The sequence below is a fragment of the Taudactylus pleione genome, unplaced genomic scaffold (assembly GCF_031769625.1).
Source record: "Taudactylus pleione unplaced genomic scaffold, aTauple2 ptg000203l, whole genome shotgun sequence".
NCBI lineage: Eukaryota > Metazoa > Chordata > Amphibia > Anura > Myobatrachidae > Taudactylus > Taudactylus pleione.
In genome coordinates, this window is record NW_028284605.1 from 5,456,802 (window position 1) to 5,600,980 (window position 144,179).

A 144,179-nucleotide genomic window follows, 5' to 3' on the forward strand; every position below is an offset into this window, starting at 1 on the left:
TCATCCAGATATAGGGTGAAACAGGCCCCTGAGGAAAACCACCAATATGTCACACAAACAGTGATGTTTTAAGTTTGTGTTTTGTTTTTTCAATAAAACCACATCCTTTTGCTGAATGTGAGTGCTGGATCATCCTATATACAGATAGATCAAGTAAGTCTCTCTCTTCCAGAAATTATACAGGGGGGCAATTCCATCACCCTCCTGTGACATTAACCAACCACCCCCTCCCCCATACCATCATGAAGAGTGCGGTTCAGGGTGGACTGATCATCAGTCCCCCCTGCTGCAGCTGATCTCTGCACATGCAGATCTCTAAAGAGATCAACCAATTAGTGATTAGGGAAAAACTAATTTCCCTTCTTGACACTTTTGATTGCGGCGGATGCACCCAAGGGTTCCATCACATGGCATTCCGTGGTATGATTTCGGGAGTGATGTCCTCTTTTACAGCAGGGAATGGACGTGAACGGCATGGTCGCATGGGATGCCGACTGTGTCAGGGAAAACTCTGCTGCCTGCGGTCACATCCCATGTGACCGTGCCAGGTAAAAAGCAAAGATTTCCATAGAGGTGCGGCTCACACATTAATTGTGTAAACATAAACAACATCTCCTGTCAGAGGGTCTGGTTCAGCAAGGATCGCAACTGCAATTACGCACGCAATCAGCTGATTCTTGCATAACGCAGGCGTGGCATAGTGTTTGAACGCCATTGAATGAACGTGCATAAATTATCCACTGCGATGCCATACGCAGCTCAAGTTCTCAGTGCGTGCACTGAAGTTAGCAATTCCTGAGTAAGGTCAGACCATGTGCAAGTGTGCGTGAGGCTCCGATTGTACTCGATGATACCGATGGTTTTGCAGTCTTGCTAATCATTACGGATGTATGTAAGGTAAGGTGGGCGTCCTTATGTAGTGCTGCCACATCATAGAGATCGCAATGGATTAGCATATCATCGCAGTCAGACTGCGTGCGTAATCTCAGCCGTGATCGCAGTTGTGATCCGTAGTGAATCAGGCTCAGAGTTCCTTGCCTAGATTCTGTTTCTGACCTCTTTGGACCTGTATTACTCTCTAGATCACTGTCTGTCCTGATCTTCCCTTTAAACCTGACGACTATCTGGATCATTGCCGCCTTACCTTAGCTTTTGACCTGATCACTCTCTGGAATGCTGCCACACTTTAACACTGGTTTGGACTTTGATGACTCCTTGAAAGTTACCTGACGACTACACTGACAAAACAGATGACCTGTGTAAATACCTACATATATTGTCCACGGCCCCCTACAACTTGTTTGGTGTCTCCTATATATCTTGTTCTGGAATAAGCCCCTACTATTACATGGTCTTCACTTTTAGCAGCTCCCCTTCCCTTATAGCAAAGGATGCTCACTGTTACTTGTTTGCCTACAGGTCTTAGGGGTCTATTTACTAAGCAGTGCTAGGAGACAGAGTGAAAAGTGCTAAGTCTGTGATAAGGTGCCAGCCAATCAGCTCCCAACTGTCATCTCACAGGCTGTGTTTGAAAAATGACAGTTGGGAGCTGATTGGCTGGCACCATATCACAGACTTATCACTTTTCACTCTGTCTCCTAACACTGCTTAGTAAATAGACCCCTTAGGCACATACTGTAAATATACAGGAGACACCAATGAAATGGTACAGTACTATGGCCAAGAAACACAGATGTTCCAGCGCTATGTCAGTGCAGAAGTATTGCAGCTTGCAGTGAGTTTCAAGAGGCAACGATCCATAGAGTAATTAGATACAAAGCAAAGATCATGGTGGGCTGAAATCCAGTGAGTAGTCAAGTCCAAAGTAAAGAGCTTTGTGCAGTATAAAGTACAGGGAGCCAATCAGTAGGCTCCTAACGAGCTGAACTCCCCCTGAGTGATTACTGCAGTGCAATTACAGGTTGCATCGCACCGCTTCCTGGCTGCTTATAGGCATACATGGAAACTGAATAGACCGGAAAAGAAGTAGGAGTATAACAGTGAGTGCATTTGTGCTCATTGCTCAATATAATGTTAGCCATACAGTATGTTATGGCCTTCTCAGTCACCAGATCTTAGCCCGAATGAGCATTATGGTAATGTTTGTACCAATGCCTAAGACAGCATTTTCTACCATTGGCCAGGCATCAGCATAATGACCTGTAAATGATGTGGGATAATGGAGCTGCCTCGTTCCTGCAAAATTCCAGAAATTTGTAGACTCACTGTAACAGTATATTACATAGAAGCTGCAACGACCTAGTAATAGGGCCGGCGCTTCCATTATGGGGGTGCCAAGAGTAAATACTTGTTAGGGGGGCCTGGTGGGGCCCAGGGTGCTGAGGTTGACAACAATATAAGCAGTGGCTGCGGGAGCCCCCAAGGCGGAAGTGTAATGTACACTGATGCTGACTGCTGACAGCTGCCGCCTGCGACACCTCCTCACGAAGGACTGCATCCGCTGCCTGTGAGTGGACTGTCACCCCTATCTGCCCTTCAGAGCCTCCAATGTATGGGGCTCCATCAAAGACCATCAAAGTCCAGGTTAGGTGTCCAGGTGGTAGTGCTGGACATGCAGAGGCAGGGGTGGGATATATATATATATATATATCTGGGACGTACAGTGAGGTCAATGGCTGGGGAGGCACTGCCTAGCATCAGAGTGATTTCGTGTACCCAGCTTACACAGTGTGTACCCAGCTTTACACAGAAGGTGCCAGTCCCTGCTGAGTGACGAGGTGCCAGCTACTGGTGTCTGCAAGGAAACCCCCTTTCCTGTTTCACAGTGATTTACAATCCCCAGACAGTGTCCTGTTGTCCACAGCAGACCCTCCTCACCTTTTTCTCCTTTGTGTATTTCCTCTGCATATTCCAATTTCCTTCCCTCCTCAATCTTATTTACATTACACCTCACATAGTGCCCCTGATTCACATTACACCTCATAGTAGTATCGCTTATTCATGTTATGATACAGAGTAGTGCCCTTTTTACACAATACCCACATTAGTGCCCCTTATAAACAATGCCCTAGTAGTAGTGCCCCTAAGACATGTAATGCTTACAGTAGTAGTACCCCTTATACAATGCCCTCAGCAGTAGTGCCCCTTATGCAATGCCCACTGTAGTGGTGCCCCTTATGCAGTGCCCCCAGTAGAGGTGCCCCTTATGTAGTGTCCCCAGTAGTGGTGCCCCTTATGCAGTGCCCACAGTAGTGGTGCCCCTTATGCAGTGCCCCTATACAATGCCCCTAGTATTAGTGCTCCCAGTAGTAATGCCCCATTAGCAGTGTCCCCTGTAGTAGTGCCCCCAGTAGTAATGCCCACTGTAGTAATGCCCACTGTAGTAATGCCCCCATTAGTAGTGCCCCTTACACAAAAACATACAATTAAAAATACAAACACAATACTTACCTTAAGCCCCGCTCCTGCGCCTGCTGCCATCCGGTCCAACCGCTCCTCAGAACTATGGGAAAGACGTCATGACTTCTCTCCCACTGCGGGAGCCGGAGCTCAGAAGTGAACTCCAGCCTCCAGCTGCCACTGTGGGGAAGGAGCCAGGCGTCTGCTGGTAACAAAATCTCAGCAGACGCCCGGCAAATGGAGCCTCACTGCGGCGCGAGGCGACTGGCTGGGTTTCGCCCCATTCCGGCCCACTTTAACCCCTGATTTTTAGTGTCAAAACTCTGCAGTCTGACAAGGTGTATACACCCTATCTCTCTCTCTATATAATCCCAGATCCATATATATATATATATATATATATATATATATATATATATATATATCCTACCTTTGTTCCACCCTACATTACAGTCTGCCTGGGGGTCCCCTCTAAAATCACATATAGTGTTTTTATACATATATTTTTGGAGGGGGCGTTTCTCTGTTTAACAGTGGCAGCTGTGGAACGTCTAAGACGCCACCTATACACTTTCACCTGAGAGGCTGGAAAGTAGGTATTGGAATGGGGGGCAGTAGGTAGCAGTTTTACCTAGGTGGCGAGAAACTTTGTACCGGCCATGCCTAGTATATATTAATTCATTGTAATTCATTCATTTATGTTCCTATATTCACATCCAGGAGTGAAGCCTTGCTTCTGTAATCTTTACAATCATCTACTGTTCTCCTGTCTACTATCCACAACTCCATCTCTATATATGAGACTCTAGAGATCAGTTAGATAATCTATTCATTCATTAAAATGACAGTGGTGTAATAAGAAGATGCCCACAGACCCCAGTTCAGAAAGATACAAGTTTATGCAAACGCAAACACTGTTATAGTATAGATTTCTATTAGATAACACACCCATCCTATAATACAAGCACTATTGACCATTGTGTATTGCAGTTATCCTTTTTCAGTACATAATACAGGTTTATTGTATAGACTGTATTTATTTGAGTTAGTAACACTGTGAACTAACTATTTGAAAGGTTTGTTATAATACTATAATACTGGACAAGTTGGGAGAAAATGTCTTACATATTAACAGTGGTGAAAGGTCTGGGCTATATATAGATGAGCAGTTCAGATTCAGATAAATCAGACAGAAGCAAATTTTGAGGTACCAAGTCAAACCGAGTCATGGCTTGGGTCCTCCCGCCAAATTTGGTTTACAAAACGAGTCATGGTAGCATGCACCATTTTAGATAGGAGAGTGCATGGAGAAGGTTGTAGGTGTGCTGAAATAGTCACCATTTGAGAGAATTGTAGGTGGTTGGAATGGGTGGCAAAGAAAGAAGGCATCTTTAACAATCTGTGTATCTGTGAGGGTCAGACACTGGCAAGAAATCTGCAATACAGGCTCCTCACGCAGGGCCGTAACTAGGGTAGTGCGACCAGTGCCATGGCACAGGGCATTGCAGGGCAGAGGGCGCTGTTTGGGCCTGTCACTTTTCCTTATCATTCTCACTTGTGGCTTCCTCTTCTTTTATCTCCTGGCCTCTCATATCTCTCCCCTGGCCCTTCCCCATGAAGACATGACCCTTTTTCAGGTGCACTACCTTATGACTTTATTTAAAAAATGGTGGGGGGTGGCCCAATGCTCTCTCTGGCACAGGGCACCAAAAAGTGTAGTTACGGCTCTGTCCTCATGTGTATGTGTGTCACACACTAGCAAACAATCTACAAAACAGGCTCCTCCTGTGTGTGTTTGTCATACTCTAGCAATCTGCAGTATAGGCTCCTCCTGTGTGTGTTTGTCATACTCTAGCAATCTGCAATACAGGCACCTCCTGTGTATGTGTGTCGTACACTAGCAAGCAATATGCAGTACAGGCTCTTCAAGTTTATGTTTGTCACACACTAGCAAACAATCTACAAAACAGGCTCCTCCTGTGTGTTTGTCACACACTTGCAAGCAGATGTGGATCCTGGGGAGGATCAGGACGATCGCCCCCCTAGGTCACACATATTTACCGTTTGGGCTGCAATGAGGCAAACAGGCTAAGCTCTTCTTGCTGTGTGCAGCTGCAGTGCACACCTACCGACAGGCTCCAGCCTGGCAGGAGCACAACTAGAGAGAGTAAGACGGGAGGGAAGGTGCACCAGCTGGAGAGCTGGAGCCACGATCTGGCTCCTGCAGGGTTAGAGTAGCCACTGGAGAGTAGCCGCTGGGGCGATCCCTAGACACTCTGCCTACCTCCTGGCCCCCAGGTAGATTTCATAAAACACAGAGGACCTCATTCAGAGTCGGTTGTTGCGGCCGCACGGTCGTACTCCACAAACTAGCCGCTACGATAAGAAATTTCTCTCTCCTTGAACACAGCCAGGTCGGTAGTTTGAGTGACAGAATGAGGCGTTTGTGGGTGGTAACAGGGGAAGGTGCTTGAAAACGGGGGAGTGGAGATCCAAACGCAGGCGTGCCTAATTATGCGAACGGCATTTTATGGGAGTGCATACGGTTTATGGGAGTGCATAATTAACAAAGTAGCGTCATAGCACATGTGACATGGGAGATTTTTACACTGACATGATCGTAGAGCTTAAGAGAGGGTATGGTCAACCTTAAGCTCTACGACCAGTTTCGATGGTTCCCGATGGTCTCGATTAATCCTTATATGCCCGGAGATGACGTGCAATGCGTACGAGAAGGGGGCGTATTTTTTTGAATTCCGACCTCTTCCTCCCTTTGGTCGATCAGCTACCGATCCGAACTTAGGGACGCAACTTGCGAGGGAATCATTTGAATATCCGGCCCCTTTTCCCGTACGACCGGACAGCCACTTCGACCGACTCTGAATGAGGTCCAGAGTGTGCACTGCACCACAGCTGTGCTGTTACAGGGTATGATGAGACTGTCATATTCTGTAAATGACTGCTAGAATGCTGATTGGTGGATGGTGCTGGCCATGCAGCAATAACTGTGGTGGGAGGTCTCCATGCACTGATTGGTGGATGGCAGGAGCTATCCACGAATCAGATTGCAGGAAACTATCTAAGCATACTAAGGGACAAGGAAGGGTAGTGTATAGAGCCTCTTTCTTCAGTAGATGTCCTTGGAAGTGAATTGGAGAGAGGGCATGGCGGTTCCATGCCCATAAAGTCCACCAAAAGAAGAAATTTGTATGCTCGTCGCGCCTCGTCCACGTGGATAGTAAGGAATGACGTTGGACCATTACTGATGATGTCAGGGGACAAATACTGTAAGGGATCTATCCATTACCGACAAGGAATAGTTGAATAATTTGGGTCATCCCATACTAGATCTGAGGTCTGTTTAATAAAGGGGCTGGGGGAGGCAATTATAGCATTAAAACGCAATAACTACTCACATACAATTTATGTAGATGTGTGTAAATTATATATACATATATATATATATATATATATATATATATATATATATACAGAGAAAATAATCGGCACTCACCAAATATATGAAAAAAGGCTTATTTATATATGCAAAAAACAGGTTTTGAAATACCCATAACAGCAAGGTACAAAGTTCAGTCCAGTCGACGTTTCGATCTCAATCCAAGATCTTTATCAAGACTTCAGCAACCATGCAGCAGCAATTCCCAATGAGCAGCCAAGTGCACATCTTGGAATTTTAAAACCTGTTTTTTGCATATATAAATAAGCCTTTTTTCATATATTTGGTGAGTGCCGATTATTTTCTCTGTATACAAATGGACAGTTTACTGCCTTTAATTTGAGCACCCCGCCCGTATTCTTATTATATTGGAGTGTGGACACCCTGGAATATACACATATATATATATATATATATATATATATATATAAAAACACAGTGCCCTAGCACTCCTGTCTCCAACCTACGTCTAACACCAGCACTGGCTCTGGTGCCCTCCTCAGGAGTTAGTGCCCCCAAGATATATCATCCAAAAATATGAGGCAGCACTCAGAGACTTGCAAATTGTGTACCCCAAACTGAGTGTTTATTTCATAGTCATTCGGCACTCTAATCCCCATCCCCGGGACAGCATATGGGTATGGTCACAAGGGGCATGGTCACTTAAAAATGGGGCATGTCAACATGACACACACCCCTTTCTCGTCACTCTGAACATTCCTTTCCATTCCATATGCACCTGACTACAGTGCCCCTTATTCAGTCCCCCCTATGCAGTGCCCCCAGTAGTGGTCCTCCAGTAGTGCCCCTTATACAGTACCCCCAGTACTGGTCCCCCTTATGCAGGACCACCAGTAGTGCCCCTTATGCAGGCCCCCAGTAGTGATCCCCCTTAGGCTGTGCCCCATGCAGTGGTCCCCCCTATGCAGTGCCCCTTATACAGTGTCCTGTAGTGGTCCCCCTTATGCAGGCCCCCAGTAGTGATCCCCCCTATCCAATGCCCCCAGTAGTGGTCCCCCTATGCAGTGCCCCTAGTAGTGGTCCCCCAATGCAGTGCCCCCAGTAGTACACCCAGTAGTGCCCCCAGTAGATGTCCCTCCCCAATGCAGTGCCTCAAGTAGTAATCCCCCCCAGTAGAGGTCCCCCCCGATGCAGTGCCCCCAGTAGTGCAGACACAGAAGTAAAAAAAACAAAAAAGCACTTACCTGAATCCCCGCTCCGGCTCCTGCTCCCGCCGCCGTCCGCACCTCGGTCTTCCTGGGCTGGCACGCTCTACATTATGGAAGAGACGTCATGACATCATGACGTGACTCCCATAACCCACTGCAGGAGCTGGAAGGCGGAGCTCATGAGTGAGCTCCAGCCGGGTCTTGCAGTGGGCGCAGCAGCAGCCAATGAGAGTCTGTCTGACTCTCATTGGCTGCTGAAACACACACATCGCTCCTGCATCGATGGCATTGTGTGTGTAAATGCACAGTCTAGCCTGAGCCCGCCTCCCACCCTTCGCCTGGTGCTATTCGGTAAGCGCTCAGGGGGGGGGCACAGGACGGCGCTAGGTGCAGGAAAGCCTACCGCCGGTCCTGAGTAAATGTGTAGTGCTGACCACACACTGCAGTTGGTACTACACTGGCTAACTAGGACGGGCTGGTTACACCCCCTGCACCGCCAGTCCCATGGTACCCATGGCACGAGCCCCGGCAGCTCTGCCCTAGTTACGCCACTGACACCAGGTTAGGCTTTCCCTAATATGGTCTCATCTGATGCGACGAGTCAGAAATGCTCACTAGGCAGCTGCGGGAAGCTAATCTTCCGCTGCCGCTTATGTCAGTGGGACCTTCAATTTCTGCGGGCTTTTTGGGGAAAAAATTGACAGTTAAGTGGCTAAGTTTATACTGGAGAATTAGTAAAATAAAAGGTTGTTCTGGATTAAAACTTCAAAATATAACTATTGGAGTATAAGATATAAAACCATTCACATATAGACACTTAGCAGTTTTTGTGGACAAGAAGCTGTTGACACCCTTATAAAAACATAATTCAATTTATTACAATAAAAAACATTTTATACAGTAATGGAGCGTACACACGGTCAGATTTGTCAGACTTGTCAGATTTGTCAGATGAACGACTGAACGATTAAACGATTTGAACGATTTGGACGATTTGACCAAAGTTTTGAACGATTGAACGATTTTTGACTGCATTAAAATGAATGGAATCGTCCAAGTCTGACTGCAAACCCATCAGATGTCAGATATCGTTATCTGACAAACGGGAACGCGCATCGTTGATCGTCCATCGTTCAGGCATGTCAGATATGAACGATTTTCCATCAGATATGAACGACTGAACGATTTTTAAATCGTTATCGTCCATATCTGAAGAAAAAATCTGATCGTGTGTATGCACCATAACAATACAATTTTAGAAGGTGACGATTAGGTTTACAGGGTTCCACATTTGAACATGGACGATTCACCCTTAGGTTTAAAGCGTGTATTCGTAGTGGTGTAGTCACCGAATTAGAATCAAGAACCCAAACCCGACTCGTTTCCTCTCCTTGGAGACTTCTTCAGAGGTTAATCTTAACAATGAAACATAAAAAGTCCATAAGAAGAGTGTCACACAGAACATTATGCAAATTGTATGAACATTATCCACTTATTTTCAATATACAATTCTTTAACGACATACTATACATAGAATTATTTACATTGATATTAATTGGAACTGAAATTCACACCATTTTAGAAGGAGCTTAACAAATTATTAAGTTATGAATGGCAATAACTATTATGGCACGGGATGGTTTAACAATATCTAATTTTATTTTTCATACCTCTCTGCTTTCACATAAAGGAATACCTATTGCAAGTCCCAATTGGTCTCAAACATACTGGAACGATGGATATTCCACTTCTAAAAATCCGCACTTTAGTAAATATACCCCTCAGATTTGGGAGGGGTGTGTACAAAATGAAATCTAAATTGCAGTGTAAAAAAAAGCTGTCCAGCATTTCACGGCTACATGCAAAAGCAGCCAGTATTTACCCCACAAGCAAGAAAATGTATGTATTTGCACCCCTTGCATTGCTACATGGTTTGTCCAGGTACACAGTGAGTTGCTCTATCAAGTGATATATTAGACAATATATAGTTCAGATGTGGATTGGAACGATATATCTGCGACATCGCTCAGTATGTACAAGTGATTGTGCGCTCCTGTGCATTGTTCATCGCATCTTCTGATCTGCTATGCATGCTTGAGAGATCAGAAGATCCGACGGCCGACACCATGCTTCTGGATGCGACGAGGGACCGATATATGCAATACAGGCTCCTCCTGTGTGTGTGTGTGTGTGTGTCAGACACTAGCATGCAATCTCCAATACAGGCACCTCCTGTGTGTGTTTGTCAGACACTAGCAAGCAATATGCAATACAGGCTCCTCCTGTGTTTGTCAGACACTAGCATGCAATCTGCAATACAGGCTCCTCCTGTGTGTGTCAGACACTAGCATGCAATCTGCAATACAGGCTCCTCCTGTGTGTGTCAGACACTAGCATGCAATCTGTAATACAGGCTCCTCCTGTGTGTGTCAGACACTAGCATGCAATCTGCAATACAGGCTCCTCCTGTGTGTGTCAGACACTAGCATGCAATCTGCAATACAGGTTCCTCCTGTGTGTGTGTCAGACACTAGCATGCAATCTGCAATACAGGCTCCTCCTGAGTGTTTCAGACACTAGCATGCAATCTGCAATACAGGCTCCTCCTGTGTGTGTCAGACACTAGAATGCAATCTGCAATACAGGCTCCTCCTGTGTGTGTGTCAGACACTAGCATGCAATCTGCAATACAAGCTCCTCCTGTGTGTGTCAGACACTAGCATGCAATCTGCAATACAGTATCCTCCTGTGTGTGTCAGACACTAGCATGCAATCTGCAATACAGGCTCCTCCTGTGTGTGTGTCAGACACTAGCATGCAATCTGCAATACAAGCTCCTCCTGTGTGTGTCAGACACTTGCAAGCAATCTGCAATACAGGCTCCTCCTGTGTGTGTCAGACACTAGCATGTAATCTGCAATACAGGCTCCTGTGTGTGTGTGTCAGACACTAGCATGCAATCTGCAATACAGGCTCCTCCTGTGTGTGTGTGTGTCAGACACTAGCAAGCAATCTGCAATACAGGCTCCTCCTGTGTGGGTGTCAGACACTAGCAAGCAATCTGCAATACAGGCTCCTCCTGTGTGTGTCAGACACAAGCTAGCAATCTGCAATACAGGCTCCTCCTGTGTGTGTGTCAGGCACTAGCATGCAATCTGCAATACAGGCTCCTCCTATGTGTGTCAGACACTAGCATGCAATCTGCAATACAGGCTCCTCCTGTGTGTGTGTCAGACACTAGCATGCAATCTGCAATACAGGCTCCTCCTGTGTGTGTCAGACACTAGCATGCAATCTGCAATACAGGCTCCTCTTGTGTGTGTCTGACACTAGCATGCAATCTGCAATACAGGCTCGTCCTGTGTGTGTCAGACACTTGCAAGCAATCTGCAATACAGGCTCCTCCTGTGTGTGTCAGACACTAGCATGTAATCTGCAATACAGGCTCCTCCTGTGTGTGTGTGTCAGACACTAGCAAGCAATCTGCAATACAGGCTCCTCTTGGGTGTGTCAGACACTAGCATGCAATCTGCAATACAGGCTCCTCCTGTGTGTGTCAGACACTTGCAAGCAATCTGCAATATAGGCTCCTCCTGTGTGTGTCAGACACTAGCATGTAATCTGCAATACAGGCTCCTCCTGTGTGTGTCAGACACTAGCATGCAATCTGCAATAAAGGCTCCTCCTGCGTGTGTGTGTGTGTGTGTCAGACACTAGCATGCAATCTGCAATACAGGCTCCTCGTGTGTGTGTGTGTGTGTGTGTGTGTGTGTGTCAGACACTAGCAAGCAATCTGCAATACAGGCTCCTCCTGTGTGTGTGTCAGACACTAGCAAGCAATATGCAATACAGGCTCCTCCTGTGTGTGTCAGACACTAGCAAGCAATCTGCAATATAGGCTCCTCCTGTGTGTGTCAGGCACTAGCATGCAATCTGCAATACAGGCTCCTCCTGTGTGTGTCAGACACTTGCAAGCAATCTGCATTACAGGCTCCTCCTGTGTGTGTCAGACACTAGCATGTAATCTGCAATACAGGCTCCTCCTGTGTGTGTGTGTGTGTGTGTGTCAGACACTAGCATGCAATCTGCAATACAGGCTCCTCCTGTGTGTGTGTCAGACACTAGCAAGCAATCTGCAATACAGGCTCCTCCTGTGTGTGTCAGACACTAGCAAGCAATCTGCAATACAGGCACATCCTGTTTGTGTGTCAGACATTAGCAAGCAATCTGCAATACAGGCTCCTCCTGTGTGTGTCAGACACTAGCAAGCAATCTGCAATACAGGCTCCTTCTGTGTGTTTATCAGACACTAGCAAGCAATCTGCAATACAGGCTCCTCCTGTGTGTGTTTATCAGACACTAGCAAGCAATATGCAATACAGGCTCCTCCTGTGTGTGTCATACACTAGCATGTAATCTGCAATACAGGCTCCTCCTGTGTGTGTCAGACACTAGCATGCAATCTGCAATACAGGCTCCTCCTGTGTGTGTGTCAGAAACTAGCATGCAATCTGCAATACAGGCTCCTCCTGTGTGTGTCAGACACTAGCATGCAATCTGCAATACAGGCTCCTCCTGTGTGTGTCAGACACTTGCAAGCAATCTGCAATACAGGCTCCTCCTGTGTGTGTCAGACACTAGCATGTAATTTGCAATACAGGCTCCTGTGTGTGTGTGTGTGTCAGACACTAGCATGCAATCTGCAATACAGGCTCCTCCTGTGTGTGTCAGACACTAGCATGTAATCTGCAATACAGGCTCCTCCTGTGTGTGTGTCAGACACTAGCATGCAATCTGCAATACAGGCTCCTCCAGTGTGTGTGTGTGTCAGACACTAGCATGCAATCTGCAATACAGGCTCCTCCTGTGTGTGTCAGACACTTGCAAGCAATCTGCAATACAGGCTCCTCCTGTGTGTGTCAGACACTAGCATGTAATCTGCAATACAGGCTCCTCCTGTGTGTGTGTGTGTGTAAGACACTAGCATGCAATCTGCAATACAGGCTCCTCCTGTGTGTGTGTGTCAGACACTAGCAAGCAATCTGCAATACAGGCTCCTCCTGTGTGTGTCAGACACTAGCAAGCAATCTGCAATACAGGCTCCTCCTGTGTGTGTGTCAGACACTAGCAAGCAATCTGCAATACAGGCTCCTCCTGTGTGTGTGAGACACTAGCAAGCAATCTGCAATACAGGCTCCTTCTGTGTGTTTATCAGACACTAGCAAGCAATCTGCAATACAGGCTCCTCCTGTGTGTGTTTATCAGACACTAGCAAGCAATATGCAATACAGGCTCCTCCTGTGTGTGTCAGACACTAGGATGTAATCTGCAATACAGGCTCCTCCTGTGTGTGTCAGACACTAGCATGCAATCTGCAATACAGGCTCCTCCTGTGTGTGTCAAACACTAGCATGCAATCTGCAATACAGGCTCCTCCTGTGTGTGTCAGACACTAGCATGCAATCTGCAATACAGTATCCTCCTGTGTGTGTCAGACACTTGCAAGCAATCTGCCATACAGGCTCCTCCTGTGTGTGTCAGACACTAGCATGTAATCTGCAATACAGGCTCCTGTGTGTGTGTGTGTCTGACACTAGCATGCAATCTGCAATACAGGCTCCTCCTGTGTGTGTGTGTGTCAGACACTAGCAAGCAATCTGCAATACAGGCTCCTCCTGTGTGGGTGTCAGACACTAGCAAGCAATCTGCAATACAGGCTCCTCCTGTGTGTGTCAGACACTAGCAAGCAATCTGCAATACAGGCTCCTCCTGTGTGTGTGTCAGGCACTAGCAAGCAATGTGCATTACAAGATCCTCCTGTGTGTTTCAGACCCTAGCATGCAATCTGCAATATAGGCTCCTCCTGTGTGTGTGTCAGACACTAGCAAGCAATCTGCAATACAGGCTCCTCCTGTATATGTTTGTTTGAACTTGAATTGAGCTCCTCCTGTGTGTGTGTCAGACACTAGCATGCAATCTGCAATACAGGCTCCTCCTGTGTGTGTCAGACACTTGCAAGCAATCTGCAATACAGGCTCCTACTGTGTGTGTCAGACACTAGCATGTAATCTGCAATACAGGCTCCTGTGTGTGTGTGTGTGTCTGTCAGACACTAGCATGCAATCTGCAATACAGGCTCCTCCTGTGTGTGTGTCAGACACTAGCAAGCAATCTGCAATACAGGCTCCTCCTGTGTGTGTCAGACACTAGCAAGCAATCTGCAATACAGGCTCCTCCTGTGTGTGTCAGACACTAGCATGCAATCTGCAATACAGGCTCCTCCTGTGTGTGTCAGACACTAGCATGCAATCTGCAATACAGGCTCCTCCTGTGTGTGTCAGACACTAGCATGCAATCTGCAATACAGGCTCCTCCTGTGTGTGTGTCAGACACTAGCAAGCTATCTGTAATACAGGCTCCTCCTGTGTGTGTCAGACACTAGCAAGCAATCTGCAATACAGGCTCCTCCTGTTTGTGTCAGACACTAGCATGCAATCTGCAATACAGGCTCCTCCTGTGTGTGTGTCAGACACTAGCAAGCTATCTGTAATACAGGCTCCTCCTGTGTGTGTCAGACACTTGCAAGCAATCTGCAATATAGGCTCCTCCTGTGTGTGTCAGACACTAGCATGCAATCTGCAATACAGGCTCCTCCTGTGTGTGTCAGACACTAGCATGCAATCTGCAATACAGGCTCCTCCTGTGTGTGTGTCAGACACTAGCAAGCTATCTGTAATACAGGCTCCTCCTGTGTGTGTCAGACACTAGCAAGCAATCTGCAATACAGGCTCCTCCTGTGTGTGTGTCAGGCACTAGCAAGCAATCTGCAATACAGGCTCCTTCTGTGTGTGTTGCAGACACTAGCAAGCAATGTGCAATACAAGCTCCTCCTATATGTGTGTGTCAGACATTAGCATGCAATATGCAATACAGGCTCCTCCTGTGTGTGTCAGAGCCTAGCATGCAATCTGCAATACAGGCTCCTCCTGTGTGTGTGTGAGTGTGTGTGTGTCAGACACTAGCATGCAATCTGCAATACAGGCTCCTCCTGTGTATGTGTGTGTGTCGGACACTAGCATGCAATCTGCAATACAGGCTCCTCCTGTGTGTATGTCAGACACTAGCATGCAATCTGCAATACAGGCTCCTCTTGTGTGTGTCTGACACTAGCATGCAATCTGCAATACAGGCTCCTCCTGTGTGTGTCAGACACTTGCAAGCAATCTGCAATACAGGCTCCTCCTGTGTGTGTCAGACACTAGCATGTAATCTGCAATACAGGCTCCTCCTGTGTGTGTGTGTCAGACACTAGCAAGCAATATGCAATACAGGCTCCTCTTAGGTGTGTCAGACACTAGCATGCAATCTGCAATACAGGCTTCTCCTGTGTGTGTCAGACACATGCAAGCAATCTGCAATATAGGCTCCTCCTGTGTGTGTCAGACACTAGCATGTAATCTGCAATACAGGCTCCTCCTGTGTGTGTCAGACACTAGCATGCAATCTGCAATACAGGCTCCTCCTGTGTGTGTGTCAGACACTAGCATGCAATCTGCAATACAAGCTCCTCCTGTGTGTGTCAGACACTAGCATGCAATCTGCAATACAGTATCCTCCTGTGTGTGTCAGACACTTGCAAGCAATCTGCAATACAGGCTCCTCCTGTGTGTGTCAGACCCTAGCATGCAATCTGCAATACAGGCTCCTCCTGTGTGTGTGTGTGTGTGTGTGTGTGTCAGACACTAGCATGCAATCTGTAATACAGGCTCCTCCTGTGTGTGTGTGTGTGTGTCGGACACTAGCATGCAATCTGCAATACAGGCTCCTCCTGTGTGTGTGTCAGACACTAGCATGCAATCTGCAATACAGGCTCCTCTTGTGTGTGTCTGACACTAGCATGCAATCTGCAATACAGGCTCCTCCTGTGTGTGTCAGACACTAGCATGCAATCTGCAATACAGGCTCCTCCTGTGTGTGTGTCAGACACTAGCAAGCTATCTGTAATACAGGCTCCTCCTGTGTGTGTCAGACACTAGCAAGCAATCTGCAATACAGGCTCCTCCTGTGTGTGTGTCAGGCACTAGCAAGCAATCTGCAATACAGGCTCCTTCTGTGTGTGTTGCAGACACTAGCAAGCAATGTGCAATACAAGCTCCTCCTATATGTGTGTGTCAGACATTAGCATGCAATATGCAATACAGGCTCCTCCTGTGTGTGTCAGAGCCTAGCATGCAATCTGCAATACAGGCTCCTCCTGTGTGTGTGTGAGTGTGTGTGTGTCAGACACTAGCATGCAATCTGCAATACAGGCTCCTCCTGTGTGTGTGTGTGTGTGTCGGACACTAGCATGCAATCTGCAATACAGGCTCCTCCTGTGTGTGTGTCAGACACTAGCATGCAATCTGCAATACAGGCTCCTCTTGTGTGTGTCTGACACTAGCATGCAATCTGCAATACAGGCTCCTCCTGTGTGTGTCAGACACTTGCAAGCAATCTGCAATACAGGCTCCTCCTGTGTGTGTCAGACACTAGCATGTAATCTGCAATACAGGCTCCTCCTGTGTGTGTGTGTCAGACACTAGCAAGCAATATGCAATACAGGCTCCTCTTAGGTGTGTCAGACACTAGCATGCAATCTGCAATACAGGCTTCTCCTGTGTGTGTCAGACACATGCAAGCAATCTGCAATATAGGCTCCTCCTGTGTGTGTCAGACACTAGCATGTAATCTGCAATACAGGCTCCTCCTGTGTGTGTCAGACACTAGCATGCAATCTGCAATACAGGCTCCTCCTGTGTGTGTGTCAGACACTAGCATGCAATCTGCAATACAAGCTCCTCCTGTGTGTGTCAGACACTAGCATGCAATCTGCAATACAGTATCCTCCTGTGTGTGTCAGACACTTGCAAGCAATCTGCAATACAGGCTCCTCCTGTGTGTGTCAGACCCTAGCATGCAATCTGCAATACAGGCTCCTCCTGTGTGTGTGTGTGTGTGTGTGTCAGACACTAGCATGCAATCTGTAATACAGGCTCCTCCTGTGTGTGTGTGTGTGTGTCGGACACTAGCATGCAATCTGCAATACAGGCTCCTCCTGTGTGTGTGTCAGACACTAGCATGCAATCTGCAATACAGGCTCCTCTTGTGTGTGTCTGACACTAGCATGCAATCTGCAATACAGGCTCCTCCTGTGTGTGTCAGACACCTGCAAGCAATCTGCAATACAGGCTCCTCCTGTGTGTGTCAGACACTAGCATGTAATCTGCAATACAGGCTCCTCCTGTGTGTGTGTGTCAGACACTAGCAAGCAATATGCAATACAGGCTCCTCTTAGGTGTGTCAGACACTAGCATGCAATCTGCAATACAGGCTCCTCCTGTGTGTGTCAGACACATGCAAGCAATCTGCAATATAGGCTCCTCCTGTGTGTGTCAGACACTAGCATGTAATCTGCAATACAGGCTCCTCCTGTGTGTGTCAGACACTAGCATGCAATCTGCAATACAGGCTCCTCCTGTGTGTGTGTCAGACACTAGCATGCAATCTGCAATACAAGCTCCTCCTGTGTGTGTCAGACACTAGCATGCAATCTGCAATACAGTATCCTCCTGTGTGTGTCAGACACTTGCAAGCAATCTGCAATACAGGCTCCTCCTGTGTGTGTCAGACACTAGCATGTAATCTGCAATACAGGCTCCTGTGTGTGTGTGTCAGACACTAGCATGCAATCTGCAATACAGGCTCCTCCTGTGTGTGTGTGTGTCAGACACTAGCAAGCAATCTGCAATACAGGCTCCTCCTGTGTGGGTGTCAGACACTAGCAAGCAATCTGCAATACAGGCTCCTCCTGTGTGTGTCAGACACAAGCTAGCAATCTGCAATACAGGCTCCTCCTGTGTGTGTGTCAGGCACTAGCATGCAATCTGCAATACAGGCTCCTCCTATGTGTGTCAGACACTAGCATGCAATCTGCAATACAGGCTCCTCTTGTGTGTGTCTGACACTAGCATGCAATCTGCAATACAGGCTCCTCCAGTGTGTGTCAGACACTTGCAAGCAATCTGCAATACAGGCTCCTCCTGTGTGTGTCAGACACTAGCATGTAATCTGCAATACAAGCTCCTCCTGTGTGTGTGTGTCAGACACTAGCAAGCAATCTGCAATACAGGCTCCTCTTGGGTGTGTCAGACACTAGCATGCAATCTGCAATACAGGCTCCTCCTGTGTGTGTCAGACACTTGCAAGCAATCTGCAATATAGGCTCCTCCTGTGTGTGTCAGACACTAGCATGTAATCTGCAATACAGGCTCCTCCTGTGTGTGTCAGACACTAGCATGCAATCTGCAATACAGGCTCCTCCTGCGTGTGTGTGTGGGTGTGTGTCAGACACTAGCATGCAATCTGCAATACAGGCTCCTCCTGTGTGTGTCAGACACTTGCAAGCAATCTGCAATATAGGCTCCTCCTGTGTGTGTCAGACACTAGCATGCAATCTGCAATACAGGCTCCTCCTGTGTGTGTCAGACACTAGCATGCAATCTGCAATACAGTATCCTCCTGTGTGTGTCAGACACTTGCAAGCAATCTGCAATACAGGCTCCTCCTGTGTGTGTCAGACACTAGCATGTAATCTGCAATACAGGCTCCTGTGTGTGTGTGTCAGACACTAGCATGCAATCTGCAATACAGGCTCCTCCTGTGTGTGTGTGTGTGTCAGACACTAGCAAGCAATCTGCAATACAGGCTCCTCCTGTGTGGGTGTCAGACACTAGCAAGCAATCTGCAATACAGGCTCCTCCTGTGTGTGTCAGACACAAGCTAGCAATCTGCAATACAGGCTCCTCCTGTGTGTGTGTCAGGCACTAGCATGCAATCTGCAATACAGGCTCCTCCTATGTGTGTCAGACACTAGCATGCAATCTGCAATACAGGCTCCTCCTGTGTGTGTGTCAGACACTAGCATGCAATCTGCAATACAGGCTCCTCCTGTGTGTGTCAGACACTAGCATGCAATCTGCAATACAGGCTCCTCTTGTGTGTGTCTGACACTAGCATGCAATCTGCAATACAGGCTCCTCCTGTGTGTGTCAGACACTTGCAAGCAATCTGCAATACAGGCTCCTCCTGTGTGTGTCAGACACTAGCATGTAATCTGCAATACAAGCTCCTCCTGTGTGTGTGTGTCAGACACTAACAAGCAATCTGCAATACAGGCTCCTCCTGTGTGTGTCAGACACTAGCATGCAATCTGCAATACAGGCTCCTCCTGTGTGTGTCAGACACTAGCATGCAATCTGCAATACAGTATCCTCCTGTGTGTGTCAGACACTTGCAAGCAATCTGCAATACAGGCTCCTCCTGTGTGTGTCAGACACTAGCATGTAATCTGCAATACAGGCTCCTCCTGTGTGTGTGTGTGTCAGACACTAGCAAGCAATCTGCAATACAGTATCCTCCTGTGTGTGTCAGACACTTGCAAGCAATCTGCAATACAGGCTCCTCCTGTGTGTGTCAGACACTAGCATGCAATCTGCAATACAGGCTCCTCCTGTGTGTGTGTGTGTCAGACACTAGCAAGCAATCTGCAATACAGGCTCCTCCTGTGTGGGTGTCAGACACTAGCAAGCAATCTGCAATACAGGCTCCTCCTGTGTGTGTCAGACACTAGCAAGCAATCTGCAATACAGGCTCCTCCTGTGTGTGTGTCAGGCACTAGCAAGCAATGTGCATTACAAGATCCTCCTGTGTGTTTCAGACCCTAGCATGCAATCTGCAATATAGGCTCCTCCTGTGTGTGTGTCAGACACTAGCAAGCAATCTGCAATACAGGCTCCTCCTGTATATGTTTGTTTGAACTTGAATTGAGCTCCTCCTGTGTGTGTGTCAGACACTAGCATGCAATCTGCAATACAGGCTCCTCCTGTGTGTGTCAGACACTTGCAAGCAATCTGCAATACAGGCTCCTACTGTGTGTGTCAGACACTAGCATGTAATCTGCAATACAGGCTCCTGTGTGTGTGTGTGTGTGTGTGTGTCAGACACTAGCATGCAATCTGCAATACAGGCTCCTCCTGTGTGTGTGTCAGACACTAGCAAGCAATCTGCAATACAGGCTCCTCCTGTGTGTGTCAGACACTAGCAAGCAATCTGCAATACAGGCTCCTCCTGTGTGTGTCAGACACTAGCATGCAATCTGCAATACAGGCTCCTCCTGTGTGTGTCAGACACTAGCATGCAATCTGCAATACAGGCTCCTCCTGTGTGTGTCAGACACTAGCATGCAATCTGCAATACAGGCTCCTCCTGTGTGTGTGTCAGACACTAGCAAGCTATCTGTAATACAGGCTCCTCCTGTGTGTGTCAGACACTAGCAAGCAATCTGCAATACAGGCTCCTCCTGTGTGTGTGTCAGGCACTAGCAAGCAATCTGCAATACAGGCTCCTTCTGTGTGTGTTGCAGACACTAGCAAGGAATGTGCAATACAAGCTCCTCCTATATGTGTGTGTCAGACATTAGCAAGCAATATGCAATACAGGCTCCTCCTGTGTGTGTCAGACCCTAGCATGCAATCTGCAATACAGGCTCCTCCTGTGTGTGTGTGTGTGTGTGTCAGACACTAGCATGCAATCTGCAATACAGGCTCCTCCTGTGTGTGTGTGTGTGTGTCGGACACTAGCATGCAATCTGCAATACAGGCTCCTCCTGTGTGTGTGTCAGACACTAGCATGCAATCTGCAATACAGGCTCCTCTTGTGTGTGTCTGACACTAGCATGCAATCTGCAATACAGGCTCCTCCTGTGTGTGTCAGACACCTGCAAGCAATCTGCAATACAGGCTCCTCCTGTGTGTGTCAGACACTAGCATGTAATCTGCAATACAGGCTCCTCCTGTGTGTGTGTGTCAGACACTAGCAAGCAATATGCAATACAGGCTCCTCTTAGGTGTGTCAGACACTAGCATGCAATCTGCAATACAGGCTCCTCCTGTGTGTGTCAGACACATGCAAGCAATCTGCAAAATAGGCTCCTCCTGTGTGTGTCAGACACTAGCATGTAATCTGCAATACAGGCTCCTCCTGTGTGTGTCAGACACTAGCATGCAATCTGCAATACAGGCTCCTCCTGTGTGTGTGTCAGACACTAGCATGCAATCTGCAATACAAGCTCCTCCTGTGTGTGTCAGACACTAGCATGCAATCTGCAATACAGTATCCTCCTGTGTGTGTCAGACACTTGCAAGCAATCTGCAATACAGGCTCCTCCTGTGTGTGTCAGACACTAGCATGCAATCTGCAATACAGGCTCCTGTGTGTGTGTGTCAGACACTAGCATGCAATCTGCAATACAGGCTCCTCCTGTGTGTGTGTGTGTCAGACACTAGCAAGCAATCTGCAATACAGGCTCCTCCTGTGTGGGTGTCAGACACTAGCAAGCAATCTGCAATACAGGCTCCTCCTGTGTGTGTCAGACACAAGCTAGCAATCTGCAATACAGGCTCCTCCTGTGTGTGTGTCAGGCACTAGCATGCAATCTGCAATACAGGCTCCTCCTATGTGTGTCAGACACTAGCATGCAATCTGCAATACAGGCTCCTCCTGTGTGTGTGTCAGACACTAGCATGCAATCTGCAATACAGGCTCCTCCTGTGTGTGTCAGACACTAGCATGCAATCTGCAATACAGGCTCCTCTTGTGTGTGTCTGACACTAGCATGCAATCTGCAATACAGGCTCCTCCTGTGTGTGTCAGACACTTGCAAGCAATCTGCAATACAGGCTCCTCCTGTGTGTGTCAGACACTAGCATGTAATCTGCAATACAAGCTCCTCCTGTGTGTGTGTGTCAGACACTAGCAAGCAATCTGCAATACAGGCTCCTCTTGGGTGTGTCAGACACTAGCATGCAATCTGCAATACAGGCTCCTCCTGTGTGTGTCAGACACTTGCATGCAATCTGCAATACAGGCTCCTCCTGTGTGTGTCAGACACTAGCATGCAATCTGCAATACAGGCTCCTCCTGCGTGTGTGTGTGGGTGTGTGTCAGACACTAGCATGCAATCTGCAATACAGGCTCCTCGTGTGTGTGTGTGTGTGTGTGTGTCAGACACTAGCATGTAATCTGCAATACAGGCTCCTCCTGTGTGTGTCAGACACTAGCATGCAATCTGCAATACAGGCTCCTCCTGCGTGTGTGTGTGGGTGTGTGTCAGACACTAGCATGAAATCTGCAATACAGGCTCCTCGTGTGTGTGTGTGTGTGTGTGTCAGACACTAGCATGCAATCTGCAATACAGGCTCCTCCTGTGTGTGTCAGACACTAGCATGCAATCTGCAATACAGGCCCCTCCTGTGTGTGTCAGACACTAGCATGCAATCTGCAATACAGGCTCCTCCTGTGTGTGTCAGACACTAGCATGTAATCTGCAATACAGGCTCCTGTGTGTGTGTGTCAGACACTAGCATGCAATCTGCAATACAGGCTCCTCCTGTGTGTGTGTGTGTCAGACACTAGCAAGCAATCTGCAATACAGGCTCCTCCTGTGTGGGTGTCAGACACTAGCAAGCAATCTGCAATACAGGCTCCTCCTGTGTGTGTCAGACACTAGCAAGCAATCTGCAATACAGGCTCCTCCTGTGTATGTGTCAGGCACTAGCAAGCAATGTGCATTACAAGATCCTCCTGTGTGTTTCAGACCCTAGCATGCAATCTGCAATATAGGCTCCTCCTGTGTGTGTGTCAGACACTAGCAAGCAATCTGCAATACAGGCTCCTCCTGTATATGTTTGTTTGAACTTGAATTGAGCTCCTCCTGTGTGTGTGTCAGACACTAGCATGCAATCTGCAATACAGGCTCCTCCTGTGTGTGTCAGACACTTGCAAGCAATCTGAAATACAGGCTCCTACTGTGTGTGTCAGACACTAGCATGTAATCTGCAATACAGGCTCCTGTGTGTGTGTGTGTGTGTGTGTGTGTGTCAGACACTAGCATGCAATCTGCAATACAGGCTCCTCCTGTGTGTGTGTCAGACACTAGCAAGCAATCTGCAATACAGGCTCCTCCTGTGTGTGTCAGACACTAGCAAGCAATCTGCAATACAGGCTCCTCCTGTGTGTGTCAGACACTAGCATGCAATCTGCAATACAGGCTCCACCTGTGTGTGTCAGACACTAGCATGCAATCTGCAATACAGGCTCCTCCTGTGTGTGTCAGACACTAGCATGCAATCTGCAATACAGGCTCCTCCTGTGTGTGTGTCAGACACTAGCAAGCTATCTGTAATACAGGCTCCTCCTGTGTGTGTCAGACACTAGCAAGCAATCTGCAATACAGGCTCCTCCTGTGTGTGTGTCAGGCACTAGCAAGCAATCTGCAATACAGGCTCCTTCTGTGTGTGTTGCAGACACTAGCAAGCAATGTGCAATACAAGCTCCTCCTATATGTGTGTGTCAGACATTAGCATGCAATATGCAATACAGGCTCCTCCTGTGTGTGTCAGACCCTAGCATGCAATCTGCAATACAGGCTCCTCCTGTGTGTGTGTGTGTGTGTGTGTGTGTCAGACACTAGCATGCAATCTGCAATACAGGCTCCTCCTGTGTGTGTGTGTGTGTGTCGGACACTAGCATGCAATCTGCAATACAGGCTCCTCCTGTGTGTGTGTCAGACACTAGCATGCAATCTGCAATACAGGCTCCTCTTGTGTGTGTCTGACACTAGCATGCAATCTGCAATACAGGCTCCTCCTGTGTGTGTAAGACACCTGCAAGCAATCTGCAATACAGGCTCCTCCTGTGTGTGTCAGACACTAGCATGTAATCTGCAATACAGGCTCCTCCTGTGTGTGTGTGTCAGACACTAGCAAGCAATATGCAATACAGGCTCCTCTTAGGTGTGTCAGACACTAGCATGCAATCTGCAATACAGGCTCCTCCTGTGTGTGTCAGACACATGCAAGCAATCTGCAATATAGGCTCCTCCTGTGTGTGTCAGACACTAGCATGTAATCTGCAATACAGGCTCCTCCTGTGTGTGTCAGACACTAGCATGCAATCTGCAATACAGGCTCCTCCTGTGTGTGTGTCAGACACTAGCATGCAATCTGCAATACAAGCTCCTCCTGTGTGTGTCAGACACTAGCATGCAATCTGCAATACAGTATCCTCCTGTGTGTGTCAGACACTTGCAAGCAATCTGCAATACAGGCTCCTCCTGTGTGTGTCAGACACTAGCATGCAATCTGCAATACAGGCTCCTGTGTGTGTGTGTCAGACACTAGCATGCAATCTGCAATACAGGCTCCTCCTGTGTGTGTGTGTGTCAGACACTAGCAAGCAATCTGCAATACAGGCTCCTCCTGTGTGGGTGTCAGACACTAGCAAGCAATCTGCAATACAGGCTCCTCCTGTGTGTGTCAGACACAAGCTAGCAATCTGCAATACAGGCTCCTCCTGTGTGTGTGTCAGGCACTAGCATGCAATCTGCAATACAGGCTCCTCCTATGTGTGTCAGACACTAGCATGCAATCTGCAATACAGGCTCCTCCTGTGTGTGTGTCAGACACTAGCATGCAATCTGCAATACAGGCTCCTCCTGTGTGTGTCAGACACTAGCATGCAATCTGCAATACAGGCTCCTCTTGTGTGTGTCTGACACTAGCATGCAATCTGCAATACAGGCTCCTCCTGTGTGTGTCAGACACTTGCAAGCAATCTGCAATACAGGCTCCTCCTGTGTGTGTCAGACACTAGCATGTAATCTGCAATACAAGCTCCTCCTGTGTGTGTGTGTCAGACACTAGCAAGCAATCTGCAATACAGGCTCCTCTTGGGTGTGTCAGACACTAGCATGCAATCTGCAATACAGGCTCCTCCTGTGTGTGTCAGACACTTGCATGCAATCTGCAATACAGGCTCCTCCTGTGTGTGTCAGACACTAGCATGCAATCTGCAATACAGGCTCCTCCTGCGTGTGTGTGTGGGTGTGTGTCAGACACTAGCATGCAATCTGCAATACAGGCTCCTCGTGTGTGTGTGTGTGTGTGTGTGTCAGACACTAGCATGTAATCTGCAATACAGGCTCCTCCTGTGTGTGTCAGACACTAGCATGCAATCTGCAATACAGGCTCCTCCTGCGTGTGTGTGTGGGTGTGTGTCAGACACTAGCATGCAATCTGCAATACAGGCTCCTCGTGTGTGTGTGTGTGTGTGTGTCAGACACTAGCATGCAATCTGCAATACAGGCTCCTCCTGTGTGTGTCAGACACTAGCATGCAATCTGCAATACAGGCCCCTCCTGTGTGTGTCAGACACTAGCATGCAATCTGCAATACAGGCTCCTCCTGTGTGTGTCAGACACTAGCATGTAATCTGCAATACAGGCTCCTGTGTGTGTGTGTCAGACACTAGCATGCAATCTGCAATACAGGCTCCTCCTGTGTGTGTGTGTGTCAGACACTAGCAAGCAATCTGCAATACAGGCTCCTCCTGTGTGGGTGTCAGACACTAGCAAGCAATCTGCAATACAGGCTCCTCCTGTGTGTGTCAGACACTAGCAAGCAATCTGCAATACAGGCTCCTCCTGTGTGTGTGTCAGGCACTAGCAAGCAATGTGCATTACAAGATCCTCCTGTGTGTTTCAGACCCTAGCATGCAATCTGCAATATAGGCTCCTCCTGTGTGTGTGTCAGACACTAGCAAGCAATCTGCAATACAGGCTCCTCCTGTATATGTTTGTTTGAACTTGAATTGAGCTCCTCCTGTGTGTGTGTCAGACACTAGCATGCAATCTGCAATACAGGCTCCTCCTGTGTGTGTCAGACACTTGCAAGCAATCTGCAATACAGGCTCCTACTGTGTGTGTCAGACACTAGCATGTAATCTGCAATACAGGCTCCTGTGTGTGTGTGTGTGTGTGTGTGTGTCAGACACTAGCATGCAATCTGCAATACAGGCTCCTCCTGTGTGTGTGTCAGACACTAGCAAGCAATCTGCAATACAGGCTCCTCCTGTGTGTGTCAGACACTAGCAAGCAATCTGCAATACAGGCTCCTCCTGTGTGTGTCAGACACTAGCATGCAATCTGCAATACAGGCTCCTCCTGTGTGTGTCAGACACTAGCATGCAATCTGCAATACAGGCTCCTCCTGTGTGTGTCAGACACTAGCATGCAATCTGCAATACAGGCTCCTCCTGTGTGTGTGTCAGACACTAGCAAGCTATCTGTAATACAGGCTCCTCCTGTGTGTGTCAGACACTAGCAAGCAATCTGCAATACAGGCTCCTCCTGTGTGTGTGTCAGGCACTAGCAAGCAATCTGCAATACAGGCTCCTTCTGTGTGTGTTGCAGACACTAGCAAGCAATGTGCAATACAAGCTCCTCCTATATGTGTGTGTCAGACATTAGCATGCAATATGCAATACAGGCTCCTCCTGTGTGTGTCAGACCCTAGCATGCAATCTGCAATACAGGCTCCTCCTGTGTGTGTGTGTGTGTGTGTGTGTGTGTGTGTGTGTCAGACACTAGCATGCAATCTGCAATACAGGCTCCTCCTGTGTGTGTGTGTGTGTGTCGGACACTAGCATGCAATCTGCAATACAGGCTCCTCCTGTGTGTGTGTTAGACACTAGCATGCAATCTGCAATACAGGCTCCTCTTGTGTGTGTCTGACACTAGCATGCAATCTGCAATACAGGCTCCTCCTGTGTGTGTCAGACACCTGCAAGCAATCTGCAATACAGGCTCCTCCTGTGTGTGTCAGACACTAGCATGTAATCTGCAATACAGGCTCCTCCTGTGTGTGTGTGTCAGACACTAGCAAGCAATATGCAATACAGGCTCCTCTTAGGTGTGTCAGACACTAGCATGCAATCTGCAATACAGGCTCCTCCTGTGTGTGTCAGACACATGCAAGCAATCTGCAATATAGGCTCCTCCTGTGTGTGTCAGACACTAGCATGTAATCTGCAATACAGGCTCCTCCTGTGTGTGTCAGACACTAGCATGCAATCTGCAATACAGGCTCCTCCTGTGTGTGTGTCAGACACTAGCATGCAATCTGCAATACAAGCTCCTCCTGTGTGTGTCAGACACTAGCATGCAATCTGCAATACAGTATCCTCCTGTGTGTGTCAGACACTTGCAAGCAATCTGCAATACAGGCTCCTCCTGTGTGTGTCAGACACTAGCATGCAATCTGCAATACAGGCTCCTGTGTGTGTGTGTCAGACACTAGCATGCAATCTGCAATACAGGCTCCTCCTGTGTGTGTGTGTGTCAGACACTAGCAAGCAATCTGCAATACAGGCTCCTCCTGTGTGGGTGTCAGACACTAGCAAGCAATCTGCAATACAGGCTCCTCCTGTGTGTGTCAGACACAAGCTAGCAATCTGCAATACAGGCTCCTCCTGTGTGTGTGTCAGGCACTAGCATGCAATCTGCAATACAGGCTCCTCCTATGTGTGTCAGACACTAGCATGCAATCTGCAATACAGGCTCCTCCTGTGTGTGTGTCAGACACTAGCATGCAATCTGCAATACAGGCTCCTCCTGTGTGTGTCAGACACTAGCATGCAATCTGCAATACAGGCTCCTCTTGTGTGTGTCTGACACTAGCATGCAATCTGCAATACAGGCTCCTCCTGTGTGTGTCAGACACTTGCAAGCAATCTGCAATACAGGCTCCTCCTGTGTGTGTCAGACACTAGCATGTAATCTGCAATACAAGCTCCTCCTGTGTGTGTGTGTCAGACACTAGCAAGCAATCTGCAATACAGGCTCCTCTTGGGTGTGTCAGACACTAGCATGCAATCTGCAATACAGGCTCCTCCTGTGTGTGTCAGACACTTGCATGCAATCTGCAATACAGGCTCCTCCTGTGTGTGTCAGACACTAGCATGCAATCTGCAATACAGGCTCCTCCTGCGTGTGTGTGTGGGTGTGTGTCAGACACTAGCATGCAATCTGCAATACAGGCTCCTCGTGTGTGTGTGTGTGTGTGTGTGTGTCAGACACTAGCATGTAATCTGCAATACAGGCTCCTCCTGTGTGTGTCAGACACTAGCATGCAATCTGCAATACAGGCTCCTCCTGCGTGTGTGTGTGGGTGTGTGTCAGACACTAGCATGCAATCTGCAATACAGGCTCCTCGTGTGTGTGTGTGTGTGTGTGTGTCAGACACTAGCATGCAATCTGCAATACAGGCTCCTCCTGTGTGTGTCAGACACTAGCATGCAATCTGCAATACAGGCCCCTCCTGTGTGTGTCAGACACTAGCATGCAATCTGCAATACAGGCTCCTCCTGTGTGTGTGTCAGACACTAGCAAGCTATCTGTAATACAGGCTCCTCCTGTGTGTGTCAGACACTAGCAAGCAATCTGCAATACAGGCTCCTCCTGTGTGTGTCAGACACTAGCATGCAATCTGCAATACAGGCTCCTCCTGTGTGTGTGTCAGACACTAGCAAGCTATCTGTAATACAGGCTCCTCCTGTGTGTGTGTCAGACACTAGCAAGCTATCTGTAATACAGGCTCCTCCTGTGTGTGTCAGACACTAGCAAGCAATCTGCAATACAGGCTCCTCCTGTGTGTGTGTCAGGCACTAGCAAGCAATCTGCAATACAGGCTCCTTCTGTGTGTGTTGCAGACACTAGCAAGCAATGTGCAATACAAGCTCCTCCTATATGTGTGTGTCAGACATTAGCATGCAATATGCAATACAGGCTCCTCCTGTGTGTGTCAGACCCTAGCATGCAATCTGCAATACAGGCTCCTCCTGTGTGTGTGTGTGTGTGTGTCAGACACTAGCATGCAATCTGCAATACAGGCTCCTCCTGTGTGTGTGTGTGTGTGTCGGACACTAGCATGCAATCTGCAATACAGGCTCCTCCTGTGTGTGTGTCAGACACTAGCATGCAATCTGCAATACAGGCTCCTCTTGTGCGTGTCTGACACTAGCATGCAATCTGCAATACAGGCTCCTCCTGTGTGTGTCAGACACCTGCAAGCAATCTGCAATACAGGCTCCTCCTGTGTGTGTCAGACACTAGCATGTAATCTGCAATACAGGCTCCTCCTGTGTGTGTGTGTCAGACACTAGCAAGCAATATGCAATACAGGCTCCTCTTAGGTGTGTCAGACACTAGCATGCAATCTGCAATACAGGCTCCTCCTGTGTGTGTCAGACACATGCAAGCAATCTACAATATAGGCTCCTCCTGTGTGTGTCAGACACTAGCATGTAATCTGCAATACAGGCTCCTCCTGTGTGTGTCAGACACTAGCATGCAATCTGCAATACAGGCTCCTCCTGTGTGTGTGTCAGACACTAGCATGCAATCTGCAATACAAGCTCCTCCTGTGTGTGTCAGACACTAGCATGCAATCTGCAATACAGTATCCTCCTGTGTGTGTCAGACACTTGCAAGCAATCTGCAATACAGGCTCCTCCTGTGTGTGTCAGACACTAGCATGCAATCTGCAATACAGGCTCCTGTGTGTGTGTGTCAGACACTAGCATGCAATCTGCAATACAGGCTCCTCCTGTGTGTGTGTGTGTCAGACACTAGCAAGCAATCTGCAATACAGGCTCCTCCTGTGTGGGTGTCAGACACTAGCAAGCAATCTGCAATACAGGCTCCTCCTGTGTGTGTCAGACACAAGCTAGCAATCTGCAATACAGGCTCCTCCTGTGTGTGTGTCAGGCACTAGCATGCAATCTGCAATACAGGCTCCTCCTATGTGTGTCAGACACTAGCATGCAATCTGCAATACAGGCTCCTCCTGTGTGTGTGTCAGACACTAGCATGCAATCTGCAATACAGGCTCCTCCTGTGTGTGTCAGACACTAGCATGCAATCTGCAATACAGGCTCCTCTTGTGTGTGTCTGACACTAGCATGCAATCTGCAATACAGGCTCCTCCTGTGTGTGTCAGACACTTGCAAGCAATCTGCAATACAGGCTCCTCCTGTGTGTGTCAGACACTAGCATGTAATCTGCAATACAAGCTCCTCCTGTGTGTGTGTGTCAGACACTAGCAAGCAATCTCCAATACAGGCTCCTCTTGGGTGTGTCAGACACTAGCATGCAATCTGCAATACAGGCTCCTCCTGTGTGTGTCAGACACTTGCATGCAATCTGCAATACAGGCTCCTCCTGTGTGTGTCAGACACTAGCATGCAATCTGCAATACAGGCTCCTCCTGCGTGTGTGTGTGGGTGTGTGTCAGACACTAGCATGCAATCTGCAATACAGGCTCCTCGTGTGTGTGTGTGTGTCAGACACTAGCATGCAATCTGCAATACAGGCTCCTCCTGCGTGTGTGTGTGGGTGTGTGTCAGACACTAGCATGCAATCTGCAATACAGGCTCCTCGTGTGTGTGTGTGTGTGTGTGTGTCAGACACTAGCATGCAATCTGCAATACAGGCTCCTCCTGTGTGTGTCAGACACTAGCATGCAATCTGCAATACAGGCCCCTCCTGTGTGTGTCAGACACTAGCATGCAATCTGCAATACAGGCTCCTCCTGTGTGTGTCAGACACTAGCATGTAATCTGCAATACAGGCTCCTGTGTGTGTGTGTCAGACACTAGCATGCAATCTGCAATACAGGCTCCTCCTGTGTGTGTGTGTGTCAGACACTAGCAAGCAATCTGCAATACAGGCTCCTCCTGTGTGGGTGTCAGACACTAGCAAGCAATCTGCAATACAGGCTCCTCCTGTGTGTGTCAGACACTAGCAAGCAATCTGCAATACAGGCTCCTCCTGTGTGTGTGTCAGGCACTAGCAAGCAATGTGCATTACAAGATCCTCCTGTGTGTTTCAGACCCTAGCATGCAATCTGCAATATAGGCTCCTCCTGTGTGTGTGTCAGACACTAGCAAGCAATCTGCAATACAGGCTCCTCCTGTATATGTTTGTTTGAACTTGAATTGAGCTCCTCCTGTGTGTGTGTCAGACACTAGCATGCAATCTGCAATACAGGCTCCTCCTGTGTGTGTCAGACACTTGCAAGCAATCTGCAATACAGGCTCCTACTGTGTGTGTCAGACACTAGCATGTAATCTGCAATACAGGCTCCTGTGTGTGTGTGTGTGTGTGTCAGACACTAGCATGCAATCTGCAATACATTCTCCTCCTGTGTGTGTGTCAGACACTAGCAAGCAATCTGCAATACAGGCTCCTCCTGTGTGTGTCAGACACTAGCAAGCAATCTGCAATACAGGCTCCTCCTGTGTGTGTCAGACACTAGCATGCAATCTGCAATACAGGCTCCTCCTGTGTGTGTCAGACACTAGCATGCAATCTGCAATACAGGCTCCTCCTGTGTGTGTCAGACACTAGCATGCAATCTGCAATACAGGCTCCTCCTGTGTGTGTGTCAGACACTAGCAAGCTATCTGTAATACAGGCTCCTCCTGTGTGTGTCAGACACTAGCAAGCAATCTGCAATACAGGCTCCTCCTGTGTGTGTGTCAGGCACTAGCAAGCAATCTGCAATACAGGCTCCTTCTGTGTGTGTTGCAGACACTAGCAAGCAATGTGCAATACAAGCTCCTCCTATATGTGTGTGTCAGACATTAGCATGCAATATGCAATACAGGCTCCTCCTGTGTGTGTCAGACCCTAGCATGCAATCTGCAATACAGGCTCCTCCTGTGTGTGTGTGTGTGTGTGTGTCAGACACTAGCATGCAATCTGCAATACAGGCTCCTCCTGTGTGTGTGTGTGTGTGTCGGACACTAGCATGCAATCTGCAATACAGGCTCCTCCTGTGTGTGTGTCAGACACTAGCATGCAATCTGCAATACAGGCTCCTCTTGTGTGTGTCTGACACTAGCATGCAATCTGCAATACAGGCTCCTCCTGTGTGTGTCAGACACCTGCAAGCAATCTGCAATACAGGCTCCTCCTGTGTGTGTCAGACACTAGCATGTAATCTGCAATACAGGCTCCTCCTGTGTGTGTGTGTCAGACACTAGCAAGCAATATGCAATACAGGCTCCTCTTAGGTGTGTCAGACACTAGCATGCAATCTGCAATACAGGCTCCTCCTGTGTGTGTCAGACACATGCAAGCAATCTGCAATATAGGCTCCTCCTGTGTGTGTCAGACACTAGCATGTAATCTGCAATACAGGCTCCTCCTGTGTGTGTCAGACACTAGCATGCAATCTGCAATACAGGCTCCTCCTGTGTGTGTGTCAGACACTAGCATGCAATCTGCAATACAAGCTCCTCCTGTGTGTGTCAGACACTAGCATGCAATCTGCAATACAGTATCCTCCTGTGTGTGTCAGACACTTGCAAGCAATCTGCAATACAGGCTCCTCCTGTGTGTGTCAGACACTAGCATGCAATCTGCAATACAGGCTCCTGTGTGTGTGTGTCAGACACTAGCATGCAATCTGCAATACAGGCTCCTCCTGTGTGTGTGTGTGTCAGACACTAGCAAGCAATCTGCAATACAGGCTCCTCCTGTGTGGGTGTCAGACACTAGCAAGCAATCTGCAATACAGGCTCCTCCTGTGTGTGTCAGACACAAGCTAGCAATCTGCAATACAGGCTCCTCCTGTGTGTGTGTCAGGCACTAGCATGCAATCTGCAATACAGGCTCCTCCTATGTGTGTCAGACACTAGCATGCAATCTGCAATACAGGCTCCTCCTGTGTGTGTGTCAGACACTAGCATGCAATCTGCAATACAGGCTCCTCCTGTGTGTGTCAGACACTAGCATGCAATCTGCAATACAGGCTCCTCTTGTGTGTGTCTGACACTAGCATGCAATCTGCAATACAGGCTCCTCCTGTGTGTGTCAGACACTTGCAAGCAATCTGCAATACAGGCTCCTCCTGTGTGTGTCAGACACTAGCATGTAATCTGCAATACAAGCTCCTCCTGTGTGTGTGTGTCAGACACTAGCAAGCAATCTGCAATACAGGCTCCTCTTGGGTGTGTCAGACACTAGCATGCAATCTGCAATACAGGCTCCTCCTGTGTGTGTCAGACACTTGCATGCAATCTGCAATACAGGCTCCTCCTGTGTGTGTCAGACACTAGCATGCAATCTGCAATACAGGCTCCTCCTGCGTGTGTGTGTGGGTGTGTGTCAGACACTAGCATGCAATCTGCAATACAGGCTCCTCGTGTGTGTGTGTGTGTGTGTGTGTGTGTCAGACACTAGCCTGTAATCTGCAATACAGGCTCCTCCTGTGTGTGTCAGACACTAGCATGCAATCTGCAATACAGGCTCCTCCTGCGTGTGTGTGTGGGTGTGTGTCAGACACTAGCATGCAATCTGCAATACAGGCTCCTCGTGTGTGTGTGTGTGTGTGTGTCAGACACTAGCATGCAATCTGCAATACAGGCTCCTCCTGTGTGTGTCAGACACTAGCATGCAATCTGCAATACAGGCCCCTCCTGTGTGTGTCAGACACTAGCATGCAATCTGCAATACAGGCTCCTCCTGTGTGTGTGTCAGACACTAGCAAGCTATCTGTAATACAGGCTCCTCCTGTGTGTGTCAGACACTAGCAAGCAATCTGCAATACAGGCTCCTCCTGTGTGTGTCAGACACTAGCATGCAATCTGCAATACAGGCTCCTCCTGTGTGTGTGTCAGACACTAGCAAGCTATCTGTAATACAGGCTCCTCCTGTGTGTGTCAGACACTAGCATGCAATCTGCAATATAGGCTCCTCCTGTGTGTGTCAGACACTAGCATGCAATCTGCAATACAGGCTCCTCCTGTGTGTGTCAGACACTAGCATGCAATCTGCAATACAGGCTCCTCCTGTGTGTGTGTCAGACACTAGCAAGCTATCTGTAATACAGGCTCCTCCTGTGTGTGTCAGACACTAGCAAGCAATCTGCAATACAGGCTCCTCCTGTGTGTGTGTCAGGCACTAGCAAGCAATCTGCAATACTGGCTCCTTCTGTGTGTTTTGCAGACACTAGCAAGCAATGTGCAATACAAGCTCCTCCTATGTGTGTGTCAGACATTAGCATGCAATATGCAATACAGGCTCCTCCTGTGTGTGTCAGACCCTAGCATGCAATCTGCAATACAGGCTCCTCCTGTGTGTGTGTGTGTGTGTCAGACACTAGCATGCAATCTGCAATACAGGCTCCTCCTGTGTGTGTGTGTGTGTGTCGGACACTAGCATGCAATCTGCAATACAGGCTCCTCCTGTGTGTGTGTCAGACACTAGCATGCAATCTGCAATACAGGCTCCTCCTGTATATGTTTGTTTGAACTTGAATTGAGCTGCACCTGTAATTGTTTTTTTCACAAGGGTATCTATCTACAGTGCAGTGTATATATATTGTGTGTGAGGGCAGAGACAGTTCTGTGATTGCAAACTTAGCTGACTAAAATATACTGTTGTGTGACTGAGTAAACTTCACCCCAAAGAAGAAATTTTTTTCTTTTTTAGAAAAATCTGAAGTCTTTTATAATTCAACTTACAGTAGATATTTCAAGGGAAGATTGTGTGTGTTTGAGAGGCAGTGTATATTAGTGTACTTACTGTGGTGTTTTGGCCCCATCAGCTGCACCCCAAAATAATAATTTCATTTTTCTGGTTTATTTATTAACAGTTTATTTATTAACAGTTTCTTATATAGCGCAGTATATTCTGTTGTGCTTTACAATTGGAAACAACAGCTGGATAGTAACAGACAGACATAAAGGTATGAGGGCCCTGCTCGTAAGCTTACAATCTATAGGGAAATAGGTGTTGATACACAAGTATAGGTGCTACATATTGCAAATTGATTCTTGTGGGTCTATTTAATATGCCTTGGAAGGAGATAAAGTGAACGGAGAAAAGGTACCAGCCCATCAGCTCCTATCTGCCATGTCACAGGCTGTGTTTGAAAAATGACAGTCAGGAGCTGATTGGCTGGTACCTTATCTCCGCTCACTTTATCTCCTTCCAAGGCTTAGTAAATAGACCCCATAGTGAGCTGTATGATCCAGTCACACTGGAAAGTTGACCTAGGGTAAGGAGGATGTTAAAGTGAAGAAAGAGAAAATATGTGAGGTTATGTATGGACTGTTAGAAGAGATTTAATTAGATAGGGAAGCTACGATGATTATGTGGGCGGTTCTGTATTCTGATAAGCTTGTCTGAAGAGGTGAGTTTTCAGGGAATGCTTGAATGTTTGGAGACTAGTGAAATGTAATATTGTGTGTGGGAGGACATTCCAGAGAGTGGGTACAGCCCAAAAAATTCCTGTAAATGTGCATGGGAACAAGTAATGTGTGTGGATTTGAGATGCAGATTTTATGCAGAGCAGAGATTTCGGGTTGGGAGATAATTTGAGATAAGTGAAGAGATGTATGTTGGTGTGGTTTGGTTAATAGCTTTATGTCTAAGTAAAAGTATTTTATATTGAATATGGTAGAAAACCAGCAACCAATGGAGGGACAGACAGCGGATCAACAGATGATGAATGTTTGGCGAGGAAGATCAGCCTTGCTGCTGCATTCAAAATGGATTGTAACAGCAAGAGTCTGTTTTTGGGATGACCAGAAAGGAAACTATTGCAATAGTCAATGCAGGAAATAATGAGTGCATGCATTACAGTTTTTGTCTTTTGTAAGAAATGGTCGAATTTTGGATATTGTTTTAGGTGTAAGTAACATGATTTTGAGACAATTGAATGTGGGGAATAAAGGATAATACAGAGTCAAGGATGACACCTAGGCAGCGGGCTTGTGGGGTGGGGTTGATTGTCGAGTTATCAACAGTGATAGAGATATTAGCTTTGTAACTACTATTGGCAGGTGGAAATATAATTAATTCTGTTTTGGGTATTTTAAATTTGAGGTGGCGAGATGCCATCCAAGATGAAATGGCAGAAAGACATTCAGTGACATGGACTAGCACCGATGGTGACAAATCTGGGGAGGATAGGTAGATTTGAGTATCATCCGCATAGAGATGATACTGAAAGCCAAAAGAGCTGATTAGTTTGCCAAGAAAGGTGGTATAGATTGAAAAAAGCAGAGGATCTAAGACTGAGCCTTGCGGTACTCCAACTGATAAAGGTAGCGAAGAGGAGGTAGAATCAGAAAAGCGAACAGTGAAAGAGCGATTAGATAGGTAGGATGAGAACCAAGAAAGGGCTAGGGATAGTGTTTATTTGAGAAAAGAGCGATCAACAGTGTCAAAAGCAGCAGGGAGATCTACTGTAGAAGAATAAGAAGTGAGTAATAACCTTTAGACTTAGCAGTGACCAGATCATTCACTACCTTAGTCAGTGCTGTCTCTGAGGAGTGTTGAGAACAAAAGCATGACTGAAGTGGGTCTTATAAGTTGTGAGAGTTAAGAAAGTGTGTGAGGTGAGTGTAGGCAAGTCTCTCAAGTAGTTTGGAGGGACATGGGAGCTGGGAGATGGGGCGGTAATTTGAGAGAGAGTTTGGGTCAGAAGTTTGTTTTTCAGAATGGGAGTTATCACCACATGCTTGAACAGTGATGGAAAGAGACCAATAGAGAAAGAGAGATTACAGATTTTAGTTAAGGGTGGGATGAGCACAGGAGACATGACTTTACTGATTTGTGAGGGTATAGGATCAAGAGGAGAAATAGTAGAGTAGGATGATGAGAAGAGTGCAGATACTTAATCTTCATTTGTGGGGTAAAATGATGAGAATGTGCCAGAGGGTTCAGGTAGGGAATTGAGCAGGTCACTGGATGAGGAAGAGCCTACCATTTAATTTCAGATATTATCAATCTTGTCCTTGAAATAGGAAGCAAGATATTGTGCACTGATAGTAGCAGGTGAGTTGGGTGAAGGAGGGGTAAGAAATTATTTAAATGTATAAAAAATTGCTTGGGGTTAGATGCTTTTTATAAAACTGCATGTCAAGGTAACAGTCCTTCATTTCCATATCTCTTTGTATGTTCACTTGGTGTGGTGGCAGTTACAAGTTCAAGTACAATCGCCTTACTCCTGTCCTGGTGTAATTCAATGAATTAGTCTATAAAAGAACCAACCCAGTAATGGGCTGGCAGTTATAGCACTTCTCCAATATCTACTTTTAAAAAAGGTCAAGGGGAAAGAAGATGTAAGACAGGGCAGTCCAAATCTAAACAATGTTTGACAATCCTTAAGAAAACATCACCTCTAACTGTGTTTTATATTTTTTTAAACTGCTATGTGTTTGTACCGCTACACTTTTGCTTAGTTTAACCAGTCAACTCGCTGCAACCTTTTGCCTATATTGGCGAAAACAATATTGTGAGCTTTGAGGTGGTCAAAATTGACTAGAAATTACTGGAAATGATTGTTATTGATGTTAATAATACTGCAGGAACAAAAAACAAGCGCTACCTGCCAATCACACACAAGACAGGTGTTTTCTCCTCCTGGGACTGCCAGTCAGGCTGTAAATAACGGGGAATGTACTTCCAGTGGGAAGTCACTCTCCTTCCTTCCCATCAGCACTACCTGCCTCCAGGGGGCTGCAGCTGATGCAGTCCCTAGAAGCTGAGCTTGTGTGCATGTTTCAATCTGCCGGTGTTTGCGCAGATCCATTGTTCATGCGCAATAGACCTGGCAGGTGGTTTGCAGTGCCAATCCTAAAACAGATCCGTAGAAAACAGATTAACTAAAAGTTCTGTGTCTGTGTGCTCTAGAAGAGCCAAATGCTTCTTATTAGAAGTAATATTTATATGTATAAAACTCAGTCACGTCCTGCTGAAAAAATATATGTATTAAAAAGTAAATGAAAATAATATAGGACAATTCCAAAAGATCTTTCTTCAATAGTCACTGTGGGTATATATTTTTTATTAGAAAAATACCCCAGCACAAATGTCCGTACACCAGATTTATCATGACATGTCTCCTCAGAACCTGCTGTTAGATATGTACGCTATATATAAGTTGGTCCTATAGGACTTTATGAAGCACTGCACCGTTTAAAACTGTAGAATTACAGGATAGTCACTTGTGGTGCAGGTTTCAAGCATATAATGAAATTCCACTGTACCTTAGTTTGTATGTGCAGCTCCGATTAAATAGCCGGTTAGTATGCTGATGGGCCATGCTAAGAAGTCCATATGGGGAGCTTCCAGTTCGCATGCTGTATCTGTTAGCCGGATCCCGGCTTGAGCGGGATGTCGGCTGACGGCTCAGCTATTTCTCTGCTCAATGAGTGGTGTGGGTGTCAGTCCACACTTGCGCTGGAATCCGTGTATGCAGCGGCAGCAGGAGGAGGAACGGGAGATCCACGGGAATAATACTTGCTTGCCAGCAACAAGTGATCTGGTGTCAGTGGTATTCAAAAAACCTAATGCGTTTCTTCCATTGAGGATTTCTTTACCCCTCTGAAGAAGTCCTCAATGGAAGAAACGCGTTAGAATTTTTGGATATAGTGTATTTTCATTAATATTTTTAAAATAAGAAGTTATGTATTTAATTATGGGACATTTCCAAAATGAGTTACATGTCACTAGGAGGCAGCTTTCTCTTAACAACAAATAGAGAGAGCCTTAAAGGTGGGTACACATTAGATTATATGTCACCTGATCCGGAGGATCGGGCTGACAAATCATCCACATCGGCAAATGTGTGCCCAGTATAGATGACCATGCATGCTCCTGCAGGCCGGGGTCATTCCATCGGCCTGCATGTAGGGGTTGGGTACAGGATGCCGGAATCCCGACACCGGCATCCCAACAGGGTTAGGATACAGACACCTGTTGATCAGTATCCATACCCACCTCCTCTCCCTAACCCTAAACCCTCCCTCTCTGGTACCTAAACCTAACCTAACCCCCTAGTGCCTAAACCTAACCTCACCCTCCCCGCACCCTAAACCTAACCCTAACAGTCCCCCTAGAGCCTAACCCCTAACCATCTCCCTAACCCCAGTACTTACCATCGGGATTCTGGCGGTCAGGATGCCGGCGCCGGGATTCTGACGGGTGTTGGGATTCCAGCTCCGGCATTCTAAGGGTCAGCATCCCAACTGTTGAGATTTTGACAGGGTCCCGCATGTTGGGTCGAATGAACGACCCAGCTGCCGATGCCAGGCAGGTGAATAGAGCTGGTTCCCGACATATCGGGCAGTCAGGCACCGGATAGTGTATGTCAGCATCGCATCGCTTGGTACACACATCGGTAAGTGTGTACCCAACTTAAGTGACCGTACATTATGCTTCAATTATATACTGTAGTTTTGTGTTGTGCTTCCTGGAAAAGTGCTGGGAGTATATATTGGCAAATGGCATTGTATTTCTATTTTCATAACCACCGTATAGAATGTCAATAGAGAAATGGACATGGTAAAAAATATCACAAATATTTAGAAAGTAATTTCATTAGACCTGCCACATTGAATGATTTGATGATATACCTTACGGAAAGTTTGCCCACCAGGGAAAGATTTTCACAGTTTCTATGCAGAAAATAAGAGACATATACTGGGATATTTGTTATAGTACTATGGGCCCGATTCATTACGGATCGCAACTGCAAATGCAATAGCGATTACACACACAATTCCACTATGATTGTATGCTAATCCACTGCGTTCGCTATACTGCCGCAGCACAACATACGGACGCTCACTTTACCTTACACACATCCGTAATCCTTAGCAAGACTGCAAAACCATTGGTACCATCGAGCACCATCGCAGCCTCACACACATTTGCATAAGCTCTGATGTTACACAGGAATTGCTAACTTCATTGCATGCTATGAGGCCTCAGGCTGCATAAGGAATTGTAGTGGATAATTTATGCATGCACATGAAACGGCGTTCAGACGCACTGGCACGCCTGCGTTTCACCGACCACCCCTCCATCACCAACCACAAACAGCACTTCCTGTCAATCACTCTGCGATGGGTCTTCGTGGTCAATGCAATCGCAGTACCGATCGCAGTGGCTGGTTCACGCATGCGCTTTGTAATGCATGCGCAGTATGCAACAATCGGGTGATTGCATGCGTATTAGCAGTTGTGATCCTTGCTGAATCAGGCCCTATTATCGCTTTAACTATAGGAGGTCTAGTCGGAAGTTGTGGATACATATATAATATTACCCCTATACCCAGTGAAAGTGCAGGTCACACCTTAGTTTCTGTCTGGACTAAGTTACCCTGGAGCTGAGAAATTACATTGCTTGGAATATATATGTTGGACATTCTTGACTGTATATGAAGGACATTGAGCTGAATAGTGTTATTAACTTACATTAGAGATGAGCGGGTCCGGTTCTCTGGGAACCGGACCCACACGAACTTAGTGTATACCGAGCCAAGATCTGAGTCTGGCTCAGGTTTTCCCACCTGACTCGGATCCGAAAACGAGGCAAAAAGCGTCATCCTCTTGCTGTCAGATTCTCGCAAGTTTTGGATTGTATAAATGTCCTGGTGATCAGCACCATTTTCACTCTGGCTGTGGAGAGTATACAGAGCAGACGTGCTGCTATGTCACTGTGTTGTCCTGTCTGGGGTTGGGGCTGCAGGCAGCTGCTGTGTTGTCCATAAAGGGGCTGGGGCCGCATTACATAAAGGGGGGCTTCAGTAATCAGTACATAAAGGGGTGCTGCTGTGTCACTGTTGTCCTGTCAATCAAGGGGCTGGGGCTTCAGTCCATAAAGTGGTGCTAATGTGTTGTCCTGTCCATCAAGGGGCTAGGGCTGCAGTTCATAAAGGGGTGCTGTGTTGTCCAGGGGGGTGCTCTGTCAATCCAGGGGTGCTCTTCCCCAGTGTAAAAAAAATAAAAGTTAAATAACCATATCATTCCACAAAAAAAGAAAAAATAAATCTTTTTTTCAGTTTTTTTTTTGTGTGTGTTAGCTACGCTATTATTGTTTGGAGACACTGCCGGCCAGACCACAGTTTATCATCCACTTATTTGTGACTCTGCAGGTGGTCCGTCCACACTCACCATGGATGCTTTGTTGTCCATAAGGGGTGCTGTGTTGTTCATCAAGGGGCTGCTGCCAGGTTGGGAAATGCTTTCTAGTGAAGTGGAATCTACTGTAGATGGGATTTGGTAGCGGGGACACAGGATCTCAATTAACTGTCTAAACCCACTGCATTATTGGTGGATATTGGATGCACATCTAATACCAGCATAGATGTTATGGCGTCAGTGACCCGCTGTGCAACTGGGTGACTGCTGTCATACTTTCTCCCCCTTGCAAAGGATTGTTTATTAGTCAATTGTTTTTTAAAGTACTACTAGTAGTCTTCCTGGTCTCCTTCTGGAATGAAAATCCACTCCCAACAGCAGCAGCAGCAGCAGCAGCAGCCGGCATAGCTCTCAATAATTCTTCTGGGGCAAGGACTGATGTGAATGATTTAAATATTTTTTGTAAATGTCTCCCCCCCTCCCCTCCCCTTGTCAATCATAAATTTGCTTAAGAATCAAAAATGAAATTAAATTTACCACTAATCAAATCTGCCTTTCCCCACCTTCAACTCCTTACATACTCCAACTCCCTCAGGCCTCTTGAATAATAAAAACATTTGTTTCCTGATGTGCCATGTTGGAAGTTGAACTGCCACAGCTGCTGCAATCTTTCACATGCGGGTGCTGAATGCCAAAAATGTCCAAAAATGTTTATGGCCACAGACAGCATCTCCTACATGTCCCTTTCATTTTAAAAAATATTCTGAAACACCAAGTTGATTTTGTGGGCAAAACATGGGACATATTGTTCACCCATGCTCTCCCTTCCTCCTCATAAATTTGCTTCGGAATAAAAAAATTTAATTAAATTTACTACCAATCAACCCTTCATTTTGATGCCTTCAACTACATACATACTCCATCTTCCTCAGGCCTCTTGATTAATGAACACATATGTATCCTTATGTGCCATGTTGGAAGTTGAACTGTTTGTGCCGCCCACTGCTGCCGCTTAGCTTAGTCAGTCAGCTAGCTTGGTGCAAATTTTTGGCCTAAAGCAGATGAAAACAATATTGTGAGCTGTTAGGTGGTCAAAATTTACAGGAAACAAGTGGAAATTAATGTTAATAAGGTACAAAAATAGGCCCAAATGATGTGATTTTAGCAGTTTGTATACATTTTTGAAAACAAAATACAGATCCAGAACCAATACAAAAACACGGAAGGGGCGGTTTTGGCAAACCAAATCCAGATTAAAACACGAAGGAGATACAGATCCAAAACCAAAACCAAAACACGGGGGTTGGCACACATCCCTAACTTACATTAGTTCTTTTAGCATATGAGTTGTGATTTGTTGCTAGTATTGGTTACATGTATATCATACTGCAAACAGGGAAAAAAGTCACAAAGAGTGATGCTGCTAACAGGCTGTTTATATAATTAAGCCAGTGGTTTGGGTTGGGCAGACTTTCTCAGAGACTCTGCCCAGGGATGCTCAGTTAGTGTATTTGAGGAAACATATTTTTTTTGACTGTTTACCTTGGATGAAAATATATTAATACTAGTTTAACTGACCCATCATAATCTGGATCACCTCAGTCTCTGCTCCCGATTGGGTCTACCCCCTCTGTGACTGGCACTGTCCCCATTTACTGTCCTCCTTCTGCATACACAGATTGAGGCCCAGTGACACACAGATGTACAAATGTTGTACATCAAATTGATCAGTGCAATATAGCAGAGTAGTTTTGTCACTTCCAGTTGTTTTATTTATGCAAATAAGATGCACATTTTGAGCAAAAAAAAGACACCGGCTGGAACCTGGAAATACCTAGAGGGGTTGTTTGGCGCTACTGAAGCCACAGTGTATGAGGAAATATCTATAGTTTAAAGTATAGAGCACAGTTATCAAATGTATAATAACACTTTGAATATGGGTCTTTTTGAAGCAAAAATACTTGTTTGTTCATTGCTCTATAGATCATTAGAGTTATCGCTGGTGATAATCCCTGATGGGGAAGCCTATTTATCAAGTATGAAGGCAGTACTCCCTATTCTGTTAGCTCAGTCATCAGATATTGTTACCACAAATAAAAGCATTTTTTGTAATGCATCTATATTTAATTAGTTTATTGCTTTATAAAAAAAAGAAAGGCCTTGTTAATTATAAGGATGTCATTGTATCTAACCAGCCCTGCTTTGTTTCTTCCTCTTAAATTGCTATTTCACATTTCCCACTGCCTGGTTTAAGTCAACATTCACTCATACGAAATATATGAAAACAGCTGTTCAGGTGCCTCTGTTGAGCTACAATGGTGCCCATACAATTTACCCATACCTGCCCATTCCACCGCAATGGTTTGGAGGCTATCGAAAATCGAGTGGCGCTATCAGGCCCCTGCAAGAGAGGACAAGTCTCCCAGACTGGCTACCACCCCCCGCACCACCCCATTCTCTCCACTGCACCCTCTCCGCACACTTACCTGGCAAAAGTGGGCGATCCGGAGGGGGCCGATGACACAATTCCCGCTGAAGCACTTTATTACATCCCACCCCCAGGAGGCGGGACCACAATGACATAATCGTGTCACCACGCCCCCATACCGCCCACCATTGCCGCTGCCTCTCTCCCTACAGCGCCAAGGGGGCAGTCATAACGTCGGCATGTATGAATTAACCTAAATATGGAGGCCCGCTTCTTTAGGCACTGCCTATAGCAATTGAAGTGAGATACTCCCTATTTATCTTTTATTTTAATTTTTTTTTAATTTTCAAATTGTTTATTCTTTCTGAATATATACTGTATATATTTATTTATTTTTTTAAAACTATCTAATTCTATTTTTCAAATTGATACTGTGAACATTGAATACAACTATTTTATGGAAAGTAACCAATATGTTTTCATTTTGAAGTCTGTTTTATACCAGAATATATAGTATATATCCTTTAGAATATGAGCTCTCATGAGCAGGGACCTCTTCCCTCATGTCCTTCTCTTTACATTTTCTTCTACTCTTTACTCCCCATAAGGGCACCTAACACGTGACTGGGTGCTTATTGTGAGTGCTTTAATCGCTATTGCAGCAATGTATATAAATCGTGTCCTGCACTATAAGTTACTTGTTTCTTGTTCACCTATTAGTTCTATGTACTATGTAAGGCGCTGAGGAACACTTGTGGTGCCATATAAATAAAGGATAATAATAAAGGATAATAATAATAATAATAATAATAATAATAATAATAATAATATATGTGAACTTTTGAATAAAAACCTACATTTACTTTTAAACCTACTGTACCTGGCTCACTGAGCTGAAGTAAGATCTATTCCCGTTTGGTTCTTAGAAGGAAATCACTAATAAGTTGATCATTTTGCACTCAAAAAAAAATATTTCATTGAACCCCAATGAAATAAGGGTTTGGAAAGATTGTGTGTTGTCCAGTGATTACTGCATGGGAAAGCTCTATTTCCCACTCTCCATTGTCTTCAGTATTGTGTCACCTGATATTCCTTTACCCAGCACCAATCAGACCACTTCTTTTAAAGCTGCCTATGTGAGAGCATCCTGCTGATCAAAAGGCCCAATATTACTGGAAATGCTAAAGATAAAGCACTTCTAATTCTGCGCTGCTTTGATAAAGATCACAGTAACAAAATCTTTGGGCAACATAAGTACGGAAAAAACATATGAGACCATGGCTTGCAATAATAAGAAAGGACCTTTATCTGCTTAGAGCTTTATATAGTATCAAGATTGTAGATAGATAGATCATTTTCTTTATATCTCTATCTATCTATCTGTCTGTTTGTTTATCTATGTGTATCTAATATATAATATCATATGTATAATTAATATATCATCATAACAGCTGAAACCAGGAATCTCCCTCCATAATACTCTGAGACAACACTGAATTAGTTACCTCATTCTGACAATGAGCAGAAGGAACAATTCATGTGTCTCCATTATTATGACAGCTGTCTTCTGGGAATGTCCTCATTGTACTGCATGTTTGATTTTTCTAGGACAAATAGCTGGATAGGGTGTATTCTGTGACATGGGACTGTCATGCTCTGAATGTAAATACAACTCCTGTGTACACTGTATTTGACTTCTTAAATTTTAATGTTCAAACAATGTTTGAGAGAGGCCTGGCCTTTACTTGACATGCAAGATTGTTGTATAAACCTTTTCACATCCAGAATACCCACAAATGGGTAAAACCGAATCTTCCTTTCTCCTAATAGAGATAATTACTAAGCTACAGAAAGTATGCACTAGCCCACAGCAGCCAATCAAATATTTGCTTTCCTTAGACTAACTTGCAAAGCTAATTTTAATTGGTTACTATTGTTACTCCTTTGTATCCTTATTATTCTTTCACTCCCTGAGTATGAAAATTGTATTTTGCAGTTCATTTGTCAAAGCACTGAGCCAAATCCATTAGGGACATTTTAAATTGTTTTTAACGTTATAGTTTCTTACAAATGGTTATTCCACCAAAAGAAACACAGAGGATATTATTTTTCAGTTTTTTTTTAATCTCCCTTTAATAAAGTTTTTTATTATATAGGTTTTTTTTGTACTAGATAAGATTTTCTAGAACGTTACATATTTTTTTATCTTGCCTTGATTTTGTCAAATAAGCGTCCTTACGATTGAATCAGGCTGTCTATAACAGGATGTTGCTGTCTCCTTGCTCTACCCCTGCATTGCACAGCACCTGCCAAGCTCGGCTACCTGTAGTGCAAAGATTAATGCTCAGGAAACTCAGCTTGCTGAATCTTCTCCTTCTGTGAGCACAACCTGCTACATGTTTCAGTTCATTTTTCACCATTGATATATAGCAAACCTGGCCGAGTTCCAGGGTGTTCCATCTATTCTAGTTAAACATTCTCACCTTGGTAAAGCTGCCAAAACAATCATGCAGAAATATCTAGTAAATAATGGGTAAGCCGCAGCTCCTTACTGCTGTCACCCTAGAGGCAAGTAAAAGATCAGACCGAAGACACTTTGCCCATGCATTGTCAAACTTTATTTCTTTCATGCCAAAAATACAAAATGGAATGCATTCAATCCCTCACCTGCTCCACTAAATTTTCATATATATATGTATCATCCTAATAACATGCCCTTGTGTTTGGCAAGTGGGAGTCAGTGGGGGATTTCTGCATGCTACTGTTTTGTTGGATTGAGTGATATAAGAGTCTAGGAAGGACCTCACTGTCCAGAGGGAAGGTCAGTTGCATATGCTACAGGAGAATTCTAGTTTATCGGCCATGCCACTGTTTAGCAAGGGTTGGACCACAGCCATGTAGCTTCATGTATAATGGCACCCAGCCCTGTCTGCATTGCACCTCACTTTGGCATACGTTCCTGCTGTGTCTCTATAATATATCTTTTCTCAATGGCAAAAACTAAGCTCCTGCAGAGATTTAGGAGTTATTGAGTTTATAGTCCTCTAACAGCTTGTTTTTTGTATATTCTGTGTCTGCGTCTCTGCTAATCCATAATAGAAAATTTGAATAGCAAGTATAACATATAATATATAACAAAAACATTGTACAAATAAGTTATATTGCAAAGTATTGCATCAACATAGACATGACAAGGTAAATGAATGGTTAGACAGAGACTAGTGGAGGTAGGCAACCTTCAGCCTTTCAGCTAACAGTGGCCGATGAGGACCAGCAATGGTCATGGGTGGCTATGAAGCCATGGGCCATCACTCTGATACACTCTTTTGCAATTATACATTTTTTATTAAAACAAACACCAAGCCCCATAGTCCACATTTTCTATTATACAACAAGTCTAACACTACAATTATTGTACAAAACACACCAAGAAAAACTTTCCAAGTGTCTCTATATGGGATGTATAAGCCCGTTAGTCCAGACTCACCTTGTGGCACATGTATCAAACTGTCTAAAAAAGACACATGGAGAAGATGTCTATAACAATCAATGAAATTCCACCTATCATTTTATAGAATGTACTAGATAAATGCTAGCTAGAAGCTGATTGGTTGCTATGGGAAACTACGTCACTTGTCCTCTTTAAAAGGTTTAATATATCTACCCCTTTATGTCTTGTCAAGCTCATAACGGCACCACTAATGTTTAATAGGAGAGTGTGGGGATCACTTGCCATGGAAATGACTGACAGTAGGGATGCTAGTGTCGCAAAGTCTCCAATTGTAAACCACTGCTGGTTACATACCTACAAATGTCACCACCTACCAGCAGCCGAATGGCTGGAGATGATGAATCTGTAAGTAGTAGCCTATGTGCTGAAGGTTGTCTACTACTCAATTACAGGACAATTGTGCAGGTTGCAGAGTGGACACAGATTAATGATACAATAAAGAAATACATTTTTACAAATCAGACTGGGAATCATTTTAAATTCAAAATAGGAAGCAAAAAAAAGAAGCAAAAAAAAAAAAAAAAGACACTAGTGGTGCTGGTCATAACCATTAGAGGTTGTTTGGCAATTTTCACCTTGATATATAAGAGATGAATGAATACGTGATAAATAAGATACTCTGCATTAACTTTCGCGGGAGTCCCTAATAAGTATTATTATGCATCATATATGTTATAGCCATCACTATTTTATGTACCTGCTCATTAATTCTGTACCCCATTTTAAAACCTACAGTAGTTATAACTTGATTTAAGAGATCAACATACAGTATAAGAAGGATGCTAACGCTATCTAGTAAAATTGACAGTGTCCAATATGTTGAAGCTAGAGTCAATCAACAGTAGGTGCATTGTGGGTAAACTAGGGAAATGCATTAAGCTATTAGGCATAAATATTTTACTCCAAGTGTTAGCTTTTTCCAGGTTGTATATTTTCTAAGTGATTCTCCAACAAAACAATATTTATTATAAATTATGCATCCTGTATTGTTTTGTTTTTTACACATAGAGGTTTATTCCTAAAAACACTAAAATATAGATGGAAGGACAGTGCTTAAATGTTTATTCATCCAAATACTTATTAGCACACTGACTACATCCAATAACGGTGGTAAAAGTAAGCAATCATTGTGCAAAGATAAGATGGACTATCTCCTAACTTTTCTCTTTTCTCTTTTGATATAAAATACATAGCCTATTCCTATCCTATACTTATTCCATCCATTTTTGGTTACATTTTTTTTAAATGATTAATCCACAAATTTGGGAAGGCTAATTTTTCCTTTTTAGAAAATACTTTTACCCAGTTTACGTTAATACATATAATGAAAGTATTTATTTAATTTAAACGTTTTTGCACATCGTCAATTTTTGTAGCTGATACCGTAGCAAATTTGCATAATTAGCATTACTACATTGGAAATATTTGGTCTTTGTGGCAGTGTTGATGCACTTACATAATTCAGTAATGGTAGCCATACACATTAACACTATCACCAGTAACAAAAACAAATCTGTCAATGCATTTTTTTATGTGAGGATGTTATAAACATTGTCACCTTGAAATTGTGAAAATTGCCCAATTGCATGAATATATTTTGTGAAATTAGATGTAAAATGTTTTGTGAAAGGACATGTGGGCATGTAATTGGGTAGATGTTGTTTTCCTTTTTACAGAGCAAATAGATGCTGGGAGATCTATTGGACCCCAGTACTGGTGGGTGGTGCCAAGCAAGTTGTTGCATGGCCACACCCTATTTTGAATACAATGGCCTTCAGTACAAGATTCACCACCCACAGAAGGGGACATAGGCCCTCATTCAGAGCCGTACGCTCTGAGCAGAGCGCACGCTCTGAATGAGGGCCGGGCTCCATTTTCATGGAGCGTCCTCCTGGACGCTCGTATAGCTGTGGGTCACCACCCACAGGCTATACGAGCGTGCTTTGTGATGGCCGCGATGGTCGAGACCATCGTGACCATCGAAATTGCGAGCCGGAGCCTGCGGTTGAGGTTTTCAACCGCAAGCTCCGGAGTGATTTTGGCTCTATCAGAGCCAAAATCACTCCCACTGACATCACTAGTGATGTCAGTGGGCCGGCTTCTGACGCCTACCAAAGGGCAGCACGCCCCCTTTGATCGGACACAACGAGCGAAGGACTTTCCTTCGCTCGTCGCGTCTGGCGCATGCGCACGACGGAGCTCCCTCCGTCGTGCGCATGCTCAGTGCATAACATCGACCCACTTGCGAGCGGACAGCCGCTCGCGAGTGGGTCTGAATCAGGCCCATAGTCACACTATCCAGTTGACATGGCAATGTCTCTATGGAAGCCTGAGTAATTAGACAGGCCTGGTTCTGAATGCTCTCTGCCAACTTCCACGTCTTTTTGGAGCCCCTGGCAACAACTAATAATTAGCCACCTGCATTCCTTAGCCTTGTGCACAAAGCAAGTGAGTTCTATGAAAGTTGACATATGGAGATTCTATATTGCTACACCAGTAGGTGTGGCTTAGTGCATACTGTACATCCTGGGAAAGATAGAGCAGATGAGTATAATGGATGTTTTGTTGGCAAAATTTGACTCTCAATAATACAGCTGTAATATGAAGCCCAAGTAATTCATTCGTAAACTTATCAAGCGGATAGATACAAATTTTTGGCTTTAACAATCTATACTTGTTTATTATATATTGTAAATGATCCTAAAGTTTAGTTGGTCTGTTTTTTTTTGCCTTCTATTGAAATCTAATCATATCAGCAAATTATGATTATGTCAGTCCAGTGATCCCTTCTTACATAATGTAACATGTGGCGTATGGTTTAATGAACTGTGCAACAAACACATTGAACACATGACAATGGGAACAAATTATTAAAAAAATAATAATAATATACACATACTTATGTGATACTGTTCCATTCTCCTGAAATGTGTCTACTGTAAGTGTCCCTCTGGTCTGTGATCCTAACAAGGTATGGATGTCTGAAGCTCAAACAATTGCCAACACTGTATATGTCCTATGTATCTCTTAGTTATGCTTTAATGAGTGCTCAGTGGTCTCCTTGCACACATAAACCTGCATCAGTAACCCCCTGATTACTATGTATATTTTAGCACCAGCCTGAAGCAAAGGAGAAGAGGTGCTTATAGCGGTAAGGACATGCATATAGTCCAAAAGTTTTTTTATTCTGTTTCAGTGTTTGTTGTATTTTTTTTAAATAACCCATCAAAAATACTAAAAAAGAGATTAAAAGTCTTGTTCCATTTTGTCAGCGAGGAAGCAGCATCATCCAAAACAGGGGGAGGTCACACCACACGGTGCGGCATGACGTTTTCTCCTAATTACTACCCTATATATGGCAGTTTATAGCTTTATTATTGAATACAGACAATAGCTTTCATTCCTTTGATACAAAAGCTGGAAATAAAAAAAGGATTTGTGCCATCACCTGAATGCCAGTCCCCAGATGCCCCATCCACACATTGTTCATGTATTGGATTTTCTGTTTCTTAAGGCATCTCTCTGTATCCCTTTTTGCAAGTCCCTCTCTTTGTGTGCTCTACTCCCGCATCTCCCTCAATTCCCAAGGGCGTTTTAAGTGCTGCATGCAATCCCTTGAGCCTTGGGAAGAAATGGACCTGCTCCTTCCTTCGGGCGCTCTCCAAGATGGAAGGTTGTCTTGCAGTGAGGAGGATAAAAAAGTGCGAAGGAAAGGCAGGCCGCTTCCGGATCTCCCTCTGAGCTCCAGATCATCCGCAATCCTCAGTGGAAAACTACAGGGGATAAAAGAAACAGCGATAAGAACACAGCAGTCGGCGTACAGACCATTCAGCTAATCATTCATTGTATTAGTTTTATTTGTGAGTGTTTTGAAACATTTGTATTGGGAATAGCACATCTCAAAAACATTTGATCATATCAACTATAATCCTTTAGTATCCCAAACAGGTCATGTTTTCAGCATTTCTTTTATCATACACAGGCACGAAAATGCAACACATTTTGCATCCTTTACTGCTTCAAAGGGTGGAGAATATGCATTTTAGAGGTATTGCTGGTGTAGCAGGGTTACTCTATATACATTTCTTTGGTGCGGGTCCATTTGCAATTCTACAAAAGCATGAAAAACTAGAAGCGTGACACATGGAATTGAGACAGCGCTGTCTTCTGACTTCTTAATAGATGGATGAGGCTCAAATGAGCAGTATATTAAGGGTAGATGTGAAAAGATGAACTAAGTTAGGGAATGGTCCTACAGTGACGTTAGGCAGGGTGTGACATTTTTACCTTGGTGAAAGATGGTAAATAAAAAGAGACACAATTATGCAAAACCAAATATGCTGAATATCCTGAATATAAATTAGTGTTTAGTAAATGACTCTTATAAAATGTAAATTTTATTTGCTTAAAACAAAGTGACAGTACAAAAGAAGGACAATTTGCTAAATGTACAAACCTGCACTTCTTATTTGTGTACTAGACATGTACTTATATGTATGCATAGTAAATTTCGAGAGTCACACCCCATCCATGGTCCTTGGGACAGTTCACAAAAAATAAATCTAGATTGTGTGTTTGCGGATCCTTGCGAAAATGCAAATGAGCACTTTAGCACCAAACCCTTTTAACTGTATAAAGTTTTTATTGTTTTTTTCAAAAATTATGCTGATGAGTTTAGCTTCATTTATGTGTCCAATTATGCATTGGAGTTATGGGTCTTCAACTCTGTCTATATTACATGTGTCCCTTCTTACTGTTTTTTATTATTAAGAAAGTGTTCCAAGAATCAGAGAGATTAGCTGCAGCTCTGAAATCACAGCGGCGTTCTCATGCCGCAACTAACCAATACGGAGCAAAGGTGCTCTTCTTACCTGTCATTTGTGCTGGGGCTCAGTTTTGCTAATATAGTTGTATTGCTTTTGGATAAAAAGGAGAAAGAGGAAGAAAGAGAGGATCCCTTTGGAACTACCATAGGAAAGCAATGAGGTGGTATTTTTTTCCTGTGTTTTTTGTTATACAATATTTTTCTATGTGGCAATACAGGTCTCAGCCAGCCAAATGAGTTTGAATGGGGAAGGTCTGAGTCCATTTAATACCTCGGGCTCTTTACCACCCAAACTTCCCAGTTATATTATCCTATGCCTAATGTGCCTAAAAGGAAGGATGGTTTATGTCCACAGGCTCAGAAATGTAATACATTGTTGCAAGAGAAGGTAGAAAGTTGTAAAATGTGATAGAATTTCAGGAGATTAATTTTATTACTTGAACCTAGTACAGGGAAAGCATACTGTATACTATATAACTGATGTCATTTGTGTGTACATATTATAAGGGAATGGTGCATTGTGTATTTCTAATATCTATTCACTGGTCACCTTCCCAAATATAACAGACAATGCCTCAATAATATCAGATCTACTACTAGACATAGGTGCTTCTACTGATTAATTAAAAGATGAATAGATATGGAGGTGGTAGCGGCAGGGGAGGGGGGTAATCCTTATTTTTAGGATATCATTTAACAAGGGCCTCCACCCAGAATTAGCTGATAATGACCCTGACATACAAGTACCATAGACTGAGCCTGTGTCTTCTACATCTACTGATCAAGAGGATTTGCTCTCATTCTGTACTAGTATAATAGCTGTGTGAACAGTTTGGTGTTCCTGAAACATTTCTCAGTTACCTACCTGTGAGACTGAGGATACAGAGGACGATGATGACAATCCCCAACAGGATGGAAACAACACTCAATAGCCTGGCCAAGCGTCCTAATCTCCGGGCTCCATCCACATCTCCCTGCTGCAAGCTGTTCCGTGACTAATCATGTGGAAACAAAGAGTAACACAAACCACTATTATTTAGTCTGAATTTACATAAGGATATACCCTGTTTATAACTTGCCTTTTATATTCACTTTTGTTTTCACAACATTAATAAATAAAATGGCTTTTTGACTCTAATCTATTGTTAGTTTATTCGTTTGTACAAACCTTTTTGCAACTTTTATTAGCTGCATTGCAATAACTTCCTCACTTCCATCTATGTTTTTAAGCTAGGCATTTAATCTATACATATACAGTATATATATTTCTGAGAAAATTGTTTAAAGTACTCGGAGATGGTCTGAGCTGTCATAATCCAAAGGCAATAAAAGAAACAAGATTAGAGATACAAGCCAAGAAAATAAAGCCATGGGTTTAACAAAAGTTGCAGGAAGGCAAAGGCGGAACTCCCGGAGATTGTGGAGTCACTGGCCTCTGGGTACCTGCTGGCAAAGGGGTATCAGGGGAACACAGATAAATCTTTCTATAACCGCTGCCATCGTGTCAGGTGGCAGTTATAGATGGATCTATTTGTGGGGTCTGGGGAGCCGCTGTTTTATCTTCATGCACCACCGAAGCCGGCTGGTGCAATAAAGTTTTTTTGTTTACTGTGAGTCACAATAAACAAAAAAAAAATTATTGCACCAAACACCTGTGGTGTCTGAAGATATGCAACGTGGCAGTCAGAGGACGGTGACATGTAGAGCAGGCAGGCACAGCCAGAAGTCCCAGGAGAAGGTAAGAGGAGCTGGAGGGATAAGGGACAGGAGCTGGAGAAACACTGCAAGACTGGCAAGAGAAACAGTGGGGGCTGACTGAAGAGACAGAGCAGAGCTGACTGGAGAGAGAGAGAGGGCTTACTGGAAAGACAGAGGGGTGCTGTCAGGAGAGACAGGGGGCTGGCTGGAGAGACAGTGGGGGCTGACTGGAGAGACAGTGTGGGATGACTGGAGAGATAGTGGGGGCTGCCTGGAGAGACAGTGGGGGCTGACTGGAGAGACAGTGGCGGTTGACTGGAGAGACAGGAGGCTGGCTGGTGAGACAGAGAGAGGCTGGCTGAAGAGACAGTGGTGGCTGGCAGGTGAGACTCAGGGGGAGGGTATGGCGCCACCATCTATTTTGCCTCCAGGTGCCTGGCATGAACCCCTGAAGGAAAGCATATACAGAAACCAACACAAAGCAACATGAAGGTGGAAACATTGAAATATCACTATAGATAGCAGAATGGAAATGGCAGAACAGGAGTGCTGCTGAGTATTAACAAAGCATCCCTGAGACATCACTGCTCCATTAAAAAAACACAAATTGAATAATATATAATTTTTTATATTTTTGTCACATAACATAAGCAATCTAAATTACATTATTTTACTGGACATTTTGAAATAAAATAATAAAATATATTTTATTATAACAACAACATAGAGTTTAAATTAACTTCTCTTTTGATCCACCCTGGAATTCTGCAATCTGTTTAACATTTCACCCACAGTGTCCTCATAATGCAGTACTGCAAGAACAAAAGGCTCAAAGCAAAATGTATTTGAGAACTATTCTTAAGCTGGGTACACATCAGACGATGTGTACCCAGCCCTATGTCACGGGCGACGGAACCTGGCATGCGGCAAGTGCATACACACTTAACGATGCCGGGTCTGACGGGGGGAGGGAGGCGCCATACTACATTCTGCAGCATGGCATCATTAGCGACATCCCCTTGTCGGCCCTGCAGTAGGGGTGGCAGTAGGGGTGATGGGCGATGCCGTTAACGACCCAAGGGAGCGCGCATATCATGGGTACCCACCAGACGATGTACCCGATATGTCGCTCTAATCCGCGGGATAAGATGATATATCGTTTAGTGTGTACCCAGCTTTAGACTTTATCTACTATAGGTTCTTAGGAGGAGATGTATCAAGCTCTGGAGAGAGATTAAGTGGAGAGAGATAAAGTACCAATAAATCAGCTCCTAATTTTAATTTTCAAACAGCCTGTAAAATGGCAGTTAGAAGCTGATTGATTGGTGCATTTATCCTTTATCTCTCCCCAAGACTTGATACATATCCCCCTTAGACCTTATATAGATATGTTAACTGATATTCAACTGCCCAACACCTATTTACATCATGTCAAAAATCCTATTCTCTAACTCCAACCCCATAAAATAATAGTATGTTTAATCCTATATGCCAAGAAAACATAAAATTTGCTTGGATACACTAAGATCTAAATAAAGTAAAGTTGTTCTCAGTGACATCTTGAGTGTGTGCTTATATCAGAATGCCAATAACTTCAGCGATCAGTGCTCCTTAATATAGCTTGTTAAAATACAATTATATGAGGGATCATTGATCCCTATGGCAAATGCTCTTGCTCATTCCCAAACCCTCAAGTGGCCAATGTTCTTCTGTAATTGCCAGATAGTACCCAATGTTCACACACTTTTAATACAGCAGCATTATATTATTTCTTTGCAACTGACTAGGCAAACAGACTGTAGTAAAATATGCGATTCTATCTATTCCATACATTTCAACATTCAGTTATGTCTGGAGCCCAGGATTAAACGCATGATTTCTAGAGAGAGTTCCTAATGCTTGATTTTAGATTGAATGTGACCAGCTCATGAAAAGCTCATACTTAACACTTAACAAGCTATAGTCTACCTCAGAAAGTGCAGTGTATGTAAACTTCGGGCGGGTTGTGTACGGGATGCCGGTGCTCGGGATCCCAGCAGTCAGAATCCCGACGCAGGCATCCCCACAGGGTTAGGATACCGACACCTGTTGGTAAGTATCCTAACCGGTATGCAGTCGGGAAGCCGGTGGACGTAAGCCCGACAGCTGGCTTCCCGACTGCTTTATCCCGGCAAGGGTTAAATGACAGGTGTCTAAATCTAGATGCCTGTCATTTTGCCGACGCCGGGAGAACGGCGCCCGGCACCCCGATCAAAGTGATGCACCCCTCTGGGATGTTAGGGTTAGGCTAGGGGAAGGGAGGGTTAGGCACCCCCAGGGGCGATTTAGGGGTAGGCACCCCCCCGGGGGACTTAGGTTTAGGCGGCGGGGAAGGGGAGGTTCGGTTTAGGCACTTAGAGGGGGGATTATGGTTAGGCACTTGGGGGGAAGGTTAGGGTTAGGCACCCCTAAGGAGGGTTAGGGTTAGGGAGTTAGGTTAGGTTAGTTGATACTTACCTGGGGACAATCAGGATTTTCAGCCATGTTGGCCAGCCGCTGTCTGGACTTGCATCCGGCGGTAGTTCAAACCGATTCCTCCTAACTATACCCCTAAACCTAACCCTTTCTCCCTGCAGCCTAACCCTAACCCTGCCCTTAGTGCCTAACCTTAACCCTCCAAACAGTAAATGTGTTTATTGCACATAACATAAATGGTTTACAACAAGTGATACATAAGTGTAACATATTCCTGGCATAAGCAGATGCATATGCTACACTTGCCAGCCAGAACTCATCTCGAGCTCTACATATGGGATGAATTACGCTATTTATGCAACTGCATTTCTTTAAGTATAATTTACACCTACTTTGTTATCAAACTTGCATTAGACCTTTATTGCTCAAAAGTGATATTTGCAGTATTTCTGGAAAAGTTATGCAAACGACAAAAGTTACACAAAGCCATCAAAGTCCTTTCCGTCCAAGGAACATGTCATGTTTGGTTACTGACTTGACATCACTATCTGAGCTACTGTTCCCTAGGTAAATTTAAACATCACCAAATTGAAACATCTGAGTAAAATAAATCATGTGGAAAGAGTGAATATTCATTGGTCACTTCCACAAAAGGACATAACTATGAGACAATGTAAGGAAATTCCCTAATGACTTTTTTTTTACTAATAGAAATAACTGTTGAGAAATTGATAATATTCTGTTCCATAGAAGAACCTATCCGCACAAACCACTTTAGTTTCAATCATCCTTCCCCATTTCAATATGTTACCAATGGATATAATTCTTATAGTCAGGAGGTGCACCCAGGATTAAAAATACACACGAAACAACAACAGAAAACGTATTCCTCATAATGGGCACTCACAGGGAGATGTAGTCGGCATCCCGGCGTGCGGGATGCTGACGGTCTGAATACCGGTGCCGAAATCCCGACAGGTCGGGATCCCAGGCACCAGTATCCCGACTGCCGGTATCCCGAAGGTAAGTATCGGGGTTTTAGGGGGAGGTTAGGGTTAGGTAGCAGGCTTAGGGTTAGGCATTAGGAGGAGGGTTAGGGTTAGGCACCGGGGAGGGAGTTTTAGGATTAGGGTGCGGGGAGGGGGAGGTTAGGTTTAGGCACCGGGAAGGGGGTGTTAGGTTTAGGGTGCGTGGAAGGGGAGGTTAGGTATAGGTACTAGAGGGGGAGGTTATGGTTAGGCACCGGGGAGGGAGGGTTAGGGTATGGGGTTAGAAAAATACTCACCGGTGTTCTCTATGGGTGTCGGGATTCTGGCTGTTGGGTAGCTGCTGTCGGTATTCTGACCAGCGGCATCCCGACAGCCGGGATTTCATACCCAACCACTCACAGGGCGATTGTTTTTCACTCAATTAATAATTGTCAAGTATATAGGGCCCGATTCAGACCCATACGCTAAGCCACGAACGCACGCTATAACCGATAGTCGCCCATCTGCGCATGCGTATGCATCGCAGTGCGCGTGCGCGAACCAGTCACTGCGATCGAGAATCGTGTGCTCTTAGCACAAAGACTGAGCGCTACTTTGAATGACAGATAATGCCATTTGTGGGTGGTAACAGGGGAAGGTGCTTTAGAACTGGGGTGTGGTGCTGCGAACGCAGGTGTGTCTGCTGGGCATCAAAATGGAGTTTTATGGTTGTGCATAATTAGCATGGAAGCATCATTGTGCACATCACTTGGTTGTATTTCAGCCTGCAGTGATTGCAGTGCTTGCGGTGGGGTAGGGTCTACCTCAAGCGATGCGTGCAGCTCCGATGGCTCTCCATGGTTCTGATTAATCACACACTTCCTGGAGATGACATGTGCTAAGAAAGAAAAGTGGGCGTCTTTATACTGGCGTGCGCTCACTCTGCCGCCACTCTCTAAAACATAGAGGGCGTCCTTACACCAGACAGTGTGATCGCGGAATTTGCATACCCGGCACCTTTTGGATGCGAGTGATCACGGCTTAGCGTCCGGGTCTGAATCGACCCCATAGTATTACAGCGGTGTACCCTATAGATAATGATGTCTTAAAACATAACTTTTAACTCATCCTTAAAATAGATCAGCAAAATATTTGTTGTACTCATATTAATTATAACAAAATGAAATTAATTAAAATTGTTACCACCAACCAGATCTATTGTATTATTTATTCATTGTTGTTGCCATATCTAGCGAGCAGTCTTATTAATAATACGTTTAGATGGATGTGTGTCGACCCAAGGACACAATGACACTATAGTATGAATGGTAATATCCAGGTAAGTTACCTATTATAGTATATCAAGGATCTGTTGCCATCGATATTAACCTATAAAAATTAATTTTCTCCGTCCTGTTTACTGTGGATCCAGAGCCTCAGTCACTGTACACAGGTTAAATTCTATTATATCATTAACAGTCAATTCAGGAATTCAATATTCTATAATATATATATATATATATATATATATATATATATATATATATAGGTCAAAACTAGTGTTTTTGTCACCTAGGGCAAGACAGTAATTTGGCGCCCCCTCCCCCTGGTAACTCCCCCGCAGCAGTGCCCCCATAGTGATGCCCCTTCAGTAGTGCACCTATAGTAATGCCTGCTGAGGTAATGCCCCTGTTCTAGTGGCCATATGGTAATGTTCCCATAGTAATGCCCCTGTAGTGCCCATATGGTAATGCCCCCATAGTAATGCTCCTGTAGTGCCCAAATAATAATGCCCCTGTAGTCCCCATATAGTAATGCCCTCTAGTAATGCCCCTGTAGTGCCCATGCAGTAATACCCCTAGTAATGCCCCTGTAGTGCCCATTTAGTAATGCCCCTGTAGTGCCCCCTAGTAATGCCCCTGTAGAGCCTCCTGTTAATGCCCCTGTAGTGCCCATGTAGTAATACCCCTAGTTATGCCCCTGTAGTGCCCAATTAGTAATGCCCCTGTAGTGCCCATGTACAGCCCCCTGCTAATGCCTCTGTAGAGTCCCCTGGTAATTCCCCTGTAGTGCCCCCTGGTAATGCCCGGTAGAGCCCCCTGGTAATGCCCCTGATAATACCCATGTAGAGCCCCCTTATAATGCCCCTGTAGTGCCCCCTGTTAATGCCCCTGTAGTGCCCCCTGGTAATACCCCCGTAGTGCACCCTGGAAATGCCCCCGTAGTGCCCCCTGATAATGCCCCTTTAGTGCTCCCTGGTAATGCTTCTGTAGTCCCCCTGGTAATGCCCCCGTAGTGATGCTTAAACACACACAAAAAAAGAAATACCTTAAACCCGCTCCTGTGACCGCCGCCGTTGGGTCCGCCCGGCTGCTCCTCGGAACTATGGGAGAGACGTCATTACGTCTCTCCCATAGTGCCTGTGAGGAGAGCCGGAAGCTGCAGTTCAGGAGAGAACTCCAGCCTCTGGCTAGCACGGCACTGGAGAAGAGCCGGGCGCCCGCTGGTAATAACATCTCAGCGGGCGCCCGCCTTAGAGTCTCCTATGTTATTTAGTCCCATATTACACTGAATGAAATGGCCATATTTAGGTTAAACTTTGTATTTATTTATTACCAGTTATTTATATAGCGCAGGGCCATAGGGAGCCAGCCCGGGCCTGGGGGAAGGGGCGTGGCCTAATCGCGGGTGGTGTGCCACGTCTCCTTAGAAACAAACACCTTTTTGCGGCACTGGGGAGGGGGCGCTGTGAGCTCGATGCAAATCCATGGGGGGGATCAATCAGTGTGATCGCTTCCCCCCCTCAGGCAGAGGAGACTGCTGCTGCTCAGCAGAAGCGAGTAGTCTCCTATTGCATCCCAGCACACAGCAGCGTGTGCTGGGACCCTGACAAGTACTACCACTCTATAATCTTTGATGTTTTTCATCTCATTTATAGTTTAAATATATCATGACAGCAAAGGGACACCTAGACTGTCTTTATCACATGTGGCTACTGTGTGTGTTAAACTGTTTATTATATTGCGCAGAGTGCCGCTGAGAATGTGCGTCTTTGCTGAAATACATCATGTGACACAAGTATATGAGACTCAAAGACCCCCAACTGTGAACTGGGGCAAAACTTCATTTGTAGAGTAAAAATTGTTATTTACCCCTATGTATGGCAATGGACAACCCTAAATATGCACCCACTTTTATCTGATTACATTAAACTCGCTTGGTTTTACACTGTTCCTTATAAGGGGCCCACTGTGCCGTCTACTTTGTTAGAACTAGTAATAACTTTGCCCTCTCTGGCTGTACACACTGCTCTTCTGCAATTGGTGCGGACCTGGGCATGAGAATGTGTTTCTCAGTTCTGTGCATTCAGCATCTCCACCATATTCATAAAGAAACCAATTTCTATGCAGACCCTTTACGCAGTAGATACCATTTAAGGGATGTTCTGCTCCTGTTCGATTATAAATTATCTCCCAAAAAGCGATGAGCTCAAGTTATATTCAGTGAGCTTCACCAGAACACCCACCCCGGGCACCTGGCACTTTGATATTGTTGTGTGCTTCACTGTTCCTTTTCCAAGCATAACCTGCATTCATTAACATTGCTTTGGATACATTATAAAGCTATACACATACTGTATCCCTCCTACTACAGCTGATATACCACCTCATCAGACAAGACTGTACCGTCATCTGGATATAATTTATAGATCACTTGGAGACTGGGCCAACTGCTAGTCTCACACACTTTTAGACAGATTAGAAATCTGCAAATTGATTAATTGATCCGCTGGTTAAATTAATATTTACTACAGGAATGTTCTGTCCAGTAAGGCTCATAATAATAACTAGAGTTATCTTTCTCTCTGGTGTGCCTAATGCGGGAGGGAGATAAGGAGGGTGTTTGCCTTCCTTTTCTGCAGATTGTGCTTAAATGTGTGTGTATTATTTAGTTTTCACATGTTACAATTTAATTTTATTAACAACATACCTAGTTTATGCATCAGTTTATAAATCAAATTATATTTAGTATATTGATTATATTAAAAGAATTGTAGCCCCACCTGCTTTGGTTGTATGCATTTTAGTGAAACAGAGGTAATTGCAATACAGACATTTGGTATGAAGTATATTACAATATATGAACAACTTCTATGGCACCATTGGCCTGATTCTGAGATGGACGGTATAGAAGAGCCGCTGCGTCCGAACACAAAACAGGGACGGCACACCTCCGTTTTGGGACATGGTACCCGGCTCCTCCCCGGAACATCTGCAGCCTGTCAATCAGGCTGCGGCGTCCAGCGTTCTGCAAGCAACGTCAAACCATCGGACATTTACGTGAACACGGAGAGTTCTGTACAGCTGAGTTACGTTAGGTCCTACTGTATGTCTTTAAGTGAAAAAAGGGGCTGTTATAACAAAATAAAGTGTATTGTTTTGTACAGTAATTTGAACTAGAGTTATCAAGCTATTTATATGAAATTAAAAGGGGACTCTTTCAGCATAGGTTATGCAATGCTTCAAATAAAATAAAATATATTTAAATAATCTGAACCATTGCTACTGTGATATTTAGCTAGAGATAGATAGAAAGATAGATAGATAGATAGATATATAGATAGATAGATAGATAGATAGATAGATAGATAGATAGATACATGCCTTTATGAAGAGATATGCACTTAGTATAATATACTGTATAATATATAATTTGAGCCATAGCTATTTCATTATTTAGTGCAAATAGATTTTTATTAGCTTATAATAAGCAAAGTTACGAAAACAATTTTGGCTGTATATATCAATCTACAGACACATAGAAAATAGAAACATCTAAACAAAAAAAAAAAACAGAAAAATAAATCACAAAGTCACACAAAATAGTTTCTAAATAAATCAAAACAAAATCAGAGCAGATAGTAATAGAAAAAGAAAAAAGGGGGGGGAAAGAAAAATAATAATAATAATAATAATAATAATAATAATAATAATAATTAAAAAAAAAGCTATTCCATTATTTATTTGAGTGAAAGTGAACTGTTTAAAAGAGAGAGAGAGTTTTGGGGGGCAGTTAGTATAAACTACCGTGCCATAATGAGCCACACATACGGCTGTATTTGTTTGACAGAACAAAAAAACATTTGAACATCTGTGTAAACAGAAAGACAAATCACTAGCACTGTTTTATTCTTGGCTGCAACTAATATCTGCCTGTCCATCATCATCATGTCTCTCCTATCCATTATGAGCGTGTATTCATTTATGTATTTATGAATGTTGCGTTTGAGAGGGTTGCTTTTCGCTGTTGCCATACATGAAACATATCTTATTATTTTACATTACAAATAAAATAAATACTTGCCAAACAGTAGAAACATTTCAGGTGGTAAAATATATTGTAGATGATATATAATATTTATAACCTCAATCACTGCAGTAATTATTTGCGTGAAATACACCTATTTATAGAACAGGCAATTTTCTTACTTATAAGGAAGAGTTATGCGCTAACAATCTTGAATCACAAATAAAGTTTTAAAAAAACAGTCATTTATTTATTTATTTTTTAAATCTAATTTCTAAATCTATAAGTATGCCGTAGTAATTATTATAGGAAAAAAGCAGGCAGCATTTGTCTGTCTCTATAAGGAAGCTGATGATCTGGGCGCACACCTACGGCAGTATTTATCTCAGTGATGAGCAGGGAAGCCACAGTACGGGGAGCTGAAAACTAATTTAGTCTAATAAAAAAAATTGATAACATCTGTTATATAAATCACATCTACAAATGTATCTGCTCCAGTATACCTTGTATAGATAATAATATTAATAAGGTTTAAACAGTATATAGTCTGAGCAGTGTAGACAGCAATGTATGTGAGTGGAGTCGGCATGATTTGCCGACAGTCACAACGTCAACATCACATTGGGCCTGATTCTGAGTCGGACAGATCTCTGTGCTTGGATGCAAATGGTGAGTTTTTCCATACAGCGCATGCACAGATGCAAAGTTACGCATTTTTGCAGAACTTGGTTAGACCAGTCTTTCCGTGAAATAGGGCATTTTGGGGTGTCAGAAATGTGAGTGCATGGAACCGCCCTGACTTGTGGGAGTGTCGTGGGCGTGTATCTAGTGCTCTGCGCAATTCGTGCATATGGGGAAAGGAAGCCGAATACCAGGCACCGAAACGCTTAACAATATGTATTAAATCTAAAATAATATGTTAAATGCTTCTCCTAAATAGCTATAGTAGGTCTGGAGGGAAGCAATCGGGAAGCCGACTGCCTATATACCGGCAGCAGGCTTCCCGACTGTCTTATCCCGGCATGGGTGAAATGCCGGGCGTCTAGATGTAGACGCCCGCATTTCCCCGACGCTGGTAAACCAGCGCCCGGCATCACAATCGTAGTGATGCCGGGCGCCGCGAGGGGACAGCCGCGGGGGGGAAGGATTAGGTATAGGGCTCCCGGGGGGGACTTAGGGTTAGGCACCCCCCCGGGAGGGTTAGGGTTAGGCTAGGGGGAGGGAGGGTTAGGGTTAGGCACCCCCGGGGGGGACTTAGGGTTAGGCACCCCCCCGGGGGACTTAGGTTTAGGTAGCGGGGAAGGGGGTGGTTAGGGTTAGGCACTTAGAGGGGGGATTATGGTTAGGCACTTGGGGGGGAAGTTAGGGTTAGGCTTCCCTAAGGAGGGTTAGGGTTAGGGGGTTAGGTTAGGTTAGAGGATACTTACCCATCCACGATCGGGATTTCCAGCGCTGTCGGGCTTCCGCTGCGTCGCACTCTGCTCCTGTCGGGCTGCCGCTGACGGGAATTCATACCCATTCCGGTCTGGATCACCAAAACACAATAAATGGCCAGAGGTAATTAATAAACCACCCAATAGGAGTGCAAATTATATTATGTACTATATATATATATATATATATTATATATATATATACAGTGGTAGAACTATGGGAGACAATGGAGGCCCCTGACTCCAGCACTGAAAGGACACCTCCTCCATTGCCCACAATAGGGCTGTAAATATGTACCCGGAGTGTACCGTTATGGTCGCCCAGTGCATGGCACCTCTTCCCGGCACCTGAGAAGCTACCATAACCATATACTAGTGGAGGGCTCTGTGTCAGACCATCAGATGCCGCTTCTGTCTACCTATAGCTTGTTCCTGCTCATTGATGTCGCTGCTCCTCAGCAGCTTCTCATGTCAGTGTGACTCTGGCGCCCCCTCACCCACAACTCCCGTCCTCCCTGGTGGCTGCAGATCTCCCAGGAGCTGGATGTCAAAAAGGATGCACCAGATGAAGCTGTGGGTAAGAGTGTATGGTAGGCACGGGCCTAGGGCACCAGAGACTGAGTCTGGGGGCAAATCTTTGGTGGAGCAACTTCCTGGCATGTGAAGCAGTCTGCAGTAAACTAGGGATGTGCAGGCTCGGATAGGTTCGAGTTTGAACGCTGAGTTCAGATTTTCCCTCCAAAAAATGGGATGATGATGATGTTTGTCCATGCAAGATGACGTTTTGCCTCTTTCTGAGTTCCGTTTTTTGGAGGGAAAAATCCGAACTCGGCGTGCAAACTCGAACCTATCCGAGCCTGCACATTCCTACAGTAAACTGGGCATTTTGTGATTTGTAGTTCCACCACAGTAGCAGTCTTACAGTATCTTGACTCAAACTCAGTCCTCAAAGCCCCCACATTGGGTGGTTTTCTCCTCTACTAGGGGTATCAGAAGGGCTCCCAACTCACATCAGTTGGTTTTTCCCTTCATCAGGGGTATCAGGAGGGCTCCCCACCCCACATCAGATGGCTTTCATGTCTACATCAGGAGGACTCTGAGCCTCATACTAATTGCACTATACAGGTCACTATCTTATCTGTGACTAACGCATAGTTGTATATACCCGAAAAAGGGAGGGGATATCCACCAAATATACTTTAGTAAAAAAGCCTAATATAAACAAATTCACATATTCTATATTAGTGTTTTTGGGCGGGCGGGCGGACGGGCGGACGGACGGACGTGCACCATATTTATTTTTCTTTCTTTTACTTAGGTAACCAAATTATAACTTGCCTCCGGTCATCTGGGATGAATTTACGCCACTGTGTGTATATATATATATATATATATATATATATTTATTCACAACTAAAAACAGTGACTAATAACGTGGATATCTGGTGTCAAATGTATTGGGCTGTTCGAATTAATTAGTCTTTAACTGTGCAACACATGAATGTTGATTGGGCAAACTGATACTGAGTATGAGCTATTACTGGTAAAAGTCAGAGTAAGGTATAAATCAGATTAAGTCAGATTAAAGTATAAAGTCAGATTAAGGTATAAAGTGAATTAAGGTATAAATTGTATATTGCACACACTGGAAGTCTCTATGAGACTCAGCAAAAACAAGCAATGTGACAAAATAACCTGTGCCCGCTGCTGGACTGTCGCCTCTACCTGCCCTTCAGTGCCTCCAGCGTATGCGGTTCCATCAAAGTCCATCTCAACTGAGTGCTGCCTGAGACCACCCCAGCTCCATCTATATATATATATATATATATATATATATATAGGGCTACATATACATATATATATATATATATATATACCCCCTGTCTCTCTCTCTATATATAATCCCAGCTCCATATATATCTACTGGCTGGGATACCCGGCGTTGCCCGGGTTGAAAACTGGACCCTGAAGTACACCTGCAGCCTATAACCCCATTCCATTAATACTGAATAGGACCCCACTGTTTACTAACATGCTTATAAACGTAATTAACGTGGGTGCAAGGTGTGCTGCTGCTTTGGTGCCCGAACTGCCTCTGTGGCCCCCAGCACTCAGTCACGCACACAAGGTGGGCCGCTCCAGTCAAGGCCATCGAGGGAGGCCCAGGTGTCAGAAATGTTGATTTGGTGCCCGCCCGCTGATTACAGCTGGCGCACTGGCAGGCAGTCATGGAGAGATAGTGCCATCAGTCGCGAGGCAATCTGAGCTTGTGGACTGGCAGCCAGTCAACAGTGGTGGCTCCTGATTGGCTGCCGGTTCGTAAGCTCCGATTGCCTCGCGACTGGCACCAGAGTCATATTGCTCCGGCGCTGTCTGTCCATGTCTGCCACTGCCTGCCGATGTGCCGGCCCCAAATCCACACCTGCTGGCTGCTGATGGCAAACAGGGGAAGGCGAGTTGCTGGGGGGGGCATAATGTGTAAGGGGCACTACTATTGTGTGGGATAATGTATAAGGGGCACCACTACTGCGTGGCATAATGTGTATAGGGGGTACTACCAGTGTGAATACAGGGGGGGGGCGAGCGGGGTGATCGCCCCCCCTAACACAAAGCTAAACACCTTTATTCTTCCGGCAGGGCACTCCTGCACAGTGTAATTTGGGCATATTGTTAATGGCCGCATTGGGTGCGGGCGGCAGGCCGGAGGCATAGTGGGGTTGGCGGCGGCGCAAGTCGTGCAGCATGGGTGGGTCAGAGAAGAAGCGGGGCAGGCCAGAGGAGTAGTGGGACAGAAGGGAGTAGGAGTAGAGTGTGGGTGAACTAGTGGAGGTGTGGGGCGGGTGGGCTTCCGCAGGACAGACAGCAGGTCGGCTGGGACTTCTCACCTATTGCACACACACAGCAACTGCAGCAGCATACAAGTGTGTGCTCAGCTGCTACTGCACAGGAACTAACTGCGGCTGTTATGCCCACTGACAAGGACGGCAGTTACACTGTCATGGACACAGGATTATTCATTAAAAGCTGTCAGACTAGCAGTGGCCAATGAGATCGGGTCTGCATTTTGAACTTGATCTTATTGGCAGGGGCTTATCTGCAGGATCTAATGATTGGCTGCTGTCCTGGAGCTGCAGCTGCTGTGATTGGCCTAAGCAGCTTTGCCACGTTATTTAGAAGTACAGGAATGGATAATCTAGAAATAAGTTTGGGGATAGAGAGGGACATCAGGGGGAAAAGGGGTAAGGGAGGGAGGGGGGTGACAGGGGATGAGGGAGCATTAGCTGGAAGTTGGAACATAGAGAGGGTTAGAGGAGGAGGGGGGAGAGGAGACATATAACAATAAGAGGGAATAAGAAGGAGATCTGGGAGAGAACAGATGGATAAGGTAAGAGCAGGTGATAAAGGATGGAGGAGGGAGCACATGGGACATAGGAGAGAGGGAGGGGGGTATTGTTGTTTGGTTGGGAGATTTGGGGTGAGAAACCTGGATGGATATACATGCAGCCTCTGATGTAACAATACAGACTATGTGGGAGAGGACCTCCAGACCCAGTTCAACAAAAGAAGGAATTGGATTATTGACAGTGCAGGAACCCGTGCAGCCATCTGTTTTAAAGTTAATGTATACAGTTAGTTGAAATTTTTTATTTGATTTTACATGGTGTGTATGTCTCCATTGGACGCAACAGGCAGGCGCCCTGCAATAACTACAGCTGCCCATTGCGCCTTGAAGACATTGGGCACTGCTGCAGCTTCAGATGTTGGCAGCGCCACCTCCTTTTGCACGATGTCATGTCACGCACAAATGGGGCGGGACCGGGACAGGGAGCTTAGCGCCCTAGTTACGGCTGGTATCTATGTATGTGAGGTGAGGAGTTAGGATTAATTCATAAACCGCCCCCCCTAAAAGAAAAGTCTAGATCCGCCCCTGGGTACTACTGTGTGGCATAACCTGAATGGGTTCTGTGTGGCATAATCTGAATGCGGTCTGTGTGGAATAACATGAATGGGCTCTGTGTGGGGGCGAATGGATGGGTTTTTTTTTACCTCTGGGGGGGCACTTTTAAGATCTTGCTATGTGGCGCACAAAGTTCTAGTTACATCTATGGGCACCGAGAGGGGGGGAGTTGGTACTAATTACCCGGGCCTGGGCTGAGCTGCAATAAGAGACTGCAGAGCAGCAACAGCAGCAGCAGCAGTCTCCTCTGCCTGTGGGGCGGAACGATCACAATGATCGGGACCCCCCCCCTCCTGGAGTTGTGCCGGGCTGAGGGGCTCACAGCGTCCCTTCCCCAGTGTTGCGGGGCATTGCATAAAGTTTTATTTTTCAAAAGGGTCGTGGCCATGCCTCCTGTGATTAGGCCATGCCACCTTCCCCAGGCCTGCTCTCTATACACCTGGTTACACCCTTGCATGCCAACACAGAAGCTCTGGATTTAATATGGATTTGTATGAGTCATCAAATTTGCTCAGACTGAGGTAAAAATTATACTTTTGTAGCTTTCACACAGGTTTTTGGCAGACTGACAATTTCCACTGGAGCCAGACCTGGAACCTCTGTAATTTAAAAGTATCCCCATTTTTAGCGATTATGTGGTACTGTGTGGCCCTTACGAAGTTCAAACTGCAAAAACCTAATCCTAATCAAACTACACCACCATGTCAAATTTGGTGGAGCTAGGTCCAAAACTCTGACTGTGCATAAAGGACAAAAAGACGGACAGGCATACAGTCAGATACGCTTTCTCACTTATTATATAGATATATCTCCTGTCTATGTCCCCCCTACACTACTGCTTGCCTGGGGTCCCCACACCTGCTTCCTCCGGGGTGAGTGCTGCCTGAGATTCTCAGGGCTCGATTCAGACCCGCTCGCTCGATGCGTTCGCACGCTAGATGCTTATGCAAATTCGTTAAGGCAGGCAATCAAACGGCAAGGCATTAGCACGCCCACTATGTCTTAAAGTGCGATTGCATTATGCAGACGCCCACCTGCCTATTTTAAGACGCCCACTTGTGCATGTCATCTCCAGGAAGTGTATGCAACCATCGGTAACATCGAGTACCATCGGATGCGAATGCAGCACTTGTGGTTGACCATACCCTGCCGCAAGCACTGCGAGTGCTTCAGTGTGAAAAACTACCAAGTAACGTGTACAATGACGCTGCCTCTTAATTATGCACGCCTCTGAAACGGCGTAAAGACGCTCAGGCGCGCCTGCATTCGCATCTCCACTCCCCTGTTTCTAGCAGCCAGCCCCTGTCACCAGCCACAAACGGCTTCTCCTGTCACTCATTCTGCCGGGCAGTCTATGCGCAGCGAGCGAAGGCTGCCTAATCACTCGCACTGGTTCGTGCACGCGCATTGCGATGCATACGCATGCGCAGAATGCAAATAATCGGCTGCCTGTGTGCGAATGCACCCTAGCGAGCGGGTCTGAATCAGATCCTCAGTTCCATATGTGTGTGTGTATGTATATTAGGGATGAGCGGGTTCGGTTCCCTGAGAACCGAACCCACCCGAACTTCGGGGATCCGGGGCGATCCGAGCCCAAGCTCGGATCTCCCTGTCTGCCCCGGATCCCTCTCCCGAGGCAAAACCTCGAGATCTGCTGTCGGATCTCGAGGTTTTGCCTCGAGCGGCCATTTAAAAAAAAATGCCTTTGCCTTTAATGGGCAAAGTGCTGATTGGCTGACAGAGCCGTCTGTCACGGCTCTCAGCCAATCAGCATTATGGTGCTCATTTGCATGTAGCACGGACTCGTGAGATCCGTGCTACATGCATCTGTGTGATTGACAGTGACACAGAGCACAGATGGGTCAGTGAGACCCGTCTGTGCTGCTGTGTATTTCAATGACACAGATGCACGCACGGACCAGGAGATCCGTGCTACTTGCATCTGTGTCATTGACACAGAGCACTAACGGGTCCGTGAGACCCGTCTGTGCTGCTGTGGTAAATAAAAAAAAAAAAACCTGTGTAAAAAGAGAAAAAAATGGCGTGCCCCCCCCCCAAAAAAAGAGCAACCAGCCCCGGGCATTAGTGACCCAGTGCTGGGTGTGCTTAAATACAGGGGACAAACGACATAGGGGTCCCCTGTACTTAAACACAACCAGCACCGGGCTAGTCAGAACCAGAGCTGGTTGCCAAAATACGGGGGACAAACGACGTAGGGGTCCCCTGTATTCTGCGCAACCAGCTCTGGGCTCTGATCCGGTCCTGGTTCTGGAAATACAGGGGAAAAAAATGAGTAGGGTTCCCCTGTATGTTCCAGAACCAGCACTGGACTTTTTCTAGCGGGGGGCTGATGCCACAGCCAGGGGAGCCCTTTCACCGGGCCCCCCAGCCGCAGCATCAGCCCTGACCGCTAGTCAGCCCAGGCCGGGGATCCCTGGAGAGCTGGGGACCCCCCCAATAAAGGGGTCACCCTCTCCAGGGCACCCCAGGCTGATAGCCCGGGGCTATCCCCGCCACCCCTGGTGGCGGTGGGTGGCGGGTTGATTGTGTGGTGTGGTGTAAATAAAGAATATCAAACATTGTCTTTACAAGTAGAACTGCAAGTCCCAGCAAGCCTGCCCCGCATGCTGGTACTTGGAGAACCACAAGTACCAGCATGCAGGGCATTAAGGGCCCACTAGTACCTGTAGTTCACCTGTAAAAAAATGTTTAAAAAAAACACAGGACACACACACCGTGACAGTATAAGTTTATTAAACATACATACACACACACACACACACACACACATGTACACATACTCACCTATGTAACCCTGTAGCATCGGTCCACTTGTCCGGTAAAGTATCCATAGGGGACCTGTGAAAAAAAACATACTCACCATCTCCTATGCGAGGTTCTGTCCTCTTCGTTCCAAAGTAGGCATCCCCGGACTTGGCAAAAAAAAACAAACGAAAACGCGATCCACGAACTTAGTACCGTTCTATAGAACGGTACTTCCCGAATGAGAGCTTAGCGGCGGGGTATCACCATGGAAACCCCGCTGCTAAGCGTTCATTGGCTGAGAGAGGCCATCTCCCGTCTCTCTCAGCCAATGAACGGCTCCCTCCATTGTAGTCAATGCTGGGAGCCGCAAGGTTATTAAAGTTTACCCTGCGGTTCCCACCATTGACTACAATGGAGGGAGCCGTTCATTGGCTGAGAGACGGGAGATGACCTCTCTCAGCCAATGAACGCTTAGCAGCGGGGTTTCCATGGTGATACCCCGCCGCTAAGCTCTCATTCGGGAAGTACCGTTCTATAGAACGGTACTAAGTTCGTGGATCGTGTTTTCGTTTTTTTTTTTTTGCCAAGTCCGGGGATGCCTACTTTGGAACGAAGAGGACAGAACCTCGCATAGGAGATGGTGAGTATGTTTTTTTTCACAGGTCCCCTAGGGATACTTTACCGGACAAGTGGACCGATGCTACAGGTTACATAGGTGAGTATGTGTACATGTGTGTGTGTGTATGTATGTTTAATAAACTTATACTGTCACGGTGTGTGTGTCCTGTGTTTTTTTAAACATTTTTTTTACAGGTGAACTACAGGTACTAGTGGGCCCTTAATGCCCTGCATGCTGGTACTTGTGGTTCTCCAAGTACCAGCATGCGGGGCAGGCTAGCTGGGACTTGCAGTTCTACTTGTAAAGACAATGTTTGATATTCTTTATTTACACCACACCACACAATCAACCCGCCACCCACCGCCACCAGGGGTGGCGGGGATAGCCCCGGGCTATCAGCCTGGGCCTGGGGTGCCCTGGAGAGGGTGACCCCTTTATTGGGGGGGTCCCCAGCTCTCCAGGGATCCCCGGCCTGGGCTGACTAGCGGTCAGGGTTGATGCTGCGGCTGGGGGGCCCGGTGAAAGGGCTCCCCTGGCTGTGGCATCAGCCCCCCGCTAGAAAAAGTCCAGTGCTGGTTCTGGAACATACAGGGGAACCCTACTCATTTTTTGTCCCCTATATTTCCAGAACCAGGACCGGATCAGAGCCCAGAGCTGGTTGCGCAGAATACAGGGGACCCCTACGTCGTTTGTCCCCCGTATTTTGGCAACCAGCGCTGGTTCTGACTAGCCCGGTGCTGGTTGTGCTTAAGTACAGGGGACCCCTACGTCATTTGTCCCCTGTATTTAAGCACACCCAGCACTGGGTTACTAATGCCCGGGGCTGGTTGCTCTTTTTTGGGGGGGTGCACGCCATTTTTTTCTTTTTTTACACAGGTTTTTTTTTTTTTTTTTTACCACAGCAGCACAGACGGGTCTCACGGACCTGTCATTGCTCTGTGCCAATCACACAGATGCATGTAGCACGGATCTCCCGGGTTCGTGCTACATGCAAATGGGCACCATAACGCTGATTGGCTTCCTGTCTGCCACTGCAGTGCCACTCCTAGATGGGCCACGTGTTTGTGCCGCCCCCTTGTGTCGCTTAGCATAGTCATCCAGCTTCCTCGGTACAACCTTTTGGCCTAAAAACAATATTGTGAGGTGTGAGGTGTTCAGAATAGAGTGGAAATGAGTGGAAATTAATGTTATTGGGGTTATTAATAGCGTAGGAACAAAAAAAGGCCCATTTATGTGATTTTAGCGTTTTTTTTTTATTTTTTAAGAAAAAATCCAGATCCAAAACACAAAACCCAGAACCCAAAACACGGAAGGGTGGTTTTGGCAAAACCAATCCAGATCCAAAACACGAAGAAAGATCCAGATCCAAAACCAAAACACAAAACACGAAAAGTGTCCGGTGCACACCCCTAATGTATATATATATATAGTAGTCCACCGGACTGGCACTCTGCTATACATACAACAATGGACTCCAGTGCCTTCTGTGATAAAGTAGTAGACCGGAAAAAATCAGCGGCACTTGGAGATTTCAGAAAGTTATTTAATGTGTACCCAACACATATCACCAACGTTTCGGGGCACCGCGCCCCTTTGTCAAGGTAAGTGTATACACTTACACAAGGTGACAGTGGCATATATGTATAGTAACACCATCAAATTCCAAAAATACATAATTTTTGGAATTTGATGAATAGCCTAATTTCCATATCCCCATACTAATGTACTAATGTATGGGGAGTGTGGAAATTAACGTAGGCGGACTTAACCAGGTGATATCAGTGATACAGTATCTCCTGTGCTAAGTGTGTTCATGAATACTAAAATAATGGTAATTAAGGATAATGGCCCTGATTCAGAGCCGGACGCTCTGACCAGAGCGCTCACTCTGAATCAGGGCCCTCCTCCATTAAAATGGAGCGTCCTCCTGGACGCTCGTTTAGCTGTGGGTCACCACCCACAGCATATACAAGCGTGCAAAAAGATGGTCGCAATGGTCTTGACAATCGCGACCATCGGACTTGCGAGGGTAACCCTGCGGTCGGGTTTCCCAGCCGCAAGACCAGGAGTGATTTTGGCTCTATCAGAGCCAAAATCACTCCCACTGACATCACTAGTGATGTCAGTGGGGCCGGCTTCAGACGGTAGGCGTTCCCATGGGAACGCCTCCGTCTGGCAGGCACGCCCACCAAAGGGGGCGTGCTGTCAATCAACATCGACAGCACGCCCCCTTTGGTGCGAGACCCCGAGCGATGGAAAGCCCGTTGCTCGCCGGGTCTCGCGCATGCGCACGACGGAGCTCCCTCCGTCGTGCGCATGCGCAGTGGGGAACATCGACCCACTTGCGAGCGTACTACCGCTCGCGAGTGGGTCTGAATGACCCCTAATGTCCTTAAAAACGTTATTTTAGTGTTGATGCCCAATTTTTTTTGGAAACCCTATGTATTGTCTTCGCTTGATTCTTTCCTTACCTATATGCTGGTTTCTCTGAAATAAGGGACCTCTGAAGAAATTGAGCCTCCCTAGGCAGACAGTGAGTGGCTCTTTGTGGGACTTCTGTGCAGGTACTAGTAACTAGTTCCACCTACCATTAGAGGTGACGGAACTCAATTCCACCCCGTTCCTGCCCACTTTAACCTCTGGTGCCAATGCCAACACATAAATGTTGATTTTACTAATTGATAATGAGTATGAACTAAGGGCCTGATTCAGACCCACTCGCGAGTGCATAGCGCTCACAAGTGGATCGATGGTCGGGCAGTACGCACGCGCGGCGTGTGCTCGCCCCGTAGCGAGTGAGAACTTAACTCGCTCGGGGTTCGCAGCAAAACGGGGCGGCTGGCGATGTTGACCGACAGGGGGGGTGGCTGCACAAATGGAGGCATTCCCTTAGGAACGCCTGACGCTTGTGGGAGGCCCTACTGACATCACACGTGATGTCAGTAGTGAACCTCCTGCTCTTAGAGCAGGAAGTTCACTAGGGCTTGCGGTGGACGAGACCCTACCACAAAGGTTTCGTCGCAAGCCCGATGGTCGCGATAATCGCGACCATCGTCAGGCCGCCCACTAAAGTTGTGGGTCACCCACAGCTTAGCGAGCGGCCTGGAGGCCGGGGTGAAAAAAAAACCGTCCCGCCCTGATTCAGAGCGAGCGCTCGCAAATAGCGAGCGCCTCTGCATCAGGGCCTAATACTGGTAAAAGTCAGATGAACGTATAAAGTGAAAACTGTTGTAAACACTGAGGGGGGTAGATTTAGTAAAGTGAGAGTTTTTAGAAGTGAGTTTTAAAAGTGATGTTGCCCATAGCAACCAATCAGATTCTACTTAATATTTAACTAGCTAGAGTCTGATTGGTTGCTATGGGCAACATCACTTTTAAAACTCACTTCTAAAAACTCTCACTTTACTAAATTTACCCCAAGGTTTCTATGGGACTGAGAAAAACAAGCTATGTTACAAAATAACCTTGCTTATATTAACGTTCGAGGTTCCAATGAAATCTTACAGCTAATTGAATCTCCCTTTAAGTATGAGTGTAAAACCAGCTTAATGCTACGTTATGCGGCTATGGTCATATATTGGGCAATGTTGCATTGTGATTAGTTCTTTTTCATTTGCTTTACAATGATTGGTCTGATTCTACCTAGGGCGTGTTTTGTCTCCCGAGTTTTTGTCTGAATCAGAAAATTATTAAGTGGTCTTGAAGCCAACAGATCTATTCCCTCAACTGTAACTGGGACCATATCACAGTATATCCTTTGTGTATTATGCAAGCTGCAATTTCCATCAAACGTATAACATTAAAGAATTTCCTTCAAACGTATAACATTAAAGAATATACCTGCCATCATGCTGTTAGAATTTCATAGCAAATTTCCTAAATTTAGAACAACTGACATCACATCAATGTAAATATACATACATAAGATTTCTGTACGTTTGCCATCTATTCCTATTTTTCATAGATTATCATAGTTTTTAGGAATTTTTTTATGTTTATTTGGAAGTTTTTCCCCTTCACGATTTCCTTGTTTTTTTTTTTTATTCTGCTGGTTGATAGAATTACAGGTTGAGTCTCCCATATCCAAATATTCCGAAATACGGAATATTCCTAAATACAGAATTTTTTTGGCTTGACTGAGATAATAAAACATTTGATTTTTGATGGTTCAATGTACACAAACTTTGTCTAAGGCACAAATTATTAAAAATATTGTATAAAATTACCTTCAGGCTGTGTATAAGGTGTATATGACAGATAACTGAATTTTATGTATGTACACAAACTTTGTTTGAACCACAAAATTATTGAAAATGCATTCTGTGTGTATATTTGGGTCCCATTCCCAAGATATTTCATTATGATATGCAAATATTCCAAAATACGGAATATTCTGTTATCCAAAATATCCCTGGTCCCAAGCATTTTGGATATCGGAGACTCAACCAGTATTACCCAAACTGTATCAAAATATCGTGTATATGTTTAGTGTAACATAGAAACATAGAATTTGACGGCAGATAAGAACCACTTGGCCCATCTAGTCTGCCACTTAGCAGTTTAATGTGTGCATGAAGCACTTACCATGCAATCGTGTACCTACCCAACAGGACAATGTGATGGAATGATACATTGTGCTGTCTGTACACACTGCGCAATGTGTACGAGGGTCTAATGTGTCGTCCAATGCTGCATTTATCAGCAATGTGTCATTCATCACATCATCCCATCTGCTTCAGTGATGTCACTACCTCTCAGGTAATGACATCACTGATAATGGTGGGAGGGGTCAGCGTTCAGACCAACTGTCAGTAACTGTAGTGTGGCTGTTACCTAGGCAGGGCATACATTATATAATTATAGGGCTGTTCCTCAGATGATCGGCGAATCGGGCCGACAATCACATGGTGTATGTCAGCGACCGATAAGTGATGATCAGACTGTCGGGCATGAGAAAACTTACAACATGCCTGGCTGATCCGATCATCCGTCACCCGCATCTGGCAGTGTATGCGCTACCACAGTGACTGACCAACATTTCCTCTGTTCCTTCACAGGGGAGTAACGTGGGGGGAGGAAAGCTGATGTTGTGTGGCCATACACTGTGAATAATCTCACAGTGTATGGCCACAATATCTGATGGGTTCAAGCTGTCAGATAAAATGTCCATTTTATCTGACAGTATACAGTATATGCCAGCATTAGTGATGGTGTATTTTCTTCTGGTTACTCCTTTCATTTGCAGCAATCTACAGAGATAGCGTTAAGATGGGGAACATCCACAAGGCACTTTTCAGAAATGTTTTGTGAGACATACAGTAAGCATCTTCGTGGACCTGTGGGCTATTCATGGTTTGCTGTGGGTGTGTCGCTGGCTTTTCATCCAGGATTGAAGGCAGAGATATGGCAATTTCAGAATGTTCTAGATAGGGCAGGTGCAATTGTGTGCTGATTATGATGGAAGCTGCTATCACAAGAGGAGAGGAGCGGTGTGGCTGCAAAGATGCGGCCAACTTAAGTATAGGCAGATATCCACATCTACTTTCAGACTCTGAATCAGGTCCTCTCCTGGGAGTACTGAGAGGAACCAAGGGTGTCTAGAGAATGGTGTGGCAGGTACAAACAAGGAACATTGTGGTGGGCTTTCCTTAAGGGCCTGGCATTGGCAGATTATTAGCCATCTAATTCACATTAAAGGCTGGCGGAGTGACTGTGTGGACCAATACCTTCCTTTTGCAGTGAGTGCTCACATGCTCCCTAAGGGAGTCGCACACCCTGAGGCTGAGTATGTAGACTTATGGGCCCAAGAAATGGATGCACCAGAACCTGACATTACTCTTTGTGACCAGGCCAGCAACTCTGTAATTAATTATCACACACTATTAACTATACCTATAATTTTACTGATTGTATTAAGTGACAAATAAGACAATTTCCTCTTTTAATTTGACACTTTATTTTGTCCAGTGTTATATATTGGGGCACATTAACAAAAAGTGCTGCACTGCACTGTAACCGATGGCAACCAGCCAGATTCAGAGATCCCACATCAATCCAGTACACCAACAAACATTTCATCTTGGATTCATCAGTATAAGCAAATTCACGGAGACAGTATTGACAGGTTCCTGGCCATGAACAAAATAACAATTAGATGAGGAACACGGAAATAAGCTGACTTGTAAATCTCAATGTATTGTTTGTTGCCAGTTACTTGTAGACGTAGGGAAATGCTGCCAGCACACAGCAGCACTTTTCTACTGCATTAATTTGCAAAGAACACAAGCTGGGTTTCCAAGTAATCACAGGCCGGCCCTGCCTACCCTCCAGCTACAGTGTGCCTATGTCCTACACAGTAAGACCCTGCATTGTGTGTTCCTCATCATCATGGGCACCTATATAGTGCTTCAATTATAAGGTTAGATTATATTCTGTACAGGAAGAGTTTATAAATAAATCCTAGGCAAATTGACTATGAACTGTACTTAAAGCTAATAGACATGAAAGTAGAACGCAAGCACAAATGGGTCCTCAGAGGATATTGGGGATATTCCTACTTGAACACAGATGAGTCAGTTGCTTTCTCAGGCTGGCTCAGATACATCTGCTGCAACACTAAGACAGTAATGGACGGGCATTGGAAACCACAGTTCTGTGCTACCATGATTAATTTATGCTGAAACGTTCACCACATCTCTCAGTATGCTTCTGCATTACATATACAATATAGATGACCTTAACACTATAGAAAGTGAGAACAGAATGGGCGGGCCACGTACAGCGGTCCTGGAAATGTTTGTTTGGATGTATCAGAGCCCAGGCAGAGCCAAGCCCTCAAATACATTCTCTAAAGCTTAATTTAACAAGAATCCACAATAGAACATTACTCTCATTTTTTTAAGAATAGAATGAAGACTATGTGCATAGCAAATGTACAGTATGTCAATGTTTCAATCACTTTATACTTGTTACATGCATTGAGATGGTTTATCCCTGCACCATCAGATGTGGAATAATAAGAGACAGTGGATACTTTAGAAATCTTGGTCTATTGAATGGGATGGGTACGGGATACTGGCAGTCGGGATTCATTCCGGGGCCGGAATTCTAAGTGCCAGCATCCTGTCCCGGGATCCTGAACGTTTCCCCTATTGAATATACTGTAGTTTTTAGAAACATAACTATTTCTGTTTTAAACCATGCATCTGTATGGGATATGAAATGTCAACTTAAGGTAATAGTTGTACTTACATGGCATAAATAGACTCATTACCTTTAATGTCTAGTACATGCCAGAGTGTCTTTTATCTGTGCTATACCAGCTCTTCTTGTAATCTATATTCAGAGGACTCTTCTGGTACCTATACTATGATCAATGCTGGAAGGGGTCTGCAATATTCAAGTGTTACATGGGCACAATTGTGTACTCATAGTACTTTTTAATGACACACAAGATAACAATCATATTAGTATTTAACAATGGTTCTTTGGAACCTATTACTTCATATTTGCAGGCGTCACCTTCATTTGCAATAATATTAAATCATTTGTTGATAATTCGATTTTTCAACACATCTGATAATAGGCATTGCTGTCACAACTCTGCAAGTAGTGCATCACGGGAAAACCAGAAAACATCTGCACCAGACCCTAAATACTCTTGTGTGACAATAGAGAAGTGATCACGTTTTACTTTAACCTGTCATCAGGACAGTGACTGAGGGCAAAGAATGCTAGCACTTATTTAGCACTATTGCTTGCTAGCACTTATTTAGCACTATTGCTTGCTAGCACTTATTTAGCACTATTGCTTGCTAGCACTTATTTAGCACTATTGCTTGCTAGCACTTATTTAGCACTATTGCTTGCTAGCACTTATTTAGCACTATTGCTTGCTAGCACTTATTTAGCACTATTGCTTACTAGCACTTATTTAGCACTATTGCTTGCTAGCACTTATTTAGCACTATTGCTTGCTAGCACTTATTTAGCACTATTGCTTGCTAGCACTTATTTAGCACTATTGCTTACTAGCACTTATTTAGCACTATTCCTTGCTAGCACTTATTTAGCACTATTGCTTGCTAGCACTTATTTAGCACTATTGCTTGCTAGCACTTATTTAGCTGGAATAGTGCTAGCTATCCCAGCGCTCATGTGACACCACCCTAACATGGTTCTAACATGGTTTAATGCATGGCTTAGGGTGGTGTCATACCAGAGCTTTTCACTCAGCAGAAATACAGCTAGGCGAGGCAATTCTTAAAGATTTCAGAGTTTTTTTCTTGCTGGCAGGAATAAAGTTACCGGAAGATCCTCCATAGAATCCTAACAGTTTACCAGCAGTTGTTTAATCACTCCTATGACATTAGTAGGAGAAATAACAGATTTCTAGGAAGCACTTTTTATTTGCTGCTGGCCCCACAGCTGTTAATGTATAAAACCTGCCCATGTGATACCCCCTAGGCAAAACCCATTCATTTCAACAGTATAGCATCTTTTATAAATAGCACTAGACTATATAAATCAGCAAAAAAAAGCTATTGTCTGACACCATCTGTGTGTTGAGGGGGGTTGGGTAAAGTGTTATACCTTCTGATGTAGGTACAGTAGTCGTGTAGATTCAGGAGTCCCTTGCTGGATGCAAGCCAGCCACAGTAATGCACCTTACATTGAGCCCAAAATGCATAAATGAGAATTCTGTGCTGCAAAGAGCAGAATCTGAGAATGAGGGAATAGACTGTTTCAGAAAGTTAATGGATGCTTGGAATTTCTATAACACTATTTGTGTATGCAACCTTATATATTAGTATTGCATGATGCATATTATAGATTACGTTAGAAGACACTAACTAGTGATATGGTGGTTGTGGTGATTGCAGAAAGTGCATAGTGGGAAGTTGATGGCATTTGCTAAGCTCTTTTTATTGGATAGTCTAATGGTGCATACACACGGTCAGATTTAGCTGGTCGATATAAACGATAACGATATTGATATATCGTTATCGATCATATCGTCCTGGTTTTGGGCCCTTCCAACCACCAAACGATGGTCGATGCGCGGGCACGGATGGTCGATATCAATGTTGACCATCACCGTGCCGTGCATGCAGGCCAACCTGGTCGATATCGACCAGGTTAGCCTGGTTACGATAGGGACCCGCGATCGTTGATCGCGGGTCATTATAGTAGTTTGGGAGTTGGTGCATGTGCTGGATGTTCGACATCGAATATCCAGCACATGAAGGATGATCAGACAACGATATCTGATCATTGTCTGAACGCTCCGTATGTATGGAGCTTACAAGTTCATGAAAAAAACAAACAGTTTGCAAATTCAGCATTAACTTAAAATCAAGATGTTTACAGCAGCCAACCACAGGGTCAAAAAGTAAAAATAGAAGTGGATTCAATAACATAAAATTAATTAAATATATATTTTGTGATATTCACAATAAGAATGTTACCATACCTTTACATATGTGTGATATTTAATATTGTTAGCTATTTCCATGCATGTTATTGTCCTATCAGTAAGTTTAGGCTTGGGTAGTAGGCTGCCTATTTTGCCAGTCAATGCTGTTATTGACTTACATAGGAAAATACCTGCCCCATCATTAAAAACCTTTCTCAAATAGCTTAAATTCTGATAGGCTCTTATTAACTGTTGTACACATAAATGTGAATGATAATAGCCACTTCGGTCTAGTAATTATTTATTGGAGTTATTGGTGAATGCATATGTACAGCCATGGACAAAAGTTTTGAGAATGACACAAGTATTGGTTTTCTCAAAGTTTTCTGCTTCAGTGTTTTTAGACCTTTTTGTCAGATGTTATACTGACGTAAAATACAAGTATTTACAAGCAGTTCATAAGTGTCAAAGGCTTTTATTGACAGTTACATTAAGTTTATGCAAAGAGTCAATATTTGCAGTGTTGACCCTTCTTTTTCAAGACCTCTGCAATTCGCCAAGGCATGCTGTCAATCAACTTCTGGGCCACACACTGACTGATGGTCGCCCAATCTTGCCTAATCAATGCTTGGAGTTTGTCAGAATTTGTGGGTTTTTGTTTGTCCACCCGCGTCTTGAGGATTGAACAGAAGTTGTCAATGGGATTAAGGTCTAGGGAGTTTCCTGGCCATGGACCCAAAATTTTGATGTTTTGTTCCCCAAGCCACTTAGTTATCACTTTTGCCTTATGTGTCAATGCAACAGTAAAGCATCCTGAGACCATTCATGTGTGGGGTTGCTTCTCAGCCAAGGGAGTGGCCTCACTCACAATTTTGCCTAAGAACACAGCTATGAATAAAGAATGGTACCAAAACATCCTCCAAGAGCAACTTCTCCCAACCATCCAAGAACAGTTTGGTGACGAACAATGCCTTTTCCAGCATGATGGAGCACCTTGTTATAAGGCAAAAGTGATAACTAAGTGGCTCGGTGAACAATACATCAAAATTTTGGGTCCAAGTCCAGGAAACTCCCAAGACCTTAATCCCATTGAGAACATGTGGTCAAACCCACAAATTCTGACAAACTCCAAGCATTGATTAGGCAAGAATGGGCGGCCGTCAGTTAGTATGTGGCCCAGAAGTTGATTGACAGCATGCCAAGGCGAATTACAGAGGTCTCAAAAAAAAGAAGGGTCAACACTGCAAATACTGACTCTTTGCATAAACTTAATGTAATTGCCAATAAAAGCCTATGACACTTATGAAATGCTTGTAATTTACTTCAGTATACCATGGTAAAATCTGACAAAAAGGTCTAAAAACACTGAAGCAACAAACTTTGTGAAAACCAATACTTGTGACCTACTCACAACTTTTGGCCATGGCTGTATGTACTACATTTGCTATATGCTGCAAATTATGTTGTGATTTCAAGGATCCTGTATTGACATTTGATCATCTTTATACTCCAGAATTCTGCTCTCATTTTACTGATTCTAGCCCCAGTAACACATACTCAGTTATATACCACTAGTGACATAAAGCTCCTGAATAACAATCTGGAAGTATGCCAATGTAACAAACAACATCACAGAATATAAAATGATCAGTAAACGGATCCCCTGATGCAGGTTTTTTGGGAATACGCTGCTCACTAATATATATGCAGCCAGTTTTGTTCCTTGCAGGATACTCTGTAGTAAAGATATTTATATTATTTATAATTACCGGCACATATGGCACCTTTATGCTGGGAATCATGGGCGGATGCCAAGCAGGAGCATAAACAAATGCAGCTCCTTGTAATGTGCACCCAGTTTGTGCAGTTAGCAGAGCCTGTGCAGACTAGTGTGACGGTGCACTCAGAAAGTGCTGTGTTTTTATCTTGATTAATTCAGAATGATTTATGCTCAAGAAAATGAATATGAGACAACTGGAAAGTGTGTGCAGTGAACTGCGTCTAGCCTAGTCAATCATAAAAATACAGTAGTATTCAATAGGAAAATAAATGATATCATGTAGAACCATGGATAGCTCCTGACTTACAGTATGTTAGTGTAGTAGTAAGTAGTGTCATCTATCCAACAAACTCATCTCTCTCGTCTTGTCTCTCTATAGAGAGAGAGAAAAAGGAGGGATAGAGAGAAACGGGGAGAGAAAGAGAGTGAAAGATAAAAAAGTGTGTGAGAGTAATAGAGAGAAAGAGTGTGTGTGAGAGAGAGAGAGAAATGGAGATACTGCAGCAGCTGTCACTATGTGTGATAGATCGTTCGAGATTTGGGTTTGGGACACGTATATGGATGTGCTATATATGCTATATATATATATTTATATATATATATATATATATATATATATTTCTTCTTACACACCTGGAATACAGATGAATGGAAGTGAAAATGCAACCCAACCAAGGCTGCAGGGCTGATGTAAATCCCAGAGCTGTGTATTGATCCACTTCTATCTGAGAATCGATAGCAGTGTTTTATGAGGGCATTACAGGCCCTTTCCCTGCAGGCTATAGACTGTACCTCTATACTGGTTAAACAGTCAAATTCATGTGACCTCTTGATGTATGTTACAAACCCTAGATTACATAAAAGGCCATTTCTTTATAAGTGGGGTTGTTGTCATCCTCACAATAGAGGGGACTCTTTCAATATCTAGACAAAAGACTAGTCAATAAACTAACATTATATCTGTACATTAAAGTAATAATTTATAACCTCAGCATTACGTTATACAGTAATATATCATTTATATGTGATTTCTAGAAAAAAAACAAAAAACCTTAAATATTATAATTTTTCTCGTCTTTAAACAATTTTTCCAAAATTACAAATATGTTCTTATCGTGTGCAACTATATTATACTGACACACAAGCATTATCTGCATCTCTCTATGGGCATTCCTTTACAAAGGGTCTGCGTTTTTGTCATTAGTGTGATACACAACATCTTTGTTACAGTATCTGTATCCTGTATTCCCTAAGGTGTATTCCAAGCACCTGACACAGTCATCACTCTACTCCTGGGATAAAGACAGTTGAAATGACCAGATAGCTATATAATATTATCTTGTGGCTCTGTAATGCTGACACATCTCACTAAACAATAGGGAAGTTCTTGCACATGTGACAAGAGTGTGGGTTAAATGGTGAAAACCTGCTAACAATGGCACATAAATCTCTCTCCATGCTTGTCAAAGCCTCTCCCTCCCTGCTTCTCAGGCTGATTAATAGGACAGGTTCAATATTCAACTGCTGAGATGGTCAAAATTATATTGGATGCGGGAAGCCAACAGGGAGGAGCCTGCATCTTGCCATATCCCATTAACAGATAGAATTTGTAATATGGTCCAGTAAACAGCACATGCTCCGAAGCAAAGCAAAGGGAACATACTGCCAAACCCAACCTTTACCAGGAAAGCACGACTATAAATTGCGAGAGAGAGTGAGAATGTCAACAGATTAACAACATATATTAAATCACATACTACATTTACATAGTCTATCTATCTATCTATCTATCTATCTATCTATCTATCTATCTATCTATCTATCTATCTATATCACATGTATACAGAGGTTTAGGCAGTCTTTATTACGTTCTATGAGCAATGCAATCATTTAACATTTTGCCCTGCTAGGTGTGGCATTAGTTTGCAGTACGATGCTACTTTTCTGCCAATTATAATGTTTACATTTGGAAACATTGTATCACACAATGAATTATCTGAGAGATCAGCATAACTGCCACAATGTGAGAACAGTAGCAATTCCCATGTCGGACACTACTCACCATGATGGAGAAGACCAATGCCACTATGTTGACTGGCCAGACTGGGCAGAAGCAGGAGAAAATGGCCAGGACCAGATAATCAGTGGGCCTGCCCTGCTCCTGGGCGGTGGTAGTAGCTGTAGAGGAAGCCCTGGCAAGGCTGGCCCGGGAGGGTGAGAGGGGGGCAGACTCCAGCTGTCCTGCCGACACTGACTTGTAGGGCATGCTGTGGCCATTCTGGTCCAAGTCCCCTATGGACTTCTCACTGGACATGGTCACTGAGAAAGACTTCTTCATCCCATTCTCTTCTTTTGCTTCAGAGCCAGAAGTGAGGAGTTTCTCAGTCTCATGAGCATCTGCAGGTAAAGGGTTACCTGATCCCCCCAGTGCCTTCTCATACTGGGCATCTGTGTTAATGGCCATGACAGTGATAGTGTCTCCAAAAGACTGCCTATTGCAGTATTAAAAATAATAAAAAAAAGGTGGTAAACTTCTGTCTCAGGGCTGCTAAAATGCCATGGAGGCAATGACAACAGAAGCGCTTGCAAAGTATTAAATCTTTTTCTTTTCTTGCTTGTAAAAAAAGAAAACAGAGGAGATGTTAGTGAGGCAGACGAGAGCTGGATGGAGAGTTGGGTGGTGTAAGGATCCTGTGCGAAGCTCTAGCTCTTTGGTAGATTTGCTGCAGACTGCTGCTGCCCTGCCCCAGCCTCTGCTAAAGGCTTCTCAAGTGGAATCGTCCTCTCAGGACGAACCAACTGAGATGCTGGGCTGATGTCACAATCAGATTCTTGCAGTTTTCACACTGAGCAGCATCACAGGATTCTCCTGGGTGTTAACAGTGGAATTCCTCAGCTCCTGAGATCTCCCCTACATCCATGCATTGCACAGGCTTTTTATTATGCTTCTCTCTGTGTCTTTATGCAAATATTCATTACACTCTCCTATGCATGAATTTATTGTGCTGTTTTTTTCTCTCTCCTGAGATATAAAAAATATACTGGTAGGTTAATTGGCTATAAATAACAATTAACCCTAGTGTGTGTGTGTGTGTGTATGTGTGTGTGTGTGTGGTGCTTAGATGCCCTTTGCATTAAGGATGTTCTGATGTCGCCATGATATCACCATGTCATGTCACTACTTCAGTCATATGATATATAGATTGCAGGATAGAAGGATGGCATGTGGCACACAAGCAAATGAGAAGAGGACATCCACAAAAGGAGGTGATAAGGGAGCATATGGGCTCATAAAATGAGAAGAGGGCATGTGTGGCACAAGCAGTTGATAATGGGCATGTGGGGCACAAGCAAATGAAAAGAGGGCATGTGTGACACAAGCAGGTGAGGTTCCAGCATGTGGGGCACAAGCAAATGAGACGAAGGTATGTGTGGCACAAGCAAGTGATGAGAGGCATGTGGGGCAAAAACAAATTAGAAAATGGCATGTGTGGCACAAGCAGGTATGGTCCCACAATGTGGGGCACACACAAATGAGAAGAAGACATACATGGTACAAAAAGGTGATAGAGGAGCATATGGGCACATAAAATAAGAAGATTACATGTGTGGCACAAGCAGGTGAGGTCCCGGCATGTGGGGCACAAGAAATGAAAAGACAGCATGTGGGGCACAAGCAAGTGAGGAAGGGGCATGTGTGGCAACAGGCAAATGAAATGTCAGCATATGTGGCACAAGTAGATGAGGTGGCATTTGGAGCACATGCAAATGAGAAGAGGGCATGCATGACACAAGCAGTTGAGGGAGTATGTGAGACACATGTAAATAAGATGTCATGTGTGGCACCGGCAGCTGATGGGGGCATGTGGGGCATAAGCAAATGAGAAGAAGGCATGTGGGGCACAAGCAGGTAACCATGCAGCATGTGGGGCACAAGCAGGTGACCATGCGGTATGTGGGGCACAAGCAGGTGATGAAGGGCATATATAGCACAAGCAAGTAGGGAGGGGGTTTGTGGTGCACATACAAATAAGAAGACTGCATGTGTGGCACAAGCATGTGAGGAGGGGGCATGTGGGGCACAAGCAAATGGGAATGTAGCATCTGTAACATAAGAAGGTGAGGAGGGGGCATGTGGGGTACAAGCAAATGAGAAGAGGGCATGTATGGCACATGTTGGGCATGAGCAAATGAGAAAAGGGCATGTGGAGAACAAACGGGAGTAGGGTTTATGTGTGGCTATGGATTGAAATATATTGGTTATATAGTAATTGTGGGGAAACAAAAATAGTTCATAAATATGCCCCGCAGCCCTTTCTTTGGTATTGATCTGTTGCAGCCCATTGTGAAAATAGTATTTTTGTTCTTCAATTGTTGTCCAATGTGAAGTAAGTTATTTTATTCTTTATATCTGTCATTTCATGTCACAATGTAATAGGGGGAAATTAAATCCTTGCTTACTAGCAACGTCTGCTGCTAAATGGCAGTCACAAACAAATAAATGGTTAACCACAAACATCAATAGAAACTGTTTAGCATTAGAAAATCAGTGTCACAAAAAACCCTTCCCCTCCCCCGCAGGAACAGCAACCCTGGGCTGACAGCCATAGGGCTCATTGTGGAGTGTGGAGTTAGAAAAGGTGAAAATTACAGGTCCCAGTAATGTCTCACATGCCTTTAGTGCTGGAAAACTACAAGTGCCAGCATGCCCTGGTACCTAGAGCCCACTGGAACCTGTTGTCCACCTGTAGAAAACCACTGTAAAAAAAATTCAGACAAATTAGATAACATATTTTTATTGCACTGCCCTTTATGTCAGGGGCATATTAGCCATACAGTTTACCGAGAAGTTTCCAAATAAGTCAATGGCATCATGAATGTGCCTGAAGTTTTTTTTATTAATCACTCAGGGCAAGATTAACAATGGGGTGGGTGGAGCTGCAGCTCCAGGCTCACCATGATAATAGGCCCACAATATTTTAAAAATAATTATAACTCACCAAGGGAGGAAGGGGCATAGTACCCAGTGGAAGGTAGAGCTTAGTGCCTCAATAAAAGACAGACCTTAGTGTCTTAGTGCCATGGCAGGAGATGTATGCACTTGTTGGGATGCACGCAAAAGATGCTTCCCTGCCATTCAGAAAGAATAGGCAGAATTCTTTGCCTAATGAGTGTGTGTGTGAACCTGGGGCGCTCCTGAGTGTAAGCAAGCCTGGTAGGTAAGAAGTTTTTCCCTAGTAAGAAAACAAGGACTGATTTGAAAAGTGTATTACCTACTCTGGGCGCTACTCCAGTTTTAACCATTGGGGTGATCAGTGAAATAGGAGGTTTGAGATATTACATGAAACAAAAAATACATTTATTCATTGGAATAAAAACATGAATAAAAACATGTAGACATAAAAACATGAAAGTATCCAGTAATTGGGATATTCAATAGGGATAGTCTTGGGTCACAGGGGAGACACAGATAGGACAGGGGTATTGCTAGGTGCATAAATTTGTGCACAGAAATTCCAATAGGATAAATTTATCCAGTAGGAATTACCAGTTTAGAAATAAACTGGATAATTGGAAATAGTGCACAGATGGTGCTGTGAGTTGGTTCATAGATATGGAAAATCCTACCAGAGAAGACATGGGGAGCTAGCGGGTGTTGTTGCAGGGTTTTACAGGTCATTCCCGTGTTAGATCCTGCAAGTCACCTGGGTTGGATTGCCAGATCACTCCACCCAGGACTCCAACCCTGTCCCCTTTTACACCAAGGAGCTACCCGGGTTAACCCTGCAATAACCTGGGTTTTAGCTCTGGTGTAAAAGGGGTATAAGTAATACCAGCTATATGAAGTGGATATTTAATCTACAATATGCTGGTAGAAGCTCTGAGAGACATATATTGTCGACCGCAATTAGGCCACGCCCCCAATAGTAATGGGGCGCAGGCCGGCTGTCTACAGCCCTGATAATAGATGCCACACTAAATATTACTACATTTTCCCCAGAAAATTATATTACACTATTAGGGGTAAATTTACTAATATGGGAGTTCTATTTAAGAAGTGATGTTTCCCATAGCAATCAATCAGATTCCAGGTATTATATTCTAGAAGGTCCTCGATAAATGAGAAGTAGAATCTGATTGGTTGAAAGATTCAGGAGTACATCAATAAATATGTTTTAGATATTATTATTGATATACTTTATTTATATGGCGCCACAAGAGTTCCGCAGTGCCTTACGAAGTACATAAACAAATGAGCAAACAAGAAAATAGCGACTAACAGTACAAAACAATGCAGAACAAGGATATAGTTTATAAACATTGCTGCAATGCGATTGCGATCATAACACTCAATAAGGGCGTCAGCAAGCGTTAGGTGCCCTTGTGGGGAGTTTGGAGTAGACGATCTTATGAGTGAAGGAAGGAGAAGCACATGAGGGAAGAGGGTCCTGCTCATGAGAGCTTACTTTCTAAAGGAGAGGGGCAGGCAGACAGGGGTGACTTAGGGCCGTATTCAATTTGAGGCGAAAAGTCAGTTTTCGCCTGTTTTCGGCAAAAACTTTTCGCCGATGACATAATTTTCGCCTGTTTGGCTTTTACCCCGTACTCAATTTGGAAAACTTTCCACCTAGGTGGAAAGTCAATGCAATGTAATAGGCGAAAAAGTATCGCCTATGAATAGCAGGCGGAAAAAAGTGCAAAATTGGGATTTAGGGGTGCAACATTGCGGGAAGCCCCGTGCAGCCTTCAGACAGTCCCCCAAAGGTAATCTGTGTAAAAAAAATTAAAAAACACTTAAGGACACCCCAAAAAATCACTTTGAATTTGGGGGGCAAAAAAAAAAAAATGGGGGGACAAAGTTAACTATCGAACTTGACTCTGGGGGGGTTCCCAAGTATGCCCCAGGTGTTTTTTTCATGCACCTGCTTGCAACAGGTGGGTTTTTCACGATTTTTTTCAACTCACTTTAGCAACTTTAAAATATGCTGAACCCCATTTTCAAGTACCTCAAATTTGCTGGGCATAGTTATTTTTCCCTAAAAGAACTTCTAAATGCTCTTCTGCATCACCTTATTCAAAGCCGCATTTATGCACCAGCCACGGCTATTAGAAACCCTAACTTCCTTCAGGAGATAAAAATGGGGGTACCCTTTGTCATCCCCTATGTCTACACATCTTTAGGGGGATCCCTGGAATATTTCCCGAAAATTCCCGTTGTGTTTAACCTGTAAAAAAAATGGGTTAAAAGTTTTTTTAAAAATGACATAGGGTCCCCCCCCCAAAAGCCAAACCAGCCCCAAGCTTGCCAGCCAGTCCTGGTTTCCAAAAATACTGGGAACAAATGTGTAGGGTTCCACCATATTTTAGAAACCACCAGGCTGCAGGGACTAGTCCTGGTTTTAAATATAGGGCGAAAAAAAGATGTGGGGATACCCCTATATTTAAGACCAGCACCAAACCCAACCGACTGGGGTGCAATGCCACAGCCCGGAGACTCAATCACTGGGGCTCCAGGTCCAAAGCATTTGCACCCCAAGTCAGTCAGCACAAGCTGGTGATCTCGGGGGAGTCGGGGACCCCCCAAAGAAGGGCCCCCCCCTCCCGAGCACCACAGGCTTACGCTGAAGTCTGGGGCTCTTCCCCATACCCCTGGAGCGGCAGGTATGGGGGTAATGGGGGGGCTAATAATGTAAAACGATTGTATTTTACAGTGGAACTACAAGTGCCAGTATGCCTGCCATTTTGCACTTGTGGAACTACAAGTGCCAGCAGACATGCGGGACCTGTAACTTCACTGTAAAATAGTTAAATAAAGACAAAACACACACACTGTGATTAGTATAACTTTATTACACACACCTACCCATTCACACATACTTACCTATACCAGATGTTTCTGTCCCCTTGTCCAGTAGAATATCCTTAATGACTGGCCTTGCAAACAGAAAAAACATACTCACCTATATCCTGGCACTGGTCTCCGTAGAAATCCATGAACTTGGCAAACAAAAAAACGAGGTCACGATCCACGTACCCAGATCTGTATGTGTGTTGCCACACATACAGATCCCTCCCGAATGCCAGCTGACGGGACTGCACAGAGCTTGCACGTCCCGACAGCCAATCAGCGGTTGCGCTGACTGTAGAGCGGCCGCTGACTGGCTCTGGCTACTGATAGTTCCCACGTGGATATAGCGGGCACCCGCGCGAAAAGTTTTCGCCTCCAAACTGCCGATGTAGGCGAAAACGGGATTTCGCTGGCAGAGGCGAAAATGCCACTTCAAATTGAATACGGGCCATAGATGGGGTAGACAGTGAGGAAGAAGCATGGAGTAGCGGGATAGATGCTTCTCCATTTTAAAGCTAAATTATAATTGCCTTTCTTGGGATAACTAATTTGCTATCTGCAGTTTTAATGCAGCACTACATACTCAAATTACTTGACTAAGAAAATGAGATACATGTTTGACATTACTTTGCCTTATATGTATTTCTACTACCAAGTATTAACAAAAGCTAAACTCTATGGAATAAGATCCTGCTACTAGGTCCTCTCCATGCTGCAATTTATCTTTCATTAAGCACTTTATGAGCATAAATCCCTGGCATCTGACTTGTCTTCCACACCATCACTGCACTAGTTATCCTATTTCATTTTGGACATTAAGACAATGATATCTGCAGTATGCAATCTATACTGTATGGTGGTCACTAGAATGCTCTCTGTATTATATAGTGGGTATTGAGATATTTTATATATTGTAATAGAGGTCAGTGTGATGCTGTTTGTATGGCATGGCAACAGTCCTAGAGACATGGTGAAACCCCCCCTGTCCTCGACGCACCCCTACAGACTATAATACCCACAGTAGTAGTGCCCCTAATAAACATAATGCCCACAGCAGTAGTGCCCCTTATACAATGCCCACAGCAATAGTGCCCCTTACATATAATGCTCGCAGCAGTAGTGCCCCTTATGCAATGCCCCCATTAGTAGTGCCCCTTATGGTAGTGCCCCAGTGGTAGTGCCCCTTATGCAGTTCCCCCAGTAGTGGTTCCCCTTATGCAGTGCTCCCTATTCAATTCCCCCATTAGTAATGGGGGCATTGAATAGGGGCATTAGCAATACCCCCAGTGGTAATGACCCCAGTAGCAATGCCCCCATTAGTAGTTCCCCCGGTACTAATGCTCTGGTAGTAGTGCCCCCATTAGTTAAGTCCCCAGTAGTAATGCCACCAGTAGTAGTGCCCACAGTAGTAATAGCCCTCTTTAGTAGTGCCCCTAGTTGTAATGCCCCCAGTAGTAGTGCCCCCATTAATAGTGTCCTCAGTAGTAGTGGCCCTTACACAAAAGAAACACAAAAAAGAAAACACAAAATACTTACCTTAAGCCCCGCTCCTGCGTCCACTGCCATCCGAGTGAAGTGCTCCTCGTTCCGCCTCCAAATAGAACTGATGGAAGATAGTTCCGCCCAATTCCGGCCCACTTTAACCCCTGCATGGCAGTCACTAGGACACCCACTGTATTGCATGGTCAGCACATTATGAATAGCAGTCACTAGGATGTCATCTGTATCACGTGGCATTGATTAATATATAATCTGTATTGTAACTATCTCTGGATGCTGTCTGTATTGTATATAAATCTCAGGGATGCCCCCTGTTTTAAATATAGGTCCCTAATATGCCTGGCTGTCATTTTCATTGTAGACCTGAGTTGCATGCAATCCATACGCAATGCCAATGTTCACTTAGTTGAGTCATTATTTGCAACAGCACATGCACAAAAATTTACAAAACCACCTATGGTGAATGCATTATCTTGAGTGTACGCACAAATCTGCTGTTGCGATCGGGTCAGACGGTATCAGAAATGTGCCGAAAAAGTGTTGGGCATTCCTGTGCGATGACTGGGAGGTGTTACTAGTACATGCAAAAATGGTCCATTCAGTGGGTGTGTTGTGGGAGTGTTGTAGGCGTGTCAATGCAAGAGGCTGCGTTCACAGATGCACAGCTGCAAGTATAGGAGGCCATGGTCAGTGCCAGTTTCAATGATTTCACCAATGGTAGCGTATAAGGACACACCATTCGGTATTACAACGTGTACAGACGCTAAAAGTGGGTGTCTCAGTCCTTGCACATTTGGCCGCATGGTTGTACATAAGGATAGGAGTGCAGACACTTGCACATGGGCGACCATCAGTAGATGCAGCTGCGTGAACTTTTGCGCATTAATCAGAATCAGGGCCAGTGTGTTGCTTTGGCCTCTCCTAACACTAATGTAGTTAGGGATAATATTGTGCAAAGTCTGTGCACTTTTTTGTTGGGCCAGCCTTCAACTAATTTAATCCCACCTACATCAGACCACATTCAGAACTTTTCCAGGGCCACTTTAAGTTCCTATTACGTTCCCTCCTCCTTCCTCCCCTGAAGCCTTAAAACAGCTCTGTATTGAGTTAATGGTGCAGTAGACTAAGGTTTTAGGCAATGATTGAGTTAATGGAGAAGCACAGAGAAATCTCTGGCAGTGACTGAGGGCCTGAGGTGGATGTTTGCGGAGTTGAGAGCGTTTTTATTTTTACTGTGCATGCACCAGAGTTGCACTTTGCATGCACCAACTTTGATTACTGATGGCGGTCACAGTGAGGGGATTTGGTTTGTGGGAAGTAAACGGGTATGCCGAGCCAAACGCAGGAGTGTCTCTACTGTTTCAGGGGAGTGTCTCAGCTTGAAACTATGGCCCTCATTCAGAGCCACTCGCTATTTGCGGTCGTTCGTTCTAAAACTAGGGGTGGCTATTCAAATGAACCGTTCGCTGTTTGCGGTCTGTTCACGCCTCTATGTCTGAACGAGCGAACAAAACTTGCGTTCGTTTTTCTGAAAAATACGCCCCCTGGCCGCTCGCATCCTACGTCATGTCCGCTATTTATTAGATTAATCGAGTACATCGACAAGTGTATGAACTGCTCGCTATTCTTGGGGTTGGTGTTTGCTACCACAATTTTGCGAGCAGTTTTGACTATAAAATAACGTGACGTGGTCCATGACGCTGCTGTTTTAATTATGCACACCCATAAAACGCCCGTTTTGACCTTTAAGCACGCCTGCGTTCTGATTTCCACTCCCCATTTTCAAGCACCTTCCCCTGTTACCACCCACATACGCCTCTTTCTGTCACTCAAAATTGCAGGCATTCGCTATTTTGCGAGCACATGAATTTCGGCTGCACTGACTGGTTAGCGCATGCGTATAACGATCCGTACGCATGCGCAGTTGGGCTAACATCGCTCGGAACGAACGAGCGGCCGCTTACGAGCGGCTCTGAATCAGGCCCTATGTCTGTGTACACAGTTGCAGAGGGTCCAGCGACTGATATCTGAAGGACATTCTGAGCAATCGTAGGGTTGCTCAGAGGATGGATTGTGCATCTTTGTATACAAGCAGCAGATCAGAGGTGCCACTGATGGGTATCTAAGTGCAAATCACAGTGGCTACAGAATCACAGTCTCTATGGGTTTTTTCATCCAACCTCTGAATCAGACACACTAAGGGCTCTGGCAGAATTGAGTTAATGAAACAATGTGCTATATTCTCTGCCAGCGAGAGAGTTAATACAAATAACCCTGCAATTAATGGTTACAGTAGTCTCATAGTAACTTGCACATCAACTATTCAACAGAATACTGGTCCTGTGAGAACCCTGATAACCCTAATAGGCTACAATAATTAAACAAAACGATATAAATAAAAACACTACTAACAACAAACAATATACAGTATAAATAATTCTATGCTTATGTCCTCTTATGCAGTACACTGCAACTTTGCTGGCGTACATAGGAGCAAGACAGCAAAGCCACGAGTTCTATAAATCAGAGCACCAGGGGCGCTGAATACTGGCATACTGATATGTGACTGGATGGTCAGATTCAATAATACCAGACAAATAAAATACCAGCTCAATACTTACTTTCCAACTCTTCCTCATTGTCAAGGAGACTCCCTGAAATAGTAGCAATCTCCCTGTCTCCCTGAAGAGGCTAGCAATCTCCCTGATTGCACCTTACTTCCATTATGAAGCTGTTATATGTAAAAATAAACCAGAGATCTATACATTCAAATGAGATCGTCAGTATAGTTTCCCTGCATTGGTTATAAGGCACAATGATCCCTATGGCTACATGCATTTTCTGTAATGTATCAGTGTATTTTCAACAACAAATAGAACTTATTAACTGGCTTGTTTACTTTTGAATGTAAGGCTGCATACACACATAAAGATTTTCTGTCCAACCATCCAACTAGTTGATTGACGCGGGACTGAATGAGGTAAGTACGGTCCGTGCGTCCTCATAGCCGCGGGGGGGAGGGTTAAGGTGGCCACACACACAGCGATGTGCTCCAGATGAGCCGATGTGTACGATTTCCCTTGAAACTCTCCCCAGCAGCTCTGCCCATCAGAGATCTATACATTCAAATGGGATCATCAGTATAGTTTCCCTGCATTGGTTATAAGGCCTATGACACACCTCTCAAATGTAGCTGTACACATGCACTGTAACCCCGCGCTCATAGGTGCTGCTTTCACAATCTCCCTGAAATGCTTTTTCAAAAGTAGGCAAGTATGGCTCCATAACAATGTGTTATATTAGAAGCTCTGGAGAATAAAGGTTTTTGAAAGTAATCCATATGTTTGGTGTCTAGAGGTTTCTATAGGTCTAAGAAATGGGATGCAGTCATGTTGCGGCCGCCGGTAACAATCCCGACGGCAGAATGCCGGCTAGGGATTATTGATAGGAGTCGAAATACCGACACCTATTATAATCCCGACGCTGGAATCTAGAACGACGCGGGACTGAATGAGGTAAGTACAGTTCGTGCGTCCTCATAGCCGCGGGGGGAGGGTTAAGGTGGCCACACACACAGCGATGTGCTCAAGGTGAGCCGATGTGTACGATTTCCCTTGAAACTCTCCCCAGCAGCTCTGCACACGATCTGCACACAATTTGGTGTCCAATCTTCGAACGATCGCTCCTGCATCCAGACTTTCACAGAGCATCGTGTCCTAGATTGTCTGATCTGCCGTACTGCACGGCAGATCTGACGATGCGATGTGTGACCAGCGGGGACGCGCATCGCATCGTGATCATGTGTGGGGACTCACGATTTACTCTCAATTTGGCCATATTTTACACGATCTGTCGTTCAAATGTGTGGGAATCGGCCAGATCGGGTAAAATATCACCATGTGTGTGGCCAGCTTTAGGTTTGGGCCCCCCGGGGGGATTTAGGGTTAGGCACCCCCCCGGGAGGGTTAGGGATAGGCACTAAGGGGGAGGTTAGGGTTAGGCACCCCTCAAGGAGGGTTAGGGTTAGGGGGGGGAGAGGGGAGGGTTAGGTAGTTTACTCACCTCGTCGGGATCTCCGCTGTTCGGCATGCCGCCATCAGGATTTCTACCGCCGGGCTCTCATCCGGCGGTCATTCATACCGATCCCCTAAGAAATAGCCACTATTGCATTTGAAGTAGAGTCTTTGAGGTAAATTTACTAAAGTGAGGGATTTTAGAAGTGGAGATGTTGCCCATAGCAACCAATCAAATTCTAGCTATTATCTTTTAGAAGGTACTAGTTAAATGTTAAATAGAATCTGATTGGTTGCTATGGGCAACATCTTCACTTCTAAAAACTCTCACTTTAGTAAATATACCTCTTTGCACCATATGTTTTCTATTTTGGATTATATGATCTGGATGTAGAAATCTTTGTAAATGGGCAGCAACTCTGAGGAGGTATTTCAGGATTCATTTGTTTTTGTGTTTTACACAAGCAGAATAATGTGACAATGATTGATAGCCAAGAGAAATATTTTATTGTTGTAGTAACAGATGAGTTTTATAGGGAAAGTGTGATAAATCAATGGTATCCAGACTCACCTCTCTGTCTCAGGTTTATCTCTCTGGCTCTAACATTAGAATTTATCTCTAACTCTCAAGTCCGGATTTTATTTCTCTGCCTCTCAGATCCTGATTTCTCTCTCTGTGGCCAGGATGTACTAAAGCTGAAAATGCGGTTTAAACCCTGGAAACGGGGTTTTACTGCATTTTCCATATGTATATAAAGCACCAGAATGCTTTGTCCGGTGGGTAATGCCACCTGAAGGTGGCATTACCCAATAGAAGCCTATGGGCTTCTTACCAAGATGCTTACCCTGAGAGGTATCTGATCAGATCCCTCCCATCACCCCCGCCTGGCGGCCGGCGGCCTTCTGCACATGCACAGAAGGACGCCAGAGGGACTTCTAAGTTTTAAATCCGGAAGTCCCTCTGTCCGGGGGCATCACAAAGGATAGTTCTGTCAAGGTAATTGCACTTCTAGGTACATACCGCAGTGATCAACCGAGGTATGTTCCTGAAGAGAGGATGTAGTTAGTATGCCGGCGGACAGGATGCCGGCTATTGAAATTCCAGCGTTGGAAGCCCGACCCGGGACTAAAGATAGGTGTTGAAATCCTGACTCCAGTCTAGATCCCGCTGCCGGAGTTTCGACAGCCGCCATCCCAATCGAAGGCACTCCGGGATGTCTTAACTATTAGCCACAGGGAGAGGGTTCGGTTTAGACTTTGGGGAGGGTTAGGGTTAGGCACCACTGGGGAGGTTAGGATTAGGCACTAAGGGGGTAGGAAGAGGTTTAGGCACTAATGGGGAGCGTTAGGGTGCGAGGTGGGGAGCAGTGCCGGCTTCAGGGGTTGGAGCACCCTGTGCCGGTACCTTAAAGGGCGCCCTTACATCGCGCACGGCGAAGCGAAAATGGGGGCATGGCCTAATTACCATAGCCCACGCTCCCTATGTGCCGTAATTTGGGGAGGCGTGCATGCATGGTACACCTCCAAATAACATCAGGCTGGGGGAAGCCTCACTAGCTGGGCTTCCCCCAGCCATCTCCCATCACTGAATGGATGCCACGCGCATGCGCGCAGCATCCATTCAGACTCTGGCACCGTTTTTTAACTCATGGGCTGGCTGCTGGCACTGACAGGCAGGCTGTATGTGGTGTGGTGCAGCACGCTGGCACATAGTCACACACACAGCCTGCCCTGCCAGTGCCAGCAGCCAGCCTTGGTGATGCATTCATTTACCGTCTCTCCTCCGCATGGCTGCCCTCGTCGCCTTGTCCAGGCCTCCACGACCGCCCAGTGCTGCTCAGCTTCAGGGTTGCTGATGATGCTGAGGGAGCCCCACTCATCCGGTCACTCGTCGTCTGGTCCAGTGGCTGGCTGGCCGGCCGTCCGGCCGTCCGTGCTAGCTGTGAGCCCGGCATGACAGTGACAGCCAGGGCCGGGCCAGCCAGACAAAATGCCGGGAGAAAATCGGCGCGCCCTCTGTAGGTGGCACCCTCATGCGGCTGCTCAGGTGGAACATGCCAGAGCCAGTATACTTACCCGACCCTTGTCGGGATACTGAGCATGAGGATGCCGCTGTCTGCATTTTAAGCAGGCATACTGACTGCCTGTATTTCGTACCCAACTCCCCGAAGAGAGGTGGATGTACCACACCGCAGATGCAATGCTTAGATCATCCCGCCCTGTATCTCAGATACACTTTTAACCCTATAACTCTCAGATTTGGACATGTCTCTATGGCTTTCATATCTGAATTTGTCTGTTTAGCTGTCTGGTCCTGATTCATCCTTCTGGTTCCCAGATCTGAAGTTATTGTTCTGGTTCTCAGATCCGGATTTAGCTTTCTAGCTCTTAGATCTGAATATTTCCATATACCTCTCAGATTCTGATTAGAGATGAGCGGGTTCAGTTCTCAGAGAATGGAACCCACCCGATTTTTGCAGATCCGAGTCGGATCCAAGACTGGCTCGGGTTTTCCCACCGGACTCGGATCTCAAAGCGAGGCAAAACGTCATCATCAGTCTTTCAGATTCTCATGGGTTTTGGATTGTATAAAAAGTGCCCCGTGTTCGCCGTGATTTTTATTCCGGCTGTGGAGAGTGAAGAGGAAGCAAAGGAGGGTCTGTGCTCTTGATGTCCATAGCGGCTGTGCTGTGCTGTTGCTGTGCATAGGGGCTGTCTGCTGTTGTCCCTTGTCATAGGGGCTGGCTGCTAAATGTCTATAGGGGCTGGCTGTTGTCCATAGGGGCTGGCTGTTGTTCATAGGGGCTGGCTGGCTGTTGTCCATATGGGCTGGCTGGGCTGTGCTGTTGTCCATAGCGGCTGTGTTGTTGTCTATTCTCTATAGGAGCTGTGCTGCAGACAGAAGAGGGGGGCTTCAGTGGCTCCTGTGTCACTGCAGTCCATAAAGGGGTGCTGCTGTGTGGTCCAGGGGTGCTTTGTTCATCCATCAGGGGTGCTCTTCACCCCCAGTGTGAGAAAAATGAAAATAAAAAAAGTGTTTTTTTTTCTGTGTGTGTGCGTTAGCTACACTAATCAGCAATGTAAGCTGCTGCCTGTTTAAGGGGTGCTCTCCCCCCCAGTGTAAAAAAATAAATAAATTAATCAAAGTGTTTTTCTCCTGTGTGTGTGCGCCTGTGAGCCACACTCATCAACAATGTAGCTGCGCAGGGGGTCCTGCCTGTGTCGTTTATCAATTGGCTGCTGCCTCGTTCAGGGGTGCTCTCTCCCACCAGTTTAAAAAAAAGAAAGAAATTAATCAAAGTGTTTCTTTTCTGCGTGTGTGTGTGTGCGTTAGCCACACTTATCAGCAACATAGCTGCGCAGGGGTGCTGCCTGTGTCATTTATCAAGGGGCTGCTGTGTCCATCCAGGGGTTGCTGTGTCCATCCAAGGACTGCTGTGTCCATCCAGGGGTTGCTGTGTCCATCCAGGGGCTGCTGTGTCCATCCAGGGGTTTTTGTGTTCATCTAGGGCAGGGGCTGCTGTGTCCATCCAGGGGCAGGGACTGCAGGGGTGTATTCGTAAAAAAATATTGTCACACTGTAAGTGGAAAAGGCTGTGTATTCGTAAGAAAAATTGTCATACTGTAAGTGGTAGCACAGTGTGTTATTCTTTTTTTATTCATAAAAAAAATCTTGTGACACTGTAAGTGGAAACTTCATAATTTTACAATTTAATAACACATCGTTAGCAATAAAAAATGCAACTTTTCACTTCTTTCCTCAATCATGAATAAATGATTAGTCTACTCTACACGCCGTCTACAAGACCACAACAAAGTGCTAAATAACGTGCATTATATATTAAACATAATGACATCATAAACGTCTCAGCTGAGATTCACAGAAACATTTTCAAAAGGTGAAAATAGAGGATATGGCTTAAAAAATAGAATAAAGCAGCTAAAACTGCGTTCTCTGATTAAAGTGTCCCTACTCCCTACCCATGGCCCCTCTACCTGAATTTTAGCGAGTCAGAGGGGCAACTCCATGCAACCGTATTCCAGAGTGCAGGTGCTCCTCCTGTAGCCCAGGTCAGAAGATGTGTAGCGGGTGTGGTGATATGGACTAAAATGGAGCTCACATCCACTAAAGTGGACAATGAATCCCTAATCTAACAGGGAGCGCAGCTGTAATTTATACACAACACAGGATGGGATGACGATATAAGCTTGGGTAATGTTATAATCTGGGGTGATGTATACATCATCTTCACACAATATTATTTTGTCCCTACTGGAATCCACCATTACAGGTGCCTCTGTCATTTTTGCACGTAATTGACGGTAAAAGTCTTTCTCGTAGAATTTGAAGTTCATTTTGATGGGCATCATCTTTTTGCACATTTTGGGGAAGTAATCTCAGGCCGATCACTGACAAGGTTCCCGGCTGTGCTGAAAACTCTTTCTGAGTACACACTGGAGGGTGGGCAGCTCAAGTAAAGCAAAGCCAGTTTGTGCAAGGGCCTCCAAATTGCCTCTTTTTACTGCCAGTAGTTCTTTACATCTCTTCAGATCTGTGTCCTTCTGGGATGAAAATCCACTCACAGCAGCAAGCATGGTGCTCAAGAGTTCTCAAGAAAGACACAATGTAAGACTTAAACCTTTAATCTGAAATATTGCATTTGATCTGTTCCACTTGTCCACATATCTGTCACAGATTCTGTGCTGGTTAAGTGGTCATTGGGTACAACGGCAGTTTGAAGGCCACTAATTATGTTTTTTTTAATGTCCTGTACAAGTTGGGTAAAAGTTTCAAGTGGAATCTTTGCAAAGGATTATTTAACAGTCAATTGTTTTGGTAAGCACTCCTCCTGGTCCCCTTCTGGGATGAAAATCCACTCCTAGCAGCAGAAACAGAACAGGATTCTCAAGAAAGACTCAACATAAGACCTTAAATCTTACATTTTGTATTTGCTCTGTTCCGCTTGTCCACATATCTGTGTTGGGAAATGCTTTTCATGTGGAAGCTTTGCAAAGGATTATTTAACAGTCAATTGTTTTGGAAAGCACTACTAGAAGTCTTCCTGGTCCCCTTCTGGGCTGAAAAAAAATCCACTCCCAGCAGCAGCAGTAGGCATGTTGCTCAAGGATTCTTCTGGGGCAAGGACTGATGTGAATGTGAATGAGGAAAATTTTTTTGCTAAAGGCCTCCCCTCTTCCCCTCCCCTTCTCCCTCATAAATTTACTTTGGAATCAAAAAATGAAATAAAATTTACTACCAATCAACCCTTCATGTCCCTGCCTTCAACTACATACATACTCCAACTTCCTCGGGCCTCTCTTGAATAATGAAAACATTTGTTTCCTGATGTGCCATGTTGGAAGTTGAACTGCCACGTGTTTGTGCTGCCCACTGCTGCCGCTTAGCTTAGTCAGCCAGCTAGCTTGGTACAAATTTTGTGCCTAAACTGGATGAAAACAATATAGTGAGCTATGAGGTGGTCAAAATTGACTGGAAACGAGTGGAAATAAATGTTATTGAGGTTAATAATACTGTAGGAACAAAAACAGGCCCAAATTATGTGATTTTAGCTGTTTTTATGATTTAAAAAAAAAAAATACAGATCCAAAACCAAAAAACAAAACACGGAAGGAGATACAGATCCAAAAACGGGGGTCGGCGCACATCTCTAATTCTCATTTACTCCTCTGGAAGTCAGGTCCAGATTTGTCTCACTCACAGATCTGGAATTACCTGACTAATGGTAGGTACACAATAGGACGATAAATCGGTCAGCAGACAGATCCGTTGTCCTAGTGGCCGACTGGTAAGCTATATAGACTTAGCAATTGGCCGCTCAGTGTCTCTGGGCTGACATCCCAACTGGGCGGACATTTAGATTTGCCTGCCCAGTTGAGATGTCAGTGTCGGCGGGTCCCTGCAGCCAGTGTATGGGCAGGCAGAAGGTCGCCTGTACACACAGCCAGATGCATGATATATCGGCATGGGCTGTGCTGCAAGACCGACCTGATATGTCTGTGAACGACATTGTTCACAGACATATCGGGTGTACACACCTGCCGATGCACTCGTGATATATCACTCATCGATAGAAACAGAAATACAGATGTGTCCACATCTAGCCTCCTTGCACGTAACCCTAGTTGCTCCATGCCGTGATGCGACTCGGTAGCACCGATATTCTTTTTGTGTAACTTTTTTCCTAAAAATGCGTCTTATTCGCAAAGCAGTGTGTATGGGATGCACACGCAGTTTCTGCTGATTAAAGTTATATGCGTCATACATATATTCTGTGTGCAACTATGGCTGTATCTGTATGCAAATAAAGGAGGGTAACCATTTCATAATGGATTCATGTCTAATGGAAGATTGTGCAGCATTGATACCATTAACAAGTTATTTTCTAATATTCATCCTGTACCTGCAGGAATTTAAGTTTACCGTATAAAATATATTGATGTGTTATATGTTTTAAAGTATATTTTTGTATTAATTAGTACAGAAATAAAATGTAACTGCACCTGCTGCTCCATCATGTAGGGACAGGTTCAACAAAGCAGAATCATCTCAACAGAAAATTACTAGATAACTAGATTGGTTCAATGTTTAAACTGCAGAAAAAAGCGAGGTGCCTATTTTCCTGCAGTTGTGCCTGTTTAAATAGATAAATGAATGGTTTAGCATGGCAGCCACTGCAGGTGTACAAAATGATGTTCCTTCAGATAGGATTAGTTGGGCAGATAAGGGTGTTCCATAAAGCGCAAAAACGTGCTGTGGTCCATCACAGTCAGATTACAATCCATGGTCACGTGAAATTGAATGGGAAACGCTCTTTCCCTGTCATGTGGAAACAATACTCACAGTAAACGCTGTATACAATGTCTTCCGAGATTAATGGCTTTCTTGTCAAGCGGGATGAACATTCCACAGTCAGTCTAATGTGTCAATTTGAGCGCTATAAATACTAGTACTAGTACTCAGAATGCCCGTATGACACCACCCTAAGGGTAAATTATTTACTAAGTGGTTGGATGTCTTGCTATTAAAAGCATTACTCGTTTAAAACTAAAATCCGTATTCAATTCGGAGCGAAAAGCCGTTTTTGCATGGTTTTTGGCGAAAATGTCACCTGAAAATGTATCTCCGTATTCAGTTCCAGTCCGTTTTCACCTATGCGAAAAGTCACTGCACTGAAATAGACGATACTTTTTCTTCACAGAATAGTAGGAGAAAAGAAGTGCAAAATCTATATTTTGGGGTGCAGATGTTGGGAAACCACTCAGAACCCTTGGTACATCCCCCCCCCCCAAAGGAGAATTCATCCAAAAAAAGAAATAAAAATTTCCAGGACCACCCCAAAAAGCACATTAGAAATTTGGGGCAAAAATTCAAAAGGTGGGGGGACAACTTCAAAAACTAGCGACATAAGCTTCTAGGGGTGCTCTAAGAATGGTCAAAGTGTTTTGGGGATTGCAGGTGCTTGTATGACGGAGGAATTTCACTTTTCCTAAAACTTCACTTTAGAGACATTAAAATATGCTCATTTTCAAGCTCCCCAAATTTAATGGGACTACTTATTTGCTCCAAAAAAACCTTTATATCATTCTTCATCACTTTTACCAAGATGCTAATAGCAAGCAATAACCACCATTATGGTACTAAACTACCATGATGATTTCCGAAGGCAGTCCATCTTTTCCAGGGGTACTGAGTGACTCCCCCAATTCAACCTGCACTTATCGCCTGTTCCACATTTGCCAGGTCCCGTTTTCGCCTGTTTGGCAACTGAATACGGAGTAAATGGGAAGCGAAGGAAGTAGGTAAGGAACTTTCTTGCTGATGCAAAACTAATTGAATTCAGCCCTAAGGCTGCTTAGTGAATAACCCCTTTAGGGTTTATCTACATTGCTAAGTTAATAGAAGAGGAAGGTAAAAGCTAGAGCCCAGACTACATCTTTGTAATGTGTGAGAATGTGAGACAGTATTAATGACAACTAAAACACATAGTTTGTCAAATTTATTTATATTCCAAAACTGCCACCACCAAGATCTGATTTTAAAGCTGCCATTTTGCAGGTGTTCTTTCGTTTTCCCTAAAACACTGATGGTTGTGATGTTGATTTGATGCTGCGTCTTCGGGTGCAGATAGCTGATCAGAGAAGGCGGAGGAGGGCGTCTCATTACATAAGATACCACCTTCAGTATTAACATAACTTCTCTGAAGATGCAGCACTGCCCGGAATCAGAGGCGTAGCGTGTTGCCATGTGCATGCTATGACGCCCCCCTCCCAAGTGTTCCAGGGAGGAGGTGTGTACAGCATATGGGGTTAAATTAAAGGGATGAAATATAAACATTAATGGGTATATTTACTAAAGTGAGAGTTTTTAGAAGTGGAGATGTTGCCCATAGCAACCAATCAGATTCTAGCTATTATCTTCTAGAAGGTGCTAGTTAAATGTTAAGTAGAATCTAATTGGTTGATATGGGAAACATATCCATTTCGAAAAACTTTCACTTTAGTAAATATACCCTTAGGAGAGGTATTTAAATGATATATTCCAACCCACTAAAGTAATTCCATTAATAAAATAAAAATAATACAAATAAAATAATGGTGTAATGGGGAACCTCTAATCAGTCTTCCCCCCGTAACTGATTTTAGCAGGCCCCCATTCACTATATTAGCCATTATTACACCCTCACTGACTGCATCATATATCAACGTCCCAGTCTCACTGATTGTAGCAGGCCCCCATTGTCTATAATACTCATTACACCCACCTTATTCACTGACTGAATTATATATCAGTGTCTACCCTCCCTCACTGATAGCACCATATCCACCCATCCCCTCTTATACACATTCTTACACCCCTCACTCACTGACCACAATATATATCTGTGCCCCGTACTCACACTCCCCTCAAATGATTGTAGCAGGTTCCATCCCCTATAAAATTCCTCAGCCACTGACTTATTATATGTGCCCCCTCCCCCTCACTGATTGTAGCAGGACCCCCCAACATAAATCGTTTCCAATGCTCAACAATTATACTGTTAGGGATAAATTTACTGAGAATCGAGTCTGGGAGAGTTTGCTTTTTTTTCAACTCAATTAGCTTCACCTAAACTCGGGTGATTTGAAGCTCCTGAGACTCGCAAATTTACAAAAAAGTGAGTTTAGCTGAGAGTGAGATGGCCGATGGTGAAGCAGAACGAGATTTCTCTGCCGAGTAGCAGGGTTTGCAGGAGATTTCTCCCCCGAGTAGCAGGTTTTGCAGGAGATGACTCACCTGAGATTGAAGTGTCTTCATCTCCTCAAAACTCTCCCGAGCAAGCAGCCTGCACATATCAGTGAGATATGTGTGAGCTGCTTGTGTTGTAGCTGTAAAAAAATGGGTTAAACAAAGCTTAACCAGCCCCGGACTTGCCAGCCTGTCCTGGTTTCTAAAATTATGGGGAACAAATTGTATAGGGTTCCACTGTAATATAGAAACCAACACCAGGCTGCAGGGCCAGTCCTGGTTTTAAATATAGGGGTGAAAAAATTGCGTAGTGTACCCCCTATATTTAAAACCAGCACCAAAACGGGCGGGCTGTAATGTCACAGCCCGGAAAACCTTTCACCAGGGCTCCGGGGCCAAAGCATTATCAGCCCAAGCCGGTCAGGCCAAGCACGGGGATCTCAGGGGAGGTGGGGACCCTCCCCAAGAAGGGGTCCCTCCCACCGAAAAAAAACAGGCTTGGACTGAAGCCCGGGGCTCTTCCTCGCACCCCATGAGCATTGGGTACAGGGGTAATAATGTAAAGAATAGACGTAAACTATTGTATTTTACAGTGGGACTACAGGTGCCAGCATGCCTGCCCTTTGGCACTTGTGGAACTACAAGTGCCAGCAGATGGGCTGCACCTGTACCATCACTGTAAAATAAATAGTTAAATAAAAACAAAACACACACACCGTGCCAAGTATAACTTTATTACATACACCTACCCATTCACACATACTTACCTATACCAGATGCTTCTGTCCTCTTCTCCAGTAGAATTCGTAATGACTGGCCCTGCAAAAAAGATTGCATACTTGAAAAAAAATGAGCTGACCGATCCACGCACCCGGTATCAGTATGTGTGTTGCCACACATACTGATACCTCCCGAATGCCAGCTGACAGCCAATCAGCGGCCACGCTAACTGTAGAGCGGCCACTGATTGGCTCTGGCTACTGACAGTTCCCACGTGCTTCACTGTCACCCTTCTTCCTTTTTTCGTGTGATGCCATGGGGGGGTCCTGGGCTGGATGTTTTGTGGGGTGCCCTGTGCCCTGGATGTGAACCTCTTAGTGTTAGGGACTGCAAGTACCAGAGAAGCCGTGATGTGGCCTAGCAGATTCCCATCGATTTGCAAATGCATGCAACTAATATCTCTGAATTTCTATCACCATATATTCTTCATGTATTGTTGCAGGGACAATTCAGTGTGCTGAGGAACAATAGAGGGTTAAACCCCCCTTTTTTTCTACTTGGTATGACCCCTCTCTTTCATGCACCTGAAGAGTACTGCCAGATTGATTGAGCAGCTGCCATTTTCTGTTTGTTGTTATGAGATGCATGAATGAGCAAGCATTAGGCAGGCATGCTGGTTCCAGTAGTGCTAGTTGGAGTTCCCAGGGGTGACTCCCAGGCAAACTGGCTATCAATTTGGATGCATTTATGTATGTGCACTTTTCTATCACCTTTTAGGTTTGTTTTTTATTCATGTAATTTTTTTCACATATATTTTAACTTTTTCAACACTTATTAATTAGTCTTACACATCTATACTTTACACTTCACTGTCACCCTTCTTCCTTTTTTTGTGTGATGCCATGGGGGGGGTCCTGGGCTGAATGTTTTTTGGGGTGCCCTGCTCCCCGGATGTGAACACGTTAGTGTTAGGGACTGCTAGTAACAGAGAAGCCGTGACATGGCCTAGCAGCTTCCCATGGATTTGCAAATGCATGCAACTAATATCTCTGAATTTCTATCACCATATAGTCTTCATGTATTGTTGCAGGGACAATAAACAATTGGTAACATCGAGTAACATTGGACAGTTAGGGAATCCCAGACCTTACTCAGGAATTGCTTACTTTTGTACACACTATGACACCTCAGGCGGCATCAGGTATCGCAGTGGATAATTTATGCATGCCCCTGCAATGGTGTTGAAATGCACTGGCAAGCCTGCGTTCGCCCGACCACCCCCCCATCACCCCCAGAAATGGTACTTCCGGTCAATCACTCTGCCATGGGTTTGCATACCCTCTGCAATCACAATTCCTAATGCAGCACCTAGCTCGTGCACGTGCACTGCAATGCATATGCATGCGCAGTGCGAATTAATCGACTGATTGCGTGCGTATAAGCACCTGTGTTCCTTGCTAAATCAAGCCCTATGTTGGTCAAGTATACAGATGTGAGTAAGGGGAAGTGGGCGCCTTTATGTTAGGCTGAGATCGCAATGCGAATGCAAACATTTACATTATATTAGCAACTGCGTTGCTTGCGTATAAGCAGAATAGAGATCCATAGTGAGTGAGGCCCTCTAAGATCTTGATGTTCATATATTAATCTCAGATCCTGACTGTCACCTCTGACTGGTATGTGTTCGGCATCCTGGCAGTCTGGATGCCGAAGATTACCTTATCGGCGCCAGAATACCAACACCGGTCAGAAACCCGGGATGCCAAAGGTAAGTAGCAGGGTGGGGAGGAGGTTTGGGGTTAGGCACAAGGGGAAGGTTCAGGCACTAAAGGGGAAGGTTAGGTTTAGGCACTAGGGTAAAAGGTTAGGTTCCAGAAAGGGAGGGTTAAGGGAGGGAGAGGGGGAGGGTTAGCATACTGACTACCAAGTGTTGGTATGTTAACCAGGGTTGCCGATATTCTGGCTGCACCTTCAGGGAGGGAGCTGCCAGATCAGCATTGCAGGGGGCGTAGCCAGAATAGCGTGTGTGGCGAGACAGGTTTTGTGGGCAGTGCGGGGGGCAATCGAGTCATTATTGAACCCGCCCCCTGCTGCACAATGCTGAGATTACCGGCATTGTGAAGCTGGGGGCGAGGCCAAAATGAAACGATTCTGCATGAATGGCAATATCGGCCGTCCCTGCTGCGGGAGTTTCTCTTAAAACCAGGGGGGGAGGGCCCGAGGGGTCGGCAGCAGCTGGCAGGCTTGCCTGCCTTTCCAGGGGGCCGGGAGCGGCACCTGATTTTCAGGAGACACGGCTGAACCAGGAGGGTAGGCAAGTATGATGTTAACCCTATCGGGATCCAGGAGTCAGGATTATGACCGCCTGGATCCCGTCTATCAGTATTACATACCGATTCCCTCTGACTGTCAGGTGCAGATTTGTATCTCTTACTTTCAGATCTGGATTTATCCTCCTTGCCCCCAGGTCTGGATTTATTTGTCTGACTCTTGTGTTCGGTTTCATCTGTCTGGTTCTCAGATCTGTTTTTTTTTTTTTATCTCTGTCTAAGATCTAGATGTTCATACATTACTCTCAGATCCTGACCCCTCTGGCTGTCAGGTCTAGATTTAACTGTCTTACTTTCAGATCTGGATTTATCCTTCTTGGCCCCAGGTCTGAATTTATCTGTCTGACTCTTAGATCCCGACTTTTCTCTCTGTCTCTAAAATCTGCATATTTATATATTAGAAAATGTAAATCTGGATAATGTCACTAGATAAATGTTGGATAATAAACCTAATAGTGTAGTATAACTGTGACTGAATCCAGACAAAGAGTGCTAAATATACAATTTATTACATAATGCATAAAAGACAAAAATATAAAATATCTAAAAATCACACACAATACAAAACAATAACATACAGACTGGTTCAATGTAATTTATAAAAAGGCACAGCAGATAACCCCTACAGAAGGTATCTCTGGTGTCTTATATTGAATGTAGCACTGTTCCAATGTAATTATCGGCCTCCAAACAAATAGTTAATACAAATCGCCCTTTGTTTCAAGACTCCTTAACACATATATATATGCAGGTTTATATCAATCCCCGCTCCAATTGACCAGAGATGGTCTCCACTTTTATTTTAACTCAGAGTCACACACTGACGTAATCTCACCAAAATGAGTATTTTGGGCTGGTATGCTCAATTAGCACTGCATGGAGAAGCACTGGTATGTTGAATACATTTAAAAGTCTTTTGAACGCTGGTTCATCAATAAGGACTCACAGTCCTGATAATAGCAACAGCACTGTCCATGTACACAAAGGTGGGAGAATAATAGAGACTACTTGACATAAGTAGATCTCAATAATGATACATTACCGCCGGCCGGCTTATGATGGTAAATATACTGATCTGTCAGGTATAGAGAAATGTCCCAGACCTTACTCCCTTGGCTCTGCTGGCTGATATTGATTTCATGCATGCACTCCCAATGCTGTAAATGAACTGCTCATCAGTCTTAAGGCCGTCCGTTCTTTCAGTTTTTTAAGAACCAGCTGATGGTGAATAGGGATTCCCTTACGCGTTTCTCCGCTGTAAGTCCTCGCGGTTTCGTCAGAGGGAAACCGCAAGGACTTACAGCGGAGAAACGCGTAAGGGAACCCCTATTCACCATCAGCTGGTTCTTAAAAAACTGAAAGAACGGACGGCCTTAAGACTGATGAGCAGTTCAGTTACAGCATTGGGAGTGCATGCATGAAATCAATATCAGCCAGCAGAGCCAAGACACCTGTGGGAGTAAGGTCTGGGACATTTCTCTATACCTGACAGATCAGTATATTTACCATCATAAGCCGGCCGGCGGTAATGTATCATTATTGAGATCTACTTATGTCAAGTAGTCTCTATTATTCTCCCACCTTTGTGTACATGGACAGTGCTGTTGCTATTATCAGGACTGTGAGTCCTTATTGATAAACCAGCGTTCAAAAGACTTTTAAATGTATTCAACATACCAGTGCTTCTCCATGCGGTGCTAATTGAGCATACCATCCCAAAATACTCATTTTGGTGAGATTACGTCAGTGTGTGACTCTGAGTTAAAATAAAAGTGGAGACCATCTCTGGTCAATTGGAGCGGGGATTGATATTAACCTGCATATATATATATGTGTTAAGGAGTCTTGAAACAACGGGCGATTTGTATTAACTATTTGTTTGGAGGCCGATAATTACATTGGAACAGTGCTACATTCAATATAAGACACCAGAGATACCTTCGGCAGGGGTTATCTGCTGTGCCTTTTTATAAATTACATTGAACCAGTCTGTATGTTATTGTTTTGTATTGTGTGTGATTTTTAGATATTTAATATTTTTGTCTTTTATGCATTATGTAATAAATTGTATATTTAGCGCTCTTTGTCTGGATTCTGTCACAGTTATACTACACTATTAGGTTTATTATCCAACATTTATCTAGTGACATTATCCAGATTTACATTTTCTGGCTGGTTATAGGTGTGTTTACAGGTACTACCTTTTAGGAGCAGCTTATGTATAGACACTATATTTAGATATATTCTTTTTTATTTCATGCGCCTGAATTTCTTTGTTCTTTCGTGTTTATATATTACTCTCAGATCCTGACTGACACCTCTGACTGCCAGGTCCGGATTTGTCTCTCTTACTTTCAGATCTGGATTTATGCTTCTGCCCGTTATATATATCTGTATATATCTGGATTAGTCTGTCTTTCATGTTTAGATTTAACCATCTCACTACCAAGTTTATACCTCTGGCTTGGCAATATGGATTTAGCTTTCTGGATTTCAGATCCAATTTAATCTCTCTAATGTATTAATCATGGCTTGATTAACATCCTCTCCTAAAATAAATCTGTGTTACGCTATATAAATTGGATAAACAGAAAATGGCTAGATAACTAGATGTATTCAGTGTTTAATGCTATTGCTATTGAAAGCATTACCCTTTTAAATTTTGGGTTTAAACTAGGGGTGTGCACCGGCCACTTTTCGTGTTTTGTGTTTTGGTTTTGGATCTGGATCTTTCTTCGTGTTTTGGATCTGGATTGGTTTTGCCAAAACCACCCTTCCGTGTTTTGGGTTCTGGGTTTTGTGTTTTGGATCTGTATTTTTTTTTTAAAAAGCATAAAAACAGCTAAAATCACAGAATTTGTGTGTTTTTCTGCTCCTATGCTATTATTAACCTCAATAACCTTAATTTCCACTCATTTCCAGTCTATTCTGAACACCTCACACCTCACAATAGTGTTTTTATATCCAAAAGGTTGCACCGAGGTAGCTGGATGACTATGCTAAGAGATACGAGTGGGCGGCACAAACACGTGGTCCATCTAGGAGTGACACTGCAGTGGCAGACAGGATGGCAGTTTGAAAAACTAGGCCCCAAACAGTACATAATTCAAAGAAAAAAAAGAGGTGCAAGATGGAATTGTCCTCCCACCCACCCTTATGTTGTATAAACAGGACATGCACACTTTAACAAACCAAACATTTCAGCGCCAGGGTCTGCCACACGACTGTGGCTGAAATGATTGGTTCGTTTGGGCCCCCACAAAACAAGCTGGCAATTAATCTGTCCCTGCACAAACTGGCTCTATGGAGGCAAGATGTTGTCCTCATCCTCCGATTCCTCACCCTCTTCAGTGTTGTGTACATCCTCATCCTCACAGAGTATTAATTCGTCCCCGCTGGAATCCACAACCACAGGTCCCTCTGTACATTCTGGAGGCTGGTCTCCCTGGAAGAGTTGATAATTCATTTTATGAACATCATCTTCTCCACATTTTGTGGAAGCAACCTCCTACGCCTTTTGCTGACAAGGTTCCCGGCTGCACTAAACACTCTTTCGGAGTACACACTGGAGGGGGGGCAACTCAGGTAAAATAGAGCCAGTTTGTACAGGGACCTCCAAATTGCTTCTTTTTCCTGCCAGTACAGGTATGGACTGTCTGACATGCCTACTTGGATGCTGTCACCGATGTAATCCTTTAACAGACAGACGCACGCTTATCGCTGCTGCTTTAAGGATGCAGGTGCGGCTACAGCCCACACACTTCACAAAGACAGAAAAAAAAGAAGAATATTTTTATTGTTTGTGGAGCGCACTTTGAGGGTGTCACCACCCTTTAACAGACAGACGCACGCTTGTCGCTGCTGCTGTAAGGATGCAGGTGCGGCTACAGCCCACACATTTCACAAAGACAGAAAAAAAAATAAGAATTTTTTTATTGTTTGTGGAGCGCACTTTGAGGGTTACACCACCCTTTAACAGACAGACGCACGCTTGTCGCTGATGCTTTAAGGATGCAGGTGCGGCTACAGCCCACACATTTCACAAAGACAGAAAAAAAATAAGAATTTTTTTATTGTTTGTGGAGCGCACTTTGAGGGTTACACCACCCTTTAACAGACAGACGCACGCTTGTCGCTGCTGCTTTAAGGATGCAGGTGCGGCTACAGCCCACACATTTCACAAAGACAGATAAAAAAATAAGAATTTTTTCATTGTTTGTGGAGCGCACTTTGAGGGTTACACCACCCTTTAACAGACAGACGCACGCTTGTCGCTGCTGCTTTAAGGATGCAGGTGCGGCTACAGCCCACACATTTCACAAAGACAGAAAAAAAAGAAGAATATTTTTATTGTTTGTGGAGCACACTTTGAGGGTTACACCACCCTTTAACAGACAGACGCACGCTTGTCGCTGCTGCTTTGAGGATGCAAGTGCGGCTACAGCCCACACAATTCACAAAGACAGAAAAAAAAGAAGAATATTTTTATTGTTTGTGGAGCACACTTTGAGGGTTACACCACCCTTTAACAGACAGATGCACGCTTGTCGCTGCTGCTTTGAGGATGCAAGTGCGGCTACAGCCCACACAATTCACAAAGACAGAAAAAAAAAGAAGAATATTTTTATTGTTTGTGGAGCGCACTTTGAGGGTTACACCACCCTTTAACAGACACACACGCTTGTTGCTGCTGCTTTAAGGATGCAGGTGCGGCTACAGCCCACACATTTCACAAAGACAGAAAAAAAATAAGAATATTTTTATTCTTTGTGGAGCACACTTTGAGGGTTACACCACCCTTTAACAGACAGACGCATGCTTGTCGCTGCTGCTTTGAGGATGCAAGTGCGGCTACAGCCCACACAATTCACAAAGACAGAAAAAAAAAGAATATTTTTATTGTTTGTGGAGCGCACTTTGAGGGTTACACCACCCTTTAACAGACAGACGCACGCTTGTCGCTGCTGCTTTAAGGATGCAGGTGCGGCTACAGCCCACACATTTCACAAAGACAGAAAAAAAAAGAAGAATATTTTTATTGTTTGTGGAGCACACTTTGAGGGTTACACCACCCTTTAACAGACAGACGCACGCTTGTCGCTGCTGCTTTGAGGATGCAAGTGCGGCTACAGCCCACACAATTCACAAAGACAGAAAAAAAAGAAGAATATTTTTATTGTTTGTGGAGCACACTTTGAGGGTTACACCACCCTTTAACAGACAGACGCACGCTTGTCGCTGCTGCTTTGAGGATGCAAGTGCGGCTACAGCCCACACAATTCACAAAGACAGAAAAAAAAAGAATATTTTTATTGTTTGTGGAGCGCACTTTGAGGGTTACACCACCCTTTAACAGACAGACGCACGCTTGTCGCTGCTGCTTTGAGGATGCAGGTGCGGCTACAGCCCACACATTTCACAAAGACAGAAAAAAAAATAAGAATTTTTTTATTGTTTGTGGAGCGCACTTTGAGGGTTACACCACCCTTTAACAGACAGACGCACGCTTGTCGCTGCTGCTTTGAGGATGCAGGTGGAATCTAGACGGGATTTGGAACCGGGGACACTCTACCTCCATCAATTGTCTAAATCCCACTGCACTAATGGCGGATACCGGACCCACGTCTAACACTAACATAGCAGTCAAGGCCTCAGTTATACGTTTTGCTTCAGGATGACTGCTGTCGTACTTCATCCTCATCGCTAGGGACTGTTGGAGGGTCAATTGTTTAGTAAAAGTGGTGGTGTTCCTACTTCCTCTCTGGGATGATGAACAACTCCCAGCAGCAGCAACAGCACTAGGAGGAAGTGGTTCTTGATCTTTCCCTATTTTATTTTTATCAGAGAAAGTTTGGTCCTCCATTTATGTTATATTGATATATACGTGAGGCTAAAGCGCACACAAACACAGAAAATATTTTTTTATTTTTGCTGGAGAGTAGTGCACTTTGTGGGTTACACCACCCTTTAAGAAATGAGCCAGCCGGCTCTTTACTTATGGGACACAGGCGCACGCTTGGCGCTGCTCCTTTGTTGATGCACGTGCAGCCACAGTGCACACAATTCACAAACACAGAAAATATTTTTTTTTGTTGGTTTGCACTGGAGTGTACTTTGGGGGTTACAGCACCCTTTAACGGTCAAGCCAGCTGGCCCTTTACTTATGACAGAGGCTCACGCTTGGCACTACTTTGTTGATGCACGTGCGGCTACTGCGCACACAATTCACAAACACAGAAAATATATATTTTTTTGGTTTGGAGTGTACTTTGGGGGTTACAGCACCCTTTAACGGTCAAGCCAGCTGGCCCTTTACTTATGACACAGGCGCACGCTTGGCACTACTTTGTTGATGCACGTGCGGCTACTGCGCACACAATTCACAAACACAGAAAATAATTTTTTTTTTGGTTTGGACTGGAGTGTACTTTGGGGGTTACAGCACCCTTTAACGGTCAAGCCAGCCGGCCCTTTACTTATGACACAGGCGCACGCTTGGCACTACTTTGTTGATGCACGTGCGGCTACTGCGCACACAATTCACAAACAAAGAAAATATTTTTTTTTTGGTTTGGAGTGTACTTTGGGGGTTACAGCACCCTTTAACGGTCAAGCCAGCTGGCCCTTTACTTATGACACAGGCGCACGCTTGGCACTACTTTGTTGATGCACGTGCGGCTACTGCGCACACAATTCACAAACAGAAAATATATATTTTTTTGGTTTGGAGTGTACTTTGGGGGTTACAGCACCCTTTAATGGTCAAGCCAGCCGGCCCTTTACTTATGACACAGGCGCACGCTTGGCACTACTTTGTTGATGCACGTGCGGCTACTGCGCACACAATTCACAAACACAGAAAATATATATTTTTTTGGTTTGGAGTGTACTTTGGGGGTTACAGCACCCTTTAACGGTCAAGCCAGCCGGCCCTTTACTTATGACACAGGCGCACGCTTGGCACTACTTTGTTGATGCACGTGCGGCTACTGCGCTTACAATTCACAAACACAGAAAATAATTTTTTCTTTGGTTTGGACTGGAGTGTACTTTGGGGGTTACAGCACCCTTTAACGGTCAAGCCAGCCGGCCCTTTACTTATGACACAGGCGCACGCTTGGCACTACTTTGTTTATGCACGTGCGGCTACTGTGCACACAATTCACAAACACAGAAAATATTTATTTTTTTGGTTTGGAGTGTACTTTGGGGGTTACAGCACCCTTTAATGGTCAAGCCAGCTGGCCCTTTACTTATGACACAGGCGCACGCTTGGCACTACTTTGTTGATGCACGTGCGGCTGCTGGGCACACAATTCACAAACACAGAAAATATTTTTTGTTATTTGGTTTGGAGTGTACTTTGGGGGTTACAGCACCCTTTAACGGTCAAGCCAGCCGGCCCTTTACTTATGACACAGGCGCACGCTTGGCACTACTTTGTTGATGCACGTGCGGCTACTGCGCACACAATTCACAAACACAGAAAAAATATTATTTTTTTAGCACTTGGGGGGAGCACCCCTGATGGACAGAGCACCCCCTGGACAACACTACAGCACCCCTTTAGGACTGGGACACTGCACAGGACTTTGGAGTGGACACAGCCCCTTTGGAGAACTGACTGCACAACACAGTCCAGCCAGCCCCTATGGACTTTGAAGTAGTGGACACAGCCCCTATTAACAGCAGCACAGCACAACACAGCCAGCCCCTATGGACTTTGAAGTAGTGGACACAGCCCCTATGGACAACAGCAGCACAGCGCAACACAGCACAGCACAACACTACTCTGCACTACACTACACTACACAGCCCAGCCAGCCCTAACTCCCACCCACCCTCTTCACTGTCCACAGCCGAGTGAGAAAATGGCGCCGACGCGGGTACCTTATATAGGATCCAAAACCCGCGATACCCGGAAGGCGGGATGATGACGTTTTGCCTCGATTTCAGATCCGAGTCAGGCGGGAAAAGTCGAGCTGACTCGGATCGGCCTCGGATCGGGGGGGCTCGGGGGGGTTCAGATTTCAGAAATCCGAACCCGCTCACCCCTAGTTTAAACATGAGGGGAAACAAATAAAGCCCTTAGAGTTTATCTACATTGTTAAGTGAATAGAAGAGGAAGGTAAATGTTAGGAACCACAGTACATCGTTTTCAAACCCCTTGTCAGCTGAATTCTCCACCTCACAAGTAGATAAGTTAAAAACACCTTTAATAAAAATTTATTTTTCTATAGGGAGGTATTAAAAATATTACGCTACATGGTGCGTGTGTGTGTGTGTGTGTGAGAGAGAGAGAGAAAGAGAGACAGATGTTAATGACTGTGTATATGCAGGGTTGCCGAGAGGAGGGGAGGGTGAAGTGGGTATTCTGTACCCAGGCCCGGGCCTGTTGGAGGGACCCAGTGGGGGCCTGTGTCTTTCAGCCCCACTCCGTCCCAGATAGAACTGACTGCTGCAGCAGCAGTCTTGCTTCCCAGCCCAGCACACATGCTGCTGTCACCCTGTGTGCTGGGCTAGGGAGAGAGGCTGCTGCTGCAGACAGTCCTCTCTCTCCCTGCGTGATGTCTCGATCACACTCACCTGCCCACCCCATACTCTGGCACCCCACTCACACCGGGCACCGACAGCCAGCTTCATGCCCACGAATATATGATCATTTTTCTTTTTCATAAGGAGGAGTTCTGGCCACACCTCCCGAACTTGGCCACTCGCCCTCCCTGTACCGGGCACCTGCAGAGCTGTCGGCGGAACTGTGCATATGGTAAAGACTTCTTATGATGATCTATAATCACAAGCCACTTTGTGACCAGAATGTATTATACTTGTGTGAGCAATACTTGATAATCTGTGATGGATCCAAGTCACACTGCGCATACGTCAAGGTACATTACTGTAGTCACTCGCAGTGACTTTTTACTCGCAGCATGATTGATAGTCAGGGAGTATATGTGGGCGATAACGGGAGTGGTGGCAAAGATCACAGACATGCCACAACCATTTTAGGGGCATGTTACAGCCTGCATCTGAGAACCCATACACAAGAAAAATGTCTCTGGCATCTCAGTACATGCAGCCATTCTACAGGACCATAGGACTATTTAGAAGACTGAAAATCAAAGGATCTGCAACTGATGCCTGGTGGAAAGATGCAGCTGGGTGCCTCAATACAATCCTCGATGGCTGCAGTATTTGCATATTTACGCACACCCACTGTGATCACAGATGTGGCAGCGGTGGCATTAGTGTACAACTCTGATTCAGGCCCTGTAAGTAGAGCTAGTTCTGCTCAACACACGATGTAGTTCATTTCCCTAATGTGCTGCGAGTGTTAGTAGGCTATAGATTTCTGTACTTTGCACAGCAAGAACTCAATGTGAGCTCTAACCAATAATACAAACAGGCACAGACTGGCAGCCCTTAACAACATCTCAATTAGGCCAAGTTACATCTATAATATTGTATTTACTGATATTATTTTTGTCAGTTGATATACGTCACATCCTTACATGTAAAGTAGGATTATACAGGTGTAATAATTGCACCACTTGTAGATACATGGAAGCAAGAAATATCATCGCACCCTCACTTTCATATAGACGATTTCGTGTACAATTTCCACTAACATGTACCAGCAGATATGTAGTCTTTACCTTCATGTTGGGAAAGCCACCCATTAATTTAAGAGTGTATGCATGGTGCTTCACCAATCAGCGATAAGGGCAACATTGAGGAAAATAGTGGCCTGTCATTTTATGGACAATGCTTGGCACCCCTGAGATACAGTATAAAATTGTGGACAAAGGGCCTGATTCAGAGGCTCTGAATCAGGGTGGATTTTTTATAAAAAAATCCGCGTCCAGGCCGCTCGCATAGCTGTGGGTGGTGGTGATTATCGCGACCGTCGGGCTTGCGACGAGACCCTTGTGGTAGGGTCCCCTCGGACCCCTCCACACCACAAACAATTTATCTTTCCACACTTTATGGGAATACGTCTTTGGCAATTGTCCATTGGCATATCTATAATGGGTGCAGGGTGTGTGGTGTACACCGCACACCATGAGCCTATGTAATTATCATTACCTCTCCAGAGTCCAGTGTCGGTGCTGCTACAGTAGCAGAAATTGCTGTGAAAATGGACTGAGGGCCTGATTCAGAAAGCAATGCAAAGGAGAGAACGCACGCACGCACTTGTTTTTGTATTGCACTGTGTGTGCGTGAACTAGCCAGTGCGATCGGGTAAGCGTACGCAGACTACACATAGCATGTACGCAGACCCCTTCTGATATTGATTGACAGGAAGTGCCGTTTGTGGGTGGTGACGGGGGATGGTCAGGCGAACGCAGGTGTGCCTGTGTATTGGGACGCCGTTTTAGGGGAATCCATAATTAAGCTAGTGCGGTGGCGGATGCAGTGATGAGACTCCGTGCACACAGGAAGTTGCCAAGATCCTGCACGAGGTCTGGTCATCCACTATTATGCAAATGTGGTCGATGTTTCTCGAGGTTACCGATATTTACGCTATCTTGCATGCCAATCAGGCTTTGAGTAAAGGGAGATGGGCGGCTTAATATAGAGCTGGGCATCTGCATCTTGTGCTGCTGTCCCCGTGCGTATGCCTTGATTAGCATATTCTCGCAGCGGACGGGTGCGTGCATTCTCTCCTTTGCAGGGCTTGCTGAATCAGGCCCTGAGTGCCATATTCCAGGAGACCTTCCCATGCACAGTAGACTCTGGCGCAATACAGAGAGGATGGGGTGAGCATAAAGTCTTCATACGGGCCCCCTCCTCTCTTAAGCCATCCCTGCCATTGCCTCTTATATTCCTCTCCCTTACTGCACAAGTTACCTAACTTCTTTGTTGCCATTAAGATGATAATATTTGCAATATACTTGAACAACTGTCTGTCATTCACTAGGATAATCTCTTTATTGTATAGGGGTCACTATGCTCTTTATATTGTGTGGAGATAATTTTTTTGTTTGCTTTTCCAAATTAGTGGACATGAAGGTCCAAATCTGCTAAATTGGCTCAACTTCTAAATGACCCCTTACCACTTTGGAACAGTACTGCAGAGGGGTTGGGTATGAAATTCGGGATGTCGGGATGCCACTGGTCAGAATACCGACAGCGGCATCCCGACAGCCAGAATCCCGACACCCATAGGAAGTAATGGTAAGTATTATTCTAACCCCTACCTTAACCCCTACCCTAACCCACCCTCCCCGGTGCCTAACCCTAACCTCCCCCCAGTGCCTAAACCTAACCTCCCCCTACCCACCCATAAATCTAACACCCCTCCCTGGCCTCCCCCCTAGTGCCTAAACCTAACCTCCCCCTGCCCACACCATAAACCTAACACCCCCTCCCCGGTGCCTAAATCTAACCTCCCCCTATACGCACCCTAATCCTAACACTTCCTTCCCGGTGCCTAACCCTAACCCTCCCTTAGTGCCTAACCCTAACCCCAACCTCCCCCTAACACCTTGATACTTACCTTCGGGATGCCGGTGGTTGGGATACTGGGGCCGGGATTCCGACCTGTCGGGATTTCGGCACCAGTATTCAGACCATCGGCATCCCGTATGCCAGAATGCTTACTACATCCCTTGCAGAGGCAGTTGAAAAGCGCTGAGCTGCAACAGTGATAATTTTGTGATAAATTGTGGTGATAAGGGTTTTGTTAACGGCTGTAATAAGCGGCAATACATTTTTTTTACATATTATCACAAAGAAGTTGTTCATGATACATAGACCTCTATACCTTTGAATAAGCTGCTCTGATTGGAAACTTACATCTAGACATGAGATTTAATTGAACTTCATTGTCTCAATGGGTTAATTTATAAAGTATATCTTAAGACACATATTTATTACTTTTATTTACTACTTGCTTTATTCAGCTTTATTGATTTGCTATCCTAAACTATGTAATCTAAATTGCATGCTTTTATTTCTCTCATAACCCACCTCCATTCTTGAAAGTACATTATACCATTTGTTTTAACCTTCTGAGTATGGGGCCTATTTATCAACCCAAATCATGCAGAAATGGCTGTTTCCACATGACTAAATAGTTATTGCTGTTTACTAAAACTGAACACAGTAAATAGAGATTTCTCCTATGTTCAGACAAGTAATGAAGAATGCCACAGTCCCCATTATTGTCAATGGGAACTGCAGTATTGAGCAATTGCATCACTTTGATCGCTAACGCCATCTACAGATGGTGTGAGCTGCTGAAGCCTATAGGCTACAGTATCACCAGAGGGTTGCCTCCTGGCAGCCAGGACTGTACACATGTATGACCTGATGCATAGTACAAACACCCTGTCAGATACCAGATCTGTTAATGGCATACAATCATCGCTGCACAGCCTCTTATGGAATGCCCTGTCCCAGCATAACTACAATAGTAAATAGCCCATTAATTCATCTATTTTTGCTGTGAATAGTGGCAATTACAGATTTTAATTAACAGGACAAAACTGTGCCCATCAATAAATAGCCTCAATATACCTATGGTACCACTTTATCTCTTTCTGTCCATCCTCTATCTAATACACTACTATTAATTTATATCTTAGCCTATTTCTCCCACATATTTTTTTTCTATAGCATAGACGGGCAAACTTCAAATTGTACACCATTTAGATTTGTTATCAATACAGCTGCTATTTCATTGTTTCATGAATCATCTTCACCCTCCTGCACCTCTAACCAGCCACCATCACTACAAGCCCCCATAGCCCCAAGCCACACCACCAGATTCCGCAGAATAGCGAGTCCAGCCATGTTGCAATAATGCACTTTATTTTTTACACTAGCTAATCACATACTGTAGGTGAACCTGTCAAAGTTCTTCTTCCGTCCCAGTTGCAGCCCATGTGGATTCAGAGGGCCTTCAGTTTGGACCACTGTAAGAAGTGTGACAAAACTCACAGGAAATTTTAGGCTCGGATGTTTCAGAAGGGCCTGAATTTTGGCTTTTGTTTTGCTATCTTTTAGTCATTGGATCCTGGTGGATACCTCCTTCCTTACATCTGCCCCTTTACCCTTTCTTGATTGTTTCTTTTTCTACTGTTTTCATCTTTCCCCTGTTATCTCTCTATTTTTTTATTCTATGTTGCACTTTATTCTTATTTTTGCTAATATGCCATGTTCATATTTGTACAATGCCTTTTTAATCGTATCTGCACTATTTTTGTTCTTTGTTTTTGGCTATCGCTAATGAAATTGCTGTCCCATTATGTTTCTTTGAACCCCTTACAGTTCTGGACACAGTGAATTGTCTTGGCTATTGTATTTTGCTCTTACTTATATGTATTGAATACCTACTATTATGGCATGTTGTTATTTATATGAAGATAACCATAATATTACAGACAAAATGGCCACTCTATAACTGTGACCCATCCTCCCCCCATGTTAGTTCTAGTCAGCAGCTAGTATTAGGCTGGAATTATATATTATTTTTCTTTTTTTCTTATTTGGGTTGGGTTTCACCAAGAACCTTTATAATACCAGTGTAATATATCATGAACTTTATATTACACTTTCTCCTTCATATGCTTTTTTCTTATTGCTATTCCCGGCACGTACTGTGTGTTTTTGTTGTAGATTGTATGAAAACTATTAAGGGGCCTATCCATTAGCAGATAAATTGAACGACAGAACGATATATCGTTCAATCTTTCAATATATTCGCTATGGATAGGCCCTGAACGATGACAGATGCGCACTCCCGCGTCCGATAAATTGAATCTTTCATCTCTCCAACATGTTGGTCAATTATCGCATATCGCTGCCAGATATTACAAATATCTGGCAGTTTATATACGGTGAACGACGAACGACGAAAGATGTTAGCAGCAGCTACAGAGCGCTGCAGAGAAAAAAATCCACTCCCTGAATGATGTCATGCAATATCGTTCATCATTCGTTGTTTGCCAAAATCTGTCATGTACATGACAGATATCGTTCAGCACAGTCACCGGAATTTTCAAGGGATATCTTTTGTCTTTCATAGCTCAGAAAAACATCTGCTAATGGATAAGCCCCTTTAGTCTTTTAACATTCTACATACCCAAACCAAAATGTACATGAAAATACAGATTTGCATAAGGAAGAGATGCAAATTTATTAGGCAAAGTGGAAAAATCTAAATGTTCCCAAAGTCTGTTTCCGGCAGCACACTGCCAAAACTCCCAAGCAGAGAGCTTAGGTTATATTTGTGTCTGCAACTTGCCACATAATCAGCTGACCATGCCCAAGTTTACAGAGAAACACATTTAGAAAAACTACATCTATAGAGCAAATTGCTCTTATATGAATGAATGCACTAGACGGGAAGCAGATATTAATGGACGACTGAACGATAACAACAGCGTTATCGTTCAGTCGTCCATTAATCGTGCATGAATCGGGTACTATAATGTCAGAAACGACCAGCGATGCATTCTCCCGCTGGTCGTTTCCGACATCAATCATCGCCCGAATATGCCGGTCAATCTGTCGATAACACCAGATTGACCAGGTTCAGGGATGATGGAGGGTGCCTACACTGAACGACTAATCGTTCAGTGTAGGCACTCCTGTTAATACTAGTATGGAATACTGGGCCTGATTCAGAGCCGCTCGTAAGCGGCCGCTCGTTCGCCCTGAGCGATGTTCGCACAACTGCGCATGCGTATGGGTCGTAATAATACGCATGCGCAAAACAGTCATTGCGGTCGGAAATAATGCGCTCCTAAAACAGCGAGGGGCTGCTAATTTGATTGACAGAATGTACCGTTTGTTGGTGTTAACAGGGGAAGGTGCTTGAAAACGGGGGAGTGGAGATCCGAACGCAGGCGTGCCTAACGGTCAAAGGGCGTTTAATGGGAGTGCATAATTAGTAAAGGAGCGTCATCGACCACGTCACTTGGTTGTCTTTTAGCCTGAACTGCTCGCAGTCGCAGTATTAGGGGAAAGAAAATCCTACCACAAGCACTGCGAGCAGTTCAGATGCCTTTCAATGTTCCCGATTAATCTAATAAATACCGGAGATGATGTGTGATGTGAACGGCAAAGGGGAGTCTTTAAAAAATAGCGAGCGCATTTTTCGTATGCTCGCTCAGACATGGAGGCGTCAACAAACCGCAAAGAGCGAGCGCTCAATTTAAATATCCGGCCCCTTTTTTTAGAACGAGCGTCCGCTAATAGCGTCCGGCTCTGAATCAGGCCCTCTGTATGTTACTAGCAGTGTAAAAATATATTTTTTCAAATTTTTTCTATGTTACAATTTCTCAAAGGTTAACAGAATTAACCATATTTTACCATTAAGCTGTCAGAAAACTGTCAGCCAGTCTGCCCATTTTAGCAGACAAGAGGATCAGAAGGAAATACTAGATTAGATGGTAACAAGCAATTAGTACAGGTAAATTGACCATAGATTGTAGAATAGTGCAGCTGACCAGCAGACATGCAGGAGGGGATCAGAGCTTCTCCATACACTGCATGATGTAAGAGGGCAGTAGTCTCAATTACTGCTTATAGGTGTGGAACGATGGTTGGTTGGATTGGGCAGGTTTGATAACTAAACTAAATGATCCAGACTGTTATGCAGCCATTTTAAGACTGTGAATGGCTATGGGCCTGATTCAGACCTGCTCGTGAGCGCTGACCGCTCACGAGTGGGTCGATGTTGGGCCAGTGCGCATGCACACGACGGACCCGGCTCCGTCGTGCGCATGCGCGAGACCCGGATAGCGATGGGCAAGCCGTCGCTATGGGTCTCGCTACAAAGGGGGCGTGCTGTCGAAGGTGAGTGACAGCACGCCCCCTTTGGTGGGCATGCCGGGGGCGTGGCTGGCCAGACGGAGGCGTTCCCATGGGAACGCCTACCGTCTGGGGCCAGCCCCACTGACATCACAAGTGATATCAGTGGGAGTGCTTTTGGCTCTGATAGGGTCACAAGGGTCTCGTCGCAAGCCCGATGGTCGCGATGGTCTTGACCATCGCGACCATCTTTTTGGCTGCTCGCTATAGCTGTGGGTAGTCGCTATACGAGCGGTAAGGAGGTCGCGCTAAAATCAGGAAGGACGGTCCTAATTCAGAGCGAGCGCTCTGTCAGATACATCTATGCCCATTACCTGCAAGGATACCCCTTTCTCAGCAGGCCTTGCATTCGTTACTGGGAACTCATTGTGTTTGTAAAATTGCAAGACTGTGGGCCTGATTCAGAGTCGCTCGCGGCTGGCGAGCACTCGCTCTGAATCAGGGCCACACCTCTGAATCAGGGCCACCCACAGCTTGTGCGAGCGACCTAGAGTCCGTCGTGATTATCGCGACCATTGGGCTTGCAACTAGACCCTGTGGTAGGGTCTCGGCTCCCGCAAGCCCGAGTGGACTTTCTGCTCTAATAGAGCAGGAAGTCCACTACTGACATCACTAGTGATGTCAGTAGGGCCGCCCACAAACACCAGGCGTTCCTAAGGGAGTGCCTGCGTTTGTGCAGCCACCCCCCCCTCCCCGCCTACAAAATGGGGTGAGCTGTCACTCACCATTGACAGCCGCCCTGCCTTGTAGCGAGACCTGTAGCGACTGAGCTGCAGTCACAGGACGGGTCTCGCTCATGCGCACTCCGGAGGCGGCGCATGTGTAGTGGGGGACCATCGACATGCTTGCGAGAGCTGTGCGCTTGCGAGCGGGTCTGAATCAGGCCCTGTGTTCTAGAAGGTATGACATAGAACCTGGTTCAGAGATGGACGCTAAAGCGATCGCAGCTGTGATTCCGCACAGAACACAGCTGCGAAAATACGCTAACAATTCCAAATAGCACCCTAACATAAGGACGCCCACTTCAACCTTCTCACATCCGTACGACGTCACTTACCTGCGTAAATATCAGCAATATCTTGCCCTTGCGGCAGGTCTGACCTGCCACAGATTTGACAACTCTCGTGACACGCAGAGCTATGTAGGAGATCACAAAGGCTAATTTATGCACGCCCATGTAATGGCATTCAGATGGTCAGACACCCCTGCGTTTTTATCACCACTCCACGTTACCATCCCCAAACACTGTCAGCCTGTCACTTTGAGATGGATTCCTCTGTGCGTCAGTAATCGCCGTGCGATCGCTGCGCACGTGTAGTGTGGCTTATGCGCATGAGGAATGGCAAACAGTTGCTTGATCTGCTAAAGTAATCGCCATTGCGTTAATCTCCGAATCAGCCCCATAGTATCCAGAGCATTGTCATGTGGTCTTCTTTATTGTATATAAAGATAAAACAGTAACTCATGCACATGAGAACAAAAGCAAAACTAAAGGAGCCTATCGATTAGACGACTTTCTGAACGATGCAACCAAAACCAGGAGGTTTTGGTTGCATTGTTCAGAAAGTCGTCTAATGGATAGCCGCCAAGAACCAGCGATGTGCGTGCATGCTGGGTCCTTGCCGACGCCGACTATCTGTGGAACATGCCCGTCAACCTGACGACGATCGTCAGGTTCGTCATGTTCTCAGATAGGAAGTCGGTCTCCTGCACTGAATGACATTCAGTGAACGCTGTTCAGTGCGGGCACCGCACCTGGGCGACGTGAAGGACTGAACGCTAGATGTTCAGACTTTCAGGTCACCTAATGGATAGGCCCCTTGAGAGGAGCATGAAAGAGAGAAATGTAAGCAGTAGTAGAAATGTAATTCGTTACCATTATGTACGTTGTCATTATCACTTACAATGTTGCATGATCATTCATGTATTGTGTTACTGCTTACCAAATAAGGGCTTACAAATGGCATTGTTCTAAATATTATATCTAGTTATAAAATGTTTGATACTTTTTTTGTGGTTTTGTGAAAATGTTAAAAAGGCAAATTATAATAAATCCTAGTTAGTTGAAATATTTGTGTCCTTTAGAGCATTTCTTGTTGAGTAGACCAATATATGCTTTTTACGGAGTTACTGCTAGCAAGTATTCCTCCATTAATATAACAATTTAGCCACTAGATAAATAGTTCCATTAGATTGCAACCTATAGATAATCTGTATGCCGTACACAGCAGCACAGCAGCTCTCGGTTACATTGATAAGTACAAATGAGTAGGAAATTAGTATTGTTACACTCTAGCTTGGATTGTGTATGCTTATATCCAAGGTTATATGCCCCAATGTGTGGTTTTTGCCCAAACACAGGAAGAGGAGAATGTTTCTAGCTTACATCAGGCCTAATACAGATGCAGTGCTGCTGTTTGCGCAGCTGTGCGATGTAGAGAAGTGGGCATCTCAGGGTATACTCAGTCTGACGTGTGCTATCACTGTAGGTGAATGCTGAAACCGGCATTTGCATATTTCCTGGTTGTGCTCAATACTCCATATAACGGGATAAGTGTGTGAAATTTCTCTCTGGTGATATCATGCTCCTCGACTTGCCCCAGTGCCCCTAGATGTCCCACAAAGATTATTGATTTCCAGTGCAAAGCAGGGTTTGCAATAGAGCACAAGCCTGCACTGGCCAAGGGTGGAGATGCCAGGTTCGGGGTAGGCACCTTTGCAGCTTCTTTAGCAGTACAAAGACAAGATTTAATTTTCTAGTTCAAGATCATTAATGTCCTTGTAGTGCCTCCAATAGTAATGCTCCCTGCAGTGACCCCAGTAGTAATGCTCCCTGCAGTGTCCCCAGTAGTAATGCCCTTGTAGTGCCCCCAATAGTGATGGAGAAGGAGCCGGGCGCCCGCTGTTAACACAATCTCAGCGGGCGCCTGGCATATGGAGGGTATATGGAAGGGGTGCCATCGCAGGGTTGGTGGGCTCCTTAAGCCCCCGGGCCCTATAGCAACCGCACCCCCTGCACCCTCCGTAGTTAGGTGGACTCAGAAGCGCCCTCTAGTGGCCGGCACCCCTAGGTAGCTGCGTAAGCTTACCTAGTGGTAGCGCCGGCCCTGCAGCTTCCAGACATTCTCCAATGTAAAAAAAAAGAAGCCCTGATGATCAGATGACCCATATATAAGGCTAAACTGAGCAGTATATTTACAGAAAAACTGCAATGTTTCATTTAATGAAAGGGGTTGTTATAAAGCAGGGGTGTTCAACATGCAGGCCTTCAAGCTGCTGTGGAACTTCACATCCCAGCATTCCCTGCCACATTTTTAGCATGCCCTAATAACAGAACTGTGGCAGGACATGCTGGGATGTGTAGTTCCACAGCAGCTGGAGGGCCACATGTTGAATACTCCTGTTCTAAAGTTTTAGGAGATTGGACTTTTATGGGACGTTGTGGGGCATAACTAAAGATGTTTCAGCCTCACCACAATCCTAGGTGCACGAGGTAAGGAGAGATCAGCTGACAGAGGACAGTAGGCATGCGCATTGAAGAACCGTAGAAAGAACACCTAAGTGCACCACTGCAAAACCAGAGCAATTTGCAGTGTATGCCTCCATTGCATTATGTGAAAGAGGTCCTGAGGGCCTACATCCCATGTGACCTGGATATAAGTAGATGACACAGGTATTTGAATCAGTCTGTACTGTATATGTCCATTATCACAGAACTGCTCTTAATAAGGGATGTAGTTGGGATCCCGGCACACAGAATGCTGGCGCTCAACATCCTGGAGATGGAATTCTGACAGGGGAGAAAATACCAGCACCAGCATCCCGGCTCCTGTTATCCCAGCGGGTAAGTGTGAGGGTTCAGGTTAGGTTTAGGAACTAGGGGGAGGGTTGGGGTTAAACTGTAGGAAAGGTGGGCTAGGGGGAAGGTTAAGGGTTAGTGTAGGGGTACTTACCTGCAGGAGTTGGGATTCTCACTGTCGGGATACCTCTGTTGGTATTCTGACCACCGGCATCCTGCTGGGATCCCATGCCCAACCCCTTTATAAACTTGGTGTATTTAAACTCATACTTCAAGTAAGAATTCTTTTCAGTCTTACAAAACGTTTTTGTGCTGCTCAATTCGACCCATTCCTTTCCAGCCCCTGGTCCTGGCTTTCAAACATTTTCTGTGACTCTTCTGTTTCTTTTCAGGCAAGCTGTAGATATCTTCTTTAGCAGGAGCCAGCTGTCTCTCAAAGGACCATAGTTTAGTCTCCAAACCCAATACATGGCTGAACACGTTTGGTTTGGCATAGTCAATAACCAGGAATGAGAATATTTTACTATGGTGATAGGAGTTTCAATAGACTATGGGCAAATATTGTACTGCTTTGGAGGCACTAGACCTTGTGTTCTTGACTACAGTTATCTTACGGATTTAAGTCTGGTGTCTTAGCTTCCTACTTCACTACACCCTTTACCAGTGGCCTAACTATGGTATTTTGGGGGTAATACACTGGGGTACAACCTGCAGCATCACAGTGCTTATACAGATACACAGGGGTACGGCCTGCAGCGTCACAGTGCTTACATAGATACATTGGGGTACGGAAGTATACACTGGGGTATGGCCTACAGCGTCACAGTGCTTATATAGATACATTGGGGTACGGAAGTATACACAGTTTACAGTCCCTATATGGCCAGCACACCCCTGGATGGACAGCACAGCACACCCCTGAATGGACAGTGCAGAACACCCCTGGATGGACAGCACACTCCTGTCTGGACAGCACAGCACACACAGCCCGTCCTCCCTGCATGGAGACTCAGCAGCAAATGGCTCCGATCACCGCGGGGAGGGACTTATATGCAATCCAAAACCCACGAGAATCTGACGTTTTGCCTTGTTTTGGATTCTGGCTCTGGTTTTCCCGTCTGATTCGGATCTTGCCCGGATTCACTATGTTCGGCCAGGTGCAACCTAATCTGACGACCCCATGCAGCGGGGTGTGGCAGGGGCCGACATGTTGGGCGGTCGGGCAACGGATCTTCTAATGTGTCAGCCCGTTGGCGGAGGGAGGGGCGTCAGTCGCATCGCTGGGCAGCAGCAGTCTCTGCTCTCCGTGCCCGATGTGCCACTGTGCTACTGTATAACAGCCAGCGGTAGTAGACAGGAGAGAAGTGTTACTGGCAGAAATGGGCGAGCGGTCATCCTGATCATCTTACGCTGGATCTGCATATACTCTATAAGTTGTGTGTTTCTGAGATATTGTGGTAAGCTTACTCGCTCACTTAATCAATCGTTCACTCATTAAACTCGCTCGCTCATGAACTGAATCACCTCTTATTGCATTGTAAGCATCTTTAATTTCTGTTTCAAGTCATTTTAAGCAATTTGTTTATTGCATAATTCCCCTGATATACAGTGCTGCATAATATGTAGGCACTTTATCAGTAAATAAAAGATAATACTACTACTATTTTTAATTAATTCTAGTGAATTAACATTCAAATTTAGCAAAACAGTATATTTTACAGCTATGAGATTATATAATTTAATGCATAATATTAATGATTCCAGATAAAATCATTAGACATGGCTCATATACGTTGGAATGAGTAGATATATCAGTGATTATTATAGCTTTTTTATTAAAACACATACTGTAACACATCGATAATTACTAAAACTACATTTAATGATTTGCTGATAGCTGCAGTTTTTTTGACAGGATTTAAAATATTGTCTTTAGAAATAAAACTAGAAGTCTTTTTGAAAGCATTATATTCCCTTCGCACCATTGAGTAACAAAGCCTGCAGCAAAATATAACCACAGCGTTGCGGTTTGTTTAGCAAATAAGCAGTCCTGCTGGGATTGTTTGCCATCTTGTGGACATGTGTGAGTAGTGGACAGTTATACTGGTGTTCTCGTGTTCTGGATACATCTTGCAGTACAATAGGGCATTTTTACCAAAAACCCCATATAAAATGTAAGTAAGGAAATTTCAACCCAATTTGCAATGCTGTCATGAAAATGGCCACTTGCATTCAACAAAGTTGGGGCATCAGTGAAGAGTTTCTGAAAAAGCTCTGTCCTGGCAAATGCCTAGAAGCACAGTGATAGCTACCACTATCACTCTGCTTCTGGGTCCAGCATTGGCACACATTCTGTGCATATGAGACCACCAGCCAGCGCTTGCATCTCTGATATACTTTACAAAAGAGTAGCCCATAGGCTACAATGGGCTAACATCATATTCAGATGCCGTTACCTGGCAGGGCTTTGCATTCCAGCACTTGGTAAATCCAACTGTTTTGCAGCCTGAGAGAAACCTATGGGGGCCTCATTTGTTGTCGGAAATGGAGGACTCACATTGCTACATATAGGGAATACTTGGATTTTGCAAGGATCATAGACGTTTTGGGGGATTACCTGCAAAATAGCTTTACTAAACATGCCCCAGTATGTTGTATGAAATTAGGTGATGAACTTCATATAAAGTGGACATAAATGCAAATTGCAGCTTTCTTTGGACACAACTTGATCTTTTGGTGATGCGCATCTTTAATACCAGGCAACTTGTGCCTCCTTATGACAAGGTGGCGGAGACTTAGGTAAGACAGGCTTCTAGACATGGCCAAAGTACAGAAATGAATGTTGTGGGCATATTGATGTGAATCTATCTATGTGTGTGTGAAGGTGTTTATGGACAATGGCGCTTCTCCTTAATTATACCAACTTTCTATAAAATTAGAAACTCTTATGTAGTAAGTAGACAAAAAACATAAAATGTGATCATTGACAAAACAATAACCATATACATATAATTGCAAATACATTTCCACAATAGATTTCATGGATGGCTGCTTGTTCCTCAGTATGCCAATACGGTAGATCGACTGTATGACTAAAAATATGTGCAGACAGAACAGACGCCTAATATCTTCAAAATTTGTGGTATATATGTTTCTAAAGGACATCACATGCTTATATGTGTACTGGAACTATATATGAGGCAAGGTGCATCTATACATAGACAATGTTGTCCCAGATTCAGGTCTGTTTCTTTTTCCAGATGCTGAGCCTCAGATGTTTACAACTCAGCAGTATACGAAAGACGAGGACGACAATAGTGCAATAATGCTGACCGTGAAAGTGACTAGAGCTAAAGTGAGCACGTGCTCTTGTTGTAAAATTATGCTTACCAAATAAATAATCTTTTAAGTTTCTATTTTGTGAATCTTGTTGCCCGTTATTCAGTAGTAGATAGCACTTCTACTCCACTCATGTAAAAAGAAAATAATTTATCCACATGTGATGTTAAGTTGCTTATAAAAAGTAGTATGTTTATTAAAAACATCAGACAGATGACAATGACATGAAAATTAACAAAAATAATAGTAAAAATAAATAGAGATGCTTAACTTGGTATTAGAAGATAACTCAGTTAAAGTGTGGTCCCAATGGGTTCTTCAGCATTGGGTGCAATACAATTTCCAAATGTATTCTAAGTAAGGTTAGTCCAACCATTGATTCATGTAAATACTAGAGGTACTGTAAGCGTCCCTACTCATTTCATCTGCAGCAGGATTCCTTCAAGTCATAAAGTCAAAAAGTTTAAGGGATCAATCCAACTATCTGAGATGGGTGCGAGTTGCCGTTGCTACGGCGTTAAAACGCCGGCAATGGCACCTCATCTCGCACCCCTCGCGGCCCGCTCCGAGCCTGAATATACACAATTTTGCTCAGCCTTATGGGGCTGTAAGCAGTTATGTGCGAGTTCGGGCTGCTGTAAAGTGCGGCTATTGCGGCGATGACTCGTACCCAAAAGGTCATTGTGGCTAATTGGATCGAGCCCTTAGAAGTTTGAAGAAGTCTAGTTGCAGATGAAACATGCATTTAATTAAATTCAATATTCTTTTATTAATTTTCCCATATCAAAACAACAAGACAAATACAATTATCTCAGACAACATATAGAATACATATACATTGCACGTCATAGGTGTTAACCGTACACTCTATACAGTTACATATCTAAACACAGAAACAGATCTAGGCAAAAACAACAAAAGAAAATTATATTTTCTCTCCTCCCCCTGCCCCCCCTGCCTAAGCCAAACAAACTACAAAATGGAAACTGTAGATGAATCTAACTCTTAGATTTGTGTCAAATCTTTCAAATTAATCCACTTATACCAGATTTTATCAAACTTGAATTCCGCTTGTCTGACCTAATATGAATACTTCTCATGGGCCAGGGTGGTATTTACTAACGATATCCATTGTTTAAACACTGGGCCTATCTGGTCCGTCCACGTACAGGCAATACATACTTTAGCCAGGCTGCATAGATTCACAATATATTGTTTAGTGTGTCTATCCAGCCCATTTTTATCAATTATGCCCAGTAAACAAACATTTGCTAAAAAAACAGCACTCGGAACTCCAGTATCTGATATAGGCCCTCATTCAGAGCCGTACGCTCTGAGCAGAGCGCACGCTCTGAATGAGGGCCGGGCTCCATTTTCATGGAGCGTCCTCCTGGACGCTCGTATAGCTGTGGGTCACCACCCACAGGCTATACGAGCGTGCATTTTGATGGCCGCGATGGTCGTGACCATCGCGACCATCGAAATTGCGAGCCGGAGCCTGCGGTTGAGGTTTTCAACCGCAAGCTCCGGAGTGATTTTGGCTCTATCAGAGCCAAAATCACTCCCACTGACATCACTAGTGATGTCAGTGGGCCGGCTTCTGACGGGAGGCGTTCCCGTGGGAACGCCCCCGTCAGGGAGGCACGCCCCCGGCACGCCCACCAAAGGGGGCGTGCTGTCAATCAACATTGACAGCACGCCCCCTTTGATCGGACACAGCGAGCGAAGGACTTTCCTTCGCTCGTCGCGTCTGGCGCATGCGCACGACGGAGCTCCCTCCATCGTGCGCATGCTCAGTGCAGACCATCGACCCACTTGCGAGCGGACAGCCGCTCGCGAGTGGGTCTGAATCAGGCCCATAGTCCCTAATATTTGAGTTCAGAAATGCAGAACCTGTGGACAATCCCATACCAAATGTAAGAAAGTATAGTCATTGGCTCCACATTTAGAGCGCTTGGAGTATGCCCTACCACCAAATAGATGTAAACATATGAAAGTAAAATATACCCTATGCAATATAAACAGTTGTATTTGTTGAAAACAAATGGAAATCGGAGATACATGTTGGCATTTCAATACCATTTTTCATTCATCCTCGCATACAGTAGTGCCCCCAAATCATTCTCCCATTTAGTTCTAAGATCCAATAACTCCTCTAAATGATAAGCCTCCAGCAAAAAAAGAATAACATTTGGATAAAGATCTACATGAGTCAGTAGTCATTATACACTTTTTTAAAGAGGAGTCAATAACATCTGGGGGACCCCCCGAAAATTCAGCAGACAAGGCATGACTTAACTTAAGAAATGAAAAAAAATAAGCAGTGGGAATGCTAAACTCTCATTGTAACTGGGAGAATGATTTTAACACTCCTGAAGAGTATAGTTGACCCACTGAGACCACTCCCCACTCACTCCAAACCTCACAGATGTGAATTCCCTCTTATTTGGGCAACATCTTTGAGTGACAAAAAGGTGTATCCGGATCTAAGCCCCCTTCACCCAACAGCTTCCTAGCATATTCCCAAACTCAAGTCACCTGGGCAAAAAGAGCAACGTTATTATGAAACACCTTACCACTCAACAACATCTGTAACAGAGTGAGAAATTCCTTGTTGTGCAACCATTAATTTAGGCAAAGCTAAGCCAGATCTCTGATCCACCACCATAGGTGAGCCAACTGGGTGGCATAATAATATAAACAAAAATGGGGTAGTGCAAGTCCACCCTGTTTTCTAAGCCTTGTAAGGACGTTAAGCTGTATTTGGGCCTGCTTTTCAGCCCAAATCAGAGCAATCTATCTGTCTAAAGATTGCTATTGGGAGATATATAGGAGAATTACAAAAAGCATACAATAGTTTGGAGAGCATCATTGATTAAATTAAACAGACCCGTCACAAATGAGGGTAGTTTTATCTAGCTTCTCCCTTTATTTTTAAATATACCAATTGGGGTTCAATGTTCAACTGAATATAATCTTGAGATGTGTTTCAGACACATATACCCAAATATTTAAATTTGTCTACCCATCGTACTGGGAAGGTAACCAAGGGATTAGCCAGACATGAAACCCTTAGTGGAAGGATACAAGCTTTAGTGCAATTTATAGATAGGCTTGAAAAGCTACCATATTGATTAATAAGATCAAGGACTATGGGCATAGAGAACTGATAATCCTTAATAAACAGCAATATGTCATCTGCATATAATGGCAAATTATCTGTTCTTGAGCCCAAATCAACTCCCTGTATACCCTGATGCGATTGTAATAAGCAAGCTAAGGGCTCGATTGGAAGAGCAAACAATGCCGGTGAAAGAGGACAACCTTGTCTCATTCCATGTGCTACGGGAAAGGAAGATGATATAAAACTGTTCACAGATACTCAGGCTATTGGAACAGAATATAAAAGCTGCGCCCATTTTATAAATATGGGTCCTATACCAAAGTTTTTCATAGTCTCCCATAAAAAAAGGCCACTCAACTGAATCAAATGCCTTATTAGCATCTAAAGAAACAATTGCTGATAATGTTTTTCTTCATGGGGGACCTGAAGATGAGTAAATAAACATCTAAGATTAATGGCTGTGGATTTATCAGGCATAAACCCAGTTTGATCCAGGTGAATTATATCTAATATTAATCCTAGTTGCTAATATTTTAGCCAGAATCTTGATGTCTGTAGCCAATAAGGAAATGGGGCGAAATCATTCAGGCAGTTTCTAATCTTTTCCTGGTTTTAGGATTACAATTAAAAGAGCTTCTGACATAGACTGTGAAATAACACCATTATCAAATATAAGATTATAAAGATTCAATAATCGAGGTAAATAAAATCTGAGAATTTTTTATAACAATCAACCAAGATTCCATCCAATCCAGGAGCCTTCCTGTTAGGGAAGGAGCGAATTGCCCATTCCACTTCATCAGATGAGATAATAATAAGAGTTATGGTAAAAGTTACGTTTGTTAACTCTCTTTTTTTGAAGTTCATAGGGTCCACAGGGAGACATTGGGGTGTAGGTGGGACCTGGAGGACCGGACACCAACAACAAAGCTTTTCAATCCCAGGATGCTCTGGTCCTTCCCCCTATACCCTGCCCACAGCCTGAGGGCAACTCAGTTTTGTTAACAATCCCAAGGCAGGAGAGGAGCGAGGGAAGACTGGTACACTGAAGAAAATCAGTCTCACACAGAGAAGGAAACAAGTTACCAATAGAAGAAACCCATAGAACCCAGGTGCCTAAGAGGCACATGAAGTAAAGGCATAAAACCTAAGAAAGGTGTGGACAGAAGACCAGGTGGCCACTGTTTATGTTACCTTTAACCAGGTGTTGTACCATAATAAGTAATATTCTCCAAACCAGTATATTTAAGAATTTGTCATTTTATTAATTAATTAAATAATTAGATCAAGCCCTTAACTGGGACATATTCTCCCAGGGTTAATGCAGTAGTCAACCACGATTGACATTGTCTCACAATATTTATACATTATTACAATATTCAGATTATACGCCCCTTATACGCCCACTACCATTATCAGATAATAGACAAAGCTTGTTCTTTCTAACTCCTCCTTAGGAATCAGACTCGAAACTGAATTCCTTTTGAGTGATACTCATGGCGTGCTGCATCCCATATTTAGTCTGAATAGTTTCCTCAGCACAAGGACTCATATATGGGCATGATCTCGTTCACTTTGTTAGTTAAACAGTTTCCCTAGGGAGCGGCCTTAAAGACATACACTGATTTCCATTTAAATCTGAGTTTGGACAGAGAAACAAAATGGAAGTACCAATGCCCTATTAAATCTCATGTCCTGCTTCATTATACAGCATAAAGCATACGTAAATATGGAATTATGTAAATTAGTCTTCGACAGCTCCACCCTTAGATAAGCACATTAATTACATGTGCTATATCTCATCTCCATTTCTTGTATGTTTTCATTTTCAAAGTAGCCATCTGAATACAGCATAGGCCAACTACAAAAATCAGGATAAAGATTTCAAGAATAAACTTTGTCTGTACATAAAATATGTTAAAAAACATTTGTAAACCTGAAAATCAAAACTAGTATTTAATCATGATCATCATAAATCACTTTAGAGTCTTTATCATAATGTATTCATAGAAATTCTTCGTTTATAGTATAAACCTCATTTATGCAATTGATAATAATGGTTTCTTCATCTGTAGTATTATTAGACAAATAACTTCAACATTGAATTTCAAGATTTGTATAAAAAGTTAGATAACATCCTCCAGTCTGTACAATTAAGCAATCAATTATGTCCGGTGTTGTAGTAATAGTTCATTCCGGAATATTTTTAATAAATGTCCAACATATATGAATGTCTTTCATATAAAGTCCAGTATCATTGTCAATAAATTTGTCCAGTTCAATAATTTCATGTTGATTATTCAAATATCCCCAATTATCATAAGTAAGGATGTTAGCAAAGTTGTTTCCAACATGATGTATCACTGAAGTATCAATCAGAGAAATTTATTTTTATTCACTGGATCAATATCTCTTATAAAACGTCTGGCATCCTGCAAAAGAACTTATCACAAATTATTATGAGTTATAACATAATATTGTAGTATCAGTTTGCCTACAAAGGAAATATCTTCTGAATTAATTGGCAATAATTTGTAAGCATACTTTCCTCATAGGTAATAAAGATTATCTGGCAACAAGAAAATAACATCAAACCCAAATATGGTAGTAATTAGCATTACTAACATGTCTGAAGTATATGATCTGTATCACTATTTGGAACACTCAATATTGGAACTAATCCCTAGCAGTGTATAATCAAATGCCTCATTGTAAAAATACATTGTACATAATAAGCATTTAGTCCTTTTAAAATCTTCCTTACATTGTTCAGTATAGCCAGGAATTTAAGGTTTGTACGCAGTAAAGATTTTATTACAATATTCTGACTCAACATTTTCTACTTGTATTGGATTAGTAAACATTCCTGTAGTTATTCAGATCTGAAGTGTAGTCTGCTTCATTTCATATACTTTCTTATTAAAACAAAATGGAATGCATTCACTTACATATGACAATAACAGAATTATTAGTGGTTTTGTTAAGTTATAGTTATCAGTAACCCCTTTTCCTGTTTACAACTTTTTCACAATTCTCCCATGGTTTTATGTTAGTTATCTTAGTATTTTCAGTATATTTCAACTGAAGAATGGTTCTGGCACAAATTCAACAATTAGTAGCATTTAATACTTTACCCATCAATAAATATATATATATTTTTTTGTAGAATTGGATACTCTTTTGAATAATATCAATACACCATAGTATACACCTTTCTTCTGGTTTAGTACAGTAAATGCAAATGCACTTTTCAATAGATGATAAATCAGACTTCTGATACCGATCATTTTCCCTGCTTAGAAAAGAGGAAGGAAAGGACTTATTAGAATAACCCCATCATCCACACTACTGGATGTGTAGTCATACCAGACCATGAACCCTTGCTCGCCCTCTCTCCAAAATAAAAATAAGTCTCAATGTTGCAATAAACACGATTGTTTCCATCACACAGCTAAGAAAAATTATGGTTCCTTTGTCATCAGTCTATATCATAGTCTATTGTGAGCAGTAATCTCCATCTTGATTGAAGAGTTCTCATAGTCTTATATCCCAGTCTTTATAGCTCAGTCTCTATATCAGCACTTGAGTCTGAGAATAAGTCCCCTTTAAGCTCTGATCTCTCTCTGACCTTTTTCAATGCGAGCCATGGATCCAGGTGTCCTTCTCAGCAACTTTTATAGCTGTATCTATTGTCAGCATCACTTTGCCATGTTAAGGATCATCCCATTGATCTGTAAGGGAACCAGAATGTAACAAACTTCTCATCATACCATCATAGTCTCTAGACTGTATTTCATCTTCTGCATCAAATGCTGATGTTGGTTGAATATTCTGTTGAGCTTCCCCAAAAGTCTTCTTGTTGTAGCTGCTTAGACAATTGTATAAAATATTGAACAGTCAAATCATGTTGTAATCTCAAATCAGTCTTTGGTTTAGTAACATATCTTGATTGTAGTTCAAAAAAATGAATAATAAGGAGAGATTGAGATAAGGCTCAGGTGTGATTCTATTACTATGAAGCACCAAATGTAGGCCTTCAAACAATGCCATTCCTGTCTCTTTTGTAAGTTTAAACTCATTTGTTTTTTATAACACCATTGTGTGTAACTTTCATTTTATTCCCATCTTTTCAGTTATTTGAAAAACTTCCCCTGTAACTTTCAATAACACTTACAGTAAGCAAACTATACCTTACATACAAATTCCTCCAAAATCTCTTCTCTTAGCATTATGGAGCTATAATTCAGTAAACTCCAAAAACATGCTAACACTATATTTTACAACATCCCGAAACCTTAATAAGAACATACTTTAATCCTCTTAAACGACATGCTCCTCTCCTTTCTAATCAACATACTTCAAATCCTTCTTAATCAACATTGGTAACTGAATAAAATCAATTATCAATAGTACTTTGAAAATGTTTTAGTAGGTATCATTTTCTCTTCATTATTTATCATCTGAATTACATAAAAATTCACATTTTCACTTTATCTCTGGCTCGAGCATACCAGTAAGATTGTACAATGTGATTCATATTATCTGCTCTTAAATGTACTAACCCATGAACATCTCTATAAGGCTTGTAATAATTTCAATTCTACTCAAATACCCATTATCATCCTTTCTTGTAACAATGCTTTAATTTCCAGACATTGACCTCATTGTGAGAAGTATTTTCCTGATATTGCCTTAATTGGTCAAATGTGATATTCTTAAACAACATCAACTGAGTTTCTATAACTGGTTCATCATATGTACTTAAAATTACCTTTCATACTACCCTGTAAGCTAATATGTTACCCATGAGAATAATATCAATCTCTTTAGTTTGTACCCGACACTTAATTACTACAAGTTATTATTAGTAAACATATTGCTTCTTTCAGTTCTTTAACTGTTTGTACATGTAAAATTATAGTTCCCAGAAGCGATGTGGTAACCCCTATGCTTCCAATTGCTATAATCAATACTGTACATTACATTCAGCTAACTACGTTGAATGTGGTAGTTACTGTAATGCATACCCTGTCACCAAAAAAAACATTATGTATCTGTCTGTAACAGTTATGATCAATAAGAAGAACTAAGTCATGGTTGGTTATCTAATGAAACTTCCCATTACTGAAAAAACATATATTTTTATATATTTCATTATTGCAAACATGTTCATTGTCTTCCTTTTTCCTCACCATTAACTATATCAACCATATTCCCCCCTGTTGAGGATAAAGAAAATCAATGTAGCACAATTGAAATTATGACATATGTAATATTGATATGAGTCTAACATATTATCCCCCATCGAAGTTCAGCATTATTAAATATCTGAATACCAGTATGTAAAACCAATAGATGCAATTCAACTTAACAATTAATGCCACCCTTTAAGGATATAAATGTCTTCGAGATGGTGGAAAACAACGTCCTGTATATTTAAAATTATCAGTATATAGTTGGATTTTGTCCCATTAAACTTTCAACTTGCTTCTGCAAAAGAAACATAATTGTTTTTTAGCAGCTGTTATTGAAGTTTAAAATAACTTTGAATATAACCACAGATCACTGTTAGATAAGGACTGCGTCATCTGTAAGAACATAAAAAATTGCAGAATATTTTGAAAATATTGTAAACTGTTTGTAAACTTTTTCAGAATATATCCTTTTGCTTTATTAAAACATTATGTAGATACTACGTATATACTAAAAAGTATGTCTCATAACCTTCTTTTATTAGTACCCTAGCTGAGGTACAAAAGAAACCTATGATGCAAGAATACAGACACAGTTTCATGCTCTGAGATAGTTAAAGCATTTCCTTGAAACAAAACTGTATTTTTTCTTCTCCTCCTCCGTGCAGCTTCTCGATCTGGGAGGGGTATAGAGAGAGTGAAACTCACACTGACGCACAAAGTACACAGACAGACAGTTTCTCACTCTGAAAATATTGAAAGAATGAGTTAAACAGTTTGTCATTACAAAAGTTTACAATCCTGCTCTGAACATAGGAAGTATATAGGATCATGTTTATTAGACCCTTCTAATATAGATGAAATATCTACACTCTTCTCATCTCATTCCTAATACTCCACAGAAACAGCATTCTCTTCCTATGCAAACACTATAATCCCTAGGTTTTCAAGACACATCCCTTCTTGATTGACATCCTACTTATATAATCATTCTTATACTGTGCACTTTTCCGATTCTACCTCCATACTTAGCAAACTAATCTGCTCCTTTGGTTTTTTAATATCATCTGTATGCAGACAATACTCAAATTTTCCTATTCTCCCCAGATTTGTCACTAACTGCGCTCATCTGTGTCACTGTATATCTCTCCACCATTACATTTTGGAATGTCATCTCGCCACCTAAAAATGACTGTATCCAAAACAGAATTAATTATATATCTACCAGCCAATAATAGTTACCCTTGTGATATTTCTATAACTATTGACAACTTGATAACTCGACAATCAACCCCACTTCACAAGCTCGCTGCCTTGGTGTCATCCTTGACTATAAACTGTCTAATGTTTCTCACATTCAACTGTCTCTAAATCCTGTTACATACATCTAAAAAACATAGCCAAAATTCGACCATATCTTACACAAGACAATGCAACAAATCTAGCACATGGAGTTATTATTTCCTCATTGACAATTGTAATAGTCTCAATTATTGGTCTTCCCCATTATATGGCATTTTGAATATAGTTGCGAGGTTGAACTTTCTCACCAAATGTTCAGTGTCTGCTAATCTACTCTGTCAGTCTCTCTATTGGCTGCCGGTCTTCCACCGTATTCAATTTAAAATACTTACACTCACGAATGACGCTATTAACCAAACCAAACCAACATACATCTCTTCACTTATATCCAAATATCTTCCAACCCAACATCTCTGTTCTGCACAAGATCTGTGTCTGTCCTCTCCTTGTTAAGTTGGCAATTATGTTAAAGTATAGTTCTTCCCACTCTAGATATTAAAATGCTGTCCTATTACGTTATGCATCATTCAACCTAGCCTTAAAAAGTCCCTTAAGCATGTAATCATGTGGAATCCTTTATGATTAGCAGCAACTGTCTTATTCTTATTTAGTCTGGTATAACGTAGCATTAAACATTTGGCTTATGGTCATTAATAACATCAACACTATTTATCTCAAAAATCACATTTCTGTAAAAATTAGCTGTTTCCAAACTTTCTCTATTGGTTTATGTAACAATGATAATGTAATAAATCTATAAGCCTTTATAGTTCTCTTGCTTTTGTAAACTCTGTCTTTTGTCTGGGACATTCTGAACTTATAAGCACTTTTCTTGGCAAACAATAACGTAAACTCTGCCTGACTGTTTTTGAGATACTATGACAGTGTTTTGTTTCCCAGATACTAAACACTATTTTAAAGATTTTTAAGAATATTTTTAAACATTACTGACACAACTATAGAAATAGCAATAGCAGCTGCAGCCTGCCATTGGGTTCCCAACAACATACATTTGTTTAAGAAATTGTAGAGATTTAAAGACATACTTTATGCCAGCGCGCAGGCTGATCTCTGCATTTAATTTAGAATTACTTATACCAGTTATGTAAACATTACAAATTCATACTTGACGCTGCACTTTTTATTTCCATCCACTGGAATACACATTTTATCATCTCTTGTCATTTTAACACTCACCATAGAAATGCACATAGTCAGAACAAGCTTTCTATGATCACCTGTTTTTCTCCAAGCAAATACAAACACATTTGTATTACCTCTTGCGACATGTCTGTCTGTCGAAAAACAGGTACATCTCCACATTTCATACATTCATAATTCATACATTCTTCACTACACAAATATTACAGAACTGTAGGTGACCAGTCCACAGTTTAAAGTTATTAAAGCATCTTAATACAGTTAACTCTATTTTTTAGCAATATTACTTAAATGCAACAACACACAATATAAAATCATCTCTGAGTTCAACTTTAGCTAAACCACCTTCATCACGTAGTCACCCATTTCCTCTCATTACATAACATCTCGGAGCACAGAAACATACATATATATATATACACATAATGTATGTTTATATGTTTGTATATATATAATTAATTCTGATACTCACGAAGATTTTGGAGATTGGATGTCCCAGCTGCTGGCCAGACAGCAGGTACAGCCACTCCTCTCCCATTGTTGAGGTAGTGAGGAAATCTGACAGGTGCACAGGTAGATGATGGATGTCGTAAAGTCGTAAGCAAGTGCCTCCAAAACTGTTTATGTTACCTTTAACCAGGTGTTGTACCATAATAAGTAATATTCTCCAAACCAGTATACTTAAGAATTTGTCATTTTATTAATTAATTAAATAATTAGATCAAGCCCTTAACTGGGACATATTCTCCCAGGGTTAATGCAGTAGTCAACCACGATTGACATTGTCTCACAATATTTATACATTATTACAATATTCAGATTATACGCCCCTTATACGCCCACTACCATTATCAGATAATAGACAAAGCTTGTTCTTTCTAACTCCTCCTTAGGAATCAGACTCGAAACTGAATTCCTTTTGAGTGATACTCATGGCGTGCTGCATCCCATATTTAGTCTGAATAGTTTCCTCAGCACAAGGACTCATATATGGGCATGATCTCGTTCACTTTGTTAGTTAAACAGTTTCCCTAGGGAGTGGCCTTAAAGACATACACTGATTTCCATTTAAATCTGAGTTTGGACAGAGAAACAAAATGGAAGTACCAATGCCCTATTAAATCTCATGTACTGCTTCATTATACAGCATAAAGCATACGTAAATATGGAATTATGTAAATTAGTCTTCGACACCACCTTGCATAGCTGTTCAGCTGAGGCCCCATGCCGGGCTGCCCACGAGAGACCCACAAAGCAAGTAGAATGAGCAGAGACTGTAGTCAGCACAGGAATGCCTGTCTGCGTGTAAGCCTGTGAGATAGTCATGCGAATCCATCTGGCCAGAGTCTGTTTATTAGCTGGCCATCCCTTCTTGTGGAATCCATTTAGGACAAAGAGGGAGTCCGATTTCCTGGAAGTAGTATGGTCCACGTAGATGTTTAGAGCACGGACCACATCCAAAGAGGCCTCACCTGCTGGGAGGTCTGGTGAATTAATGGTTGGAACCACAATTTCTGTATTCAGGTGAAAGTGAGAAACTTCCTTAGGAAGGAATCCTGGGTGAGTTTGAAGAACAGCCCTATCCTGATGAAATATCAAAAATGGGGAGTGGCATGAAAGTGCCCCTAAATCTGATACCCTACGGCCAGATGCTATAGCCAGAAGAAACAAAGCCTTCAAGGTGCGTCATTTGCTATCCACCGATTTCAAATGGAGGTTCCTGAAGTGCTTTGAGCAATACTGACAAATCCCATGGAGCCATGGAGGGACAAAGGGAGGTTGTATCCATGGAAAATCTTGCATGAAGGTGTGTGCATCTGGCATAGAGGCAATCTTGCATTGAAACCAGCTAGACAAAGCAGAAACTTGCATTTAGAGAGATGCTAGGCAGAGGCCTAGATCCAGTTCAGCCTGAAGAAAGGCAAGAATTCAGGAAACTCTAAACGCCTGAGGGTCATAGTTTTGAGTAGCACACCATTGGAAATATGTATGCCAAATTCTGTGGTAAATCCTAGCTGAGGCTGGTTTACGTGCTCTAAGCATGGTCTGGACCATAGAGCTAAAAAATCTCTTAGCCATTAGGAGGGAAGTCTAAAGAGCCAATCCGTTAATGACAGACAGGCTAGGTCCGGATGTAAATAGAAAGTATGGTGGTCGCTCACATCAGCTTAATGATATTGCTCAGGTACTTGTAAAGGGCGGGGTTTATACTGAACCACAGAAAAATTAAGATTCCCCCCAGCACACTGCAGCAATATTAGCAAAAGTATTTGAATCCTACATGATAATAGAAATTCAGAGGTATTGGTTGCATACATTTGCAAATATATGATTAAGCGCTGGGCCAGTGTCAAGGCTCCTCTATACCAGCGTCCCTAACATTAAGGGGTTCACGTCTGAGGTGCAGAGCAGCCCAAAAGAACCCAGCCAAGGACCACTCCCAGGGCATCACACAAAAAATGGAAGAAAGGTGATAGTGAAGTGTAAAGTATAGATGTGTCAAGATAATCAATAAGTGTTAAAATTACATAAATAATAAACAAACAAATGGAAAGGTGATGAAAAAATATCTATGTGAATTAAGAGGTGATGCCCTGAAAAAGGCCCAGCCAGAGCCACTCCGGGGGCCCCACGCCCAAACGCTCACCCCAAAATAATTATTGCTACATAATAGTAGCACCCACTCTGGGTCATATAATTACAATTAATGTACTGCATGATAATAGCACATGTATAAGCTGAGAGCTGACTCACCTAGG

General features: G+C 44.1%; 1 protein-coding gene across 2 annotated transcripts; it reads right to left on the reverse strand.

The window, feature by feature from the left end:
• Positions 1–41,838: 41,838 nt before the first annotated feature.
• Positions 41,839–84,741, reverse strand: TRARG1 (trafficking regulator of GLUT4 (SLC2A4) 1). 2 transcript variants are annotated; one of them, XR_015879232.1, is made up of 4 exons: positions 84,085–84,741; positions 52,490–52,619; positions 50,248–50,572; positions 41,839–41,912 (listed from the first exon to the last, which is right to left on the reverse strand). XR_015879232.1 is itself a non-coding variant. In XM_088477806.1 (3 exons), the coding sequence occupies exons 1-3, from the start codon at positions 84,484–84,486 to the stop codon at positions 50,562–50,564; spliced, it is 543 nt and encodes a 180-aa protein (XP_088333932.1). In that variant the 5' UTR covers positions 84,487–84,741; the 3' UTR covers positions 48,907–50,561. The 2 variants fall into 2 exon arrangements, 1 of the variants encoding a protein (XP_088333932.1); XM_088477806.1 differs by lacking the exon at positions 41,839–41,912 and having other exon boundaries at positions 48,907–50,572.
• Between the last annotated feature and the right edge of the window lie 59,438 nt (positions 84,742–144,179).

Excerpts from the sequence above, each read along its gene's own strand:
- TRARG1 (XM_088477806.1), bottom strand. The coding sequence starts at position 84,486 with ATGGCCATTAACACAGATGCCCAGTATGAGAAGGCACTGGGGGGATCA. Across the intron at positions 52,620-84,084 it reads CATTGGTCTTCTCCATCATG|TCACGGAACAGCTTGCAGCA; the intron begins GTGAGTAGTGTC and ends CCACATGATTAG.